We start from the raw sequence: 144,179 nt of genomic DNA, 5'->3' as shown, positions 1-144,179 counted from the left end.
CAGCCTGAGTCAGGCAATGCATGTGGTAGCTGTGTGACCTTAGGAAAGTTTCTTAACTACTTTTTGCCTCTTGTCTCTCATCTTTAAACACTTGTTGCCTATACACACAAACTCTTGTAGAATGTTGCAGATTTCATCCTTAAACGAAATGATTGAAGATTAAGTACACCAAAGGCAATAATGAGAGCCAGTAGAAGAATTTATATACGTGCAGGAACTCTTTGTGCAATCAATTTGACATAATATTTTTCCTCTTAAGTAAAAAGGAAATAGCTTATTCATCTTTGCTCAATGTAGGCTTTTAAGCTAGTGTCTAATTTCAGTCCAAGAATAATTTATTTTAGGAGTGAAGCTGAAGTTATTACCTTGTGGTAGCGTGTTTTAGTGTACCTGTGTGTTTAAATACATAGTAGTTATTGTTACAAGTGAATTGACAAAGTTCTTTTCTTCCTGTTGGTTACAAGAAGATCCATGCTCAATGAACTGTGAATATCTATCTAAATATCTATATCTATATCTATATCTATATCTATATCTATATCTATATACATATGTCTTCTGTGTGTTCTATATTATCTGGGAATTATATTTTGCATTTCACAGGTAATCCTTCCTTCAAGATGATAGCAGTGTAGTCCAGAGGCAGGTCAACTCCTGCCAATGAACTAAATGGAGCTCACTGCCTCTTTATATTTCTTTTCTTCATTGATTTTAGAGAGAGAGCAAGGGAGAGGGAGAGAGAGATAGAAACATCGATGAGAGAGAACGTCAATTGTCTGCCTGCTACATGCTCTTTGCTGGGGATTTGGCCCTCAACATGGTCATGTGCCCGGACTGCGAGTTGAACCAGTGACCTCTTGGTGCATGGGTTGGTGCTCAAACTCTGAGCCATGCCAGCCGGGCTCACTGCCTCTTTCTAGATAGCTTTTAAGCTAAGAATGTTTATTTTTCTCAATGCTTATATTTTATTTATTAACACTTTATTTTTTATTTATTTATTTTAAAGTTTTTTCCTATCATGCTATCTCCCTGCCCTTTGGCAACCATCAGATTGTTCTCTGTATCTATGAGTCTGTTTCTGTTTTGTTTCATTTGTTCTATTTTATTTTTTAGATTCCACATATAAATGAAATCATGTAGTATCTGCCCTCCCCATCTACTTCATTTCCCTTAGCATTACCTCTAGGTCCATCCATGTTACCACAAATGGCAAAGTTTCACTCTTTTTTTGCTGAGCAATATTTCACTGTGTGTGTGTATGTGTCTGTGTGTGTGTGTGTATTTATACTACCTTCTTTATCTAGTCACCTATCAGAGGACACGTAGGTTGCTTCTATATCTTGTCTGAGAGCCTTGGGAGTTCTCTGGGATCTTCAGGATCAAGAGCACCAGTAGGTGCCATTGTTTACACTTACTGCCACCTCAATAGGGCAGGTGGGAGCTCTATCTAGGTGCTCTGGTCTACCTGCAAGGCCACTGCAGCTCCTTTCCAGTCACATCTCCTGGAACCTGGTTTTTCTCCAAACACAGGGAGCAAGCAGGACCAGCAGGCATTACTACACATAACTGGCTTCCACATTCAGAGTCACTCAGTCCAGCAGCTGGAGCCTGAGATGCCACAGGCACTGGCTCAGCTCTCACTTACCTGCCCAAACCACCTGGCACACGCAGCCTACACAGAGGCTGTTTTCACATAAGGCTACATCTTCAAGATTGGGAAAAATAGCCATTTTGTCTAATTTATGTAAAGAATCATAGAAAGTCAACTAAAATAAGACAGAATAATATCTGTCAAATGAAGAAACAAGAAAAATCTCCAGGAAAAAAACCCTAATGAAATAGAAATAAGTAATTTGCCTAATAAATAATTTAAAGTAACTACCCATAAGGATGCTCATCAAACTTGAGAGTGGAATAGAAGAACCTGGTGAGAACTTCACCAGGAACTTAGAAAGTATAGTAAAAAATCAAGTACAGCTGAAGAATACAATAATTGACATAAAAAAATACTCTAGAAGTAATCAAGAGCAAATCAGCTAATACAGAAGAATGGATCAGCAACCTGGAAGACAACCAATCAGAACAGCAAAAAAGAATAAACAGTTTTAAAAATGAAGGTGGTTTAAGGGCCCTCTGGGACAGCACCAAGTACACAATTATTTTTACTATAGAGAAAGAAGAAGGAGGAAGATGAGGAGAAAAAGAAGAAATGAACAGAAAATTTATTTGAAGAAGTAATGGCTGGAAAGCTTTCTGACCTGGGAAAGGAGACAGACATCTAGGTCTAGGAAGCAGAGAGAGTTACAAATAAGATGAACTCAAAGAGACCCACACCAAGACATCCTGTAATTAAAATAGCTAAGTTAAAGATAAAGAGACAATCGTAAAGACAAAGAAAACAAGTTACATATGAGGTCTACTCCATAAGGTTATCAGCTGATATTTTAGCAGCAGGTTAACAGCCAGAAGGGAGTGGCAGGACTCTTTAAAGTACTTAAAGAAAGGAATCTAGAATCTAGAATAATTTACCTGGCAAGATTATTATTCAGAACTGAAGGAGAGATAAAGAGTTTTCCAAACTAGCAAAACGTGGAAAAGTTTATCACCATTTTACCAGTTCTACAAGAAATGTTAAAGGGTCTTCTTTAAGCAGAGAAAAAACAAAGACCATAACCAGAAATATATATATGGAAAAATCTCACAGGGAAAGGCAAATATTTAATAAACACAGCAATTAAGAAGTTACTATGAAGAAAAAAGGAAAAAAATACTAAGGTTAACTCAAACTACAATAAGTAGGAGATACACAAAACAACAAGATCTAAAATATGATATCAGAAATATAAAGCATGGAGTGGGGAGTAAAATTGTAGTCCTTTTAGAAGATAACTGAACTTACACAACTATCAGCTTAAAATAGATTGCCACAGACACAGAATGGTATATATAAGCCTCACAGTAACCATAAACCAAAAACCTACAAAAGATGCACAAGGCACAAAGAGAAAGGGAACCAAATAAAATACTAAAGAAAACCAGCAAAGCGTAAGGGAAGAGGTCAAGAAAAGAAAAAAAGAAACAGAGAAGGATGGTTTTGATTAAATGGCTACAAAAAAAAAAAAAAAAAATCTAAAGAAGGATAATATTTTATGACACGTGAAAATTGTATTAAATTAAAATTCAAGTATCCATAAAAAAGTGCTATTGGAATACAGTCATGCTAATTCCTTTACATGTTGTGTATTGTTTTGGCTGCTTTTGTGCTATGACAGCAGAGTAGAGTAGTTGGGCAGAAATTACACAGCCTACAAAGCTTGTATCTGGCCCTTTAAGAAAATGTGGCTGACATACCTCCCACCCCCGTTTAGCCTTAATCTTTCCCAGAAAGAAAGGAATATTGGCACTCTAACAAAATCATAGCCAAGATTCTACTAAGCAAAGGATAAACTGGAATTTGTCTGTTGACTGTAGAATAATCTTCTGCTTCCAGACAAGAGAAAAGAAAAAGACCAATTCTTTGCCAACTAAGAAACTGCACTTAAGGATTTCTCATCATGAGAATTTTCCCCAACTGTCTTATAGTGGTAGTTTGATCCTCATTATACCAAGTGGGGACTTATTTTAGTTATTCCACTTTATAATATTATGCAGGCAGCGAGTCAGAAATCCAGGCCGTTGAGCCCAAACCCAAGCCCATCCCACATCCCAGGCAGTTGATGACTTGTTAAATGTTTGCCAGGTTCACACCTCTTCTGAGAAAGTGGTGCAGAGAATTCCTCCCGCAGGAGGAACTGCCATGTTGGGCATCATTTAACATTCATCAACTCACCTCCTGCTCTGTTCCAGACACTGCCCTCCGTTCTGAGGAGACGGGGATGAGCAGGAAAGCAATGCCTTGCCCTTGTGGAACTCAAACCGAAGGGAGCAGACAAGTAATAAACAAACGAATAAATAAGGGAATGCCGAAAAGGGCTACAAAATGCAAGGTATAGAATATTGTATGAGTCCACTTAAATGGGGTACATAGAGTAGTCAAATTCATAGAGACAGAAAAACAGTGGTGGTGTCCAGGGCCAGGAGGGGCAGAGAGGGGCAATGAAGAGTTATTACATAGTGGATATATAGTTTCAGTTTTGCACAATGAAAAGAACTCTGGGTGGTGGTGATGGTTGCAGAACAATATGAATGCATTTAATATCTCTGAACTGTCTCCTTGAAAATAGTTAAGATGGATACATTTTATGGCATTTGCATTTTACCACAATTTTTTTTTTTAATTAGGGGGGGAAACACTAGAGATAAAATGATGGTCCTAAAAACTTTCATACAGAGAAGGAAAAAAAAGACAGGTCACCTACAAACAACAACATCAAAGGAGCACTGAGTTGCTCCTCAGGAACACTGAATACTAGAAATCAAGGAAGAAAAATATATTCAAAAGTCTGTGCTGAAATTGTTTTCAACTTAGACCTCTATACTCAAATTTTTAACTAACCATGAAGGTGGAAAAATGTCACACACACACACACACACACACACACACACACACACGGTAAAGTGACTGTGGCTGACTGAGCAGTTGCTGCTAATGTTAACGTATTTTCATTTAAAAAAACCAAAAACATAAATTTGAATAGAAAATTCATTTGCATGGCTCAAAATCAGACTATATAAAAAGATAAATGGTAAATCTTCCCCTCCAGTGCTCATGACTGCATTCTTAGATTGGTCTCCCTGCTCCCTCCCAGAAGTAACCGCTTGTTGAATGCTCATGAAACTTCCAGGTATCACCATGCATATATAAGCAAATTTGAATCTAGATTCTCTATTCCTCTTCCCTTCCTTAAATGGTTGTTGTAAATGGGCTGGTTAGGTAAGGCCTGAGTAGCTGGACCATTGAGCCAGGTATAGGTTTAGGAGAAGAACATTCCATAAAGAGGACAGAGATACCGGAGGCTCTGTTGCAGGAACTGGTGCCCTGTGTTTAAGGTCCAGAAGGAAGGTCAAAGTGATGGATATAGAGTGAAAGAGGGAGAGCATGGCAGGAGAAAAAGGAGAAAGGGAGAAAGACGGCAGTGACTCTATCTGGAACAAGAGTTGATAGCTGTCCAGCCCTGTCTTCGCTAAGAAACTGCCTGCCATGTTGGTCATCCCCACTCACCCCCCATAAGGACCATTAAAATAATTTAACCTAAAAAAATGCTCCCTTGGAACCAATTTGTTCCAGGAAATGGTAAGCAACACCTCCACCCCTAACACCGGGCACTTCTTCCTCTTTCGCAATGTCCTCCAGCAGCTCCTTGCCTCCTGCAAGCCAACCAAGGATGTGACTGAAGTCCAAGCAGAAGGGCTCCACCACCACCCGAGTGGAATGCTTGCCAATCAAGACTGACTCCTTTTTACTCTATAAACGTATGCTTCTTCCTGCCGCCTTAGAACTCCCGCAGAAATGAAAGTGTTGACAGATGGGTGCCCTTGCCCAGTCTGTGAACAAACAGCCTTCACTCATTTTGTCTCTAACAGTTTTGTCTTTGACATTGTGATACTGTTACACCTCTGGCTTAAGTACAGGGCCCCACCCTATCCCAGTCCCTAAGATGGAGACAGGAGAGGGGAGAGGGGAGAGGGGAGAGAGAAATCAGCAGGTGCTTATTTTTATTTTAGTATTATCTATCGTTCTCAATCTCTACTGTCTTCTCATGCCGTTTCCAAATACTTATTTTATTTTAGCTCCAAATTTGGCATTTAGAGGAGTTCAGATTTTTTTGTTGTTGTTTTTCAGACTGAAGACCACTATTTAGTCCAATATATGCATAGATATAAACTCATGAAACTTTCCAAGCTTTATTTAAATAGGTCTCTGATGTGGTTTCCATAAAGCAATATTATGACTCAGTGTGCATATTTGGAGAAATTATGATGATTTCTTTTAAAATTCTAATTATAGTTTAAATGACCTAATTGCCATTCAAAATCAGGCACATTATACACTCAATTCAATATATTTCTTTCAAATATTGCCAAAGATTAAAATAAATTGTAATGTATAGTGCATAATTTCACCTTAATTAAGTATTTCTGTGATTGGTTTCCAGATTTACTATTTCTCTTTATAAACTGTCTTCCTTCTTCCCAGTAATTTTTGCTTGATAGAGGGGTAATGCTGAAAACATTAGACTGTTTAATTTTTGTGATGTTTTCATTATATAAGTAATGCAAACTTACAAAAATTTAAAGCAGTATGGAGTTGGTAAAGTAGGAGGTAAAATTTGTTCCTGTCCGTATGAATTCTACTCTGATGAAGTAATCAAGATACAATATGTATGTATTGCATGCACATATGTGTGTATTTAAAAAAAAACACCAAGAATGGGACTTTGTGGAGAGGGTAGCCAACTGCAAAATTAGAGGGCAAACAGTCCACATAAGACAGCCCTCACTTCTGACACCAAATGCACATTTATGGGGATCCCAAAACCACCGTCAGTTTTGATCATTTTCTACAAGGACACAAAGAACTATCTGAAAGCTCTTATACTCACAGTTACATTTTATTTGAGGGAAAGAATATAGATGAAAATGAACTAATGGATGGAGCACCCAGGGCAGAGTCTAACCAAGTACCAACTCCAGAGCTCCCATTGTCCTTTGTCCATGGAGTCAGGACACATTCCTTTCCTGGCAACACACACAGAGCATCACCAATGCCTGAACGTCACCTAAGTCCTGTGTTCAGAGTTTTCACTGGGGCTTAATTGCCAGGCTCACTGTCCACATGGTTGATCTATGTCAAGACTGTCTGACATGGCATGATCCTGAATAATATTTTGGGTTTTCCAGTGTGGCCATCCCCAACCCTAAGACTATCTGGGCATAGCCAGCCACCACCATGTATCATATTGCAGACTGTCTGGTGAACCAAGGCCCAGGAAAACAAAGACACTCCTACCAGGCCTCCCATACCACGGGCTTAGCCTTTACCATCAAGAAGCGAAGGTCAAAGGCCAGAAGTTTCATTGGGTAAGGTAAATTCTTGACTACATAGGCTTCCAAGTGAATAAACCATTAGAGAAGTAAAAACATCCAAACTAATTTCAGACATTATTCCACAATGTTCCTTAAAGGAGGGAACCGATTATTGCCTTCTTGCCACCATACAGGCGTATCAGGGAGTGGGGGGGGGGGGCAACAGAAACTATTCACTTTACGCTTTTGCTGTTTGTTCCTGTAGCTGTCTATTTCATTTGATTCCCCTTCTCCCTTGCTCTGTCTCTTCCAACCCATTGTTAGTTGTGTCTACTACAATGTCACTCTGTGTTGGGGATCACCTGTCAAATGCCCATAGAGGTGGCTAATGAAGTGAAGCTTCCGTTTGACATTGCTTCAATATTAATAGACTTTGTTTGCATATTAAACATAAAAAATATCCTTCTTTTCAAGAAAGAAAATCTGTTTTCTTCTTCATTGACCCCATTTTTTTTCTTGAAAAGTGTACGTCTCCCAACAAATTGTTGTGGTTCTTTTTCCTGCTTTTGATGGAATATACAGAGAAATAGCTCTCTACCTGGATATGTAGAAACATTGCCCAGACTCTTACTCTCAGACTCAAGTTAACAATATCATCCTGTGATGATGTTTACAAAAGCACACTTCATTTGAAGGAGTGGTGGCCACTTGGCTACAGCTGACAGTTACAGAGTGAAAATGGGACAATTTACTAATAAAGGCAAAAGATGGGAAATCACTTCATTCATTTGTTTGTTTATGTGAAATTCACACGGGATAAAATTAAGCATCTGAAGTGAACACTTTAGTAGCACTTCATGCATTCCCAATGTTGTGCAACCACTACCTCTTCTAGTTCCGAAGTGTTCACAGCGCTCCAAAATAAAGCCACCAGCAAACACTGCATGCTTTCTCTTTTTATGAATTTACCTATTCTGGATATTTCGTATACATGGAATCATAGAATATGTGATCTTTTGTGTTTGGCTTCTGAAATCACTCCATTTTAAATGTGATCACAGTGAAAAACAGCCCTGGGTTAGATAAACCAAGCACGTGTTGGGGTGGGCATGGCCCACTCACCGCTAGTTAATAGCCTCTGCCCTAATGCAAAGAGGGACGGAAGAGGCCATAGCTATGCGTTTGCTGGAGAGGAAGGGGCCTCGTATAAAGACACCAGCTTAAAAATGGGTGTCCGTGTGCCTGAGCAGTTAGGGCAGTAGACAGACCAACAGGAGCAGCAGAATGCCTGAGAAGGAGGCAGGCTCAAAGAAACCGAGCACAGAACAAGAGCAGATGGAGCAGTGACCTGTGAGGGCCAATGTCCTCAGAGCAGAGAGAAACAACGACATCTCAGCAGAAGACTCGGAGGGCGAGATACGGCCGCCTCACCACAACTAAACCCATGAACTCACACCCAGCTAAGGCACAGGGTACAGAGCAACAAAGTAGACTGGGATTAAGTTATCATCACCAAATGAAATGGAGTTTAATATAGATATTAATTATGTCATAGAAAAGTAAAGTTAGATTTCTTGCAGTTGGGTTAATGTGTGTACTCAACTGCAAACTATTAACAGATAATGTCTAGAATTTATTAATGTCCCTGCCTGGGGCATAGCAGGTGCTCAATGAATGTTTATGGAAAGAGTGACTAAAACTCATAACAATATTTTAAGCCAACTCGAAGTTCTGAAATCCTATTGTCATCCATTCAAAATCGTTTCTGCCCTGGCTGGTGTGGCTCAGTGGATAGAGCTTTGGCCCACGCACCAAAGGGTCGCAGGTTCAATTCCCGGTCAAGGGAATGTACCTGGGTTGCAGGTTCAGTCCCCAGCCCCAGTAGGGACATATGCGGGAGGCAGCCAGTTCGTGTGTCTCTCTCACATTGATGTTTTTCTCTCCTCCCTCTCCCTCCCCCCTCCTTCTGTCTCTCTCTCTTTCCCTCCCTCCCTTTCACTCTTTATAAAAATAAAAAAAATCAATTGAAAAAATATCTTCAAGTGAGGATTAACAAAAAATAAAATCCTCCAGTTTCCCACTAGGTGGCAAACATTATCTGGAGTTTTTTCCTACCTGGCTTGCTGCAGGATTTTTCTCCCCAGTGACCCGCGGTTTCTTGTTTGCATTTGCCAGAGGTCTTTTCAGACTATTTCACTAGACTCTTACATGTTTTCTTCTTATGCAAAACTACTGGGATTTCCTCCTCTAATCTTCCCCAGGCTGCCTCTGCAACTGCCCAGGGAAAAGGCTGGAGAATCTAGCTTCAGTTTATTTAACACCGGAGCAGCCACAGTAAACACATCATTTCCTTTTTTAAAAACTGTTCTTTGGACAAGGACTGCGCAATACTTTGCAACCTTTTGCTTATATTTCTCAGGCTTGTCTCACATTTATGCTCCCCAACCCTATTTCTCCATCAGGAATAATATTCTGTTTTAATTTGAATATTTTTTTTAAAGTTTTCTATTTAGAATTGTGTGAATTGTGGATAGTAGATAAGAAAATAGCTATGAGAAATTCTAAAGCAACTAGAAAAACTCACTTAGAAAACAAGCTTGTCAAAATAAAACTTTAACAAGTAGACAGATTAGTAAAAATTCTGGAAAGAAGAGAGTGAAAAAAATACACTTAAATGGGTTTCATTTTTCTGCCCTGGGAGAGCGTGCAGTTGAAAGCACCCAATTGCTGCCAATGAGCTTTCTGGAATCTTGTTTCTCTGGGGTCTTATCCTCATTCCAATCTACACACTCTGCCGGGGCTTCGTCCCAGGCAATTGTTATCACCCACAGATGCCAACATCTGAAGGCTGTTCTCTGCTGACTCCCCAGTCATGCCTACAGCCCAGAACCTAGCCCCCAGATGCAGACATACAGACAACCTACTGTGCATCTATCTCCACCAGGATATCTCCCAAGGAACTAAAATTCAATAGGTCCAAAGTTTGACTACCACCACCATCACCCACTATAAGCCCTATTTAAACATTGACATCACCATCCATCCAAGAGAGAAACCTGAAAATTTCCCTCAACGCTTCCTCTCCCTCACCTCACACCTCATTCATCACCCAGTCTTGTCATTTGCATCTACTCTGTGTCTCTTGTTTCCACTCTGTTCCTAATATCCTTCCCTTGGTATAAGCCCTCATCAGCCCTCACTAGGAGTAATATTGCAAGCTTTGACATTTCCATGCCTCACTACCCTCCAAATCCTCATCTACTGTCCCCAAATTGTTCTTTCCAAAACACATGTGATCATGCAACCAACTCTTCTGTTTAAAACCCTGTTCTAGCTCTAGAATAAAAGTCCAAACTGCACTGGAAGGCCCTGAGTCTACCCTGCCTCCTAGAATGTCATCCACCACTGCTCCTGACCTGAGTCCTGCATCCAGCCTTCTAAGTACTTACACTCCCAAAGGCGTCCTCCCCTCATCTCCCAAGCTTGTTAGTATTCATATCCCATCCTTTCCCTGGAATGTCCTCTTTCTCCTCTTCTCCTACATTCATCTATAAAATTCCAGATCCTTCCTTAAGACCCAGATCATCCTCCAAATTGATTGTTCCCCTCTCTGTGCTATCTTGGTATCTTGTTATACATCTTCTAGAATGTCACCATATTTTAGTGCCAAGCTCTAGGTTTCCTGATAGCCCGGGCTGCCTTCTGTTTTTGTGTTCTTGAGTAACAAGCGCTAGGCCTGGTCCTACTAGTATTTAGAATATCTCCATGAATGAATGAAGAGGCAGGATATGAATTATAAAAATATACTGACTGCTTAATGAGACAAATACTGTACTAAAACTTTATAAACATTATCTCATTAAATTCAACAGCCCAACGAAGTAAGTTCCATAATTATTCTAGTTTTCAGATGTTAAGTTTCAGGGAGTTAAGGAATATTTGCAAAATCAATATATGCAAATGAAGGGCTCAGATTCTTTGCTTAGTGTGCCCGACCAGAGCTCAGTCTCAACCTCAAATCTATGGTGCTTCCCCAAAGACTAGATATGAGGAAATACTATTCTTCCTTACATCGTGGATTCTGCAAGCTAACCACTGAGAGTTTGATACTGGTTCCAGGAAGAAAGCAAGAGTGTGACTCTCAAGCTAGACTCTTGTGAGCACCTGGTGAGGGGCATCTTACTAACAATGTCCTTGGGCATTACCACGGGGCAAGGTGATTTCTCTAAGATCAAGCAATTCCAAACCCATTTTCTTCCCTTCTGGGAGACAGAATCACTTGACAGGAAAAACAAGGAACTAGGGTAAGTGTTTGTGGGTGTGTGACTCCCCAGCATGCTCAGTGACCCTGCCCCACTGGGTGGCAGCCATGCCATTTTGGGTGTTGACCCCATTAGGAGTGAATGCTGTTAGGTCTAAACCAGTGTTTCTGCAAGGACTGGTATATTGGACTACCATCTGCAATGCTTGATAAAATTAATTTTCCCTTCCCATGCCCAGAGATTTTGAATCAGGAGGTCTAGGGGCCTAGGAGTCTATCCCCAGGGGAATCTGACATAGTTGGCCAGAGTCACACTTCAGAAACTTTTGTCCAAACCCAGCGCAAGTGCCCATCCCTTTACCAGGAGCCTCGGCTAAAGCCAGTCAGGGTCTGGAGTTATTCTGTTAACAGGTACTGATCTAGATATAAGTAACAGGATGACCAACCATCCCCGTTTGCCCTGGGCTTTCCTGGTTTCAGCTCTGGAAATCTCACATCCAGAACTTCCCTCCCTCCCACGCAATCAGGATCGTAGGTGACCTAGTGACCTAGGAGGTTGTTCTAGTCTAACAGAAAGAACACCCTTCTTCACACCTGCTCTTATTCTCATCCTCTCCCTGGGCACAAAGAAGCCTGATATCCCTACGCTATTGACAGCCATCTCCCAACGACAAAGAAAGCTTCCTGAGGACAGCACATGACAGAAGGCAGAGCCCACTGCAAACAGCAGAACAGAGTCACACCCCCTGGTTGTGCTGTGCTGGGATCCCTCCCTAACTCAAAAGATGCAGCAAAAGATGTCCTTATTGTTTATTCCAAGATGATTTAGAGTTCCACCTTGCATGCAAAAACATCCTAACCAATGCAGTTTGGTAAATCAGGATGTTAGGAAGAAATATGACAAAGTACCTTTTGGACAAAATGAAGATGTGGACTGAAAAACAGGACACTAGGGTAAATCTGTCATTTTTGAATATGCATAAGGAATTACTCTGAGTTCTGTCTTATTGAAAGTTATGGGGAAAGTGTGTGAAAATCAATATGTAAAATTAACTTCAAAGGCTGGCACAATGGCCTAAATCCAAGGCTGAAATTTCATAGCCATAAATGCAAAGCCCTACTTTTAGGCCCAAAACAGCAATTAATTTTACAAGTACAAGATGGAAGAAACATGGCTTAAGAAAAAGATTTAGGGGTTTTGGTTGACTGTAAACTCAATGTAAGCCAACAGTGTGATGTGGTTGCCAAAAATGCAAACGCGATTGTAGGCTGCCTTACTAGAAGTGTGACAGAGATTTCCTTCAGGCCACACCAGCCACAATCACCTTTACAAAACAGACTTTCTCTGCCCCTCCAAACACCTGTGTTCTCCTGAGAATTCTAGATACCCTCTCCCCCATCTCTTTGGGGAATTCCTTTGGAGTCGTACTGTGAGCTTGTTTCTCTCTCTTTTTGGAAATGATCTCAACTTTGGATGAAGCTAGCTGCCTGCTTTGCCCATTCTCATATTCAAACTACTAAATACTGAAGAAAATCAAATAAATGATAGCACTACAAACTCACCATCACTGAGGCCAGGGGTGGGGATCCATTTTTCTGCCAAGGGCCATTTGGATATTTAAAATATCATTCGCGGGCCATATGAACTTATCAATTTAAAAATTAACCTGCTATATTTGGTCAAACATTTAATTAACTCCTCATGTGATTTCTGGAACTGCTTCTCTGTGGTGAGGAGTGTGATGATGATGTTGCTATTCACAACTGCTTTTCTAGGTTTGCATTGGTCAGTCTGGAGTACAGTTGACTCTTGTGATGATAGTTTTGAAAGGAACTGCTTGCAGCAGTAAGTTGTTCTGAATACAGATGTGTATTTCAATGCATGTTTCCTCAAAGTGGGGAATTTATCATTGCTTGTGTGACGTTCATAGAACTCAAGCAGTGGGAGGTGGTTGTACCTAGTTTTCAGCTCATCATTGCTTTACAGCTGAATGAGTTTGGGTTGTAGGTTATCAGGTACATCAGCTGGTACCAAATTGAATGACATAGCAAAATGTTCAATCCCATTTGTTTACTTTTCACATCCTTGAATCTTTTGTTAAATGCCTCAATTAGCTTCCCATATCCACCACCATATTCAAGTGTTGTAGAAGGCTTTGTCCTTCTAAAGTGAAATGCCCATGTTATTCCTTTTGAGTTGCACTTTCCACAGCCTTAGTTTAGCTTCAAATGATTTCACATTTGAAAGTAGAGAGCTGAGAAGAAGCCGGTTGGGGCCCCGCAGCTCTGAGAGGTATGTGGTAATGTCCTCCATGAACGCGAAATCACACAGCCACTTGCTATCACTGTGTTCCCTGACAGGTTTTCCCTTCACCTCCATGATCTTCTTGCCTTCATCACAAAGTTGCTAAAATCTCATGAGCATGTTCCCACGACTCAGCTGCTGCACTTCACAGTGATAAACAAGATAACTGTACTCAGAGTCAAGACCATGCAGTACCTCCTTAAAATGGTGGCTGTTAAACCCTCTGCTTTTCACACAATTTATACATGACACTGCTGTTGACACCACATTGTTGAGCCACAACAACTGTGCACAGACTCTGTTGGTGTATGACACAGTGGCATATAATTAAATCGCTTGGATCAAGACTGAGACGACTCAGTTCTTTCTTGACAAATGCAATTAACCCTTTTTTTGAGCCAACCGTGGCTGGAGCTCCATTTGTAGTAAGGCCTCTTAACTTTTCAAATGTTCGCTCAAGTTTTTTCATCGATAAAACAAGTTTCTTAAACAAGTCCTCACCTCCCATAGTGTCATGCATGGCTTCCAATGACAGCAGTTCCTCTTGAGTGTCAAATTCTGCAGTTATCCCACGAATAAAAATGGCCATTTGGCAGTATTTATTATGTCCATTGTCTCATCACAAGCCAGAGAGAAAAATTGGAAATCTCCTGCAGAATCCTTCAGTGTTTTTTCAATATCTTGTGCTAAGTCAGTAATCCAATCTGAGACGGTGCTCCGAGACAAACCAGCACTCTGAAACAATTTTACTTGGTTTGGTGCTAACAACTCCGCAGCAACCACCGTGCTCTCTTTCACCAACTCCCCCTGCACGTGAGGCCTCAGCTTCTTTAGCCCGATCACTGCATAATTCATCTGAATAATGTCATCTCTGTCACAACAAGGCCTAATGAAAGTGGCTTGTTGTGATTCCAAACTCCACCAAAGAACATTGATTTTATCCAGACACATTTGGGCTCCCAACTCATTGAGTTTAGCATGTTTTGAGCTGTAATGGTGCTCCAGGTTGGCTTTCTTCATTACTGCTGATGCATCGCCATGAACAAGGCACATAGGTTTGCCTTTGACTTTAACAGAAAAATAATCATTTGTCCATTTCTCTTGGAAAGATCAACAATCTGCATCAACTTTTTTTGTAGTCGCCATTTGTAGGATGTCACACCACTTAAGTTTTAATAACTGTCTAGTATGTTTGTTACCAGTGATGTGATTATTTTGCTTTGATCACTGTTCTAATCCTGCATCTTGGATTTGGAGCATATCCAGTGTTTGTATTATCAACTCTTGAGGTCTTTTCTGTGTACTGTGATTTCCTTAATCTTCATCTGAGATTCAATTTTTGGGAGCGTTGTTGATCATGGACATGTGGATAAAGGTTGGATTGGAGTTATCGTCTGTGCCAACAAAGAAGTCGACAACATTGTCTTCAATCATCAAAGGCAAGGTCGTCAACGCAGGGAGGAATCATCTCATCGCATCTCCTCTCCTCATCATTAGATCGCTATAGTTTCACCAGAGTGTGTTAACACTTCTGCAATGTGTACCCTCCCAGCATGCATGGCAGTGACTGTCCTCTGAGTCACAATACAGGCAGAGGAACCACGGGCAGCCAATGAGAAGCATACGTGTCTGTCCCATCATGTACTCGTATGTGTCCTGTCTATCCTGTAATGAATGTTCCTTGCTTGTCCCTCAAAATTTACATTATTATGATTCACTTAATATAAGTGTATATTTCTATTAAAAAAAAAAAAAAAAAGCTCCTAGATTTACTGAATTTCAAGTCCTGTCTGTGGTTGCCTTCACAGAGCCAGACCAAATGATTTCATGGGCGTCATATGGCCTTCAGGACGGACGTTCCCCACCCCTGACCTAGGCCATCCACGCTGTTCAGCAATTTTTCTGTGTCCCATGACAAGGCTCTGTCCTCTCTCACTGATCTTCACTTTTCTCCTCGAGACACACACCTCATTTCTCCCTGTAGAGGACCTTACCTATTTCTTCATGAAAATATAATCTGAATTAGCATAGCCCTTAACTTTATCTGCTCCCTCAAGTCCTGAACCCCACGACTGTCTAAACACCACGGTGAGGGGCCACCCCAAACTGAGATACCGAGACTTGTGGAAGCCAACAGGCATCTCCGGCTGGACATCCTCTGAGGACATCCATGTTTTCCATGAATCCCTTTGGTCCCAAGGCCTCTGTCATTGTAGTACAAGGAACCAAAGCATGGGGTCCTCTAAGTGCCAGGTGGAGCTGTGTTTCAAGTAATGCTGTCACCTGGTGCCAGCTGGTGTCTCCATATCGCAAGAAAAACAGCTCCTTCCGCATCTGCTGATGGCCTCTTCTCAGAGGGACTGGAAGGCAACGCCTCTTCTCTTTTTCACCATCCCCACCTTCAACACCCTCCACTCTACACCCATCCCGAGCAACCAAAACATTCTTCTTTATCATTCCACCAAACAACAAAGCTCTCTGGGAAATGGACTCATTTAAGTAAGTGCTCCACAGGGTCTGTGTCTCCGATTCATCCATCATGCCCAAGCATGCCTCAGCCCAGCCATGAACACAGCCCAGGCCCCAGGCGAGTCTTCTCCACCTGGAAAACTAGAGGCCCATGAACAGGATGTCAAATTCCTAACTTAGCTCGTCTGAGCTTCTCTTCCCAGCTCTTTCAGCCCTCAGACGGCTCTCTTCCCTTTCCTCACCAGGGCTCTGTGTCTGACACCCCTCACCCGTTCAGAGCTTGTTCCTGTCCAGAATCCCCATCATCTTTCTGCTGGGGATTTTTCATTTTTTGCATATGTGTGTGTGTGTGTGTGTGTGTGTGTGTGTGTGTATACTCGAGTCTTGCCAACCCCTCTATGAAATAGTAAGATAAGAAATTAAAAAAAAAAAAAAAAATATATATATATATATATATATATATATATCTTAACCCAGTGGAATAAACTAATAAAAATATGCCTCAGAGGAAAATCTAATGAGAAGCCTCCTCCATAAATGAACGCACATCTTTCTTTTTCTTTTGAGGTTTATAAGTGGAATTGGCTAAGTAACAAGACTTTGTGGGGGGCCAGGGGAGTGTTGATGTGGGGAGTGTCGAGAAATGAACAGATGGATGCCAAGTGCACAGCTTCCTCCTTGCCTGCCTCCTTCTACAGTATTAGGGTTGCATTGCGAAAGAAAAGAATGTAGCCTCCGTTTTCCGAGCCTGGGGCTCCGGGACTGCAGCACAGGGTGGGCTCTCAGCCACCAAGTTTGAACAGCGCTTCTGTGGGTCCTTGTGGTGGGTCCGGATCGACACATCTTTGCTCTCTTCAGTGCCAGCGCCTGGGTTTCAGCCCAGCCAGCCCCGCGATGTCCAGCCTCTCCGCCATCAGCTTCATTTTGCCATTGTCACCACGGTGTTCCTCATTAGCTTTGCTCTAGCTTCCCAATGCACCCACCCCTTCTCTCCTCGGCCAGTTTCATTTCTGCCACTTACCCTTATCTATGGACACCTGCCTCACTGAGGTCCCCGGTGCCCACCTTGTTGCTCAATTCAATGAACATTCTTCAGGTCCTTTGCTACTAGAATTCCCCACAATATTCTTTGCTGGTTTTTATGTCTTTTCTTGAAAGTTTTTTTTTTTTTTTTCTTGGCTCACTTGAAATAATTTGCTTTAGATCCTTTTTCTACTTCCCAGGGCATTTAATCTCAGTCTCCTTAGTTACCATCTCTTATTGCCTTGAGAATAATGTTTTCCAAGATTGTGGTATTTCCCTCTACCCTTCTCTCTTCCCTCCATCCTCAAATGATTGTATCCACTCCTATGGTCTCAACCACCACTTAGAGACTGCCAACTTCCAAAGCTACATCTTTTTTTTTTTTTTTTTTAGCCTTACCCTAGGATATTTTTTCATTTATTTTCAGACAGAGTGGGAGGGAGGGAGGAAAGGAGAGAGAGAGAGAAAGAGAGAGAGAGAGAGAGAGAGAGAGAAAAACATTGATGTGAGAGAGACACATCAACTGGGTTGCCTCCTGCACGACCAGACCAGGGCCAGGGATGAACTGCACCGAGGTATGTGCCCTTGACCAGAATCGAACCCAAGACTCATTTGGTCCATGGACCAATGCTCTAACCCTTGCGCCAAACCAGCCAGGGCCCAAAGCTACATCTTAATACCCATCTCTCTTCTGAGTACCTAACCCATTTTCCCTCTGAATACATATTGAATATCCAACAAGAGACTTCAAATTCCATGTGTTCACTATTTAACCCAAAATCACATTCCCTCTACCCCAACCTTAGGCTTTCTCCTCCTCTTGGGATCTGTAACTCTGTTAAAGACACTGTGTTCACAGACCCGGGTGCCGTCTGGAATTTCTCCCTTTCCACTCCTCCTCCACGTCTCCGCCACTTAAACCCCAGGTATTCCCTAGAGGCCCGACTCCCCCCGACTCCGCTGGAGCCCTTACCCTTGTCTTCCTGATGGCCCGCCTGAACCTCTCCTTCCTCTGCCTAATGCCCACCTGCTTCTCAGCCCTGTCTAGTCTTCACACTATTACCAGATCACGTTTTTCTAGTGACATGATCAGCCCATTCCCTTATTTAAAGTCTTTGGAGAGTGTCTTCTCACAGACTTCAAGACAAATGCCAAATCCTTTATCATGAACGATAGCCCATCAGCATCCGCTTTTTCCAGCCTCTTTATCAGCACTCTCCAACTCAGTCCTCAGCTACAGCTACAGTTATCATTCTCAGAATATTCTCGCACCGTGAAACAGTATATAAATGAATAAATAGGAGATAGCAAAGCCTTCCTTTCCTTAAAAAATATCAGTTTAACTGTGTCTCCCATGAGGTAGCTGTATGTTTCTCCCAGCACTGAGCTGGGTTATCCCTGAAGGCAGCAGTGAATTTTTATATATATATATATATATATATATATATATATATATATATATATATATATATATTTATCTCTAATGCTTAGTATAATGCTTGGACTATTATATTGTTCAATAAATGGATGGAAACAAAAACATTTTAAAAAGGGGGAAATGAATGAGAGAGAGAAAAGGAAAAGTACAGGAGAAATTAAAAACAGAAACAAAGAGAGAGGATAAAGAGACAGAAAGAAAGAAAAGGAATAGAGGGAAGGAGGGAAGAAGGAAGGGCTGCTCTCAATGGCACTATTTTACAGTCTCTTTCAAATCATATTCCATCGGCCAGACTCTCTGTCATACAAACACTCGCAGCCCCCAAAGCTTACCATATAATTTTTTAATCAAGCAACCTAATAAAATAATTTTATTTGAGAGACAGAAAGAATTTTACCCTGAAGCACCTAAGAATCCTGTTGGAGAGCCAGCATCTAAGCATCAGCAGACAGCTGGGGATTTTTTGAAGAAAAGGAAAAGTACTAGGCATTGAGAAGAATTATTAACTTTGTGTCTCATTAATATTTAACTCTAGGTATATCTTTAGCAAACAAGAGAGAGAATATTAAAGTTTCCATGTCTTCTCCTTGAATATTCTAAATAGCCTAGACTCCTGGGATTAGACAAAATCAGAAGCCCGGAGTAACACAGCTGCAAGATTAAATATTTGATTTCTTTCTTCCTGTTTCCTGATCTACAGCTCACACTGGGTGATAGCACCTTCCCATGGTCTCGGGCCTTCACCTTCCTCCCAGCTGTTACAGGGGACCTAGGATACCCTGGGTAATGGCCCCATCAGCGAGGCCAAACATGGGGAAGGGATTTGAGTGCCAAGGTGTCTAGAAAAACTCCCCGTGGCTGAAAGGACAGTTGTAAGATGCTACCAGCGCATGTAAAGATCAGAGGGACTTCCTAGGACCAATTCCACGGGCTAAGGTGGAAAGCTGTAAGATCAAGATAATGTGTATTCTCTCCCAACTGCAGTCATGTAATTTGGGAGCTCATGAGCTGATGGTGAAAGAGAAAAGATTACATTTTTAACCTTAAAAACCTTGTCTGGAAATATATACTTTCCAGTGGTTTGATTCACTGCCTTGCTTATCTCTGGTCTAGGAGGTAAAAATAGAGATGAAATTTCATGAATTAAAATAAGGATCAGTGTAAAATAATGAAAAACAAACTTGCGAGGTTAATAAAATCACGTGTGATAAAATAATGTAATTTTTTAGCGTTCTCTCACCTGACGTCAATCAGAATGACACCTGGTGCGTAGTGAACATTCACCTTCTGGGATCTGTCTCTAGAATTTCTCGTTCAGTGGGATTAGAGACGCTGAACTGTACTTAGCTCCCCCAGGGAACTGTGCAGTGGGGGCCATGGGCAGTGCTCAGTAGACGCCAATCCACGTGGCAGAACGTGGCTGAAAACTGCATGGAAGCGAGTCAAGGAGGGAAAGGTTGGCAGGAGCCAGGCCTTCTTCACTGGGATGGTGAGAATGTCAGGTTCATAGGCCACTAGAACCTCTTCATGGAAAGGTTTGAAGTCAAACGTGGAACACGTGTGGTTTCAGGAGGGGGTCCTAGCAGCAGGTAGGAGGGAGAGAATGGAGTTGGGGAGATCGGTTAGGAGGTTGGGCAATAATCCAGAGCAGTGAGGGTAGAGTCCAAAGGTAGGCAGCAGAAAGGAGGAGTAGAGAGTAGTGGCGAAAGGAGCAGCGAGACCAAGGGAGAAGCTAAGTGAGAGGCACGGGAATGGTAGGAGACCGTGCCCCTCTCCCGCCTGACTTCAATCAGATGGCCTCGTTTGACTGGCTGCTCCCTGGCCGACCAGCATGCAGGGGAGGACACCTCGTCTGCGTTCTCTGCCCCTCTGAGCAGATAGGGCAGATCCTCTCGGCAGCCCTGCCCGTCACCGCCTGTCAACATTCAAGACTCCTGGGCACGGCGCCTCCCGCTCCCTTTGTCGGGATGCTGCTGGGTACTCTTGGTCAACACAATCACTGCTTTAAATTAAAATCTCATCAATAAATACACGCTCTAGACATTAAAAACACAAACATTCCTTAACTCTTCAGAGGCCTCGCCACGCCATGCATTTTTAAATTGCCCCAACACAGAAATAAGCAACATAACTGTCTGTTCGAATATTTGAATATTTGTTTTGTGGTTATTTATAGTGTTCTATCAGGTGCTCAGGACACTTTCTTTCGGATATAATTAAAGTAAGAATTACTGAAAAATAATGAAAAACATGTGAGGTTAATACAATAACGTGATAAAATAATGTCGTTTTTTAGCATTCTCTCACCTGATGTCGATGAGAATTACATCTGGTGAGGATTAAGCACTCGCCTCCTGGGATCTGTCTCTAGAAATTCTCATTCAGTAGGATTAGAGGAGTCAGAAGCTGAGCTGTCTTTAGGTTCCCCAGGTAGCGGTGATGGGGTGGCCCACGGGCCGTGCTCTGGGAAACACCACCCTCTCCTTTGCAGTAGGTTCACAGCCCATCAGTAAAACGTGCTCAGCATTTGCCTCCCCTACAAAGCCGGCTGACTCCACCGTCACTGACTCCAGGTGTCACAGTTAGTTTGGAAATCAGGATCATCAAACTGTAAAGGAAAATCTTCGGACATTTTATTTACTTCGGGGGAGAAAATGATGGCCCCTTACGCTGAGGGTGGGGTGTGGACCAGGTACAGAAGGAGGGGCTGCTGCAATCCCAGCCTCCCTGACCGCGGGCCAGCATGTGGCGATCTGAAGGGAAGGCCCTTCCTGCTCCAACCAGGGTAGGAGATCACGGCATTTACTACAGGACTCAGTTCAGGACCCCGGAGGGAACACGCCGTGCTTCACGACAAGAGCCGCTGTCGGGTCCGGGGAAGGAAGCTGCGAAGGAGCCAGATGAAAGGGTCGGATGATACAAACCGTTGGGGGGGCATCAGGCACTAGAGAGCCGCGGGAGCCTGGGCGGACAGGAGGACCACCTGCTGTGTGAATACGCAGCAAAATCCAGTATCGTGGTCTCATCCCAGATGAGCTAAGTCAGTAACCAGCAAGGGGGCCCCGCATAGGTATTCTAAGTGTCCTCCAGGTGATTCCACGGGGCGCCAAAGTTGAGATCCACTCCTCTAACTGCCTCCTTTCTCTGAGGAGGGCATTGCTGATGATGTTCATCGGCTCATTTGCCAATGAGAAGGCTCAAATTCTAGTACCTTGGGACAATACCTGTTGCTCCTTCAGGTCCAACATTATGAGCAGAGGGATGTCTTCCCTGATCCCCATCCCCACCTCTTTCTTCCTGGTGCCCGATTGCACACCGTGTACATATGGTTTTGTCACAGCACACGTAAATTCCACGTACTCATTTGTCTTTTCCGCTGGGCTTCGGAGACCAGGATGTGTGTCTTTATATCCCCATTCGCTTGCCATATAGTCTGGCAAGTGACAAACACTCAATAAAGAATTCCATAAATATTTATTCTTAAATACATATTTAACCACCATGTAACTTGTTTTCAACATTTATACAAGGAAGAGATTGAACTACATTTTCTCTAAATCTTAATCCCTTTGAGATCTAAAATTCTGTGATATTTTTTCCCCTCCCTGTAGCACACAAAAGCATATATATATATATAGATATATATATCCTGAAAATAATGCTCTAGGCCTGTGCTTCCTAAACTTTAATATGCATGATACTTACCTGGGGAATCTCATTCAAAGTATAACCAGGTAGGTCAGGGGTGAGGCTTGATATTCTGTATTTTTAATAAGCTCCCAGGTCACGTTCGATGACCAATGAATGATGCTTTGAGAAGCACAATTTTAGGAGGTGGAGACTGATCCTAGTCCTCACTGAGTCTGCACCACACGTTATCAGGAGGTAAGGTACTCCTTAGCACCAGGTGCCTGGGTTCAGATTCTGACCCTGACATTCCTGAGAGATAAGGAGTCATCTTAACATTCATTTTTGTTATGCAAATCACATAACATACGTGTGCCTCAACCTCCTCATCTGTAACAGAGGCATAACAATAAGGTTTTTGTGACATTAACAAGGTAATCCTTTCATGAATTGTGCTTTACAGATAATAAGGATAATAAATATAAACTCACAGTTTCACCCCTTGTCAATCTGCTTGCTTCAGCAGTGATCAGTTCTATGTAATGAAGATTTTTCTTTTTTAATCTTGAAGTTAGAAGAGAGAAAATATTTTTCCTTTTTTACATTAAGAAAACAAATACTGGATACATAGACCAAGCAAGGTTCAGAAGAGATAAAAAGGTTCCACTTGTCTTTCTTCAATAACATCATTCCTCTGACTTTGCACCTCACCACTGCCCCGCCCCCCACTGCAACACTGAAAATATGTTACCATTTTCAGAAAAGGTAAAATACAGGGATTAAAATCCACAATAGAAAGAAACTCTACCAGAGTATACAAATTGACACTCAGTACAGCATAAACATAGCACAAATAAAATCAAATTTCTTTTTATAATAAGATGCAAAGCTCATTTCCTGACACTGGGATATCAGTTCTTCAGAAAGGCAATTGCTTTTTGTTGTTGCTGTTCTTGTTACTCTACTTTATGATTCATGCATTGGTTTTATTCTTGTATGTGTTCTTGTTATTGTCATAATTATCCAGTTATTAATATTAATAAAGGAAAGAAAGCAAAGGGAAGTAAGACATTGTAAGCATGGTCACCTGGGAAGCTTCTCCAGGAAGCTACAGATTCACACAGCTTTGTTCCTCCAAGGAGAAGAACATCCCTCCCTTTCCCCACCTGGTACTGGATTGTTAGGGGGCAGAGGAGGAGATGGGCGCATGTGCAGTGAAGTCAGGTGGGGAGCAAAGTCTAGCCTGGGGAACAATGGATTGGCTAGGGGTGGACCCCACAGAAGCTCCTGTACTCTTGGAGAGGTCATTGGATAGTTTGAAGAAACTTCTGGTTAAAACCCCCAGACAAAGGGTTCCTTCCCTTTCGTTCACTCTCTGGTTTGCTGTTGCTCTCCTGCTCTGTGACCCACGCTCATCAGTGCACTCACCTGTTCCAGTTCCAGAGCCACGTGGCCTTAAGCAGCCACACAGCCCATGGCCACCCGGACTCCACACGCAGGATGCTGAACGGGGCTGTACTTTAACATGGAGCAGAAATTCTGGACAGTGGCCTTAATTCTGGCCCTGTTGAAGACAAGATTGGACCCATGGCAAGATGGACAGAGATCGACCTTGAGGGGGAACCCTCTTAATTTTTATTGTTTTTAATTTTTTTTTCCTCACCCGAGGACATTTTTCCATTTTTTGTTCAGGTAGAGTGGGAGGGAGAGAGAGGAACAGAGAGAGAGAGAAACATCAATGTGAAAGGAACACATCGAGTGGCTGCCACCCACACAACCGACCAGGGCCGGGGACAAACTGCAACCGAGGTACGCGCCCTTAGCGGGAACCGAACCCGGGTCTCTCAGGACTGCAGGCCGATGCTCTAACCGCTGAGCCAAACTGGCCAGGGCGGAACCCTCTTAATTTTACATCATCAATAAAGCTTTCTAGTCTGACCGGTGTGGCTCAGTGGTTGAGCGTCGACCCATGCACCAAGAGGTCACCAGTTTGTTTCCCAGCCGGGACACGTGCCCAGGTTGTGGGCCCAATTCCCAGTGGGGGGCATGCAGGAAGTGGCCATTCGATATTCTCTCTCATCGATGTTTCTATCTCTTTCTCCCTCTCACTTCCTCTCTCTCTAGGATCAATAAAGGAAAATAATAAATACAGCTTTCCATGAAAGCTTTCCTCCCATGGGGGCCTCAGGAAATTCACTTCCTCATGGCATCCCAAGAATACCACTTCTCCAGACAACACCCTGACCAGGTATTAAACCCGAGACCTTGGTGTATCGAACGATGCTCTAACATACTGAACCACCCAGCCAGGGCAAACCAGTTGCTTTATAATGAGAGGTATCAAACTCTTAGGAAGCTGTCAAACGACAAGAAGGATTGCCCTAACCTAAAACAATTAAATAGCAAGCATAGGGCTCAGTTTCAGACAAGGAGGAAAAGATTAGAATCAAAGAGCAAACAATAAACACAAATCTAACATTATCAGGAGCCTTGTGTTACCTGAAGAAAGAGAAAGAAAAAAGGAATAACATGAAAGAAAAGGCTCAGAACAATCCTGGAGTCCTTACTATCCACTGAGTGCTTCAAGTATATCCAAGTTTTAAGCATCAAGTAACCTCGTTTCACTGATGAGGAACCGAGAGAGGGAGGCTTGGTTCCACTTGCCAGATCTAGATTGGATAGAGCCGGGGTTGGAACCTGCTTCTGCCGGAGACCATGACTCTAGTCCATTTCACCTACTAAAACAAACTTGGAAAGAACCTCCAGATCTAAGCTTTCTCAAATTTAAATCAACTTTAGGGTCGTATAACGCATAACAAGCCACGACAAAATGAAGTAGAAATGAATACATAAAACAGCTGACATTGTGCCAAGGTCACATTCCACCTTTTAATAGTTTTCATTGAACGAGTCCATTCTGGGACCCAAACAAGTTAGTCAAGCTTGTTACCAGTCCTATAGGCTTGGCTTACATTTGCCTTGGATTCCTGCCAGGTGCAATATGGTTTGTTCTGGCTGACTCCGCCCCCCCCTCCCCCCCCATCCCTTGTATTTTTTCTTTTTTTCTTTAAGGTATATCTGAAGAAGAACGTCTGCCCTGCTGGGTGGTGTGAAGTGCAAAACTCACCAGTAGCTTGAATTCTACCCCTGGCTTCTTCCTGTGTTGAAACCGAGGCTGCTTGAGCTGCCAGCCCTGCTTGGATTAGTGCAGTTCCACTGGGCCTCGGATCCCTTGTTAGGGAAAGGAGACTCACACACGGGGACAATGAGTGCAATGGGCTTGAAAGATGGTCAGTTTGACAACCCGAGTTTAGTTTATCCGAAGGCTGACCTATTTACTTACTGATTTCTAGGCAAAACAGATAGACAACTGGCCTGTTGGTCTAATCTGTATCTCATTATGCTGCTAGATTCTTTTCATATTCTGATTCATATACATTCACTTATTACGTTACCTACCTTTAATGTGAATCTAACACGTTCCACTACAAGGTAAAAAAACGAAAACAAAAACCCCCTATTTAAATGGATCTTTCTCTCTTCCCCTCTCTCTCTCAAATCTATTTTTAAAAATTTCAGAGTTTTTTCCCCCACATTTAGAGAAGTCCTGTTTTTTTTCTTATTCAATACAAGATCCTGTTTCAGAAGAAAGAAAATTGCTAATAATGATACTGTGAAGGGAAACAAATAACTTGGCAATGTTTCTTCATTTTGGTTTTTCCTAAATAGAAAACTATCCAAATCTTTTCATTTTAATTTTCTCGAACAGAATATGTGAATCAAAGAAAAATAAAGATTAGTCACAGTGTGTAATAATTAGTGTCAGAAATCTTCAAACATTGCTGTAATCTTCAAGTATTGCTGTAAAGAAATACTTGAAATGGAAAATGACTGCAAATTCTAGGTTTTCTTACATAGCCCGTCAAAAAATAGAGGATTGTGGTCTATATTGTGTAAAGATTAAATATTTTCAAAAACTTAGAAGTTTTTGAACACTGAAGTGACTCGGAAAACATAATTTAGTATTTTTTTATAAATCAGAAGTTATTTTAAAGTCGTATACATTTTCAAAGTCACCATAATAAACATCAATTAACACAATTTAACTTGTTACTGCCAAAACATAAATGTCCTTATTGTGTGTGGGGGGTGGGGGGTGGGGTGGGGAGGGTATGTATGTTCAAATAAAACTTTATATACAAAAACAGGCAGTAGGCTGGATTTGGCCCATGGACTATAATTTGCACAAATGTCATTCTTAAGAGAAATGCCAAGTTAATTGAATGGCCAATAAAACCTATTTCATGGTAATGTAATATTTTGGAAAATATGTCCTCTTTGTCTTTTCATTTAAAGCATATTATTGAGAAATAAATATTTTAGTGGTCATGAACCTCACACCCTACAGCTAATCAAAGTGCAATGCATGTGATTTCTTGCCCCTGCATGCTGTCATTATGAAAGTGGGATTTGGGCCCTGGACGGTTTGGCTCAGCGGTAGAGCGTCAGTGCGCAGACCAAAGAACTGCAGGTTCGATTCCAGTCTAGGGCACATACCTCGGTTGCGGTTCATCCCCAGCCCTGGTCAGGGTCATGTGGGAGGCAGCCACTTGATGTGTCCCTCTCACGTCGATGTTTCTCTCTCTCCCTTTCTCTCCTTCTCTCTCGACCTGAAGATAAATATAAAAATATCCTTGGGTGAGGATTAAAAAGAAAAAGAAAGAGCCCTGGCCGGTTTGGCTCAGCGGTTAGAGCATCAGCCTGCGGTCCCGAGAGACCTGGGTTCGGTTCCCGCTAAGGGCATGTACCTTGGTTGCAGTTTGTCCCCGGCCCTGGTCTGTCGTGCGGGTGGCAGCCACTCGATGTGTCCCTTTCACGTCGATGTTTCTCTCTCTCTCTCTCCTTCCCACTCTACCTGAACAAAAAATGTCCTCGGGTAAGGATAAAAAAAAAGAAAAAGAAAAAGAAAGAAAGAAAGTGGGATTTGGCATGACAAACATATTCCTTACTAAAATCCTTGTGACTTTCAGTGCTAAACAGGTTTAAAGGCACATTTCGAAAACACAACAGTAGATCTAAGAGACTTAATGTTTTCTTATAAATCAATTTTCAATGTTTTTTTTTTTTTTATCCTCATCCAAGGACACTTTTACATTTATCTGTAGATAGAGGGGGAGGAACAGAGGGAGGAAGAGAGAGAGAGAAACATCGACTGGCTGCCACCTACACGATGCCCGCCGGGGCTGGGGACAAACTGTAACCGAGGTGCGTGCCCTTAGTGGGAACCCAACCTGAAGTCTGGCCTGTGGGCCGATGCTGTAATCTCTGAGCCAAACCGGCCAGGGCAATTTTCAATGTATTTAAGTAGGGGAAACTTCCCATTCAACTTACAGTTTTTAATGAATTAACCAACTTTTTTATGTATAAACTAGAAACAAACAAACAAAAAAACAGAGATAATTTTAAGACTATTTGAAGTCCTTATAAGTCTCGGGAGACATGGACTTCGGCAACATGAAAGAGGAACCTTAACTTTCTCATTTGAGAGAATGTGGAGGATTTCTCTGGTAAGTAGTGTCGATACATTGACAACAAAGTGCAGTATTTTGTAATAGATCACACTAATGCAATCGGTAGCAATCACTGGATGCATTAAACATCCACCAAACTTTAAAAGAGAAATATTGACTAGAACATGTGCATCCAATATGTTCATAAAAAATCAGGCATATTCTTACATTTTAGTCAGAGAGAGATTTCTAAAATGTTAAATTCCTTTGTGATAAACAATAACTGGATGGGAAGCTGATTTGAGGGTGGAGAATAATAAGGACATTCTGCATATCAAATGGATCAAAGGGAAAAAACTCTTGATAAACCACAGCTTCTTAATAACAGAATAATGATGACAAAAATCAGAATTGGCACAGAATCATGGAAGAGCTTCCTGAAACCAGTTATCTGAGAAGAGTTTCTAAAACTGTGCTGTCAGCAAGGTCTTCACAATTTGTATGTATGCCGGCTATGATTCATCATCCCCGTGGTCATATAAGCACATATTTTTATCTTGGATTCCTGAAGCCCACCTTCAAAATAGAACTTTTAAAAAGCATGTTTATAATTTCAAAAATCATCTTCTAAGAGTATAATAAAGTTTATCTTGAAAAGATGCATTAATCAAAAGTTAAAAATAAAATATATTAATAGTAATCTTATTATTTGATTTCCTGTTCTTAGTTTTATTTTTGAATAGGTAATTCATTCACTTAGTAGAAAATTCAGAACCTAATAATATTTTACAAACTTCTATATGTTATTGATGAACATGACTGTGCCCCAAGAAAGTCCTGAAAATAGTAAACTCCTTTTAATATCATGTCTTACTTCTCTTCGATGTCCTGTTACAAGATTTCAGCCCTCTAGTTTTAGCTCTGTATATGTATCTTCATTATTATGAGGCATTGCTTTGCTAATATATGGAATTTCACTATGACATGCTTGATAAACCGTGTAGCATATACATGTATACTTATAGCCTTATACCATCACTATTCTAAGGTGTTACCCGTTCTAGGCACCAAAATGACTACTAAAATAAGTTGCTTCTGCAACTCGAATGAGGAATTTGGATAAGGAATGCAATGTAAATAATGTAGGTAGGGTTTATTTCGAAAGGTGTGATAATATTAAGAAACACGCCCCATTATAAAATTCTTTTTTTTTTTTTTTCTTATCCTCACCCGAGGACATTTTTCCATTTTTTGTTCAGATAGAGCGGGAGGGAGAGAGAGGAAGAGAGAGAGAGAGAGAAACATCGATGTGAAGGGACACATCGAGTGGCTGCCACCCGCACGACCAACCAGGGCCGGGGACAAACTGCAACCGAGGTACATGCCCTTAGCGGGAACCGAACCCGGGTCTCTCTGGACCGCAGGCTGATGCTCCAACCGCTGAGCCAAACTGGCCAGGGCTGCACTTGTCTTTTTTTTTGTTTGTTTGTTTTTGTAATTTACCTTTATTGTTGAAAATATGTCCTGCAAAGATGGTGTGTATACATTCAAGTTGGAATAGGAGGTTCTCTCGGATTTTTGTGGGAAGAAATAAGCAAATAGGATTATGAAGGAATTAGATAAATTCATGGATGATATGCCTACAGTAACTTAAGGACAAAATTAGATATCTTTGCAGAATATCATTAAAATGTCCCCCTAATGTGCCTGCTCTTCCAGGGGGAAGGGTGCCTTCTCCACTCTGTTGAAAACGAACTCTCTAGAGTGACGGCCATGCCTCAGAGTTCACCTCAGGGTTAGCTGTCGTTCAAGTTCACCCCGGGCCCTGCCTTCTGTGACACTCTCTTGTTTGACCACATTTTCAATTCCCTTTTCAGCCTCTCAGCTTCCGCCATCACTGCCCTTCCCCGGCCTCTGCCTCTCCCCTTGGCTCCCCTTCCACCAACCTTGACCACAGTTTTCTCTGTGGATGCTTCCCAGATCCCCATGCCCTGTTCTTCTCTTGACCTTTAGACTGGGTCATATTTCCAAATGCCCGTGGATACTCCCCATTGGAATATCCTGCATACCCCAAATTCATGGGAAAGTCAGTGCCAGAGAGTTTGAGTAGAGCAGTAAGTACTCAGTGCAGGGGCACAAACAATCTGATGAAAACCGAGCCACCTGCGTAGAGGTTGTGACGATACATTGTATGAAGATTGAACCAGAATGGAAATGCAGGACCGGGTGGTGCCAACAGCTCTGCATACCTCTCCCCACACCTGCCCCGGGTTCATCTAGCTCTCCAACCTGCCCTGTTAAGTTGTGTCCAAGCAAGAAAGTAAAATACTAGCCAAATAATTTAAAAATTATCAATAATATAAATAAGATAAGCAAAGGAGAAGAGTGTTAGGGAGCTCACAACCAAAAAACAATCTAGTATGCAAATTAAATTGAAAACAAAACCCGAAGGAACTGTAGGACAAAAGGACATAGGGGAGAGAAGAAAGATCTAGGCAAATAAACAGCCCGTGCAAAGACCCCCAGGCAGAAAGGAATCAAGAAATGTCCTGAGACATTCCCAAGGAACCTAAGGCCAGAGCGTGTCCCTGGCCAACACACAGGGTTTCATTTAGAACTTGAAGGAAGTGAAAATGTACCTTGTGCCTACCAGGGAATTCCTACCAGGCCACAGAGTTAGGGACTGAGGTTTGACCAAGTATCTGTTCCTGTCTCAATGAGTTTTCAAGAGATGTTTATATTATTTCCAATACCACAATCTTTGGGAGATATGACAGAGCTAAAAGCTTCTGCATTCTCTTCCTAAAAATAGGGTTTTATGAGCTGACATCCGAGGGAAAGTGAGGTCAGTCCGTTTGATTCATGCCTGCGAAGGCAGAGGTCCTATGGAGTCATGTTTAATCATGAGCAATTTCTTGATGAATTGTCTGCATATTAAGAACACTGAGGGAGAGCTAGCCCTCTGTCTCAGCTCCACCTCCTAAATATGACCAGGAAGCCTAAGAATAGAGTGAAAGACAAATCAATAAATTTCCCCAACTTCTAATTAATGAAATGTGACAGAAAAAGCCATGGCAATGCTGTGGCGGTTATTTATTTTTTAATTTTCGTCTCCTACACTCATAAAATCAATGGAAAAATCTCGCAGGGCTGCACCACTGTGATCACAGCAAAAAGGAGTTTCTATTTTTGAGTTCCTGCTTCCTATTATTCAGACACACTTTGGGATTTTTGTATTCACAATTGCAATATTGGTTGCTGCCCTGTTACTTAGCCAACGTTACAGGATTTTAATTGAGGGTGGTTGTATCTAGGAGGGAAAGGGCCCCAACTCTGCAAAGCAAATATCATACCAGTCTGGCTCAAGGCTCACTGTTTGTTTTCCTGGCTGATTTAAGATTTCTACAGATGTTGGAAACAATCATTATGGAATCAAAGTCCCCATTGAAATGTTCTTTTCGTCATGCTGAATCAATAGAATGTAGTAAGTTAATACTGGTTTCTCAACACAATGAATCAATGGAATATTTTTAAGTTATATATTTAATTCCTTGTTCAGTTGTATTGCGTGTTTGTTCAGTGATTACATAATCCCTCGATTAGCCTACTATTTTGGGTCCAGAACTCTCGGGACACTCTCCAACACATTTTTCTTTCCCATCAAGATAGTTTATTATGAATAGGTTATATAACCTAACAGCTTAAATGATAATTGAAACAAATTTCTTTTCCATGGAATTTAAAATGTACCAGTATTTAACTTAAAAAAACAAAAACAAAAAACTTACTGTTTCTTTAAAGTCTGTAAGGCAATGCTAGCCATACCGCCAATACCCTTAACAATAAAAATAGTAACAAATAAACACATACTTCGTACAATTCCAGACCTGGTACTCAAAAGCCTTTCCCTCTAATTTTCTTTGCCAACAGAAACTCACTTTTTTTTTTTTTTTTTTTTGGCTTAACAATGAGCGTAAAAGTACACACCTTGTCAGACTCCCTTGCATCTGGGGAAAACTGTGTGATCCAATTCTAGACAGTCAAATACAGGCTGAAATTCTTGGGGTAATTTCTAGGAAAGGTGTTGTTTTCCCGGGTGTTTAAAAAAAAAGGGAGAGAGAAAGGAAGGACGGGGGAGGGAGGGAGGAAGGAAGAAAAAAACAATTGTCTTTCCTGCCTGGAGCTCAGAGTGGTGGCTGGCTGTGGAGCAAGCATTCTGCAGTACTGAGATGAAAACCTCCTCTTCCAGAGGCGGAGCAGGAAGCAAGGCAGTCTGCATTCTCCATGATTCCTCTGGAGCAGCTGTGCATCAGTTCTGGACTGTCTGCTCTCAGATTATAATCCGAAAAAAGGAACCCCTTTAGGGTCAAACGAGAGTGCTCAAGATCTGTGACACGTGGCTGCCAGAGATCCGCACTGATCCGATTCCCCGTCTCTGCATCCAGGGCAGTTGAGTACACGTCTGGGGATCATCACTTACTTGTGTCCTGTGCGACGGTGTGGCCCTGCAGCTGCGAGATGCTAAGAGAATTCTGGGGATTCAAACATTAGTGAACTATGGATTCTGCCTTTCAGGAGCTTGCAACCTAATAAGACAAATTTGTAAATAGATAGTTACAATGTAATTTTACCTGTGAAGTTCAGAGTTTCACAAAGGGTGTTTCCTGGGATAGCACTCCAGCTGTAAAATGGTCTGACATGATATGTTTGGGAAGCTTACTTACTGGAGCTTCCAATGCACTATGGCACATCACAGGCTCTGAAGAGTGCCTGGCCGGTGTGGCTCAGTGTGTGAGTGTCGACCCATTCACCAAAAGATTGCTGGTTCCATTCCTGGTCAGGGCACACGCCCAGGTTGTGGGCCAAACCCCCAGTAGGGGGCGTGCAGGAGGCCATCAATCAATGTTCTCTCTCATCAGTGTTTCCGTCTTTCTCTCCTTCTCCCTTCCTCTCTCTCAAAAATGAATAAAGAAAGAAAAAAAAAATTTAAGGCTCTGAAGAGTCCTGTAACAAACAAAAAAGGCTATTTAGCTTTTTAAAAAAAATTTGCCTTTAATAAACTGCCACAATTTTATTGCTTTATTTTACATCCTAGCACCTCTGTAAAGTCCACAATTCACAGCACTGCTCTCTGCAGGCATTATCCACATAGCAGTCCAAATCTGAACCCTTGTCTTCTGAACCTAAGCTGGACACTGCAGCTGGTATAAGAAGTTATCGGGAAAAGGTCATTTTGTGGTAATTTTAAATTCTAAATGAATTTTTACAAATATGACTTACTTAAAAATTAACTGTTCAATTTTTAGAAACATTGGGCTTTGAAGTAATAAGAGCTAGGCCGTTGTATTCAGTAGAGATAAATTAGGATTTATTCTGTAGAAACTGTCTTATCCAAATTTTTTCTTTTCCTTAAAAGACAACTTGACATTAGAAGTCATAAAAGGAGCTCTAGCCAGTTTGGCTCAGCGGTTAGAGCGTCGGCCTGCGGACCAGAGAGACCCGGGTTTAGTTCCCGCTAAGGGCATGGACCTTGATTGCGGTTTGTCCCCGGCCCTGGTTGGAGTCGTGTAGGTGGCAACCACTCGATGTGTCTCTCTCATGTCAATGTTTCTCTCTCTCTTCCTCCCTTTCTCCCTCTTGCTCTATCTCAAGTTAAATACAAAAAAAAAAAAAAGTCCTCAGTTGAGGGGAAAAAAAAAAGAAGTCATAAAAGGAGAGTTTTTAAAGCCAGGCAGTGCCTTCCCCGCCCCCCCATTAAACCTGTTTATATTTGTGTCTAAGTTTCTTTAACCTACTATTTCTTAAAACTATTTAATAATAAAACCATTTCTCCCCAGGCACTACCTCTTCCTATTCTGCATATCGGTGTTAAAAATAAAACACTTGAGGAAATGGTGTACTAAGTGATTTAATGTGTTATCTGTGGAAATAATTCAGCCGTATTTAAATTATTCACTATTCATCCCCCACCCTTTTTTTTTCCACCATCTGTTGTAGGTTGAACTGCATCTCTTCAAAAGACATGTTGATGTCTTAACCCCTGGTACCTGTGTCTGTGACTTCATTTGGAAACAGGACCCTTGCAGATATAAACGAAGATGAAGTCATACTGAATCAGGGTGGGCTCGAGCTCCAGTCACTGGTGCCCTTATAAGCAGGACAGAGGCTGCATGGCCAGGCAGAGCATGGCATGTGAAGACAGAGGTAGAGCTGGGGTGGGGCATGCAGCTGCGAGCTCAGGCGTGCCAAGGATCACTGGCCACTGGAGGCGAGGAGAGAGCTGCAGAACAAATTCACCCTCTGAGCCCCTGAGAAAGAACCAACCCTGCTCACACCTTGATTTTGGGCTTAGGGACTCCAGAACTGTGGGAGATTAAATTTCTGTGGTTTTACGTCGTCTGGTTTGTGGAGCTTCGTTACCTCCACCCCGGAAAACTAATACACCGTCTCACTCCTACGTGGCTTCTATCAGTTTTATTGTTCTTAACATTTTTCTTGGCGCGTTCTCTCCAGTCGAGCAGCTGTGGATGGGGAAAGGAGGGCTGAAGTCCAAAAGGGTTTGAGCACTGACGGCCTGTTTTAACTCTTTGAATTTAGACAAGCTACTCAGATGTTTTGAGTCCCAGTTTTCTCAATTATAAGATAAGGATATCAACTTTCACTCATTTATCAATTCATCCATTTCTCTGACAAGTACTGGGTGAACGGCAATTATGTGCCAAGCACTGTGCACGGCATACAGATAGATAGTAAGGAGGCAACTATTAAATCCTGCAAAGGAAAAGCAGACGCTAAGAGAGGGCATGACCTGGCCGCAGAAGCTACTCTTGGTGGTGGTAGTAAGGATAAAATGAGAAGAATGTGGATGTACTTTCTAATCTGTACTCAAAATACAAACAAAGGTGTTATAAATAGGATCAAATGGATTAACGAGAGTAAATGCTTCTGTTCCCTCTGCTCAAACTGGTAATTACTAGGTAAACAACACAAAAAAATTGTTGGTGAGGTTCCAGAAGACTGGCAGGAGAAACTGTTGGAGGATCGTAAGAGGGAATAGAAGGTCATGAAGGGTTTGTGAGTTTATTCATGAGTATTCAGACTAAGTAGACCTAGTTATCCTCTCATAGTTTGGCCAAAGCCCACCTGTCGTGTTTTGTAATTAAGTGAGATTGTTGATAACTGTTCTTTTTTCCCTCCAAAAGGAGACCAAGTGGATGTTTACGTTGACTCATTAAGTGATACATATCGGAAATAATGTCGGAATATCAATAACAGGAAGGCAAAGTAGCTATTGGTGTTATATTGGCAAAATAGGTACTAAGAGAGAAGACAAGAATCACCGTACATCAAATATCTCTGAAGGCATGCAGACTTCATGACTTAAAAGTTCAAGTCACTGGTATCTGCATGATGAAGACACAAAAAAGCCTCTTCAATAAATCTGTCAGGGGTCACCCTCTGGTTTCCATCGAAACCACACAGCCATTGAAAGATCCCTTCCTTAGCATTCAGAAGGCTGGACTTTCCCACTCTCGTAAAGTAAGCAGCCAAGAGTTTTTCATGCAAGGACAAGTACTGTCTATTAAAACTTTATGAAGTGACATGAGCCCTCTTCTCCTTTCAGAAACCAGTTGAGCAGCACCCTGCATTCAGCTCCCAGCCAGAGATCCAGCCTGCACACAAAGACTACACTGGATTGCAGAAAGAACCAGACACCAGGAGCTGTGGGTTCACTGAACGCTCGACCTGCAGCCCAACTTTGGCACCTCCCAGGTTCGTGGGTCCATAACTCACCCCCCTCACTTTCTCCTCCCAAAGTAAAAAACATTGATGCAAGAATAAATACTGAAAAAATGATCATGTGCGTTCTGCCTATTACAAAAATGTTTGGGGGCTACTTTTAAAAATGCTGTTTATCATAAAAGACAGGCATTCTGCTATGACAGGACTAAGTCATGTCATATATTACAGGTTTTATTAAGTATATTAAGTTTTTAATATCCCATATTAAGGTTTTACTGTCACAACTAACATTTTTCATGGTAGGAATTTTATTAAAAAAAAAAAAAGAAAACTCTAATTGGATTTCTTTCGTCTATTCAAGATTCAAAGAAAAGTATTCATCGCTCCAAACCCTGCCAGTAATATTTCAAAATAAACTACATAATCAGCAAGAAGAGATTGGTTTCATGGACTCAGAGGGAATTCTGGCCAACAAGCCTCACATGTTTAATGAGCACCAAAAATTATGAGGAAAATATAGCAGCATTAATAGCAGTTGAGTGATAATTATATCTACCTAGAACCATCTCAATTATATTCATTAATTATCCTAAAATCGCCCACACTTCCAAAGCTTTTCTGTATCATATCCTGATGTCTAATTCCTTTTCCTGGACATCCCATGGCAGTTCCCACAGGGTTGACTTGTCCAGCTAAAACTAAAGTGGATTCATATGGTGAAAATGACTGGAAAATAAGACAATTTGAGAACCGATATATTTTATTCAGAGATGGCAAATGTATGTAAGAGAACATGGACATTTGGAGGAATCACAACAGGATCTAGGAAAAACTGGACACATCTGTATATTCACACACACACACACACACACACACACACACACGAGTTTAGAAGAGATGTAAATATAACATGTAATATTTATTTCCAATACCTAACTGCAATTAAAAAAATGTTAGTGTTGAAAAAGGCACTAGAGATCATCTACCTCATTTCTCTCATTCTACAGTCATCTCAGTCATTTTGGGCTAATATGATAAACTACCATAAACTGGGTAGTTGCTTAAACAGCAAACATTTCTCACAGTCATGGAGGCTGGGTAGTCCAACATCAAGGTGCTGGCAGATTTAGTTCTGTGAGAGTGTGTTCACCTGGTCCACAGCCTGCACCTTCTCACTGTGTCCTCACATGGCAGAGAGTAGTCTCTGGGGTCTCTACCTGTCCTTATAAGGGTACCATTACAATTGGATTAGGGCCTCATCCTTTTGACCTCATTTAACCTCCTTACGAGCACTATCTCCAAATACAGTTACAAAGCAGGGCCCTGGCCAGTTTGGCTCAGAGGTAGAGTGTCAGCCTGGGGACCAATGAATCGCGGGTTCAATTCTGGTCAAGGGCATGTACTTCAACTGCAGTTGTCTCTGGCCCTGGTCAGGGTCATGTGGGAGGCAGCCAGTCGACGTGTCTCTATCACGTTGAGGTTTCTTTCTCTCTCCCTTTCTCTCCCTCTCTCCTCCTCCCCACTCTGTCTGAAGATAAACAGAAAAATATCCTCGGGTGAAGATTAAAAACAAACAAACAAAGTGGATGAGGATTTCAACATATGAATTGGGGGGTGCAAATATTCAATCTATGCCGTACCAACAGGCAGCTTACCAAGGGCAGGAGAGGCCAAGATCTTATTCAAGATCACAGTGTGCAGTCAGTTGGAGACAGGCAAGCCAGAACCCGAGGAGAACGCAGCTAGGACAGAAGCCCAGACGTGGGTGAGCTCGCAGAGCAGGAACCTGACCTGGAAAGATTAAGCCCCTGGAGAAGACCTGCCCTCTCCCTTTCCCTCCTCTCTGTGCTCCAGGTACATCACCTGCACGTCAGTCACCTCGTCGCACTTCACAGCACTCTCACTGTCAAAGGGCTCACGTTTGCTTTTTGTTTTGTTTTGTTTTGTTTTGTTTTTAACTGAAAACCAGCACATCAACTAACAGTAATTCCCAACAATTCTTTACACATCTGTGTACATCCAACAGTTGTGAAGACATGCTTATTTTATTTATTTGATTGCATGATGCGAACAGAGTTTATCATTTATTTCCATTATTTTTTTCCCCTTTGTGCGTGAAAATGCTGCCTTCCTCAAGGGGAAATATAATTGAAAATGTATATAAACAAACTAAAATTTTGATTTAAATGCCCCCACTAAAGTTTACTTCTATTTACTACCCATAGCTGTTTTATTTTATTCTTTAGTTTGAACTCCAGCTCATCAATATGATAAAATAAAGGCACCGGGCTGGCGTGTTTTGGGGCCCTTTGGCCTGAAAGGTGTCTTGTCTTATTGCTTTTTCTCCTGAGGCCCAGGCTTTGAAGAGAACAAAGTGTATCTGGAGTTTCTCCTCCTTCCCCAGAGTCATTACTATCTGAAGAGCAAAGAAAATAAAGCAGAATATTGCTTCACCACAGCATTTCTCAGACACGCATGCTTGTTTCATCTTGTGGCAGGGGTGGCATCGTTCCAGGCTCCCGGGAAAATCGGCTCCGGCAGAGCGCTTGCGGGAGTAACTCACCAAAACTGATACAGATGAGGAGGCAGGAAGGAAAGGAGACAGACAGAAGGAGGAAGCCCTGCAGGCATGCTTGCAACTATCCAGTTGTTACCTTCAGGGCCCCCCTAGGAGACACCTCTCTCAGGCGGCTTGTCCCTGAAATTCCACGCCTTCTCCTGGTTTTCTCGAAGCCCCCGTCCATCCCTCCCCGGAGTGGCCTGTCTCTGGTCCCACACAACAGAAGACAACAACCAGAAGTGTGCCAGAGTTGTTATTTAATGAACTCACATCAGATATCATTGTTCCCTGAAGATGATCACATTTGAGACTGGTTTAGCTTTTCAGGTTTGCAATACAAATTCAACACAAAAACGCCTGCCTGGTGACTTGTTTCTGGTCAATCACCAAGGAGAAAGAATTAGCCCAGCTCTTTTTTTTTTTTATTCCTCAGATGTCAGACAATTACCCTTTTCATACAAAAACATTTATTTTTTATTTGAATGCATTTTAAGTGGAAATCTTTCTAAAGTGCATAATGAGTTTTTATGACTCTACTAATAGGGTGAACAAAGTGTCATTTAATTTGTTGCTAATCTCAGGATTATGAAATTGAGTCCTGGTCTAAGACTTTTATTTTTGGTCCAAAAGCAGCAGGCTTCTCCTCGGTGAATTGCGACAAGCCAGGCAGCTACTAGGAGGAGGGGACTCCTCTCAATTGGGGCCAGGGGTCATCACATACTTGGCATCAGAGTCTTCGGCTCAGGTCCTGACATGACTGTTCTCAGAAGTTCCTGCAGTGCGGAGACTTGGCACGAGACCACAGCTCCACCCGGAATTACAGATGGAGCTGTCTTGTGATTCTGTGGGAAGTTTGCTTCTTTCCTTGGCTTGTGCTGCGCAGCATGTCATTTTCTGCCCACAGCGTGATGAGAGAGCATCTGAGCTCCCTTCTAAGCAAGTGCATGCAATATAAAAGCAGGGCTTCTGTGTGCCAAACATAACTGGATAAAAGGACAAAGAAGATTATCTTTTTTTCCAAGTATATTTTGAATAATACAACTCAGACACTGAATTCTACCTTGAAGCACTTGGCTATTTCAAGTAAATGTGATCATCACTATCCTTGAATTAAATGGATAATATAGGTTATAAACATGTTTTAAAATACTAACAAATAAGTCAAACTCAGTCATAGTAATGATAATTCTATGGTTTGTACAAAGGGTTAATATCTGAAGGATACAAATACCATAAACAATTAAAATATAAGAAAAGTATCAATTAAAAATCCTTCACATACTTGAATATAGTTCGCTAGAAATATGTTTTGTTGACAGATGTTGATAATGACATTTGAGAAAACATTATGAACAAAAAGAGATTTGCAAAGGTGTCTTACATTATATACAAGCTTCAATTTTCTTTCTTTTTAAATGCGAGGTGTATTTTATAATACTTTGATCCTCTTCAAAATCCTGTTATGGCTCCCTTTTCCCTAATGAAGTTCATATGCATTATTTTAGCATTTTAAAAAAATTTATCCACTCTCTAACCCCACTCTGTCTTTCCAGGGTGGTTTCTAATCCTCAGTATACAAACATCTACACTCTCATATTATTAGACATTGTATCATTCCTCGAGCAAGTTTTGCACTGTTCTTGAGCCATTTCCAATGTCCCTTCTCCACGAAACCTCTGCGATCCCTCCAAACAACAGAGATGGGTCTTTTATCTGAAATTCTGTAGTCCTTTGTACTTCCCATGTGGCATTCATCATGTATTGTATTGTATTATTATCTACATGCATCCATCTTATCTCTCTTACTAGATTGTTATGTCACTTGAGGGCAGACTGTGGGTTATCTGCCCATATGGGCATCACCCACAATACTAATGCAGTGCCTTGCATATACAAAATATAAGATTATCGAATGATATTATATATGTATGATAAAAGACCTACAGTATTGGCTGTTTGAAATAGATAAGAAGCCTACTAAAATCTTACATGACTTGTACCAGCCGAAAATTTGCAGGTCAGGTGAACAAAATTCTAGCCTGAATCATTAAAACAGAGTCATGACCTTTCACCCAATTCCCTAAGTTGAATCAGTTTTCAGGTACAGAACCCCTTAGAGAGGAGGCTGCACTGCTTTGAGGATGGGACTCTGTATACTGCCAAAAATGTCTTCTGTTAACCTTTGTCCAAGCCTTAGTCAAAAGGACCTACAGCATTTACCAGGGTAACTGTGCATTGGGGGAAAGAAAATAACTAGACTTTTTGAGGACTACTTGACATTGGCTTTGAACTGACATTAATTCCAGGAGACCCAAACTATCACTGTGTCCCACCAGTCAGAGAAGGGGCGTGTAGAAGTCGGGTAGTCCCCAGTTCCTAGAATGCATAATTGGAATAGATACAATCAACAGTGGGTAGAATATCCACATTAGCTCCTTAACCTCTGGAATGAGGGCTGTTATGGTGGGAAAGGCCTGTGCAGAAAACAGGTGGATCTTGGAGAATGGCAGTGGGTTTTGTGAGCTCAATCAGGTGGTGATGCTCATTATAGCGGCTCTACCAATGTGGTTTCATTGCTTGAGCAAATGGACACTGCGCCTGGTATCTGGTATGCGGCTACTGATCTGGCAAATGCTTCTTCTTGATGCCTGTCAGTGAAGACCACCGGAAGCCGTTTGCTCAGTGGGAAGGCCTGCAACACACCTTCACTGTCCTACCTCAGGGATGCATCCACTCTCCAGCCTGTGTCATAATTTAGTTTGTAGTGACTGTGACGTCTTTCCCTTCCACAAGATATCATACTGGTCCTTTACATGGATGGTGTTATGCTGCCTGGAACGAGGAACAAAAGGTAGCAAGTACTCTGGACTTAATGGTAAAACATTTGTGTCAGAGGATTGGGAAACAAATCTGAGAAAAAGTCGGAAGGCTTCTCTCTCACTGAAAGTTCTAGAGGCCCAGTGGTATGGGGCATGAAAAGATAAACATTCTAAGGTGAAGGATAAGTTTAAAAATTTTTTAAAATATGTTTTTATTGATCTTAGAGAGAGAGGAAGGGAGAGGGGGAGAGAGAGAGAAATATCAGTATGAAAGAGAAACATTGATGTGAGAAACACATCAATGGGTTGCTTCCTGTATGCACCCCAACCAGGAGTCAAACTTGCAACTTGGGCAGGTGCCCTGACTGGGAATCAACCGATGACCTTTCAGTACAAGGAATGATGCTCAACCTACTGAGCCACACCTGCCAGGGCCAGTGAAGGGTAAGTTCTGTATCTGACCTTCCCACAGACAAAATGAGGCATAATGCCTAGTAGGTCTGGACTATGAGGCCACATATTCCTCATTTGGGTGTGTTTTTGCACATTAACTAAGCCACCCCCAAAGCTTCTAGTTTTAAGCGGGACCCAGAACAAGAGGAGGCTCTGCAACAGGTCCAGGCCACCGTGCAAGCTGATTGGTCACTTGGACTGTATGACCCAGCAGACTCAGTGTTGCTTGGAGTGTTAATAGCAGAGAGGGATGCTGTTTGGAACTTTCAGGACATCCCGATAGGTGAATCACCATGCAGGCCCATAGGATCTTAGGATTTTTCTGCCATCCTCTGCAAATAACGACTCTCCTTTTGAGAAACGGCTCTTAGACTGCTACTGGGCCTTAGTAGAAACTGAATGCTAAACCATGGACCAGCAAGTTTCCATGCAACCTGAGCCGCCCATCATGAGCTGGATGTTGCCTGACCGACCAAGCCATAAAGTTATAGCATGCATAGCTATACAGAATAGAAGTGGTAATACATGTGCTAGGTTTAAACTCATTGAAACTCATTTATGTCTCAGAATATGGTCCATCTTGGTTAGTGGTCTATGTGTAATTTAAAAAAGAACGTGATTCTACTGTTGTTGGGTGGAATGTCCTAAACATATCAATTAGGTAATGTTGGTTGATAGTTTTATTCAGGTCTTTTATATCCTCACAGATTTTCTGGCTACTCGTTTTACCAGATATTGAAAGGAGAACATTGATGGCTCCAACTATAACTGTGGATTTGTCTACTTGTCCTTGTTCAGTTAGTCTTTGCTTCATGTATATAGAAGGGCTGCTATTACGTGCATAAACACTTAGGATTATGTTGTTGATAAATTGACCCTTTTATCATTATGAAAAAACCATCTCTATTACTGATAAAGTTCTTTTTCTAAAAATCTACTTTGATTTTAATATAGCCATTCCATCTTTCTTTTGATTAGTGTTCTCATGGTTTTTTTTTTTTTGTTTTTTTTTTACCTTTTTACTAGGAGGTAATTGTAGACTCACAGAAAAGTTGCAAAAATAGTTCTATACTCTTCACCCAGCTTCCCCTAATGCAAAATGCCTCTCCAGTCTCGCAGTTTTGTCCCGTCCGTTCAGGAGATGCCCGGGCTCCGCCTGGAGCCCCCCTCCCCTGTGGGGCAGCCTTCTCTCCGGCAGTAGTACAGCAATCATTGGCTTTACCTCTGGTTTCCTCCCTTTCTAGGATTAGTTTTGCCTGATGTCTTAAGTCTGAATCATTATTTCAAAGGTTTTGTAGGGGTTTTTAGTTATTCCAGGCTATACTGTAAATCTGGTCCCCTTACACAGTTTGAACCTGTTTCCGGTGTTTTTCTCACTTGGCATTCATATCATGAAGTGCTCTTGGAGGACACCCGTTTGCCAGATACGTCGATGGTCCACTCACACTGCCTGGACCCTGGACATCTTCCCTCACAGCAGGCCGGGACCTGCGGAGGCCACTCTGCTCCTCACACACAGAGGGCAGGAAAATTCCTGGGACTTTACCAGCCTCACCCTAGCCCTTCATTTATGACTTTGTGGAGCAGAAATATAACTAGCCAGCTCCCTTGCTCCTTATGGAACTCTGAGGTCTGACCTTCACTTTCTGCAGAGCTCTTGCGAGAGACTGAGCAAAAGTTACTATGAATGGGACGGCTTGTTGGCGATCCTTCCTGCTACCGTATTGACTTTCTGCAAGAACTCTTCCTAATAATCTCTTTCACACAAATCTTTTTTCCAGGGTCCCTCTCTGAGGATCCAAGCTAGAAAAATCAGTTGTAATGACCGCTAAATTAATCTACTTCTACCATTTATATCCCAGTTTAACTGTTTCCCAGTGGTTCAGCATTTAAGTTGTTTGTATATTTTCCTACAATATCTAACTATGCAATGATTATCTTTGGGTGCAAAGGCTTTCTGGAGTTCTAGATTACTTTCTATGGATACATTCCTAGAAGGGAAATTACTAAATCAAGAGGCATGAATACTTTATGGTGCTCCTGTATTGCCATCTTGCTGTTCAGAAATATGTATCTATTTCTAGTTCCCTTTACAGCAGATATTTTAAAAAAACTATTTTTTACCACATTAAGCCGATCTTAATGAAAACTTTTTTTAAAACCTTGCTAATTTTATTAGTTATGAGATTATTCTTATTATTTTCATTTCTTTAATTAATGAGATCGAATGTTTTCTCACATATATACTGGTTGTTTGTCTTTTGCGAATTATCTGTTTATGAACTTTGCAACTTTAAAAAATGACCTAAGTGTTTTTTAACAATTTACATACAACTATATAACTTAAAGTTGTAAGGTCTATATAATTAATGCAATCTATTTAAGCTATGCGAATGTTCTTTGTACATATTCGCTTTTAAAATTTTTAGTATTTTTTAAAATGCAACAATTTTACCTCATTGTTGTTTTAATTTGCATCTCTCTGATGATGAGTGATGTTGAGCATTTCTGCATGTGTCTCTTGGCCATTTGTATGTCCTGTTTGGAGAGGTGTCTATTCAGCTCCTCTGCCCATTTTTTAATTGGGTTCTTTGTCTTCCTTTTGTGGAGTTCTATGAGCACTCTATATATATTGGAAATTAACCCCTTATCTGATACATCATTGGCAATAATGTTCTCCCATACAGTGGGTTGCCTTTCCATTTTGATGATTGTTTCTTTTGCTGTGCAGAAGCTTTTTAGTTTGATGTAGTCCCATGTGTTCATTTTCTCCTTTATTTCTGTTGCCTTAGGTGATGTATCAGTGAAAATTCTGCTCCGTATGATGTCCGAAATTTTGTTGCCTACATTTTCTTCTAGAATTTTTATGGATTCACGGGTCACATTTAAGTCTGAGGTATCACCTCACACCTGTCAGAATGGCCGCCATCAACAAATCATCAAACAACAAGTGTTGGCGAGGGTGTGGAGAAAAGGGGACTCTAATACACTGCTGGTGGGAATGCAGACTGGTGCAGCCGCTGTGGAAAACAATATGGTGCTACCTCAAAAAATTAAAAATTGAACTTCCATTTGACCCAGTGATCCCACTGCTGGGAGTATACCCTAAGAAGCCTGAAACACCAATCAGGAAGAATATATGTACCCCCATGTTCATAGCAGCACTATTTACAATAGCTAAGATCTGGAAACAGCCCAAGTGTCCATCAGTAGACGAATGGATCAAAAAGCTGTAGTACATATACACAATGGAGTACTATGCAGCGGTAAGAAAGAAAGATCTCTTATCCTTTGAGACGACATGGAGGGACCTGGAAAGTATTATCCTAAGTGAAAAAAGCCAAGCAGAAAAAGACAAATACCACATGAGCTCACTTATATATGGAATATAATGAACATAACAGTCTGAGGAATACAGTAGACCCAGACACATGGAAGTAGGGCACAGACTGACATCCCTCAGAAGAGGGGATGGGGGGTGGGGGGGTGGGAAGAGATAAACCACAGAACTTATATGCATGTATGCATGACCAATGGACATGGACAACTAAGCCGGGGAAAGGGTGGAGGTGGGGTGGGGTGGGGGGTGCCAATGGGGTAAAAAGGTAAAATATCTGTAACAAAAAAATAAATAAAATAAAAAATTCATAAAAAAATAAAATAAAATAAAATAAATAAAATGCAACAATTTTGATTTTCAAGTAATTCAATATAATTATTTGTTTTCCTTTGTGATTTCTTCTAATGCTTAACTACTTAGAAAGTTGTACTACATTTAAAATCAGATACATTTTGCCCAGCTGGTATGGCTCAGTGTTTGAGCATCGACCCATGCACCAAGAGGTCAACAGTTCAATTCCTGGTCAGGGCACATGCCCAGATTGTGGGCCTGATGCCCAGTGGGGGGCATGCAGGAGGCAGCCAATCAGTCTTGTCTCTCATGCATGTTTCTATCTCTCTCCCTCTGCCTTCTTCTCTTTCTAAAATCAATAAAGGAAAAAATGAAAATAAAGTCTAAGTAAAATCAGATACATTTTCTCTTCTATTTTTCTCTAGAATTTTTTCTTCCTTTCTTATCTCTTTAACATTCATTTTGCAAATTCCTTTGTTATTTATTTTGACAAATGGCATAGATCAAAAACAGGTTTCATCTTGTGTGTCAAGTTTATTCTCTCACTCAATAAAAAATTTATTCCGTGTTTACTATGTACCAGGCACAGTACTAGATATGATCGGCAGAGGCAAATGTTGAGAGGATACTGAAGTCACACCTGAAGTCAGAGTGCACTTAACTGAGTTCCAATGAGCTGGCGGAGCCAGAGGGCCGGAGGACATGTGTGGAATGGCAGCCCAGAGCTGAGGATGTTGCCCTCCTTTTTCATAGTGTGGTATTAACTCACTCCTTATAGAAAAACAGGTCTTATGATAAGGGATGTGCTCAACAATGTTAAAAACTGCAAATGTATAAAAAGCATCATTATTCTAAAGAGAATAAACAGATTTTCATGAGTTATTGAATATGTCCTTTTTTCTCATCTAATTAAAGTAATAAGCTATAATAAATAATTTTTTCTATAAGTACTTTACAGGGTTCTAATCATATTGTCTGTATTATGTTACATTCTACTTTTTCCTTTTGACATTATAAAATATTTGCATGTCATAACTTAATAAACATCATATCTAATAATTACATATAAAAGGTTTTAAATGGACCAATTACTCTTTTCAAAGCAGAGTTAGTTTTTATTCTTAAATAGATATTATTTTATAGATATCCTATTTGGGTTATTATCATACAATCATGCCAATTTTTCTAGTGTCCACATTTAATCAAAGTGAATTATTACAAGCACACACCACCTTAGGCCCTCAAACAAATGCTTTATCAATTAGCCTGGCAATCTCTTCAATTTTCTTCTCTTTAGTAACTTGTACGATCATTCACTCAATAATTTATTGAGCTTCTAAAATGTAAAATAAGCTATAATGGGGCATTGCCTTAAAAAATAATGTACATCTTTACCAATTACATCTTTAACCTATCCCTCTCCACTAGCTCCTTCCCAACAACTCTGAAGTCTATGCTAACCCAAGACAGAAACGAAAACAAAACCCCCAAATCAAACTTTCTCTCAATCTAGTTTCTTCCTCAAGCTACACCTAATCTATCTTATTTCCCAGGCAAATATATCAAAAGCAGAGTTCACCTTTAATCTCCTCTTCCCTATGTACCTGTTATCTATTTATTCCCCAGTCTACTGCATTCTTCAACCTCATTCCTCATCGTTAATTCTACAGTCTTGTTCTAGGCTTTATCTTAACTTGCCCTCTCTGTAGTTCTATCAACAATACTCACCTCTCTCTTCAAAGCTCTCTCTCCCCCCTACCTTTGGTTTCCCTGTGCTTCTCTCACTTACCTTTTATTGATCACCAGTTCTTCCTTTCACTTCCCTATTTGTTTGAATGCATGATAGAAGCCCTTAACTCCAGTTAACCAACTCAGTGGAGTTAGTTACGGGAGCCTGTTTCCTGCTCTGTAAATCCGTCCTTCCCCCCACACTGCAGCGCTGAAGCCCCTGGCACATGAATGAATCTCGCATTGGCCTGTGCAAGCCTCCGGAACCACATGTTTTAGTAGAGACAGGTAGTTTGTTCTAAAAACTGTTTTGCCATTGCACTTGCTACTTTAATTATGTAATTTTTTTTTTTTATCCTCATCCGAGGACATTTTTCCATTTTTTGTTCAGATAGAGCGGGAGGGAGAGAGAGGAAGAGAGAGAGAGAGAAACATTGATGTGAAGGGACACATCGAGTGGCTGCCACCCGCACGACCAACCAGGGCCGGGGACAAACTGCAACCGAGGTACATGCCCTTAACGGGAACTGAACCCGGGTCTCTCTGTACCGCAGGCCGACGCTCTAACCACTGAGCCAAACCTGCCAGGGCTAATTACGTAATTTTTATCTAATGTTGTGCAAACTAATGAAATATGAGAGTAAAAAGGAGTTGTTTCCACGAAAATTCAGATGAGTGTTATGGAAAAGCTCCACATTGGCTGGTGGCTTAAAAAATAATTGCAGTCAAATTGGGTGAAAAATAAGTCCAAGAAAAAAATTCCTCAAATCTGGACAGATTTTATACTGAGTTATCTCACCAGGCAAGTGTCTCTAAGTTCATGCTCCATCCAGCCAAGCTGGAACTGCATCTGAACTCTGTGCAAAAGACAAAGCCGAGCTCCAACCAGCAACAGACCTACACACACAAAGCAAAGGCCTCGGCCTGACGTCAAGAGAGAATTCAAGGAAAGTATGTTTGTGTGCTTGAAGGTGTCCATGCATTGCTTTTATTTTTTGCAGCCCTAACTGACCCTACAGATTAACCTGTCCCAATTGCCTTGTCTATAAGTATTCCTTCCTAGAAATACCTCGATTGCATCATAGGGCCTCTTTCCTTGCTCTCCTCTCTCTTTCAGAAAATTAATTTCTAACCAGGGCTTCAGTTTATTAAACAAATAAGTACCAAATCTTTCAGCTCTTTGAAGAGAGGGTCCATGGTTCAGTCGTCCCAACTCTCCCACTTCTACTTTCCTCCTTGCATTGTGCCTTGCACACAATAACTATTTAAAAATTTGTTGAGATTTAAAGCATAATAAAAACATTGGTTCATAAATTACAACTCAAGAATTAGGCATCTGGCTTGAATAAGTGTATTTTAAGAACATTCCTTTGTTTTGAAGTCATAATTTACCCCTTTCCAACAATTACAGGAAAAAAGCTCAACTAAAAACTATGATTGGAAAATTACAATTTTTTTAATCCTCACCCGAGGATATTTTTCTACTTATCTTCAGGTAGAGAGAGAGTTTGCTTCTCTCTCAAATCCTGTGGGCTTATTTTCTCTGAGCTGGGCAGGCCAGATGTGATTATCATTTTAAACTGGGTAGCTGAAGCAAATAAAAAAAACCCCACAAAACTAAACAAAATAAAAAAACAACTGTAGTTGAGAAACATTGACTGATTGCCTCCTGCACAACCCTGACCAGGGCAGGGGACAAACCACAACCTAGGTACATGCCCTTGGCTGATATTGAACCCGGGACTCATTGGTTCGTGGGCCGATGCTCTACTGCTGAGCCAAAGCAGCCAGGGTGGAAAATTACCATTTTTTAAAAATCCTCACCTGAGGATATTTTTCTACTTATCTTCAGATAAAGTTGGAGGGAGGGAGGGAGGGAGGGAGGGAGGGAGGGAGAGAGAGAGAGAGAGACATACAGCAATGTGAGAGAGACACATTGGGTCCATGGGCCGGTGCTCTAACCACTGAGAAAACCAGCCAGGGCAGAAAATTACCATTTTAAATTGGGTAGCTGAAGCAAATTAAAAAAACACAAAACTAAACAAAAAAAAACAAACCAAAACAAAACAAAAACAACTGTAGTTCTCCAGAAATGTACAGACAAGTTTATGTGGACAATGACAAGTGCCACTTCGACATTCGGTTTTATCTAAATGAAGTCTGAAATTTGCTTCTCTTTTAAATCCTGTGGGCTTATTTTCTCTGAGCTGGGCAGGCCAGATGTGATTATCTCTTCCATGTACAGATGACAGAATTAATGGTCCCAACAGTTACTGACTTTGGAATTTAGAGAGTTTATGACTTCAGTGGGATTTGTACCCTGGTGCTAGGTATCTAGGGTCACCTTTTAAATGTGTCTAAGTCCCTTTACAATTGGGCAGGAGAATCGGGAACTAAATAGTAAAAAGTCAGACCCCTCTCTCCACAATCATCACTCATCTGTTCACCAGGTTGTCTAGCAGTATGCCATTAGAGTTCAGTTCTTTGATTTAACACATTTTCCCATAACATTCTTGGGAGGAACAATAAGTTAATAGTTCATTCTTTAATATTCTCCTATTAATTTATGTATCGATGTAATTTGCTTTTCTTTGATTAAGTGGTTACTTGAAAAAAAAGGCAGTAATAGGTGTTTTGAGGTATGATTTGAAGCCCAATGTGTGTGTATGTGTTGGGTGTGGGGAAATGGGGGGCAGAGTCATAGATGGGGATTCTGGAACACCAAAGGGCATTACTAGGATACTGGATGCCAGGAGTTGAAGAGGTGAACTAGAAAACAGAATGAGAAAGGGCAGAGTAACACAAAACAAATGTTTCTATTTAACAATTTTAATTTGAGTTGAATTTAATGGTGAGGTAACTTGATTCTTATTATTTTTTTTATTTGAAAGTTTTCTCTAGTTTATTTCTAAGTAAAAATATGGGTAGTTCCTTTGTTTTAACTCAAAACGTTCCTTAAAACTAGAGTATAAAGAGTGTTTATGAAGCAGATTATGATTTCCCTTAGGAATCGTTCTGAAACTGAATGCTGAATTTCTAACCCAGGAGTTAGCATTTGATACATCATAAATATGACCAGCCATGTCTCATGACAATTAAGTAATTATTATAAATACCTATCATATAACATATTAAAATTTTAATACTAATTCTATAAAATCGTTATGGATCAACCAAGCACGTCTTTTATATAAAAGCATCCAATAAATTATACATTTTGGGGGGGGAACATTAAAAATGTTGTGTTTCATTGGCTGCTGATCTTTTCCATGGTCTCCCTGAAGGCAGGGAGCAAGTAAAAAGCTGCTTAAATGAGCCAACAGAAGATTTGGGAAGTTCACTTCACTTCTGAGTCTCACATATGTCCGTCCTTTTCCATTCATTCTAAAATTCTATGAAACTATTTTCTAAAATTAATATGCTAGTTATTTCATTACATGCTAGAATAACAAAGGTTAAGCAATAGATTCAAAATAACTTTTTGTGCCACCTTAGCATCTAGAGAGTTTTAGAATATGCTAGATAGGCCTGTTTTAGAAGGTCATTAAAGAAGTTTAACTAATAATAGTTCCTGTTTCTTTTGTTGAGCTATACATCTGTGGCAAGTATGACCTTCTGAATCATTTCCCCTATTATCAAAGTAGTTCATGATCAAAAGGTACTTATTAGTGATGCTGATGGTAAGATTTTTCTTATTGAAAATCATTTTACAAATAAAGGCTAGACATCTACTTTCCCCTTTACTCTCTAACTCCTTAAATAGTTCAGAGTTACAAACATGACAGGTTAGCGGCAGACCAAAGGTACCAAGATGCATAGAATGGGCTTCAATTACTTGTTATTCATTCAGCCAAAGGCCTTTTTACTTTGTTAATCTGCTAAAGATTACCACCAGATCATCAGCAAAATCTTGAGAAAAAGGACTTTCAAGACATCTTTCACAGAATCCTGAAAAAGAGAATCCAAAAAGCTACTCTGAATGTAGCTTTCTTTACTCCTCAAAATAGGTCAGGTAAAGGTGGCCAGAAGCCTGCGTGTGTAGGAAGTCATTGCAAATGGAGACGTGGCAAAAAGGCAGAGATAGAGAGTGATGTTTCCTGAAAAGAAAAAGGGAGTTGATTTTAGCAATTTTCACATGAAAAGGTTAAAACTAGTCTGTTAATGCTAAAACGCCATTTAAAATGTTATTGATTTACTTTTTATTGAGATATAATTGATGTTTAACATTGTATTGGTTTCAAGTGTACAACATAATGATTAAATATATGTATTTATTGCCAAATGATCACCACGATAAGTCTACTTAACATCCATCATGTTTTCATAGGTGCTCACTTATTTCTCTTACAAATTTATATATATATAAATATATATATATATTTATATATATTGAATTTAATTTGTAGTAAAGAGTAAAATGAGAAATTTCAGAAACTGGAAATTATTTACTCTAGGATCTTGAACATTATTAATTTAAAATCACCTTACAAATTAAGTACTGGCTGTATCCCTCAACTATATTTTTCTTGCTTTCCTCTATTTTGAAAATACACAAATTTTACTGAATGACAAATGTACTAAAACTGAAGAGAATGCTGAGGTTCCCTAATGTTACCTTAGCCCTTCTCAAATGTAAGACCTTGAATCTCTTTCATTTCTGCCTGCCTTAGGAATAAAACATTAAATTGGTGATATTCCTTAGGACTTAAAATTTTAAGTTATATGTATTGTTAAATATAAGCATTAGAAATACAATTACATGATACTATTATTGAAAAGATAAAGAAACAAAAATAAAATAGAACGAACAACAGACCTAGCGACCAGTGTAACTAGCTCATCTATTACAAGCTTACCCAAAGGCAATGTTATGTAAATTCAATTTATAGGCCCTGGATAGCTTCCCCAATGCTGGCTTCCCAAAAGCTCTATGCTGATATTTTTAAGAAACTAGCAGCATACTTCACCTTGGAAAAGTAATATTATAAAGACACTGCCATTAGTGATTTTATGTACTTCTACATACCCTTCTTGAATTTGAAATAACGGATAAGTTCAGGTAATAATTTTTGTTCTCTTTCAAATTTTATGACTAAAATATTGAGTTGTGTTTTATGGCCTACATTTATTATTTTCTGTACAGTCAGTCAGCAGCTTTAGGCAAAGAATACCTTTGGAGTCTGGAATCAGATGCAAAGAAATCAGAGATTTAAAATGAGTAATCATGTGCTCCGGAAACATAAGAATTGTCCAAAGGTTCTGAAATACAACTAAATACTGCATACTCTATAATATATGAGAAATAATTTCCCAACCTTCTGTACAGTTTCTTCTTCTTTTATGATTAGGGTAATTTTCTATGTAAGTATGGTCCAGGATTGTAGCTATAAAACTTTATTTCCTCCAGAGTAGTGTTAGGGGATATTTTTGCAGGAAGAGTTTGTTTAGCAAATTGTACACTGCAACAGCAAGGAATTTTTAGTTATGAGAAATTTAACAAGGTCATAGGAATTATCCAATCTAAGAGTCAAACTGAAAGAGGGAAATTTAAAGCAGTAGATTCAATAACAAATGAGGCTGTTACCATTGTAACTAGCTAGCTAATATTAATAATAGGAAGAAAGCAAAGGGAAAGCCAGGCATTATAAACATGGTCATCTGGGTAGTGTCACCAGGAAGCTGCAGTTTCACACTCTCCAGGGAACCAACAGTCCATTCCCTGCAAATCACTGGGGGAAGGGGTCCAACAAAGGGGAAGATGGATACATGCACAGTGAAGTTGGGGTGACACAGGGAAGGCGCTTAGTGTAACCCGGGAACAAAGATCATTGGTTAGGAGGGTGGATCCCAATGCAAGCCTGCAAAAATTTGGGAATATATAATCCACAGACAAGGGAATGCTCTCTCGCTCTCTCTCTTCTCTCTCTCTCTCTCCTTTTGCTCTGCTCCTGCTTGCTTGTACTCCCTTGTTCCATGACCTGTGCTAGCCTGTCATGTGCCCCTAGAAGCCACATGGTCCATGGCCATGCAGACCCCACATGCAATGGACTGCAGCTGGGAACACAAGCTAACCTTGTGCAAATATGGAGTGAAAACTGGGCAATGGCTTTCATCTTAGCCCTGCTGAAGACAAAATGGGACTTTTTCCATGAGGGAATGGAGGGAGATGGGACTTAGGATACTCAGGGGTTTAATTCCACAGAAATAAAGCTTTCCACAATACCTCATCCTTTCATGAGGGCTTCAGGAAAATCTCATTCCAACGGTACCCCAAGAAGCCCACTTCCACCAGCAACAGGTAGATACACAGAGAGCACCCCACCAATAAAAAGTCCATTAATATTTACAAGGAAGAACACAACTTCTTTAGATTTTTTTTATTTTTAAATTTGGTTTTCATTATAATGGAAGTTGTTAATATAACTTGTTTAAAAAGAAGAACCTGGCCCTGGCCAGTTTGGCTCAGTGGTTGGAGCGTCGGCCTGTGGACCAGAGAGTCCTGGGTTCAGTTGCCACTGGGGGCATGTACCCAAAAAATAAATAAATAGAAAATAAAAAGATTGAGAACCTGGATTCTGCAAGAGAAAGAGATGGAAAGGACAGGATCCTGACCTGGGTTCTAATCCTATGAGTTCCTAATTTTGTACACGAGAAGGTTCTAGAGCTATCAGTCACTTTGATAAACTTTGGTTTCTTTATTTGCCAAAATGTGAGTCTTTATACACATGGTTCCTGACTTACAAGGGCCCTCAACTTAAAATTTTTTGACTTAGGATTTTTTGATTTTATGATAATGTAAAAACCATGTGCATAATAAATTACATGAGATATTCGAAGTTTATTATAAAATAGAGTTTGTGGCCCGGCTGGTGTGGCACAGCGGCTGAGTGTCAACCCATGCACCAAGAGGTCGCCATGCCCAGGGTGTGGGCCAACTCCCGAAAGGGGGACATGCAGGAGGTGGCAAATCAATGTTCTCGCTCATCGATGTTTCTATCTCTGTCCCTCTGCTTTCCTCTCTCTCTAAAATCAATAAAGAAAAACAAATTAAAAAAATAATAAAATAAAATAAAATAGGCTTTGTGTTAGATAAGTTTGCCCAATTTATCTGATATGTTTAGGCTAGTCTAAGTGTTCTGAGCACATCTAAGTTAGGCTAGGCTAGTCAATGATGTTCTGTAAGTTAGGTGTATTAAATATATTTTTGACTTAGGATATTTTCAGTTTATTAGGATATTATCAGGACATAATCCCATCATAAACTGAGGAACATCTGTACTTAATGTGGCTATGACAAGTGAGTGTATTTGTACATGAAAGCATTTTGAACAATATGCTGTAAGTTATTTATTAGGGAAAAGCACATGCCAAGCACACTTAGTTTTCTTGGTAGTTTAAATTTATGTCACAGTCTAGCAAGGCTGTAAATTCAATTTATTTTATGGTTTCTAGCATCCTCTAACTTCAGAGCCAACCTAAAAAATTCTGCATCAAGGACTGTCTGTATGTTGTATTTGGCTAAACAGATCTACCCTCAGTCTGAGCACTCGCTGGCCATTATTGATAGTGATGACTAAAATCCGGTTAGAATATCATTAAAATTATGCAGTATGTAATAAATGCCACGACACTACTGAGGCATTTGAGAAATAATTTATTTTCTTAGAATTCAGGCCAAGAGCAGAAACAAAATTATTTATGCATAACCTCAATTTTCCCCTCTCAAGTACAAAGAAAGAACAAATGCACTATGAATTTCCTTTGAAGAGGTTTGTGTTTATTACGTTTGTTTTACTTGTTTTTACAGGGAGAACCTTTGTTGGCCTTTAAAATGTAATTTAACAGTGTAACTGATTTTTTTTTTTTTTGCCACCAATAAAACAAATACACATGACAAAATGAATGCATACTCATTTCAGCCTGTAAGATTTGTTTTTAAATTATTCTATTTGCAGCCAGGGGAAAATATATGAGATCATTTCTTTCCCCTCTGCCAAAAGCAAGCTGATTTCCCCAACCCACGTGGATAGCTGAGCAGTAAGTCTAGTGTGCTAGAGAGCTCGAGTCTCCAGACTCATGCCCTGCTATCTGTGGGCACACACGCATCGACACTCATACACTGGATGGGGCAAGACTCAGTTGGCATGGCATCTTCAGTTCCACTACTAAGACTGTGCTGACAGTGTGGCTATCCCCTGTGCCTATCGCATCTGTCCACTGGATAGGGAAAGAAAGAAAGGGCACTCGGTGGAATGTAGTTGCTTCCTCCACCCTCTTCCATTTGTATACAACGTACTCCTCTCCCCAAGTGCGCTCGGAGTGCTGGGTCACACACTCACTCACATGCACACTCACACACGTGCGCACCGTACCTCGCCCGGCTGCAGACTGGGACGAGTTCTCGGCGCACCCATCACCCCGCCCCAGCTCTGCGCCTCCTCTCCCCGCACTCCACGTGGGCGCACCCCGGCGCCAGGCGGCCGCACTGCCCACGAGCCCCTCGCCGGCCCCGCAGCGAGGGAAGGCGCGGCTGGGGTCGGACGGACAAAGCGGGCGTCCAATCGAGCCCGGCACTGCCTCCCCGAAGGGAGGGAGGTGCAGCTCGCACGGGCCCAATGAGCGGGGAGCCCGAGTGGGACTTCCTCCGGGAATCCCGTTGGCCAGAATAGCGGGGCCGTGGGTGACACGTAAGTTGGGTGGGAGGCGGTGGCGGCCGAGGCTCCACAAACCCGACAGTGACAGCCGCCCGCCATCCCCCAAACCCGGGCGAGCACCCAGCCCCCACGAGTCACCCACACCCCCGCGGGCCGCACGCGGAGGCGCCGCCTGGAGCCCGGGTCCCTTTGTTGGGCGCGCACCCCCTCCTTTTGGTGGCAACAAAGTCGCGCAGTGGGAACCGCCGCGAGGGGGCGGGGAGCGGCCAGGGCGGGACTCCGAGTGCCGCCGGGGGCAGCCGGGCCAAAAAGTGGGGAGGCGGAAAAAGGCAGGCGGATCGGCGGAGGACATCCCGCTCAGAAGTATGCGGAGGGCCCCCTCCCGGGCCCCGGCACTCGCGGAGAGCCTGCCTCGCAAAAGTTTGGCGGCTGCCCGGGCGGCGTCGATGGCTGCGCGCCCCGCGGCGCGTGGGGGCTGAGCAGGCGCCACTTCCCCCTCGGCCCCGCTTTTGTGTCTCGCGTCTCCTCCCTATGCTGCGTCCGGCCACCTCCTGCGGCGGCCGCTGCTGAGGGCTCGCTCGGGCCGAGGCGAGGAGGGGACGGCGGCGGCGGGGACGGCCGCGGCGCGCGGTCCGGCGGGGACTATGGGAAACGGGATGTGCTCCCGAAAGCAGAAGCGGATCTTCCAGACGCTGCTCCTGCTGACCGTGGTCTTCGGCTTTCTCTACGGCGCGATGCTCTACTATGAGCTGCAGACGCAGCTGCGGAAAGCCGAGGCGGTGGCGCTCAAGTACCAGCAGCACCAGGAGTCCCTTTCCGCCCAGTTACAAGGTATGGTTAACGGGACGCACGCAGCCAAGGGCCAACTTTGCCCCGCGCCTCTGCCCCGCTGGAGAAGTGGCTTTGGTGACCAGTTAGCACTGCGGGTGCCACCTCTGACCTTCAGGGACATCAGAGGCAAGATCTGCAGGGTCGCCGAGCCCCCGATTGTCAGGGGAGATGACATCCCCATCCTCCTGGTTCCAAAGGCGGTTACCTTTGAAATGAGTAGCACCAGCCCCTGGTCCCACTGGGCGTTGGGCGGGTGGGTGCACACCGGGTCCTGTACTCCAGCACTTGTCAAGGCCCAGTCTGGGCAGGGACCTCGCTCCGCTTCTAGAGGGGCAGTCCATCCTAAAGGGGCAGGGTTTCCTGGTATTTGCTTTTTATTGGACTTTGTAGCTTAAGAAATGGGGAGTTTGGAGCGATTTCTCAAACCGGTTTTTTCCGAAGGGAATTAAGCCATGACCCAGCAGTCCAAACTAATGGCCTAGTCCAGTGGGACCTCTACCTGCTAGTTTCTGTTAACTTAGTAGGGTGACTTTAGAGATGTTGGATGTGTTGGAAAAGTCCATGCTACTACTGTTTCCCATCCTGCAGGTATGTTTGCAGGTATGCTTTTTGGGGAAAAAAGTTTCTTTGTTTTCCTTAGTACCATTTAGTTTATCACCAAGAGAGGGTGTGTGTGTGTTTTTACAGTTTTCCTTGAGAAGTTCAAGAAGAGAAAGACAGTTTTTCATTTTGTCAGGCATAGAAAACACAACTTGAACAAGACCTGCAGAAAGACTTCAAGTTCCTGTCTTTCTGTTTTCAAATTTCATTTAATGTACATTTCAGAAACAAATGATACATGACTTCAAAGTAAGCAACATGTTGACTTGTTAAGAGCATACTCATTCTGTACATATATGTTGAAAGTTTTTACTTGTACTCGAGGTTTAGTTTTCAACACTTATGCAGCCCTCTTTCCAACCGAAAAAATTAATAATAAGCTGTGAGTGGTGAAATGTCGACAGTCTTTGCTGATAGTGCAAATATAGCTTATTTCATATTACTAGGAGGGTACAAGCTGAGTAGATGTATCTGTCAGTGTGTATGTACACAAATATAAAACAGATGCTTTTTTTGTGGCTTCAGCTATTTTGAGTGTTTTCTAGTAAAAAAATATATATAAGATGACAGAAAATGACACACAGCTGATTACTTGGTCTTATTTGCTCTTCCCAACTTAGCAGAAAGGAACTTATTTTTAGCTTACTGAAGCTACATAGCCACAGGCAGTGAAAATACGTGAGCTGGGCTTAGTTCAAAAGGAAAACCTGTTTTGGTACAGTCTTAACTTAAAAATGTTTGTGGACATTTACCCATGACTTACACTGTTGTTATTCAAAGTATGGATATATATTTATTTACTTATTTATTTAGATGATATCAGAGGCTTCCCTGTGAAGTTTGGTGCAGTTAGACCAAGGGAAAAATTTGCTGTGTAATAGTACAATAGCCTGGCTGGATATTCACACTCATGGCTGGAACGGGCATGTATGGTGAATTCTGTGAGGTTGGTGCCTTGGTCTCTTACTTCAGGAGACCCATGAGAACAGGTGCTGTCATGTTCACCAGCACAGCCTCAGCACTGCATTCCAGAGGGAATCAATATGTATTTACTCAATCAACAAATAAAATTATCCTAAACCATGGTGAGAAATTTAATCCCATGCACTTTTGTCTGCTTTCTCAGGCTTCACTTCCCTGACTGTGCTTTGTGAAACACCAAACAAGTAACGAGGACATAATTTGCCCAACTAGTGCATTTGCCTCAACTGCCAGTGCTAAAACTCACTGATCAAGACCCTGATTTCTGAGACAAGGCCTTTATTTGCAGTATTCCGTTTTGAAAATCAATCTCAATTTCATTTATTTGCCTTCTTTTGGTGGTAGTGGGGAGAGTGGTCGTAGGTGGAAACACAAGACCATTAACATACACAACATTTACTTGGCAGCAGAAGAAAAACTGTAGCTAGTTTGAATGAGTTGCCTTACAGTCCATTTCTTAATGTACTCTTTTGCCATTTCCTCTTGAGTTGTGGTGCAGCAGCAGTTACATGATTAAGCTTGAAGAATGGCTTCCCAAGCAGGCTACAGTTTCTTCTTTTTCATTTATTTATTTATTTATTTATTTTATTTTTCTTTATTGATTTGAGAGAGAGAGAGAGAGAGAGAAACATCAATGAGAGAGAACACTGAATGGCTGCCTCCTGCATGCCCCCCACTGGGAATTGGGCCCACAACCTGGGCATGTGCCCTGACCAAGAGTCAGGCTGATGACCTCTTGGTGCACAGGTTGATGCTCAGCCACTGAGCCACACTGGTCGGGCCAGTTTCTTCTTTTTTAAAAGGACTCCCGATTGACTTCCTAAGCATTTATTTTAGATTTCAGATCTGCAGGCCACTTAAAGAAGATTTTCTGATGATATGCAGGTTTGCTTTCTTTTCCAATGACAAAAGATATTTTACTTGGCATAGTAATACCTGCATTTGTTTTTAGGGCATTAAACTTTCTAGTCTTGAGACTTGTTTAGTTTCGCGAGATCTCTTGACCTGTCTTGGAGTGTCCTTTAAAAAAAAATGACTCTTAAAATGTTTACATAGTTTGGCCCTATAATCTGAAGGTATACATTTGTGAAGTGAGCATATTTAGGTTGTCTTCAGTTTAAGAATGGGTTGTACTCCAGAGCTTATTTTGAAAGTAGGTTACCTCTGACACTTAGTGCATTTTGTAGTAAAACAGTTCGGTAAATAGGAGATGGTGGGGGTGATGGGGAGAGTTCCAAGACTAGGCATCCCTCCTCCCACTAAAAAGAAATAAATATTTATGTCTGCCAGCCTATCTATTTACTGAACTATCTGTCATCCATACTGTACCTTAATTATGCCGAGGAGTGGGGCAGAGGTTACATACTAACAACCTTTGGGTGAGGCAGTACTAACAACCTTTGACCAGCACACAGTGTTTCCTTAACCTTTTAAACATTTTTAAACTCCTTTGAAGTGGGCCATGCACCATTGTCTGTGTACACAGAGTGATTTTCAGCTTTGACTGGCTGTTACAATTACCTGGCAGCTGACTGGCAGCTCCCAGACCAATGGAATCGCAGTCTGTGGGGGTGGAACTCACCGGGCAGTCTCCTCAGGTTATTACAATGTGCTGCCAAGTTGAGAACCACAGCTCCACAGTCTTAAAACGGAGCCATTTCACACGGTTACTTTACCTGCCTGGCCACGAAGACATTTAAGGTTGTTTTTTTTCCCCTTGAGCATGCGATTCAAATTCTAGTCCTGTAACTTTTTATGTGAACTTGGGCCTCATTTTTCTTATTTATATACTGGAGATTAGAATGAGCTATACACTTGGCACATAGTAGGTACTGCTCATTAAAGATTGGCTGTTACTATCGTCACTGTCTCTGTTAGAAGTAAGATATTTGATCTCTTTCTCTTCCCAGGTTTATCATGGATAGAATTTTTAAAATTCACAAAATTTGTTTTTATAGTTAGCCACCTCCTTTTCCTGTAGTTAAATGAACATCACAGAAAATGGGTGAACTGTCATAAATCTGAGTACTTTATTCTGGAGAAGAGACCTTCCTGGACAGTTTAAACTTAGAGCATGATTACTGATTAACTCTCTTCTGTATCATTTCAGATTAGGAGAGGGTGTAACTGCTAGAGATAGGCAATAGCCTTGTGCAATGAGATCTGGGAGAAAGATGTAAGTTTATATTTTTTTTAAAGTAGGAGTGAGCAGCCCTGGCCAGTGTGGCTCAGTTGGTTGGAGCATCATCCCACACACCAAAAGGTGGTGGTTAGGTTCGATTTCCGGTCAGGGCACGTGCCCAGGTTGTGGGTTCCATCCCAGGTCGGGCAAGTACAGAAGGCAGCCAGTCCATGTCTTTCTGGCATTATTGCCGTGCTCTTGGGCACCCCAGAGATGACCAGAAACCATCAAGGAAAGGTTTATGTTTTCTATGCTCCTGTTCCAGATGAATGTATTACAATGATTAAAAAAACAAACAAACAAAAACCAAAAAAACTGGATTGTATTTCTAAGGATGGTATTGTTTTTGTTTTTGTTTTTTTAAAAGTTAGTTGTACTTTGTATTGTGTTCCCCAACAGGCAGAATGGTCGGCTAGCCAGAGCATGAACACATTTTGTTGTAACTAGTTACTTTGCTTTCAACTTATCTGAATCTGCTTTAAAAAAAACAAAGTCTCCTTCAGCTCAGACTCGGGCTTTTTTTTAATTCTTTTATGTCCAGTGCCTGGTGCCTGGCTTAAAGCAGGTGCTCAATAAATAGTCGGTCTGTGACTTTGTGGTGTTTTCTCTCTGCCAATGAATGGGCTTTATAGATGGTAGGCAGTGAAGGGTAGTGGGTAAGTGCTGAAGAGTCAGAGCGCTTGGATTTGGTATCTTGCTGTTCTTTGTTTTTTTTTTTTTCCACTAGTGGTGTGATCTTGGACAAGTTACTTCTCTGTGACTCGGTTTCTCCATATGTAGTAATCAGAGTTATAGGGCTTATAATAGATTGTCATGAGGATCAATAGTGTTAGCCGGTACATAATGCCTAGAAGGCTGTAGTTTGCATTTTGGACCATTGGGAAATCTCATGTACCACAGAATGGTTCACATGCCTGTGTAATTTAGACCCACAGGGGTGGGCAGTGCATTGTAGGTATACTCAAATTTTCAAGTGCAAAGTTAGGACTTACAGACATCAATTAGATATAATCTGGTAAATTAACATTTTCTCTGAAGTACATCTTGCAGTTAAATGGAGGTCTATTTTTGTTTATTCTGTTGAGTTTAAAAAATAGAACAGAAATACTTTCTGGGTTCAGTAGTTGTTATTTGCATGTAAAACCCTGCCTTAAAATCTATTCCCTGAATAAAAGATAAAAACTTTCTGATACTTTTGAAATTTTTCCTCAATTAAGTATTCTGTTGAATATATATGATTTGCAAAAATACCTGGTTGCACACACTGTGCCCGCCTTAGTTCTCCCTGTAAATGGGAACATGCCACCGGTGGATCGACCATTGCTCATTTTCTGCGAGCCTTTAGTTTAAGTGGCAGGTGGGTTGAAAACCTTGCGTTGAATTTTTTTTCTCCTGCTTTTCCAAATACAGCATCTTATAGGCTGAGGCACAAGTCCAGGTTTCGGTGACTTTAGGAAGGAGTGATCTGGAGTTGGGAAAATGATGGCTGACGCCGCTGTGGACCGAAAAGCAAAGGGTTTGAGAGAAACCAGAAGACGGGAGAGAGAGGCAAGGGGACTGATACCAGTTCATGATTTTTCCAAGCACTGAGAAGGAGTCTTGCTCACACCTTTGTGTCCTGAAAAGGGAGAAACAGAGACTGATGGAAGGGGAGTGGATTTGGTATCAGATACAGTGTGAGTGCAATTCTGGTGTGTACCAGCAGAGTGACCTTGACCCCTCTGAACTTAATTTAATTGAGGGTAACAGTGACTATTTTATACACTTGTATGGATTAGAAACAATGCACACAAAAGTGAACAAGAATCCTGGAGCGAGTGACTACAACAATCACTGGGCGACCAAGACTGCTGTTGCTGGGTTAGTAACGGGCTGTTTCTTTGGCCACCGTTTGCTAAATCTAGTACAGCAATTTTCAACCTTTTCCATCTCATGGGACACAAAAACTAATTACTAAAATTCTGTGGCACATATACACACACACAAAGTATTTTTTTGCTGAGCTGACAAAAATATAGGTATAATCCTGATTCATTCACATTGTTGTGTTGGCTGTTATCATGTTTTTATTTGACAATCTAAGAGGGAGAGGTCAGTGCCTCTGACTAAATACTAGTGAGGTATTGCATGCTTTAAAAAAGAATACTGTTATTGCTTTTTAGAGATAGGGGAAGGGAGAGGGAGAGAGAAACAGCAATGTGAGAGTGAACATTGGCTGCCTCCCCTACGGTCCCTACTGGAGATCAAGTCTGAAACAGGCGTGTGCCCTGATGGGAGTTGAACCAGCAACTTTTCCTTGCATAGGATGATGCCCAGCCAGCTAAGCCACACCGGCCAGGGCTCAGGTATTGCATATTTTAAACATTCCTGCGGCACACTGGTTGAATTCATTCTGTCTTTGCTATTGTTTTGACCCTTTTTGGAAGTAAGAAAAGACCCGAAAACACTTTTCATGGTCACAACTAAGAGTTGCTGTTTTTCATTTTGACCACTAAGTGTTGTTGTTTTTTTATCATTGAAGACAAAATGTGTTTACTTCTTTTGCCAGTAAGTGGCTTCTGGGTTTTTAGCTTTGTTTGGAAGTGAAAGACTTACATGTAATATAACTTTATTATAAAAGAAAAATGGCAAACTATATTTTTCTCTCAAGCTACTATTAGTTGAAGTGAATTTCTTGTGATAGAACTTGGACAATTTATTTGAAGAAATTATATTATTTTAAATAATATGTATTGAGTGTCTCTCGTGTTCAGGTATTGTGCTAAGCCCATTACATGCATTTTCTCATCTAGCAGTAATGCAAGCACTTTAATGAGACTGAGCAATCTGAGGAGCAGAGGGGTTAATTAAATTGCCAGTGTCAAGGTCGAATCTAATGAAACTGAGCTTAGAACCCTAATGTGACTTCCTAGCTCGCGTTCTTCCCACAGTGCTCCGTTGCCCTCGAAAGGTATTTTAGTGTCTCATGACAGTATTACTGGTTTTGAGAAAGTAGGTTAGGTAGATCATATGAGGATTCAAGATAAAATTTAGAATCAGAAGTCACAGGTATGATTATTTGATTTCCAGAGTGTAGGACATTTGCTTCTGTTATGAAAGATAATTTTGGTTGATGCCGAGTTGCTTTTCGGTGGTATGCGGATCTGCATCAAATAATACCAAATCACATAATTTAAAGAATGCCCCTTCGAGTTCCCTTTCAGTGTGTTCTTTTTTTTTTTTTTTTTAAATCCTCACCCGAGGACATTTCTCCATTTTCTGTTCAGGTAGAGTGGGAGGGAGAGAGAGGACCAGAGAGAGAGAGAGAAACATCAACGTGAAAGGAACACATCGAGTGGCTGCCACCCACACAACCAACCAGGGCCAGGGACAAATTGCAACCGAGGTACGTGCCCTTAGTGGGAACCGAACCGGGGTCTCTCAGGACCACAGGCCGACGCTTTAACCGCTGAGCCAAACCGGCCAGGGCTCAGTGTGTTCTTGACAAGTCAAGTAGACACTCAATTTGATGCTAGAATCTCTCCCCTAGAGAGAGTTACTCATTTGTTTATTTTCGGAGAGTGCCGATTCAGGTAGCCAGCAGCCTGACAGCCAGAATTGAATAATTGTTTTGTTGTTTTATTGTACTTAAATTTTTGCAGTTACCATCCATTTATGCCACGTATGTCAGATTTTTCATGTATAATGCACTAGCATAAAATGTCCTTTTTATAGCTGTTTATTTTAGGGGGAAAAGTTGATATTTGGCAACTCCTAGTACCTATAAAGGTTTTGTGTGCATAAAATAAGAACTCATGTTTGGAGTACCTACGCGAAGTGTAGGAATGCATTAGCCGTTAAAATCTGATATAAACACTGAAATTTTCAGTGAAGCTGATGAATCACATACCAAGTGCCTCAAGCTCAGCACAGCGCCCACATGTTCTGACTTCCAGTACAATGCAGCACACCTGCACCGTGCTCTGCTCCCTGGGGACCAGAAGCACCCTGCTCTGCATAGGGCAGAAGTGGGAGTTGCTATTCTTGACAATGCCGTGTATTTCTGAATGGCATACTTGTGTTCTTTGTTTTTATTGGCCTGTGAGTGCTTATCCAGAGGACATGTCAATCACTGCCCTTCACTAATAAGCCTCCCTAAATAGGCTCACAGCCTGGAGGGACATGGGCATGAAATAAATTGTCCTCTGTAACAGTGTGACATTTAAAAAATATTTCTTCAACAGTTCTTTTATATATAAGATGTCACAATATGATAGTGAATAGAAAAGTAAAAGATACACTATCATTCTGAAGAATAAGGCATTATGGAACATAGGAATGACACCATTTCCTTTCCTTTGAGAGTAAGTGAATAAGAAAAAAATATAATTATTTTAGGAGAGATAAACATTCCTATTTCACATCCCATTTAAACCCCTTGAGGTGGAATTATTGTTACAAACAAAAAAAATCTACAAATTAAGGTATTTAAGAGAGCTTTGGCATTTCTTGTATGCTTTTGACAATAGCTTTATGGTATAAAGTAAATATCCTAAACATACATTAAAATTGGGCAGTTGATGATTACTTGATGATTTAATTTGGTTAGTATAGCATAGTTTATCAAATTTCACATTGGTAAGATTTAATATTATCAAACATTTCAAGGGAATGTAAAAAAGGACTTCATATCCTTTTTAAAGGTTGGGTGCTATAATACATATAAAATTGTACTGATGTCAACCATCACTTTTATTAGAAGGTGAAAAATAAATTCTCTTTACTATATAGGTGAGCATCAACTCAAAATCTGGAAGTCATCTCAGTTGACCTGGGTGTGGGTGAAGTTCCTTGAGTACAGTTCTTCCAGGACAGTCCCTCTTTATCTGTAGATCTGCGAAACGAAAGAGTCAAGTTTTCTGACCTCTAAGCAACCAACATACAACAATGGGGCAGGCCTAAGATGCCTCCATATCCTTGTTCATCAAAGCAGAAAATCCGAGGTATGCAGGAGTCACTGGCTCGTAGCAGTTCTGTAATTCACCTGGGCAAATGGCCCTTGACTAGGTTTTCAGGCCCGGAAATACTTCTCCATGGCTGTGGATCCTACCTTGTTGGCTATTGGTCTCACTCTCTGAGTCATCCTTCCTTTTTCTGTGAAAGGTAGTGTGTGTGTGCAGCCGAGCTTTCCCAGCCTGCTTCCTGCCAGTAGAACTTTTGGGATCGATGGCCTTTTTGTATCTAGTACTGTGTCTGTCCCTTTCAGTCCAAACTGGCAGCTCCTGCTGGTAAAATCCTCTCAAAACTCTTGTGAGTTTCCTGTGACACTTGTTGGGGTGTACCCTGCTAGAAAAAAAACCACACACACCTATTTCTTGGAGATAAATCCTTCTTTATCTTGGGCTTCCGCTGAGGCAAAGGAGAGACAGTGCCCTTTAACGTCCCACAGGCCTATTGAAAGGACCTGCAAGCCACACCCTTATATTTTTCCTAAGGACTGACTGAATATTTCTAAGGTACTTTTTTTTTTTAAACTATGTTTTACATTGATTTTTTTAGAGAGGGAGGAAAGGAGAGAGAGAGAAAAACATCAATGGGAGAGAAAAACATCAATCGGCTGCCTCCTGCATGCCTCCCACTGGGGATCAAGCCCACAACCCGGGCATGTTGAGAATTGAACCGCGACTTCTCAGTCCATGGATCGACGCCCAGTCCACTGAGCCACACCAACCAGGCACATTTCCAGGGTCTTAACAAGGATTTCAAAAGCCACACCCTAGGTCTCATTTTTAGATCATGTTTTATTTTCTGCAGGTTCCTAGGCATTGAAGGAAGGCTTGAACGCTATTTCTTAATTTTAGCATTGTTGTCTAGAGAGGCTGAGAATGCTGAAAACCATCAAGTCCTATCTCCTGTTTAGTAATTCTTTCCTTAGTTTATCTTCTCACTGTTTACCATAAGTAACAAGACCAGGTAGCATCTTCAACATTTTGCTGGGAGATTAGGTAGACCACCCAGTTCATTTTTTCCTTCTCATATACCTGTGAGTGAGTGCAGGTCACGCAGCTGTACGGAAGGTGGGTGTTGTTACACCTTCTGCCACTACATAGCTTCCAGCTTCCAGTCAAATCTTCTTCCCTTTCATTTACACCTTTACTAATAGTCTTTTCAGAGTCCAGAACTCTGTGGCCAGGGTGTTCAGATGCCTTACTCTCTCACTCCCACAGTCCGACAGCTGCCGCACTTCACTTCCAAAATCTGCATTCGCTGCCCTGTTGCACAGCAGGTTGTCCCCGCGCTGAACTGCCTTAGAACACGTGTTATCTTACAGTCCCGTGGGAAAGGAACTGGGCCCAGCTGGATGATTCTCCCAAGGTCTATCGTGAATGTTGCACGGTGATGCTGCGACCAGGGTTGAAGTCGACTCCGAACTCGACTGGGATTAAAGAATCTGCTTCAGAATTCGCAGTGTGGTGGCTGGCAGGCCTCAGAAGGTCTGTTTTCAATCCCGCTCATCTGCGCCTTTTCATCGGACTTTCCATAGTGTCAACATGGAATTTATAACATAATAGCTCCTTCCCTCAGGGCAAAAGACCCAAGAGCGGTTGAAGGAAACCAAGATGAAAGGGGGAGTATTTTATTAATGTAATCATTTTGAAAGTGCTAAAACATCACTTCTGCCATATTTTGTGCATGAGAGTTGAACTCAGAATCACTAAGTTCAGCCAACGCTCAAGGGAAGGGGTTTTGTGAGGGTATGAAAGACAGAAGATGGGGTCTTTGGGCGTCATCCGAGTAGCTGCCTACCACAGGTGAGGTTGTCACTACTGTCCTGTTGGCACATCATTGCCAAAGTCCTCATACACTCACATTTGTTGGACACTTGCTATGTACCAGGCACTGTTGTAAATTGTTTTCTTGGATTATGCAACATATGCTTTTGAAAAAATGTTTTGCTGCATATGAAAATGTGATTTGCCATTTAATTTGAAGTATTCTAGCAAGAAGTGGCATTTGAAATCATGGCCTTCAGAAGGAAATTACCTGGTGTCTAAACCTTCTGACCTGGAAAAATTAAAATTAAAAGAGAGTTCCAGATGACTCTGAAGTATAATCCTAGCTAGTTGGCTGTCAGGAGAAATCCCAAAGTGGAAGGCGGCATGTTCCCAGGGAGTTTCAAAATCTATTAACAATATGTGAAAATTTCTCACTGCTACAAGGAACTGTATTTCATTGGCAAGTAGACAGGAGTGCAGTGCAGTGTGTTTATGTAGTATTTTCACATGTGTCTGAATGCTCCTCCTGACTTTACAGACCGCAGCCCTTGGTGAAGGCCTTGGTATTTGAGAGAAGATAATTTTTTATGGAGTTTTACAGGTCTTAGATAAAAATCTTTTATTTAAAGAAAGAGTTAATTGCGTGACTGATCATTGTGACTTACTCATTCATCCCTACTTTGAAAGTCAGGTTTAAGCATTGCAATACATGAGTATTCTTTTGTAATAATGATAAAATAACATAGCATAAGAGTATATTATAAAATAGTCATTAAATGTTTTCTGAACAATTGTCATTCCAAATTCATAGTGTGACCTCACTCTTCTAAACATATTCGAGTATTTAGAAATAAATGTGATACATATTTCTGTTTTCATTTTGACTTTCCTAAACATATTTCTATAAGAGATTGGATTGGGAAGTGGGTAGAAAATATTTTGTCAAAACGTTTGAGGCCATATTCTGTTCAAGAATTAAGGAGCCCTCTGTTGTCAGTGAGAAGTTCCTGTTGAATTTCCTTCAAGGCAGTGATGTCTCTCTTCCCCACTTCTCTCTGTGTGGGTACCAGCTGCTGCCATGGTATTCACTGTTACTTTATGTTACTGTGGACTTTTCTTGCTGGTATTCATGTGGATATCATTAGTCTCCTGTGACGTGTGGTCTCTGTTCTCTGGCCCAGAAACCAAAATGGCAAACATTCCCCGCATGCTCCACACTGTAGTGCTAATGTGCAGTGTGGTTCTCAGGGAGCTTTACAGGTTAAAATTCTGTTTTTTTAAATATGTCTTTTACTCTCTGGATTAATTAGGGTCCATATGGACTGAGCCAACGGATGCTCTTTTCTGTGGGAACTGCCTAAGGAAGCAGCAGCTAGGAGTGGGCTGGAGTGACGGTCTTTGTGTGTACGTGTGCTCCCCTCATGTACACCCAGAGAGATCTTCACGCGAGTCCTACCGCAGCAACGTTTCGAGTAGAGGCTTCGCCTTGAAAGACTGCTTTGTCTGTATTCTTGGCCTCCAGCTCTTCTGAAGACTGCCTCCTACCCAGCAACAGCTCGTTCCTGAGACCGCACCAGAGGTCTTGTCTGTGACCCTCTCTTCCTTAAGGGTGGCATTTTCAATTTGGAATCTATGGGTGTTTGTGAACTTCCTGAAAATATGTCACTTTTGTATATGTGCCGTTTTCCGAGACAGAAGCCATAGCTTTTTTATCAGATTCTCAAATCATAGGAAATCTGAAAAACGTTAAGAACCACTGCTTTAGGGCAAATTCCTCTTTCTGAGGTACTTTTAAGTCCACCTTGGAATTTAACCTCCCCTGGTCCTATCCCATGAACCCTTGAGAAAGTGGCTGGGTGTGTAGTGGTGTAGTGATGGTCACTATAGTCCCTGAAAGCTCTCACCCACTTCATCCCCTCAGATTTAAGAAGAGTCCTGATTAGGGACCTAAATGCCATTTAATAGTTGCAGTCCTAGAATCCATTAGTAATTGCTTCATAAATAATAAAAAGCGCCTTGCAATTACATGAGACATTTATACCCTTCAGATTGCTTTGTATTTATCCTATCGTTCAATCCTGAAAACAACCCTCTGATACAGAGTAAAGCAAAATATGCCATTTTGGGACCAGTTTAAATCTGGGGAAACAGATGTCACACAGCAAGCCAGTGACACACTTGGGATTAGTGCTGACACTGCTTGACTTCTAACTCGGGGCCCTGACTAATCCTCAGTTTCCAAGGCTCCCTTGCCCTGGAACTCAGTATAACGAGGATTTAACAGTATTCACAAAACAGTGTTTCTTTCTGACTTAGCCTCTTGGAGGGAACTGTATCCTATTCAGATTCTGTCAAATAGTTAATATTCCCAGATGGTGACTCACCTGGGCTAGAGAACTGGGCTCCTCGGAGTCTACCTGCCAGCCCCCACCTCTTCCCATCTCTGTGCAAGGAAGGCTGCTTCCTGCCTCACCGCTGCAGCTCTCCAGTGGCATTTGCCTTGTTCCTTTTGGATCCCACATGGCTCAGGATCCAGGCAGGCTCCATGGAGATTGGGTCCCAGTGTATCAAGAGGAGTAGTCACTGTTGTGAACCTGGCTTCACCGCCCTCTCCATCTGTCTCTCCGGCACATTGTCCTTGATCCAAAATTAGGAGCGTGGGTTGTTCTGTACCTTCGGATGATGCTGTTTTGGACTGCCCTACGTTCTGGTGTGTAGACAGGGCTTGCTTAGGCTCACACTAGGATCCTGCTGTCACCTCCCGATGACATCTGTGGCTTCATCTTGACTCTAGAGGGGGCTTTGAAGCTCACTACTCAACTGATTCTCCAGCTGTGTGTTTTTTTCCAGATGTAGCTGTCAGATCACTCCTAAATAAATCATAGATTGGTGGAGCAGGAAAGAATGTTGGAAGAACCCGGGTTGCAAAGAGCAGCATATGGATACGTTTTGGTTTGGCCTAACAGTGTTCTGAAAAATTTCACAGTGGTTGTCTACAAGGAAAAGGATATTTTATGTAACATCAAATTTCCGACTTTGAAGTCATAAGATCCCTGGACACTGGGCTGCATTTCTGCGTCATGAATGGCTTACATTTTGAATACAGCATGTGGGCTTCAGTGGGTAAAATTCTCACTGGGAATTCTTTCTCTTGATTAACTTATTTAGTTGATCGGTGAAGCAAGCGAGCCTCAGAAAGATCAAATGACTCCACATCTTTGCCGTCCAGTGTGGTAGCCGCTGGCCATGTGTGGCACAGACACTTAAAATGCAGCACGTGTGATTGAGGAACTGAATTTTAAATTCTAACTAATTTAAATTTAAATGTTAAAACTGAAATATTTGTCCAACGCCACTTGATTGTTTGGGTGACACTACGTTTCAGTTAACTATTGTGTTGCATTAGATGGTTTTGGTGGATTACAGTGTACATATACTTTACATTTCTAGCAGCTGCAAGTAAGAAAAATAGAAAGACTACAGATGTGACTCACAGTGTTTCTGTTGTGCGGCACTGACCTGGCAGAGCTCACAGCCCGCTGGTGGCAGGTGTGATCTTTGTCAGCAGGTGCCCACAGTTCTGCCCATGTTTGTTCTCCATGACTAAAGTGGTGCCCAACTTTTCCTCTAATTCTTTTCATTCTACCATATAATCTCCCAATCTCAAATAGGAAGTTATTTTTCCTCATTTTTATGTGGTACATGATTTTATGTAAAACAAAATTTTGTTTCATGTATTATCAACTACTCTATAATACAGGTAACTTTAAAAATAAAATTAGCCTGGCCAGTGCGGCTCAGTGGATTGAGTGTCGTCCCATGGACTGGTTCGATTCCCAGTCAGGATACGTGACTGGGTTGCGGGGGGCATGCAGGAGGCAGCTAATCAATGTTTCTTTCTCATTGATGTTTCTACCTCTCTCTCCCTTCCTCTATCAAACAATAACTACAAACATATTAAAAAATTAAATTAAATTAATATTCATGATACATATGAGTACTTTTAATTTTTGACACAGTCAAAATAACATTGTATTTGACTTTGGCACAGATGTATACAATATGTAGTCTAAAATTAGTTAGACATTGTAGCTTTAAAACCAGACAAAATTACTTTTAGACCCAGTATATTGAGTTCTTATATTTGACAAAATGAAGAATCAAACACTTCACAAATAAAACATTGGGCATGTGAATAGCCCAGTCAAATCTAATATTTACTTTTTTGGGTGATATTTTAGTTATTGGGCTATGAAATGTAAGACATATGCATAGAAGTGCACAAATTGTAATCATACAGCTTGATGATTTTCACAAACATTTGTGCACCAGCCACCTGATCAAAACACAGCAATACCAGCACCCAGAAGTTCTCTCGAATCCCTGTCAGTCTCTAACTGCCCCACCTCCTAAAGATAATCGCCACTGATTCATTTTGCCTGTTTCTGCACTTTACATAAAGGAAATCAAACAATATATACTCTTGTGTCTGGCTTCTTTTGCTTAACATTGTTCGTGAGATTCGTTTGAGCTCTTACGTGTAGTTACAGATGGTTCATTTCTTTTACTATGCCATTGTGTAGGTCTGTGACGGTTTACCCATTCTACTGTTGACGGACATTTGTAATGTCAATACCTGCTGCTATGTTCGTGTGTGTGTGTGTGTGTGTGTGTGTGTGTAGGACTAGCAGCTTTTTAATGTACTTGATGACTATGTTGAGTAAGATAATGCAGTTTGAGGACTGTTTTGAGAGCATCTGCAAAATCGTTACCTTATCGTTGACCCTCTCCTGGTGCTCATTTAATATCCTTGTGCATCCTGTCGGTATGTGTGTTATTGGTATAAATTTTAAAATATGACCCAAAATTGCCCTGGCTGGTTTGACTCAGCGGTAGAGCGTTGGCCCGTGGACCAAAGAGTCTCGGGTTCGATTCCGCTCAGGGGCACGCACCTCGGTTGCGGTAGGTGCGTCCCCGGCCCTGGTTGGGGTTGTGTGAGAGGCAACCAGTCAATGTGTCTCTCTCATGTCGGTGTCTCTCCCCCACTTCCCTCTCACTGTGTCTGAAGATAAAAATGGAAAAACGTATCCTCTGATGAGGATTAAACAATAATAATAATAAATAAAAATATGACCCAAGCCCTGGGCGGTTTTGCTCAGTGGTTAGAGCATCGGCCTGCGGTCCGGAGAGACCCGGGTTCGGTTCCTGCTAAGGGCATGTACCTCGGTTGTGGTTTGTCCCCGGCCCTGGTTGGTCATGCGGGTGGCAGCCACTCGATGTGTCCCTTTCATGTCGATGTTTCTCTCTCTCTCTCTCTCTTCCTCTCTCTCCCTCCTACTCGATCTGAAAAAAAAAAAGATGGAAAAATGTTCTCGGGTGAGGATTAAAAAAAAAAAGTATGACCCAAAATAAAAATAACTAAAAGCTAATATTCAAAACACAAGCATCGGTATCATTGTTGAGCCAACAACAAGCTGCCCAAAGGACTGCCCAGGTCTGAGCTCTTGTCCCTCCCCCCGTCATTCAGGCTCGTTTGATACATCCTGCTCCCATTTGTATTGTGTAAAGGAGTAATGTTTAAAGTAATTTATTTATTTAAAAAGAAATTACAACTGGTCCAGTTTCTGCCTTTTGCTAAATTTATTTCCTGAAACATGTTCACAGTCCCCCTGGCTTGGGACCACTGCTTGTCACTGGAGGGATAACTGAGCATTCAGGAGGAATGTGGAGTTAACCCTGTCCCTGGTGGGTGCTTAAGCTAGCCTTGAGAGTTCTTCCCAGTTACGATTTTGTGATGTTTAAGTTCTGAGCTACTAGCTTAAGTGAATAAGAATGAAAATAAGAATTGGTGTAGTGACTCTTGCTCAGTCATTTGCTGATACATAGTAAATTTCACAGTATGATTTTGCTTTACTGTATATAAAAGGCAGAAAGGGCAACATGTTCTTGGACTTGATCTGAGAAAATCTCCTAAATGTACCATCATAACCTGTGATCACTGAACTCGTGTTAGGCTACACTTTGTCTTCATACACATTATGTTAGAAAAGAGTAACTAAAAAATATTCGTGTGAATAAAAGTCTACTCCACTTTTTAAATGAATGGACTTCTAAATACTAAGGAACGTAACAAAGAAAGATAGCCTTCTAGCCAAAGACTTAATGGATGGTTCCTATCTAGTGAGTCAGGCAGATTCTGAAACTATGAATTCTCAAAAGCAATGTAGAGAACAGGCTGGCAGCTGTCAGAGGGGAGGGGATGCAGGGCTGGGGGAAGAAGGTGAAGGGATTGGAAAGAAAAGAAGACCTTACAGACACAGACAATAGCATGGTGATTACCAGAGGGAATAAATGTTGATGGAAGGAGACTTCATGGGGGTAGTGAACACACAATAAAATATACAGATAGTGTATTGCAGAATTGTACACCTGAAACCTATATAATATTATTTACCAATGTCACCCCAACAAATTCAATTAAACATTTCTACTTATTGAACTCTTTCTTAATTCAAGAATTTTACTAATTCATACTGACTCCCCCCTCCCAATACTAGTTAGTTCACACCTGTGAGGTTTTGAAGCGAAGCTATTCAGAAGCTGCTCAAATAAACAGAAAGGTGATTCTGGATTATATCAGAGATGTAAGGAAGTGCTTCACTGTTAGTTCACTTGGAGGACTGCTAGGTAAATTGTAGCAACATCTGAGGTTACAAAATTATAACTTGGGTTTCTTTAAATATGGCTTATTTACTATGTTATAGTTTATTTCTGGAAATTAAACTTTAGTTATAGAACGAATGTCTTTCTTTCTGTGATAACTTTGTCTTAAAAAGTCCTTTATTGAATAGATTTCTGATTCCGTTTTCTAAAATAGAAGATAACCAAAGAAATTACTATTAGTTTAGGATAGGGAGATCAAGAAGATGTGGTTTGATGCAACTGATGTTATACGAGTAGCCTTATAAAGGTATAGAACATCAATATATTAGTTATTGTTTTGTAACAATTTCAAAATTTCAGTGGCTTACAATAATAAACATATTCGTGTTCATGGGTTGCAGTTTGGCTGTGACTTGGCCATTATGGTCTGGGCAAGGCTGGGCCCAACTTGTGTGGACCTAAGTATAGACAACAGGTTTTCCATTTCAGGCAGACTCCCAGTGCCTCCTTCTATGACTTGTGCTGAAAGAATTTCACCTTCCTGGGGGTGCTGTTCTCAGGGCGGATCACAGGAGCACAAGAGGACGAGTGTTAACATGTGATGCCTCTAAGCCTTGGCTTGGCACTAGCTCACCATCATTTTTGTCTGCATCCCACTGGCCCAGCAATTCATGTGGTCAGTCCTAACATTAATGGTTTGGGGTGCAGAAGACGAGTGTGCCCACAGCTGTAAGTACAACAGCATGAAGGGCAGGCTGTGGGTGTGTGGATACAATAGTGAGGGGTGAGGAATTTGGAAGGGAAATCCCATGTGTCATAATCAACTTCAAAATTAGGAGAGTGTGAGATAGAAGAAGGAAGCTTCTTTTATTTGAAGAATCATTTTACAGTGATTTGATATAGACATTTAAAAAGATTAACATTAAATAGCATGATTTTAGTCATATTTGTATTGTCTTGGCAAAGGGTATGAGAGTATAGTGAGCAGGTACTTAGCATAAATTCTAAACAAAGGGCAACAAGTAAACATGTTCTTTTACTCAAGAAACCTTTCCTGAAGTACCTGCTGAAGAGACTTTCTTGGGATATAAATATTATTATACAGGTGCTGGTATCAAGAGAAAGAATGTAAAAAAAAGTATCCTTTAAAGGCTTTTCTATTGGATTCTTATGACACTGCTCTCTCAATAACAGAATAGGTAGAACTTTCCTGTCAAAGTATTTCAACATTTATGGTACTGATTTTAGCAGCAAAAGCAGATGTGACAAAACATAGGACTTGCTTTTATACACTAACTTATGTGGGTAAAATAAAAAACTGAAACAGTTTAGAACATGGGCCCATGGATAGATTTAGGCCTTTAAAATGTTCTATAAACTTCTTGTGGACATATGTAACACTTTGATTTTTTTTTTTTTTAAAAAATTGTTGCATATTCACTGTGATTATTTTGTTAAAAAAAGAAAGAAAGAAAATTTCCATTAGTATTTAGTTGAAGGTTATAACACCTACTTCGGCAACTATTTTTGTTTATATCCAAGGCCCAAGCTGGAAAATTTGCAGAGGCAGATGCCCTGGCTGTTGGTTAGTCCGTCTTTTAAAAACATATCTGATTTTAGGCATTTCTTTAAACACCCTTACTTTTCAAGTTGTGCGTTTATTGTATCGTTCCTTTTAATGTGTGATTGTGTATAGGTGGGTGTGTGACTAGTCAGGTATTATATGAGCCTTCTTTAGAAAGGTAATCCTAATAGCAGTTTGTTTATATTTTCCCTTTTTGAAGTATGGTTCTTCGTGGCTGAGCTTGAGAGTACCCGAGTTTTCCACTGAAGGCAGGTCGCTGAAGGCGGGTCCCCAGGCACACGATGTGGCTTTGATTTGGAAAGTGGATGTTTCCTGGGAGGGGTCCTGACGTGCTCTGGGTGCACGTAACCGAAGGGGTAGTAAGAAGAGACTTTTTTCTTTTCCTGCTAAGTTTGTTTCTGTGCTTTTTGTGAACACTGCCTACTCAGAAAGTTTCCAGAGTTGGAACATGTAGATTCTTGTTAAGACCTAATAGGTGAAACCAGTGACGAGTCAGCCAGTTACCAGTGTAGTGTTTATTCTCTAATGTAGGTAAATACTTCTCCTCATTAACTTGTTCCTTTGGAAGTATGTCGATGTGGAAAGAAAATCTGGCTTTGGTTTTCCTTGTCTCTGTTTTATTACTTAATTTTTTAATTTTTATTTATTTCTGTTTTCTTTGCTAGGTTATTGCTTAAACACTTTAAAAAAAATAGACACCAGTCAGGACAGACACCCCAAAAGATATTTCTACTGACTGCTTAGTTCTTTTATAAAGAGAAGCATCTTTTTTTCCCCAGGACCCTCAGCATTTAACTAAAGAGGGTACAATTTTTAACTACCACACCTAAAATTATTTCTTGAATTTTGAGTTAGGGCTCAGTAGATCATATCTAATGTCCCTTTTTCTAGGTCTGTTCTGGTCACTCAAAAATCAGAACCTACTGGCGTGCTGTAGGCTACATAGATGTTTGTCATATAGTTGTGTGGATTCTCCTTCCAGAATGTATATCCTGAGTCTTACCAGTCTACACGTGTCTCTGACCCAGCATCCTAGCCTGACCTACACAGCCTCCTGACCGGCTGCAGCAGGGTCCACGGGTTTTCTTGCTTCCACCCTCCTTTCCCACAGAGTAGTTTACAAAGATTATTCTTTGTCAAATATAAATTAGGTAATGTTATTTCTCATTTCTTTTTGGAGGAAATTTTATCTCGCTTGTTTTAATTTACTGGCACGATTCCAGCTGCATGCTGCATGGGCCTCTTAGATGTTCCAGGGGCACCCTAAGCTCAGGCCCTTCTCAGTCTTTATTCCTGCTTCGCTGTCCACGGGGGAAGTTCTTCCCTGAGGTTTCTTCATCACTGGCTCCCTTCGATTCGCCCTCAGCTCGGATTTCAACTCCTGGGAAGGCAGCTGCATAACAATGACCCCCAAACTTAGCACTTGCAAGCCAACATATAAACATTAGCTATTTTGTACAGTTTCTTGAGGATAATGAGTCCAGGAGCAGCTTAGCTGGTGGTTCTGGGTCAGGGTCTCTCATGAGGTGGTAACCAAGCTGTTGGCTGGGCTGCCTTCCTGGAAGGATCTGTCGGGGGAGACTTCACTTCTGGGTTCGTTCACGAGGTTGTTGGCAGGCTTCAGTTCCTCACTGTTGGCCCAGTACCTGAGTTTCTCACTGTGAAATGCCCCTCCGCACATTGCCTGAATGTCCTTATGACATGGCATCTGGCATCCCCCAGAGTGAAGAATCTAACAGAGGGAGAGCCCAACATGGAAGCCACAGCCCTTTATAACCTAACCTTGGATGTGGGATAAGATCACGTGTGCTGGATGCTGTGGGTCCCAGGGACCAGCCTGGGTGCAGTGTAGGAGGGCAGTACACTGGGACACGGGTAACAGGAGGTAGGGCTTGTAGGGAACTGTCTGGAAGGCTGGTTACGAACGCAGCCCTGCCACCGTGGGGATGTCACTGGCTACTTTCAAGAAACCTGCACCTTTCATATTTTTACTCCAGAACAATTCGTACCTGCATGTCTTCCTTGTTACAAGGGACTATCCTACATAAGCACAGGGGTGATCATCGTTCATCCACCCAAGTACTGTCTAAGCTCATCATCCTGCATTGGTTTTTTTTTTTTTTTTCTTTAAATTTTTAAGGGCAGTGCTGACGGACAGAAGAGTGACTATTTTTTTTTTTTAATCCTCAACCGAGGACATTTTTCCATTTTTTGTTCAGATAGAGTGGGAAGGAGAGCAAGAGAGAGAAACATCGATGTGAAAGGGACACATCGAGTGGTTGCCACCCACACGACCCAACCAGGGCAGGGGACAAACCACAACCGAGGTACGTGCCCTTAGCAGAAACTGAACCCAGGTCTCTCTGGACCGCAGGCCGACGCTCTAACCGCTGAGCCAAACTGGCCAGGGCTGCATTGTTTTTTTATTTGCACCGACGACTCTCTGAAATCTCTTGTTGTGTCTCCATGTTTATTGGTGGTCTTGTTTGTCTTTCTTCCTCTATGAGATTATAAGACCTTTAATTCAGAAAATTGGTTTTTCATGTTCACTATTGTAACCCTTGAACTTAGAACAATGCCTGATAGTTAGTTGATAAATAAATAAATAGGTTTGCCTTTTCAAGCCCTAGATGTTTTATTTTAATCATTTTATATGGAAGTGTTTCTACATGCATCCCAGTATTCTAAAATTAAGTATGCTGAACATACATACATATCATTAGTTCAATATTTACTGAGTTTATCTTATGTAGAAAGCACTGTGCTAGGTACTTTGAAGTCATAAACACAGATAAGGTGTAGTTTGTACCTCCAAGGAGTTTTTTAGTAAGGAAGGGTGGACTGTGATATGGGCCATAAGAGAACAAGTAAAATAAAGAAAACCTCATCTTTATTTAAATGTAAAATTACAGGGCTAAAGGCAGGGTGAGAATTGGAGGAGGAGACTCCACAATAGAATGCCCTCTTGCTGTCTTAGAGTCAGTACAGTTTTTTTGTGTTGTAATATTATGTTCCTTTTAGCATGTTCTCAAATGTAAGAAGGAAAGGAACCATATTTTGAACAACAACAACAACAACAACAAAATCAGAAAACTTTGTCTAAGCAGAAATAGTAAATTATTTAGTTATATATTTTTAGAAATCACCTTGTAAAATATGTATGAAACTGTGTGTAGTCATCATACATAGAGCAGTTTGCCCAGACATTAAATGGCCCTCAGTCAGTGAACCTTTGGAATCAGTTCTCTGAGTAGTGATTCTTTTTTATAGCATTCTTCACTGTTATCTGCGTCTTACTAAAGACATTCCGTCTCCCTCTTATTAAAGTTGCTGTGTCTAATGATGCTATGGAATTGAAAGCCCAATAACCAAACTTTATAGAATTATGTACAATGAGAATAAATATTATTCTGTACAAAGTTTTCTTTTCAAGGAATTAAGTTTTAAGGGAGATTTTATTTTTAGTTTAGCTCTTTGTAGCCCCAATTGTGCATCTTTCTGGTACTCACCTATGTTTTAACAACTGTTAAAAGACAGGATGTTATTTTACTTAGGTTTTCTGTTGCACTTTTGTCTCTGTTCAATATATCATAGTTGGCTTTGAAGTCAGTCTGACTCATAGGTCTGCCAGATTTTCATTTGATGTCTTGAAACAAGTTGTTGAATCTTTCTGAGCCTGATTTTAAAAATTCTTATCTTCCTTACAAAGTTGATGTAAAGGATAAATTAATATGTTAAGGGCCTGGAGTGTTACCTGATAGTCTATTTTCTTTCCTACTTTCTTTTTTCCCAGTTATTCTCCACCGGGTTGAATGGGCTTCACATTCTATCACCTAGTACCTAGCAACAAATGCCAAGGATGTCCTGGCTTATCTCCAGTGATGTAGGGTGGACAGAGAAGACCAGTCCTACAGACACCCTTCTTTTCTAAGACTGTCATCCAAGGTTGATGTTCACTGCATACTGGTACCAGTACTTAGTCCTGTGGAAAACCCAGAGTCCAAAACTATCTATAAAAATAAACCTACTTTCAATGTACCCTTCAGAAATTTGATACCTGCCAGCAGGTTTAACTGCTCCAGGATATTTCACCCCCTGCCTGGGGATGGCAATGGTAGGACCCAGTCAGAGGCACCTTTGAGAAGAATTAGGCTATGAGGGTTTGGTGGGTGGGGGAGGATGTTTCAGTCACTACAGATGCTCAAAGTTAACAAAACATTCAGAGCAAGGAATTTTTTAATTAGAGTAAGTTCTACGATATTCATGTAATTACTTTTTTCCACTCCCTAACATTTTTTCTCAGCTTACCCACCCTTGTGACTCATTCAGTAGCAAAACCAGTAAAATCAGCACTCTCTTCTAGTCATCAAGCAAAAATGGGTCATCTCCCTGCTCTACTGGATTGTACGGTATGCCCCCGAGAACCTCCTTTCAGTTTAGACCTCTTCCTGCTGCCCTGTTTCCTTGTGTTCCCCTGGTCTGGTTTCTTGACCATTAGGAACCTCTTACCGTGGCCGATTCTTTCATGAACTTGGGCTGCCCTCTTCCGAATGTTGCATTTCTTGTATTCAGTCATCATTCATGCCTCGAGAGTCCTGCTGGGATTCTGCTTTTTTCTTGTTTTAAATTCACTGAGAATCTATTATGTGCCCTGCACCGAATTAGGCTCTGATACTTACGTTATAGGTTAGAAGAATGAGGCTCAAAAAGATTATATATCCAGAATGACAAACATAATAACTGATAGAAGGAATCTGATACAAACCTGTCAACTCCAAATTGAGTTGTCTTTCTCACTTAGCACAACTCCTCTTCTTCCCAGGTGTGCCAAGACGCCGACAGACATTGGTAGTGTCTGCTGGAAGGCTTCATTGGTTCATGCTTCAGTCTGTGCCACTGACCATCAGCCTTCCTCCAGCTAGGGGACTGCTGTAAGCAGTGTGTGGCAGATGTGCCCAGGTACCATTTTCTGGCTCCACTTTGAGTCTGTAGTGCCAGCCCCTCCCTTGTAGGATGGAGAGAAAACTGTCATCTTCAATATTTATTTTAAAAATTTAGAAGAAAGGACTGATCTTAAAAGCTGATTTAGCAAGTTAGGGTAGGAAATCTCCCATAACTAAGAAGACTGAGGTGGTGGTTATTATTATTATTATTATTATTATTATTATTACTTTTCTGGTACTTGCCCCTAGCGGGAACCAAACCCGGGACTCTCTGGTCCATAGGCCGACGCTCCAACTGCTGAGCCAAACCAGCCAAGGTGGTTATTATTAAATGTAGTAAAGTTGGAGGAAATCCCTGACTTCAGTTATTTAGAGTATGGATTTACTATCTAATCAGAAATGTGTTACATTGAATGAGCTTTCCCTTTGACATTATAAAGCCATATGCCTCTCTTTAGAGAGGTCACAGAATTTTTTCTTTTGTAAAGCACTTTAAAGATAACCTTAATGGAAATAAAGGTGGTTTCTATTAGTTGAAAAACAGGCACTTATTGATTAATTACATTACTAGAAGAGAATGTTAAAAAAACTCATTTTGGGTTTCATAGTGTGCTTTTATAGTTTACCTTTGAATTTATATTTCATGAGGTTGAAGATTACTTTGGAGACTTTAATGAAGCCATAGTGTGACCACCCAAGTTAGGAAGACGAGGAAACTATGCACTTTCCTGAAATTTGAAATGAACGTAGACCTGGGTTTAAATCTGGACTCCAGGCCCTGTCTGGGTAACTCGGTTAGAGCATCATCCCAATACCCCAAGGTTGTGGTTCGATCCCCGGTCAGGGCACATACAAGAAGCAACCAATGATTGCATAAGTAAGTGGAACAACAAATCAGTCTCTCTCTCTCTCTCTCTCTCTCTCTCTTCTCTAAAAAATTTTTACAGAATAATAAATAAATTTGGACTCCATAATTAAAACCCTGATTGACCTTTAGCAGGTTACCTAGCCACTTGGCCTGTTTCATTGCCCGCTCATGGAAGGATTATACTTGCTTTCTGGATTTTTGATTCTAATGAGAGTATCTCTACTGTGTCTAGTACCTGGTAGACATTTTGAGAAAATTAGTCAACCCCACCCACCATTTTAATTTAGTTAATAAATTATAACTTCTAGAAAAATAAAGTATTTGTTGTACTAAATGGCAAGTTAGTAACTTCATCTTTCTATACAAAAATTCGTAGCTGAAAACTACCTGGCATCATTGTTTTACGTAAGACTCAGGATACAAAGACAGAGATGATGTAAATCTCTAAAGATCCTCTTCTAAGGCCTCCATTAAGGGAAGTTTAGCGTATCATAAGACATGATGCTTTTAACAGGCATTTTTTATTTCTCTCACGAAGTGTATTTTGGGATGATCTTTGAAAGGCTGCCGTTTGAATCGTTAATTCATTTTACTCAAAGACTATGAACATCAAAGCAGCAGACTCAATTAAGTGAAATAGTCATGAAATGGAATATTCTGGGGAATTTAGTTGGTATTAAATAGGAAACTTATTACCTTCTCCACCCATGTGGTTTCGGGTCTCTACTTAAGTCCTTCCATTGAATTAGAGTTTGTATAGAAAGCTCTGTGCCAAGTGTTTTTCTAGAAAAAGGAAGAGAAATAAAAAACTTCGTAGAATTCTTTTTGCTTCAAGTTATATTGCTGAAAAGCATTCCAAACTGTGTTAATTGCTTTACTTCATTGGTAAGAACGGGCATTGAAAATGCCACTTCTTTCAGTATTGAAAATGGGATCAGAGATGAAGAAGATTCAACTACACGTGCAGGGTGAGGTGAGGTTGGTTTACAGTTGTGAGTACGTGAAACAGTTTATTCTTGTATTATTATTAATTAATTATTACATTATTTTCCATACAAACAACTGTAAACCGGTTTTTGCTACACCCTGTATACAGTTCTTTTTTTAACCTCTTAAAAAAATTTACACCTGTTGAAGTTGGTATTTTGCATTATGTGTTCTTATTCTATTTTAAGTTTCAGACAAATTTTATGAAATAGTAGATAAAAACAGAAATGAAGCTTCCCCTTTTGGGGAAGCAGTATCTTATTGTGTATACAGAAAACATAACAGAACTTTTTAAAGGTTTTTTATTCTACAAGGAGTTGATATGTAAATAGTAAATCACATACCTGTTTTCAGAATTCAGGAAAAAGTGCTCTGAAAAATAGAACCATTCAGAAGCTGAATTTTAAGATTGTTTTTCCTATTTATTTTCTTACTCAGTGTTGAATGAACAGTTTTAATCACAGTAATTTCTTTGTTGGTTTGCTTTCAGTTTTTTGGTGTGTTTTTTTTTTCTCTCCACCACAGTAAGGAAGGTAAGCCTAAAAGGAAAACGCATCCATGAATAACCAATATTTGTTTTGTCTTACATAGATTAATTCCTGATCACTGACCTCATAAGGAAGATCTTTTGAAAATTATTTTAATTCTGTAATGAAGTATTATCAGACATATATTTTCATCACATACAATCATATATATGACAGCACTTCAAGGTAGTGCGCATGTAAGATAAGCTAGTGTCTAAAGGGAGGTCACTAGATTTTCTAAGATCACATTTCACATCCCCACCCCCACAAATGCCATGCCCAGTACCTCAGAGCAGAGGCTGTTCCTGCGTGTGTCTTCTTAACAGGACATCAGGACAATACTCATTTTCTGCAGCAAATATGCGGAAAGAATACTTTATGCTCTTATTGCAAAGAGCTTCAATTGTCCAGAAATGCAAAGAAGATGCAGGATAGCACTAAGAATGCCAATCAAATGGTGAAGAAGATTTTGGACATCCAGAGCTGACCTTGTCCCCACAATCTGTCATCTCTTTCAGTTCCCTGTAACTGTAAGGAGTCAAGCAGTTTGGTGGCGGAGGGACAGACATGTCAGGAGTAAGGAGTGCAGGTGAAGGGTCGGCTGGGATTGACCTCTGAGGGGTCTTAGGTCTTAGATCTGTAAATGATGGTGAAATAAGCCTTCCCAGCAGTAACCCCCAAGCTACCAGCACCTCGGGTATTTCTTAGGTTACTCTTTACCCTTCTCGGTGCTATCCGCAGATCTCTGTCAAACTTGAAACATGTCCAACACGGGAAGGCCTAATGTGCCCCCACCCTATTCTCCTCAGTCCTGGGTCCACCTTTCACACCGTAGCCTCAGCCAGAAATGTGGGCCCCGTCCTTGGATCCACTTTCTTAGCGCACTTGGAATCAGCCACTCAGGCGTTTTGGTTTTATTAACTGAAATAGATTTGCTTCGGTGCATGCCTCTGCCTCTGTCAATGATGACTGCTTATGCTTAAATATTGTAAGACAAGGTTCTCTTCATGCTGCAAAATCAGCCCCCCAGAAGAGAGGAGATCTTGTTGTATTGGAGTCAGTACAAAGCCGCTGCTATTACTGGGTGATTTCCCAACTGCTTTATTTCAAACAGCAGAGCACTGTGTGAGGAAGACACATTAGCCCAAAATGACCTCGATTAATGTGGTTTAGATATTTATGGAGGCCTCCTGACAACATCTTTTTATTTTTAAAGGATGCAGTAACATTTAAAATTGTGTGGGCATTTAGTCCCTGGAATGTGTCCTCTCACAATTGCAAATGCAAAATGTCTTTAGAAAAACATCTTTTTACAAAAACAACAAACAAAAAAACACACAAAACATAAAACACCCCCATACAGTCAGGAATTAGGGCTACAGAAAGCATAAATATGCACCTCCAAGGGCACAGGAAAAGTAAACTATCATAACTTCTACGAAATAAATATCTGTAGTTGAGGACATTTGCAGGGATGGCAGCAGACAGATCCCACCAGTGCGGACGCTCCGTGAGGATGGGTGTGCGCCAGGCACCTGTCCGAGGAAAGGCTGGAAAACTGACCTGAGGTGATGTGCACACACAGGTCAGACATGCATGTGAGAAGTTTGAATCAGACTGTTTGGGGAGATGTGGATGGAGAAAAAAGTGACACATCTGAATATGCTTTATGTTCTATTTCACTTATGTGACTGGAAGTGACAAATACCATGATCTCATCAAACAGTTGTACGTTCAGAAAAGTATGGGAGTCCTAAGTGTAGAGCTCAGTGAACTCGCAGAAAGCAGACAGTGTGGACCAAGAGTGAGAAAGAACATCACTATTCCTCATCATTATGTCGGTGAAACGCACCTATGTTGTCACCTCTAGTTGTGCACATTGTTGAGTGGCATTTCATATTTTGAACAACCACTGCTTCTCCATTTGACTATGACAGATCTTTGTGTTTCCAATTTGGGACTATCATGAATAGTGCTGCTCTTAAGATTCTCCTGTGTGGCTTCTGGTGACTAAATGTCAGGCGTTTGGTTGGGGACATACCTAGGCCACAAGGCAATTTACACACCTGTCAGCAAAGAGGAGCGTTCTCCCCCACATTCTTGTCAACTCTTGGTATTTGCTGTCTTTTTGTTGTTGTTGTTTTAATTTTAGCCACATCGATGGAAGAGTATTAGTACTGCATTATAATTTTAATTTGATTTTCCTGATGACTACTTTTGTTGACCACTTTTTCCTATATTCGAGTTCCATTAGGATTTCTTTAAGTGCCGAGTCATACTTTTTCACTTCCCTAAAATTTTGCGTATTCCAGTTGGAAAAAATAATCAACTGTTTTTTTTATTGGATTGTCTTGTTGGCAGAACTGATCTTTTCTTACTTCTGGGCAGTATGGAGGTTTAACTTTCACGTTACCATAGTTGAGGTGGTTTCATTGACCTCCTGACTAATTCATCAACCCCTTCTCACTCGCAGATTCTCTCCTTTATCTCCTGCTCTGTCCAGCAGGTTATGTCCCACAACCACCTGGACCTGACCAGTCAACTGCAGTCCTAGCTCGTTGTCTCCCCACCCTGACGACCCACCTTCTGTCCACTCGAGCTAAGCGCAGTGTCTCCGGGTCTCGCCTGTAAAACCGCACGGGAGTGAGTGGGCACCCTTGCTAACACCCAGGTTCTCAGGCCTCTTCCCTGGAATTTCCGGCTGAGTAGATTCAGCTGGGCCCCAGGAATCTGACGTGAAGAGGCATTCTGGGTTGTTCTTATCTCCAGGGCCCTTACCTGCTCTCTCTCCACTACCTGGATTTTTCTCTGTCCTTCTTCCATTGACATCTTTTAACCTCCAGGCCGATATCGCCGCTGGGAGTCTCGCCTGCAGGCTGAGTAAATCACTCTGCCATCAGCCAAAGCTTATTCCTGATCCTCTGCAGGAACCCTCCGCACCCGGCCTTCTCGGGCCCAGCGGGCGGGAGGCACGGGCGTGACCTGCAGTGTAACTGCGGAGTGCACAGCCCGCGCAGGCCCCGCGCAGGCCCCGCGCTTCCTGGCCGCCCTGCGCCTGCATGTCCCCGGAGCCTGCGGCCGACTAGTGGCCCCGCTGCACCTTGCACCCGTCTGTCAGGGTGAGCATTCTTTGAAATGCCGAGTCCACGGCAATGGCTCCCGTTTCTCCCCCGGGAAAGCCGGTCTTCACTGGGTTCTAGGAGGCCCATCGCTGTCTGACCCCTTCTCCACCTTCGCCCCGTGGCCTCCAGGCTCACTCTGCCCCACAGCCCGGGCCCCTGCTGTTCTGAGACAGTGGTTGGTGTGCGTGCCCTGGGGCTCTGCACTGCCTGCCCCAGCTGGGCCGAGTCCCCGGATGTCTGGACACTACTCACTTCTTCCAAGTCTTCTCGGTACATCCTGCCTTGACCGCACTATTTGAAAAGGAATTCTGGCCCATCCTTCTCACTCCTCCAGTTTCTGATACCGCCCCCCCAAGCACAACACTGATTTCTAATATACTGCCAATTACACTTATTATCATTTCTATCTGTCTGCCAGAATATGAGCTCCCAGAAGTAGATATTTTTACTGTTGTGCTCGTGATGTAGTCCCCTGATCCGAACAATGCTTGGCAGGTAGTACGTGCTCCATGTATATTTGTTATGTTTGTGGAATGAAATACTCAGGATGTAGTATGTAAGCTGTCTTATATAGTATCTCTTTACAAGCCAGATTTTTAGGAAACCTCTTCCAAGGTATGTTGCCTTTTTGATATTTTGAAGTAAAAACCTGACTTTGGGAGTTTGGAAGAAGGAGGGACGGCTTGTGGACGCCGCGCCGTTTGGAGGAGCCAGTGGCAGCCTGGCGCCTTCTGCTGGCCGGTGCTTCCTGGGTTCAGGTTTATCCCACCTGAAGACCCCTTAGGGGTTGCTGCTGGATGTCAGGCTGTTCCCTCGGTGCTGGCATTCTTGGATAACTTACGAAAATTAAGTATCTCTTACGTTTGCTTCAAACACATACATTATAAAAAGAATATGCATAAATTCTTAGTCCCATTATAAAACCACGTGCTTTTGCATATTTTAGCCTATCCCAAGGGCATTCGCATACATCCTTGCATTAATTTTGGGTGATCAGAAACCTACCCGCTTTCTCTCTCGTGAATTACTTCTGAAGTGCTGTGATGCTGCCCAGCTGAAATCTGCCTACAGGATAAGAATAGGACTGTACAGGGTCTATCTATCTATGTACATCTAATTTTATTTTATTTATTTTTTTATTATTTTTATTTTTTTATCCTCACCCGAGGACATTTTTCCATTTTTTTTTTTTTTTTTTGTTCAGATAGAGTGGGAGAGAGAGGAACAGAGAGAGAGAGAGAGAAACATCGATGTGAAAGGGACACATCGAGTGGCTGCCACCCGCACAACTGAACAGGGCCGGGGACAGACTGCAACCGAGGTACGTGCCCTTAGCGGGAATCGAACCTGGTCTCTCAGGACCGCAGGCCGACGCTCTAACCACAGAGCCAAACCGGCCAAGGCTGTACATCTAATTTTAGAATAACTTTTGCTTCTATTATTGTGAGTCCTTAAGTTTCTAATATGTATACATACATACTTTTACACGTAATTTTTGCTTTGCAGAGCACAGCGGTTTCACGGGACAGGAGGACATTTTCCCGCTCAGCTTGCAGAGATTATGTTTAAAAATCTGTTGACTCGGCAGCCCATTGCGTCGTCCTAACCTTCGGTGATCTCGGATCGTCTTCTTACTGTTGTACCTGCGTTCGCCTCTTCTCACAAAACCAGAATTTATCGATTATAAGCTTTTTGTAAGAGTAAAGCCTGCACTTCAGTGCCTGCCAAGGTGCCGGGGACACTGCTGGGCTGCAGTAGCATAGCTCGGAGCAGCTAAGGGAAGACTCCTTTCTTGAGGAGTGAACAGATTTCATCTCATAATAACGATTATTAGTGACTCACCACTTGAAAGCATGCCAAAAAGGAGACTCGGGTGAAGAAATACAGCTTAAGTCAGCTAATATAATACTTGTTCCAAAAAAGCAAAATCTCAATTAGATTGTGTCAGGAGGGAAAGCCTGGGTATCGTTTTATCCAAAGTAGAAAAGGCAGTTAAGCACCAATTCAGATCATAGTTAAAATTTCCATTGAAGTGACTTCGTCAACTGTATGCGTAGCAAACTTAAAAATAACACTTGTGTGAACTACTATAGGAATTTTATTGTGCAGTAAAACACACACTTTCATTGCCACCAGATAGAAAAATACCTAATCAGACTGTTCTTTGGTCTCCCAGCATTCGGAGAGCTATCTTTCAGGGCTGTGATTTAACTACTGCTAATCTTACGAGCTTATACATCAACAGACATATTTATGTTTAATCTCTTTTCTTATATCTGTTTATTCTCTGGATACAAATGAGCCAGCAAATGTGGAAATTCAGTTTTAAAATGCTGGGACATAAAGGATGGCAGGCAAACGAGGAAAAGCATGAAATATTTTCTAAGTGCCCTCATCAATTAACAAGATTATTGAATACTACTGGGCATTAGGAGCTGGAGGATGGGACTGAAGTGGCAGTGAGGGTTTGGGATATAGAAGAAAAGAAAAAAGGAGATAGCCAGTCTCTTTCTTCAAGGCACATACAGTGTTTATTCATTCGTTCGTTCATTTATTATCTACTGAATGCTTACAGTCACTTTACCAGGGATACAATGGTGAAATGAAACAAACCACAAATTCTTGCCCTGACTGAGCTTATATTCCAGCAGGGTAGAAAGGCAATAGTCAAATAAGTAAAAAAATATTGTAGAGTGTTAAGCACTAAGGAGTAAATAAAGTAGGAAGGAGACTCGTGTTGAGGGCAGGAAGCAGGTTGCAGTAGCAGGTAGGGTGTCCAGGAGGGACTTGGTGAGAAGGTAGACCCGAAGGGGGAGGGAGCCAGGTGCACAGGCGCTGGAGACGGAGCTGTGGAGCCCCAGGAAGAGGCAGTCCGGGTGCTGAGGGGTGCCTGGCTCCTGGGAGCACCAAGGAGGCTGGGGCTGGGCAGGATGACCATAGGTGCAGCCCCGAGACGCCTTTGGGTTTCACTGGGTAGTGAGAAACCATTGGAAGGTTCTGCCCCCAGGCTTGGGACGTGAATATGTAATTTAGTAAAGGGAGCTAACCATAAAGAAGGTTAATTGATAATTAAATTCAGCTATAAATTGTCGAGCAGACTGGAAAGGTTGAGTTGTTCTGGAAGATGTATAGCTGGGATTGAGTGGGAAGTAAAAGCTGGACCTAACCGTCTAGGAGTTGTGTGCGAGGAGTGGGGAAACGGATGCAGAACTCAGGAGACGGGCCCGAGGTGGGGAGACCCTGCACACAGCCTCAGGGACGCCCCGGCCTGCTCCCGGGGCTGCAGGGAGGATCCAGGGGGGTCCTCAAAATGGTATCAGCTGTCTCCCTTCTTTTTTCGTGTGCTTAGTTGTCTTAGGTGGGTTGTTTCTAAGATCTGTATTCTTTCTTAGACTTGTTCTGAGATAAAGATGAGAGAAGGAAGGAAGGATAATTGGAAAACTCTATGATGTTGTCTTCATGTTAGTGACCAGCTCGTTCTACAGAGGAGGGGGGTGGGTAAGTCTTCACCCCACTTCCGGAAGTTAGACCCACAACCAAAAACTGTTTTTAGACCATAATAAATATCTAGGATTTTAGTCCTACAAAACAAGGCCTCAGGAGTACTAGATGGATTTCAGTGTATTTTCCTTCTTTTACTCTCTCTTGCTGTCCTACTTAAAAATCTTCCACAGTTATCAAAAGCACACATTTGTTCATTTTGATTTTTATGATGTGTCAAAGGACAAAGTTACTTGCAAATCTTAGTATTTTCACGAGTTGAATTGTGTGACTTTCATGTCAAGCGTCAGTGCATTTTTTTTTTTTTTTTTTTTATGTAAAGATAACTCCTTGTGTTATTATCAGGACTGAAAGCAAAATGTGTGGGCTGTTGCTCCTGCCAAGGAAACGCTGCCCTCCCTTGGCTTATGGTGTTAAAACACCAGCAGTGTTTTCTGTCTAATTGTAGAGTGTTGCTTTCTAATTCTGATTTGGAGTCTTACCCTGAAATGTCATAGATGGGTGCATACAGCTAATTTCTCAGTGACTTTCAGATGGAAGTCAAAGTTAAAATGGAAAATTGCTGTAGGAAGCTGACGTGTTTTTAAACTCTTGAGGGCTTTGGGATGGAATGAAAGCGCTCTCCGTTCTCGACCGCATGGGAAATATTAAGCCCCTTTTCAGTAAGCAGATGATGAGTAGTATGGATTTTCCTCCTTTTCCCTTGAGTTCTTGTGATTCACATCCTATCCCTGTTACGGTGCTATCCTGCACTAAAAGTCTTGAGTGCCAAGATTGAACTATTGTATTTTTATACTTATTTTTCCTTGAACTTGTTTGGTGCCTTGAGAATATTCATTCTGTACCATTTTTATTGCAGAGGTTCCAGCAGTATTGGTTCATCTGGACGGATGCCCTTGACTTCAGAAAATAAATAGACAAATAGAGAGAGGTGACAAGGATTGATTAGCAGTCCTCCTTCTAAGTGAAACAGGAGCCCTATCTGGATAAGACACTAACTCAAAAGCGTAGAGAGTATGTTTTCAAAGAATTAAGGCGCGTGTGTGTGTGTGTGTGTGTGTGTGTGTTTCATTGATAGGAAAATTTTCTAGAAGAGCTACAAGGACACAAAGATTCTGCCTGGTCTGTTTTATTCTTCAATTTTCATTTAAAAAATAGGTGTATGGGTTTTACCAAGCTGTTGGAATGATTATTTGCTTTCTCTTTTTTAAGTGGAATTTAAAAGGATGAAAAGAGAACTGAAATAAAGATCTTATGCTTTTTTGAATATATATATATGTATGTATATATTTACTTTGTTATTATTAGACTTTAATTTTCGGGTTGAGTGGACTCACCTAATTTCCTCTCTGGCATTTTTAAGCCATCACAGCAGATAAGTGAAAAAATATTTTATTATTTTCTGGTGTTTACTCCGTGCCAGGCAGTGTTCTAAGCACTTGACATATATTAACTCATTTAACACCAACACCCACCCAGAGCCGTAGGTACTGTTATTATCTCCACATGCCATATAAGGAGACTGAAGTACAAAGAGGCTCAGCAACTTGCCCTTTAAGAATGGATCTGGCCCTGGCCGGTTTGGCTCAGCGGTTAGAGCGTCGGTCTGCAGAGACCCGGGTTTGGTTCCCGCTAAGGGCATGTACCTCGGTTGCAGTTTGTCCCTGGCCATGGTTGGGGTTGTGTGGGTGACAACCAGTCGATGTGTCTCTCTCACATTAGTGTTTCTCTCTCTCTCTCTTCCTCCTTCTGTCCCTCCTGCTCTATCTGAAGATAGATGCAACAGTGCCCTCAGGTGAGGATTAAAAAAAAAAAAAGAATGGATCTGGATTTGAACTCAGACGCCCAAGTCTGTGCTCTCAACCATCATATTACCGCCTGCCTCTTTCCTTCGCCCCCCCTTTCTCTAGAATTTCCAAACCAAGGATTAATTTTCATTCTCACTGGCCTTTACTTAATGTGGATTCAGCTCCCAATTTGGGGCTTCTTTTCTGTCTGTTTTTCTTTCTGTGGCCTGATGAAGAACCACGGTTCAGCTTCCCACCAGCCACTGCTGCTCTCTCATGGTCTTCCCGGGGTATCCTCTCCAGCTCTCCAGCCATTTGTGCATGTGTTCCATCAGGACTAGAAGCTGATGCTGTCATAACGGCCTGACCAGTTCTGAGTAAGAAGACATCCACAGTACAACTGCCTCCTGGTTTCTGCGTATATCCTCTACTCCTGTGAATCACGTCCTCTTTTCACTACATTTGCAAAACCACATTCTCTTGCCTTAGCTCTTGTTGTGATGCAGTTTTTTAAATATCTATGAATATGTCTCAGATGTCCCAAGGCCTTTGCATTTGGACTGTAATCTACAAACACATTCACCTCTTCGTGGACCTCATAGAGCATCTCTTCAGGTGATTTATGAAAGTTTATAACTGTGTATCTCAGGCTCTTGAGACACATGGCTATTAATATGTTGAATGTGTAAATTCCCAATGAGCGTAAAACTGTCAGAGACAGTTGTGTGATTCAGTAGGACAGATGGGTACTGTGGACCAGCTGTTGGCACATTATCTTCCTGACTGCACTGCAGGGAAAAGAATAAAGAAAGACTGAGCGCCCTCTCCCGCCGCCGCACACCTGTGCCCTCACCCCATCCCCCACAGTTCCTCTTGACTTGGTGGAACTGCTGGGTGCTCCGCTCTTACTGACGATGGAATCGCCCCGCCCCGATGGATTTTCTGCTCCCAGGCCGAAGATTTCCATGACCTGATTACCGAGTCCCACACAATACTGAGTTGGCAACAGTGAGTGTACAGTGATGGCTGCTGTATATTATTAAGTGAAGAAGAATTTCACAGCATTGAAGTTTGTAAATGCAGTTTCCCCTTTCCATCCTACTCTGCCACAATAACATTTACTGAGTCTGAGGTGGCCGGGGATGGTGGTGAGCAGTCCCCCCATACACATGTTCTTGACTATACTGCAGGTCTGTTTTGTTTTGTTTGTTAATTATGGGTGTTTCTAGGTTGGGTCATTAACCCCTAATGGACCTGACGTCCTCAGAAGCCCCCTAGACTTGGGGCCTCTGGCTGCCACTTCAGTTCCATTGGATCAAGGTCTTGATTTCTTTGCCTGTTTCTTTCTTTGAGAAGAATGTGCATACTTGCTGAAATCGTCTGGAGTATGTCCAGTTAGTGCACCAAGATCCCCTTTTAACTCGCACATTTATGTTCTTGTGACCTTGAACCAGACTCTGGGAACTTTGGCCGGTGGGTTGGAGTTGAGGGGGTGTTTTCCTTCCAGCTGGGAGCTTAGGTGTTCCTGTGGCTTCCTGTTCTTGTCACTGTCACACGGCAGCATTGTGATTTGTCTGTTTCCCTCTGCATTCTCCCGATCTGACTAAAATTGTCCGAGACGATGATGAGCTTGCAGTCCAGGGCTTGGTTTTAGTGTGGTGATAAAATAGCACTCATCTTTGTTTTCCTTGCTTCATCCCTAATATCATACGAAATGGTACTGTTAATATCAATCCAAGGAAACTCTTGGTGTTAATAGGCTTCTAGAATTTGGCCGAGGGACTTAAATACCGTACGGATATATCTGAACAAATGTGATTTCTCAACAGTGGATTTGCAGCCAAGCTCTTTGGAGTACAGCTACCTTCAGTCTAGTTTCACACCTCTGTGCCTTTGTCCCTGTGATGTCTTCCAGGAGTGCCTTTGACCTGATCTGCCCCTGTCGACCAAATGACTCCTCACTCTCAAAGAAGCCAAGAAATCACCTCCTCTGAGAAGTCCTCCCCTACCCTTCTCCCATCCAGAGCTCGTCCCCGTCTTTCCTTGGTCTTACATATACTTGTATTATGCCACATGTACTTCGCTCTAAGAATTTACAAATTACCTAACCTGTTTCCCATGCTAGGCATCAGCTTCTTGGGGCCAAGGTCTATGTCATTTCATTTTGCATTTCTACGGATAATGTGGTCTCAGGAATGTATAAGTGCTAAGTACATGCGGAGTTGTGTTCTGTTCCTTTATGACAGCACTGGGCAGTGGGGCGGTGATAGAATAGAACCCGGGTGGAGAAAGGGATGATTGGAATGACGAGTGGCGGGCTGAGGAGGAGGGGAAAGATGAGATGGGAGCGGCATGCTATCAGGGATGACGTCCTGCCAGTGTGGGCGGTGGCAGGCATTCTGCGCATTGAGGACAGAGGTGTTAGCAGAGGTGTGAGTAGAAGCAGGGGCTGCGGTCACTGTAATGGAGTCCTGGGAATGGAAGGTTTAGATGGGATGACAAGATGGGATGTGCAGTGTGGGGAGAAGGTGGAGGACCCAGGAGATGATGGTCATGTTGGAAGCTGGACAGAAGCAGCTGGGGCTGGCATTTGTGACAAGGGGGAAGTGTGGGAAGAGGGACATGGAACTCCTTCGGCAGCAAGGGGGTGTAGCAGGTGTGGGGGAGGGGAGCTGCTGTGGCCATGGCAGCTTTGGACAGCCAGTTGTGTTGGACAGTGGTATGTGCTGTGCATGGTCAGTCAGCGATCAATGATTCAGTTGTATCTTAAGTAGTCAGGAGCTAGGGACTGGTAAAAGAACCAACTGAGAGGTTTGGCTTAGCTTGCCAGGGAATGAGATCATGTGTGACCATAATGCTGAACAAACAGGATTCAAACGGTACATCTGAAATTTCATTTATTCCCTCCTCCTTTCCTGTCACTGCCTGTTCAAACCGCTCTGTGGGGCTGTGTTTTCTGTCCCTGGACCAAATCCAGGACAGACTCGGTGGCTTCTCAGCTTCTCCCAGATTTTTTTTAAAAAAATCTTGTGTTATAATTATGTAGTGTAATAAATATGACTACATCAACAACCATATTACAATATATAAATGTATCAAAGTAACACCGCTGTCTACCTTAAACTCAACCAATGTTACACATCAAATTTGTTTAATAAAAATAAACTTTCAGGTTGCAGTTTGTCCCCGGCCCCGCTGGGGTCGTGTGGGTGGCAACCACTCAGTGTGTCTCTCTCACATCGATGTATCTCTCTTTCTCCCTTCCTGTCTCCTTCCCGTTCTATCTGAAGATAAATGCAAAAAAATGTCCTCGGATGAGGATGAAAAAGAAAAAAAAAACTTTCAATAACTTTTATCCATAAACAGTATTGGTTTAGTAAGTATCCAGTCTCGTCCTGTGTAATAACATATTTTGTTCATTGGGAAAGTGTTCTCCCTCTCCTGCAACTCCTTTTGGCTGTGGTCATGAAGCCCGTGTGGAGACGAGAGTCGTGGTGGACTCCTTCTCCCTGTTTTCCCTCCAACACTCTTCTCTTCCTCTTCTACTCACCAGGCCGCGCTGGCTTCTCCGTAGACTGAGTAGGAGGGACGAGAAAGTGCAGGGAGGCCACAGCTTGATGCTCCTCTACCACCGGTTTTTCTGGCCATGGCAGATGTAAACCTGACTTGTTCTTCTGTGGACTGTTCTGTAGGTTCTTTGGACTGTCCCCCCCCCCCCCCTTCGTCTCTGCAGCTCTGTCACTTACGTTTCCTTGCAGTGGGGCACACGCCTTCTCTTTCGCCCCCGTGGTATGCTGCCCAAGCAGCCTTAGTTCACAGTCAGGTCCCAGCGGTGCTGGCCGAGAGCTGGGGCGCACCTTGCGGGCTTGTGCAAGTGCCTGAGAGGCAGGGGGCAGAAACACCGTCTGTGGACTTCCTTGCAGATGGTGGTTGGCGTCGTAGATGGAACGGTTGCCCAGGAAGACACACGGGAACCGACAGAGATGCTCCTTTCAGAAGCAGGAGAAGGGAATGGAGCCGGCAGAGAAGGCAGCAGCCTCTTGCGGAGCATCGGCTCTCTACAGGGGCAAACTGCATGGGAGTCAGCCCAGAGTTATGTCAATTAGCGTGTCTATTTTTTATACAGAATATGGAAAGTATACATACCTACATTTTAATTTTAATTGTGAAAAGACCCTAAACTGTTTTCCTCCAGTTTTAAAAATTAATGTTAATTTCACTTTAGAATTTTTAAATCTTTGAAAATAAAGTTTAACTCTTTTTCTTTTCCAGTTGTGTATGAACACAGATCAAGATTAGAAAAATCCTTGCAAAAGGAAAGACTTGAACATAAGAAAGCAAAAGAAGGTAAATAAATAATTCAATCGGTATTTTGTTTTTATCATATTCTTTGAAGCATCATATATTTGCTTTACTATGTTTTGCTGAAAAATGGATGATATCAACCCAGTCAGTTTTACAGGTAGACAGAAAGAAATGTCAGGCAGTTTGCTGTGCATTGTGCAATAAAATGATTCCTGCTCAAGACTGGAATTAGATTCTCGCATTCAGTATGTGCCACCTTGAGGTAATTAATATATTGATTATGTATATTATTTCAGAAATAAAATATGTATTATGTACATATGTTAGTAATACCTGGAACTTTTGTTTACAAATATCCAGAAAGTAACAGTATGCATTGTCCAGAATTTGACAAATTTTATGTATACATATGCATGTACAGGGTGTCTGTAGATTCTATTACATTTTGAAAATGAAATGTATTGTAATAAACACTGGCTTTATAATTATTTAAAGTTGTATATACATTTTTGGGGGACACCCTATATATATATACATTTATAACATAAGTTGATCACATTGGATGACGTTCTTTAAGTTATGTACCTGTTTTGCTTTGTTTTTAAATTGATTTGAGAGAGAGAATGAAACATTGATGTAAGAAAGAAACTTTAATTGATTGCCTCCCCTGAGCACCCCGAACGGGGGTTGAACCTGCAACCTAGGTATATGCCTTGCCCGGGAATCAAAACCATGACCCTTTGGTACATGGGGCAGTGCTCCAAACACTGAGCCACAGCAGCCAGGGCATGCACCTGTTTTTATCTTGTGAGGGCTTTTTTTTGGACAGCCAATTGGTCCAGTTTTAAAAATTAACATTTAGCACAGGTATCAGGCAATGCTATGATTTTTCAAATCAGAATCTACGGTATAAACTGTAGACTTTATACAGCTTGTGATTTAAAGTCATCTGCATTTATATTTTTATTCACGTTTTGTGATAAATCTTGAGATATAAGTTAGGTGTTCTGTCTGATTAACTTGGGAAGGTATAAGGAGGGAGAACAGAGGAGGGCAGCATTGGTTAGGATGTTTTACTGACCCTTGGATTAAGCCTGTGTGAAGAATAGGAGTTTAACATCATTAAAATGCTTTGATAGGATTTGGATTTTTCTTGTCTTCAAATGTAGTGATTTTACAGGGCCATCTAGTGGACAATAAGCTTTAAGAGCCTGAGAGAGGGTGTCAGCGGCTTGAATGCTCTTTTCGGGTCCTGCGTGATTTCGGTGTGCCCTCTAGTGGGTAGCGATGCAGCACCCCTGTCTGCAGGTGTGCTGCCTGCTTGGCCCTCCTGCATGAAGGCGGGTTACAGAGGCATGTTCTCCGGGCACTTTCAGTCAGTCGGTGACAGTGTTAGTGTTGATGCAAGATTCACTGCTTTAAGGTAAAGAGAGAAATTATATGATAGTTTTTTCAACTTTTTTTAAAGTACGAAGAGGCAAAATAAGGTCTATATAAGCCACCAAGTAAGTGGTTTTAAACCTAGCATTTTTTTTTTGTAAATCTGAATCAAGTTTGCCTTTATTCTAGATGATTAAAAATTTCACAAGGAATGAACTTATGCTCTATTTCCTCTGTTTTGTATTTTCTAGATTTTCTTGTTTATAAGTTAGAAGCACAAGAAACACTAAATAAAGGAAGGGTAAGTTTTTTGTTTTTTTTAATTTTTATTTCATGAAACTTTGAGGAGAAGAAATTGTTGAAAAATCTTTTATTCTGTTGATCACTAGTATTGCAGGGCTGAAATACATTTTTTTTTAAATACCAAAAATTTTTAAGAGGAAGACTTAAAATTTTTAGTTTAAAATCTGCCTTTGCTTATCGCATTATTTATGACAGCAGTAAATTGGGAATAGCTTAATTTCAACAATAAAGAGAAAAGTATTTTTATTCATTTATTTGTTCCCTTATTTATAGTCTCTCTTTTCTGTAGAACATAATACATGTTTTCGTTTGCCTTTGCACAGACATTACTGTGTAACGTCTAACACAGTGCTGTGACCTCCTGAGTGCCCGAGTGCTGGTCACTCTCAAAGCTAGGAGCTCACCGCCTCTGAGAAGTCTTCTCTCACCTCTCTCCCATCCAGAGCTCATCCAAAAACATATGTCACCTGCACGAATGAATAAACATGACTTTGCTGTTAAAATTTAACTGCAGAAAAACTAGTCTTTTTCTTACTCTAAAAACAAGTAAGCTTTAGTTGAATAAAACATTGGCGTTTGGGGGTCTTAAAACTGAGAAGAGTCAGTTCCTTGGGTAGCTGGCACGCTATTACTTGCTTTTAAAAGACCTGATCAAAATTGTGGGAAATCTGTTGTACATTTTATAATGTAATTTCCTTAAAAATTAAAGTAGTAAAGCAGTAAAATAAAGCGAGAAAACAAAGATGCAGTTCATTTTAGAAGTCGTAACAATCGAACTAAGAAATGACTTGAGAGCGCGTCCCTGTGCTGGCCACGGGGTAAGCTAGAGGTGTGGCGTGTGAGACGACACAGCACGGGACAGAAGCTTCACGGGTCTGGTGTGCTGGCTGGTCATGGCTGCCCAGGGCTGTGGCAGCATATGAAGGTGTTTCACTGGGACCCAGTGAGCTGCTTACTCCTAGAACGTGGATCAGCCATAGGCCCAGGCTCAGGTTTCCGTCCTGGCTCTGCTAGAAAAGGACATGTTTGCCCTGGGCTATTCCTTATCCTTCTGAATCTCCCTCTGTGAATTGGAGTCTCAGTGGAGTGAAGTAATATATGTAGACTTTCTTGTCCTCTGAAGCTCAGGGAAGGAAAACACCTTTTCTCTCCCCTCCAATAAGCCAAGCTAAGCTCGTGAGATCTAGTCCTTGTTGGTTCAGCCACACTTTCCCTTGGAGAAGTGGGCATAATACATTATTGTGTATGTGCTCTACTGTGTCTCAGGACCAGCCCTTCGAACATCTGGGCCTCAGTTCTTCTCAATGTGAGAGTAGAAGTCATCTCCAAGGGCCCTGTCAAGCTGCTATTTTGTGATTCCATGTCCTCTTTTTCATTACTAAAATCTAGCAAACTTACAGGATGTTGCAACTTTATTTCTGCTATTATATAAAGAGATGGCCTCAAAGAATCCTGGCTCAAGTGTAGAATTTATTCTAGTTTATGCAAGAGAAATAAATGAAATTTTTCTATTAAGAGTTTTAAGCTGTGTTAATCAAAAGAGCCAGATTTTTTTTTATCTTTGTGTTAACTATTTTCTTTTCAATTTACAGCAAGATTCCAATAGTAGATACAGTGCATTGAATGTGCAGCATCAGATGTTGAAAGTGAGTAATTTAATGAGGTTCTTCGTGAATGAGTGGAAGGACTAACTGAGTAACTTAAGTGATTAAGGACAGTTACAGAAAGTTGATTTCTATTATAATATGGTAGAGTAAAGTCATATTTCACAAAAAATGATGTGTAACTATAATGCTCCATCATATGTATGACCTCATTACAAAGAACGTATGTAACTTATTACGTGTTTTCTTATAAATTAGACTCTCTGGTCAACTAATTTTTTTTGTTCTTCTCTTTATTCTTTAAGGCTTTTTGTTTGTTTAAATTCTCACAGTGCTTTTCCTTAGATATTTTCTTTATCTTAGACACACTGAAGGCAGTAAACTATTAAAATGCCTCCTTTGTGCTACTAAAATTTAAAAAGTGTTTTTTTACCTACCACAGGGAAACAATTTATAATGAAAGATTCTCCTTCCTTGGTTCTGGGGTGAAATGTATTATTATGTGTCAGGAAGACAGAGAGCGAGAGAGTCATTATTTCTGTCTAGCTGGAGGAGATGCCGGTGTGCGGCGCCCTCTGCACAGCGGGAAAGCCCGGCCGTGATCTGCACCCCACACCCCAGCTGTTGGTTTGGTGCTGTCTTTTCTCCCCTATCAGGAGGGCAGATGCCTTTTGTTGAAACCAGAATCCCCTCCGCTACCAAGAAAGCAGTTCACGAATGAAAGCGGACTGTCCTTGCACAGGGAGCATCTGGAGACTGGAGACTTTATCTAGATTATCACAGCATAATGTTCTCATCGGGAGAAAGATAAGAATACTTCGATAAACAATCAGTGTGTTACTTCCCCAAAAGGGAAGAGCCTGTTCTTTTCTCCTTCTTTAAACGGAGTCACCAGGAAGGCCAACAGCCAAAGAAGGAAAATGAAAAATGTGTTTAGGAAAACGGCAGATTGAAAGAGGAAGTCTAGACTCTCCTCCGAGGGTTAACTTTTCCGTTAGCTTTACCTTGTTTCCACAGTAACTCGAGTGCCTGGGAATTTCCCCAGACCCTTCCCTTTTCCATCTCTCGTGCTAACTTCTCACTTCTTGTGGGTTCCATTGATGTTAAACGTTTAGAAGAAAATTATTTTTGGCTGTGATCCCAAACTCGTTATTTGAAATGTAAGGGGAAGGGAGGTGAACTACACAAATTAAAAGCAACCTGGGGAAAATGAAACCTCCTCCTTCATTTGCTCCTACTTTCCAGCAAGAGAAAGGCTGAGTTATCGAGAAGTAGACTGTGATGTCACTTGGAGAACACTCACGGTCTCATCTTTTCAGAGTCAACACGAGGAGCTGAAGAAACAGCACAGCGACTTGGAAGAGGAACACCGCAGACAAGGCGAGGACTTCAGCAGGACGTTCAATGACCATAAGCAGAAGTACCTACAGCTGCAGCAAGAGAAAGAACAGGAACTTTCTAAGCTGAAAGGTATTTGGAAATCTAATTAGCCCGTTTATGTGGAAATAAATGCTCATGTTAATGTTTTCAGTAGAACAACAGACTTCTGTTTTATTTTGTTGGTTTTTTTACAGGGTGGTTGGTTTATCTGTATTGTGTGGTCCTTCCCTACCCACTCATTTCTTTGTCATAGTTCACATGTGTCCTTATCTCTTGGGTTTGTTTAGGGAAGCAGAGAATGCTTTGTGTGTCGCAGTGGGGCACATTGTCCATGTTGGGCAGGACAGTCGTGTGTGTGTGTGTGTGTGTGTGTGTGGCGAGGCATTCGGCATCGCTGACCTCAACCCACACACTGCCACCCATCAGTGCTCCCCAGTCATTGTGATGATTAAAAATTGTGACGGTGAAGCATTTCTAAAACCTTTCAGAGTAAGAAAGACTTGCAATTGATATCTAATAATACCTGCAACAGCTCCAACGGCTGGAGTCCGACAGCCTGGTGAATCTTGGCTCTTCGGTGACTAGCTGTGTGTGACCTGGGCACGCTGTGTGATCACCACCGGCTTCATTGTCCTCTTCTGCAAAACTGGGCTGTTCCTGAACAGTATCAGCCTTGTCGGGTTGGTGGGAGGATCAAATAATTTATGTAAAGCACCTAGAACAGCTACTGGTATATGATGAATCTTGAATTGCCATTAGCATCAGGTATTTTCATAGTAATACGGAACAAAATATTACTTCTCAAAGTACATCTGAGTTTTGGATATGAGAAATAAGCACATTCTGCAATTACCTAGTCAGTGATGAATAAATATTAATTTTTTAAATTAATTATTTAAATAAGTTTAAACTATGACAAATGGTTTAAAAACATACATGGTGCCTTCAAAAACAGTGGTGCAGCCCTGGCCAGTTTGGCTCAGCGGTTAGAGTGTCAGCCTGCGGTCCAGAGAGACCCGGGTTCGGTTCCCGCTAAGGGCACGTACTTCGGTTGCAGTTTGTCCCCGGCCCTGGTTGGTCGTGCGGGTGGCAGCCACTCGATGTGTCCCTTCATGTCGATGTTTCTCTCTCTCTCTCCCTTCCTCTCTCTCCCTCCCACTCTATCTGTACAAAAAATGGAAAAATATCCTCAGGTGAGGATAAAAAACAAAAAAAAAACAAAACAAAAAAAAAACAGTGGTGCAACCCCATGGAAATAGGAGGACATGTGTGTGGGCTCTGCGTAGTAAGGTAGTCTGAGTAATTGTACTGGTTCACTGTACTACGCCAGTTCTTTGGTGTCGTATGCTCCATTTATATAAGATGTCACCTTCTAGAGAAGCTGGGTGACAAGTACCTTGGACCTCTCTGTGTTTTCCATGCAACATTTTGTCTATTGCAGAATAATAATGCACAATGGAAAGGCTCATGGAAGAAGTTAAGTAGGCACTGAGGCCCTTTACAGAGGGTTAGGGTGGTCTTGGTCGAGCTGGGCTGGGTGTCAGCAGATGCCACCCACGAGATGCAGACAGACAGGAGCTTCGGCTTGTTGGCGGTGCGGCAGCTGGTGAGGGGTCGTTAAGATGACGGAACAGCGAGGCGTCTGTTTGACAGACCTGGAGCGGTCACCGTCTGCTGCTGCAGCTCCCGTGCAGACGCAGGAGAAAGGGGCCTCGTGCTCCCTGTCTGTCTGACTGGCAGCAGGGTTGCCTGAGGGAACACAGAAGGTAGAAAGCCAGAGGAAGGCAGGCAGGCGGAGCAGCAGCGGTGCTCACAAAGGCCGCGCTGGGGACGAGAGGAGGTGTCCAAAAGCATTGCTGTCCCTGTGAAGCCGCACCTGTCAGAGGGAGGGCGGAGCCTTTGCAAACCCGAGCGAGGCTGAGTAAATGTATCATATTATACTGATAGTAAATAAGTAGATTCTTTAAGGAATGAGACATAAAACTCCATAGGTAGCTGACCTGTGCTTGGCACACTTTCCACAATTAGTTCACTTCATTTTAGCAGTATCGCGAAAGGGCAGGTTTTCTTACGTCTACTCTATGTTTACTTTTTTCTCTGTGTGGTACAATTTTAACAAATTATATGTAGAAGTAAGAAATAAGAACCACGGAAAATAGGAGGACATGTATGTGAATTCTGCATACTAAGATAATTGAAGCCTCTAACCTGGTCTGAACTCTGACCTTCCTGGCACCCAGGACAGAAGGGGGTGATACAGTAAGTTACCGAGGCTCTTGAAGCTCCTGCTGTCAGAAAGAGAGAATACAGCAAGGCCTTAGGGACAGGGGGTGACAGAGACAGAGACAAGGGGTGGGGGGGAGAGAGAGAGAGAGAGAAAGACAATATTCTTTCTGTTACCAATTTTGGAAAAACTTCCTCAAAGAGCCCTTAACAAACAGAGTGTGACAGTGCCCTGAAGATACTTTTTTTTTTTAATATCCTCACCCGAGGACATTTTTTCATTAATCTTCAGACAGAGTGGGAGAGAGAGAGAAACATCAATGTGAGAGAAACACATTGACTGGTTGCCTCCCACACCCCCTGACCAGGACTGAGGACCGAACTGCAACCGGGGCATGTGCCCTTGACCACCATTGAACCTGAGATTCTTGGTCTGCCGGCCGATGCTCTAACCACTGAGCAACGGGCCAGGGCATGATGACACTTCTGTGAGTAATTTTCACATCAGCAGTTTTGTTTGATTAGGATCCTTGATGAGGCTTGGAATAGTAAATTAAACCCTATTGTGATAGCTACAGGTCAGTAGTGGCAAACTAAGGTGTCTAGTCCAAGTAGTCTTTTTTTTTTTTATCTTTACCTGAGGACATTTTTTCATTTTTTGTTCAGATACAGTGGGAGGGGGAGACAGGAAGAGAGAGAGAGAGAGAAATATTGATGTGAAAGGGACACATCGAGTGGCTGCCACCCGCATGACCAACCAGGGCCGGGGACAAACTGCACCTGAGGCATGTGCCCTCAGCGGGAACCGAACCCGGGTCTCTCCGGACCGCAGGCTGATGCTCCAACCGCTGAGCCAAACTGGCCAGGGCTAGTCCAGGTAGTCTTTAGTGGTCTAGTGTGATAGGAGGAGAGAATTTAGAATTCTTGGGAGATGAGCTGATAGCATATAAACTTAGATAACTATTCTTTTCATGTTCATCGTCATAATAGCTGACACTAAACAAATGTTTACGGTGTGCCGGAACCGGGTGAAACGCTTCATGCAGTCATCTTATTTAATTCTTGTAGCAACCTGCCTTACAGGCTGCTACAAGAATTAAATAAGATGTTGTGTTTAGCCTAATTTAACACATGAAGAAATTGAGGCCGGCCAAAGTGGAATAACTTACTCAGGGTGATACAGCGAAGGCATGGGTGCCACACCATTAAGTTTATAATCTATAATTACTTTCAACGTAGCCAAGTTGGGGTATTTCAAGCGTGTGTGTTCATGTGTGTGTAGAATGAAGCTGATCCAGCTTCATGTACGGTCCTCTTGGATTGTCCGTGGTCCTGTACTGACCTTGAGAAAATCCATTATTACATATAGATGGGCAAACTAATCACCGGCCACATTTCCCACTGTGCTGTTGGTCTTCCCCCAAACCCAGCCACACATCCATTGCCCAGGAGTCGACAGGGACTCCTAAGGAGTGAAAGGGACAGAAAACGTGGAGCAGCGGTGACTGGCACTTGCCTGCAGTGCTGAGTGCAAGTTGGAGAGTTGGGTTGTCTGCAGGAGGGTGGCTGCCATTAGGGACAGTTAGCCCAGCACAATCGAGTTGACGTCTGCCGTTCCCTTATAATAAGTAACAGCACCTTCTTTCACTCGCAAAAGCATCTCCTCCTGGAACATGAATTACATGGTTGGTCTCCCAACTTTCACTGTGTTGCACATGCGAGTTGGCCAAGCATTGTCACGTTTTACTAGACCCAGATTCTTGGTTTTGTCAATGGTGACAACTACTCAAATGTGGAAGATACTATACAGGCCAACATCGCAGGGGCAAAAATAAATAAAATTGTTGCCCTGGTCAGTTTGGCTCAGCGGTTAGAGCATCGGCCTGCGGTCCAGAGAGACCCGGGTTCGGTTCCCGCTAAGGGCATGTACCTCGGTTGCAGTTTGTCCCCGGCCCTGGTTGGTCGTGCGGGTGGCAGCCACTCGATGTGTCTCCTTCACGTCGATGTTTCTCTCTCTCTCTCTGTTCCTCTCTCTCCCTCCCACTCTGTTTGAACAAAAAATAGAAAAATGTCCTCGGTGAGGATTAAAAAAAAAATTGTCACTACCAGTTTATGACATTTAATGTCCAGAGACAGGGTAAACTACCAAGGTAAGAGTAGTGGGTCTAGAATCTTTAAGATGCGGAGCCTGTACCCTGAACAGTAGGGCATAAGGTGGGGAGGTTTTAGGACTTCAGTGTGATTGCTGCAGTCTCCCCGTGGGGCCCTGGGAAGAACTTCCCTGGAGCAGAGAATCTGATCAGTCAGGAACTCAATGGTAGGAGGACAAAAATGTGTTAGAGTTTTCAAGCACGTGTGTTCATGTAAGTGGGGTTTCTCTCTGTCTCTCATCTCTTGAGTTGCCTTTCTAACTGAAGTAGCTTTTGGGGGTGGGCAGATTATTCATCCTTGAGAAATAGGGTTTGTGCTTCTGCTAACCATGTTCCTAACTTGTAAAGAGACTCACGTCTCAGACCACCCCCGCCCATCACATTTTATTCCTACGGGCTTGCTTATTAACAGAAACATTTCATTTTTAACTCCCGAGTCATTAAAAATTCTTAGCTTCTTGTACAGTGTATAACCTGCTTCAACGTATTTAAGCTACTGAACCAGATTGTATTGGGATGTCTAACCGAATCCGTGCCCTAACAGTACAGTTTTTGTTGATTTGGAATAGTATGCCGTTAGAGTTCGTAACAAGTCCCAAAACAAGTTATATAAAGTTTTAGATATGAAAATATTAGAGTCAAAAGCCTAAAAATTCTAAGGCTAAATGATACGTGATTTTTCTTCTTCTAAACTAGAGACCGTGTACAATTTGAGAGAAGAGAATAGACAACTAAGGAAAGCACACCAAGACATACACACACAGCTTCAAGACGTCAAGGTAAATCACACCACGTCTTTGGCAGTTTAGTGTTTGCCTGACTTCCTTTGTGGAATGATTTAAAAGTCATCCCCTTCTTGGCCTGCTCTTCACATCCGTGCTGTTTCCTGAGAGCTTTGCAGAGACCCCGGTGTGCCCAGTACTTTCACCCCTTCCACATTGCCAGCCAAAAAAAGATGGTCTGAAAATCCAGACATTTTCATCAGTACCAAAATGACTCTCTTGCTAGGTGGTTGCATTTTAATACGCTTTTTGCAAAGGTTTATTAATAACGAAAGAAAGTTTTGTTCCTTCGGTTTTGATTTCATTGTAAATGACTATGATCTTTGGTTAGCCTATTCTGGATTTTGGAATACTGCAATTCGCCATAGCCGTCTCTCTACAGTGATTTTTAAACTTAACAGATGCTGCGGCAACCAAGAGATAAACCAATGGGCGAGCAAGCACTGTTTGGGTGGTCACACCACTGTCAGCCAAAAAAGAATTTGTCTTAGTATGTTACAACTCAACATGTAAAATTCTTTTTTGTGTAGCAACAGCATAAGAATTTACTCTCCGAGCATGAACATCTTGTAGTGACTTTGGAAGACCACAAGAGTGCACTAGCGGCTGCACAGGTTAGAAGGGTAGCAGCCTCTCTCGGTTCTGTTTCGAGTCTGCTTAACATTCTGGATTCCTCTGTGCATGTGGTCTCTCCTAAAAGCCAGTCTTCAGCGAGTTCTCTGGGACAGAGCTATCCTAATCCTGAGGATCATGCATGCTTTCAAAATTCAATCAGGAGAGTATTAAATAAACCTTTGACTGTTTGGTTTTTTGTTTTTGTCTTTTGCACGGGTGGCGTCGCGCATATGACTGGTTGTACCCCGCATCAGCCCTTAGGTGCAGCATTCTAATACTTGCTTGAGTCACAGAAACTATGCCACACGTAGGGTCTTTTGCCACTGCCTGACCTGTGTTGACTCTTGCTTTAGGATTTATAGGCTTTTTATGATGTGAGCTACCTAAATAAGTTACTGTCAGACTATTTTGTTCCCCTCTCCCTTGCTGCCAGCATTTCAGCCTATGCACACTCCTTTTGGGACTAGGCTGATGTGTTGTTGGTCAGAAAAAAAAAAAGAAGAAGAATAAGAAGAAGAAGGGATCTCATGTCAATAGAGAAGGAAAAACAAGAATTGTTTCCGTCTGTTCAAAGCCCAGAACAGTCCCTGGCACAAGGCAGGCCCTCGGCAGATATTTACTGAGCGAGCGAGCAGATGAACAAGTCAAGGGTTGGGAGCTTGTCAAGGCCGTGGATGCTGGGTAGTTCACAGCTTCCTCGCAGAAGCGAAGAGTGGGAACGGCTGGCTCAGTCACTACAGCTTCTGAGATCATTAGGTCCCTGCTTTTCTCCTTCTGGAAAAATTAGGAGGAAAGGCAAAGGGAAACCAACCACCTCCACTTCTCAGGAGCCATGTACTATGATTTCTCATTATACAATTATTAGAAGTGTAATATGGTGGGCCCCGGAGCCCGCATTTTTAACTCGATCCTTGAATAAGCCCTACCACACACTGATATTTGAGGGCCACAGTGTTGACGCCTTCACAGATTACCTGTCTGGGAGGAGGAGAAATAAGAAAGGCTAGAACTAAGGTTTGTGCATTCCCCCATACTTATCTTAAAGTATTAAAAATATCTTTGTGGATGTCAGGTTTTTTTTGTTTTTTTGTTTTTTTTTTATTCCAATGTCGGCTGGCAAATGTTTCTATATATTGCTGGGCTAAGGGCCACTGTTAGCCGTATGGCACACCATTGTGCAAATTACAAAGACGCACTCCCACGAGACAGACTTAGACTTAGCAAGCAAGTGTTTTCATGTTTGTGTGAATTAGAAAAGGGGGAAAAGGCACCGCCTCCTCGGTGGGGCAGGCGCTGTGCGGGGTGCTTTGGCAGCACAAGCGCCAGCCGGATCCTCTCTGGCGCCCGCTCCACTGTGCACCCCGAGCAAGGTGGCCCTTCCGGAAAGCTTGCTCAGAAAAGGATCTCTGTGTTCCTTCTCTTGCTGTACGTGTGTGGTTGCACACGTAGCATTTCTGTTTTAGGGTAACAGTGTTTGTGCATATGATGAGCTAAGTATAAACAGTGTCTATTCATTTTCTTAGTTAAGGTGTGATTTTTTTTTCTGCCTTTTTAGCTCCTTGTATTAAAAATATTACACACACACCCCACCACCACCACATATACACACAGATATATCTACAAGATATATTCTTTTTTTATACCTACATTAGTGCCTTTATCACTTTAGAAGAAAAGTACATGCAGAATTGAGGAATAAAAATCCAGCCTCACTTCACGTCTGCTGTTTCTTTCCAAAAACCGCAGAGCACAACACTGGAAGTGTTTTAGATACGAAGGGACCCTATTTGACCAATAAGAGGGTGGCCTGAATGATTTTATATATATATATGGTCAGTTATTTATCTTAAACTTATTCCTTTCCACTGAAAAGTGTTGCTCAGACCATATTGGTAAAAGATATCTTCACCTGTATTTATAACTATGTGAAATTTTATTAGATGTTTAGATGCTATAAAACTGATTGCATAGGAGTCTTTTAATAGTGATATTTATACTAGAAAGTTATTTATAAAAGTTCTGATTTTGTTTAATGTAGCATGAAAAACTAACTCCTGTCTTAGATATTTTTTCTCTGTTCTCTATAACTCTAATTCTGATTTGCATGTGCCTAAAAAAGGTGAAGCATGTCCAAATAAGAATAGCTAATGCATGGAAATAATCTTCCTATTTTTTCTAACTTGGATTTAGGTATCATATTTTTGTCTAGTCTTCCAGTGAACCCAATGCCCATCCATGAGTGATATCTTTTTCCCCTCTTCAAATTGTGCAATTTCTATGCAGACTCAAGTTGCAGAGTATAAACAACTGAAGGATACTCTGAATAGGATTCCCAGCTTTCGAAGAGCAGAACCAGCCGAGCAGCCAAGTGTTACTCAGGTGGCACATTCCCCACAAGGTGATGCCACAGCCCGGGAGCATCTGGCCGGAGAGCCACAGGAGGTAAGAGGATGCTAACCTATGGTCAGGTCACTGTCCCTGTCAAGCTGCCGTCTGATGAACTGCTGTTCCTGGAGAGCAGTGGTTCTCACATTTCAGTGTGTGTCACAGTCCCCAGCTGGGCTGTTAAAACACAGATTTCTGGGCCCTGCCCAGGGTTTCAGATTCAGCTAACTCTGGGTGAGGCCTGAGGGTTTGTATTTCTGATTCAGCTGGTCTGGGGAGCACACTTTGAGAATTATAACAGTATTTTCTGGGAAAGACACAGTGGCTTTGTCTTTGTTTATATGGGTTTCTTTGTTTGAAAGGAGCTGTCGTGTCCTGAGATTTTTAAGGTGGTGGTTGTTGTTGTTGTTATTTTGGTAGAGTGAGAGGCTAAATGATTGTGAGTTGACCCTGTGACAGTAGCCCACTGAGGTATCCAAGTTGGCCACATGTCTGAGGTTGATGCAATGTCAGGTCCACACAGAACATGCCAGGATTTGGGTTCAAAGGCTTATAAAACTACCAAGGGAATGAGTGCTAGCGTCAGGCTTGACTTTTTTGTATTTCTGTTCTTCATAAAAACCAAGCCCGCTTAAACGTACCTTATAAACAGGACATCGAAGTCGTGTCTCCCTGATCATGAACTTTTACAGGGTGATTTTACGGTCACAGGTGTAGTGAGAACGGAGTGTGGCGACCTTTCCCCTGATGGACTTGTGAACAGTGCACGTGTGAAAAGACTTGCCCCCAAGACCCGTCCGACAGGAAGGATTGAGTGATGGGAGTGGACGTCCTACGTGTCTGCAGAGCATCTTTGCAGACCAGTTCTGAGTCCTCATACACCCTCCTTCTGGTCTGGGTCTCAGGTTGCTACTAACTTATGAAACCATAACCAGATCCCTGGCCCGGGACCAGGTTTTCCATTTGCGAGGTAGAGACGCCGTTTTCTGCTTTGACCTTTCTCACAGGGATGCTGGGAAGAGCAGTGACAGGCGCTGGAAGCACTTAGTGTTCTCTGCAGAAACATCCCGCATAAACCAGGGCAGTGTCAAACCACACTTGCCAGGAACGGGAGAATGTTGGTAACACGTGTGTCTCCGAAAGCTGTCCTCAGATGTCCAAGAAAGGACTTTTCGTCCAGGTTCATTTACTTATTTATGCAGTCCAGCTCCTCAGTTATATACCTGCTCGTTTAAGGAGAGCCCTTCACATTTATTTCAATGATGGGAGAGCAGTCTGACCAAAGAAGTTATTTTTTCTGGTAGAGAAGGGGGAGGGAGTGACAGGTGTTCCTGTTGATATTATACCATCTCCGTCTTGCCCCTCTTTTCTAGTGAAGATAGAGAAGCTTGCAGGGAAAGCGGATTTAAGTCATTGAACTTTAGAAGAGGGGTACTCTTCAGACGTGTTTTTGTTCAGAGTTTTCTGTATTAACAGTACAAAATACAAAAGCCTTCCTCTGGTTTGCAAAGAAACACTATTTCAGTACGTTAAGAAACACTATTTCAGTTTCTGGTTTAATGGGCACTCTTTTTGTAAAAGTATGTTTTTATTGATTTTTTTTTTTTTTTTTTTTTTTTTGAGAGAGAGAGAGGAAGAGAGGGGGAGAGGGAAAGAATCATCATTTGGTTGCCTCCAATACACACCCCAGCCAGGGACCAAACCCACAACCTGGGCACATGCTCTGATCAGGAATCGAACTGGTGACCTTTCAGTACTTGGGACGATGCCCAGCTAACTGAGCCACACTGGCCAGGGCTAGAGGGCACTATTTTTAGCTAACGTGGATGTCCATTAATAAAGACATTCTCTTTTTTAAAATTAGCTAATAAAAAATAAACCCAACTCATCTTCTATTTGATCTTATCCTTTTCTTTTCAAATCATTATTTAAAACAAAATTTACAAAGAAAAGTATGAAAATGTTTCATCACTTGAAGTTACTCCCCCCCCCCCCCTTATAATTCTAAGGGAAAACGAGCTAGACTGCTTTTGAGGGAAAGGTCTGCTTTACTTTCAGGTTATTTGCAATATTCTTTCCCAGCTGAAATTCTGCTTATGTTATTTCTGTGTTGTGAGTGACATCACACAGGGAGAAGCGCTCAGTGACTCCATTCAGCCATACTTTTTAGTCAGGACTCTGTATTTCTAGGCTCCGGGCTTTTCCTATTGGTAACCCCACGGACATGGCTATAAAGAAATGACGGCTCTCCTTTCGAAATAGGAGTGTGTCACTTCCAGGGCTGTGCTTGGCCTAGGTGTCTCGGAGTAGTGATGTGTGGCAGCAGCATGGAGTGGCGCCTCGGAGAACAGAAGAAACAAAACTCGACCCTCCCACCCAGAAGGAGGCCGAACTGCAGGCTCCCGCAGAGCTGAACCAGCCACAGGCGGCAGCCCGAGAGCCCGAGGGGCGGCAGGTGGAAGAGGAGCACAGAAAGGCCCTGGAGGAGGAGGCCATGGAGCAGGTGGGGCAGGCGGAGCACCTGGAGGAGGAGCACGACCCGTCCCCCGAGGAGCAGGACCGGCAGTGGAAGGACCCGAGGGCACAGAGAGAAGACGCCAACCTTCTCGAAGGGCTTGCTCGTGCTGAGGTAGGAGGGCACCTGCTCCACGCGGGCTCCCAATTGTCTTTGCGGGCTGGGATGAGGGGCGTGGCTTTGTTTTTAAATAGTAAAAGAAAAAAGCTGCTCCATATATGACAGTCTCTAAAATAAAAATGGGAGTGATTTCCCTGAATGCTACGTGCACATACTCAAGTTTTCTTTTGTAAAGGTAAGAGCAGAGCTACCTACATGCCTTAGAGAACTCTTTGGAGAAAAGAGAGAGAGCTGACTGTGTGTGTGTTGTGTGTCCATGGGGCCCGGTACAGGAGACACGTGCTCACGGCCCTTCAGCAGAGCAGAGTAGGTGAGCACCCGACTGGGCACCTTCCCAGTATGTGCTCAAGCCCTGTGGTCATCCTGAGGCCGAGAGAAGTCTGATTTTCTATGATCAAAGGTCTCTCGTTTCTGCTCATTTACTGTCACGTGTGTCTTGGCTTTTGCCCATTCACCTGCAGGTGGTTATTAAGTTATCAAAGCTGATCTTATCACTTAGGGATACTCCACTAGGCGAGCATGTTTAACCTCTGCTCAGACTCCCCTCCTGAGCACTGTCCTCTCACATAGGTAAGATTTATAAAAATCATTCATTATTTTTATAAGTGGTACTTTGAAAGGACTTAAAGCAACACTGAATGTGGCTAGGTCCCTTTCTTCCACTGTTGAGCTGATACTCAACAATAGGGCTACCTGGTCTTAGCGTGGATACTGGTCACCTTTTATTTATAACAGAAGCTGTGTTTGACCTCGAACTTTCTAAGACTTCAAGCTGCTGGAGACTTTGGGCTGAGTAGGTTTGAAAGCCTCTGTAGCTACTCCCTTATAATGTTGCAAACTTGGCATCAAGAAGCCTCTCCCAGCTGTGCATCCTTTGTGGCATTCTTCAAAAGGAACGCCTTGCTGTGTTGCCTCAGTTGGGGGGTGAGGGCAGAGTGGTGGAGCTCTCGTTGGAAGCCGCGTGTATGAATGCCTGTATCAGGTTTTCCCTTGATCAGAAGGGACTATCTTTCCACCCAGTCTTTGTCTCTTGGAAGACAGTTGGTTCTCTGCTTCTCCACCCTAATCTGAAATTTCACTTTTTTGGCGATGTCTCTCCTCTGGTTGGTACAGACATCACTAGAGTTCCAATTAGCATCCCTAGGTCCAATTAGTGTGAGCTCACCAAGTTCCCGCTTAGAGCAGAGGCTTTTGGGCATAAGTGTAATTCAAATTCAGAACTGATTTCTTCTGTTGGTCTTCTGGTATTTGAGAGGGTGCACACTGAAAGCTGGCCTTAGTGCTCGTTGATCGAGAGGACCAGTTGCTAAGACACCAAGGGTGACTCACGAGGCATTGGCGAGTAGGAGTCCAGTGCTGGGTGACCTTGAGTGACATGTTCAATCCCAGTTCACCTGGCAGATAGGTATCCGTGCCCCAGCCCTACCTCCTGAGTTTGTCATGAGAAACAAAGGAAGGGAGAATTCGGAGGACCTGACCGCTTGTGCTCCACACCAGCTTGTTTTTCCCCAGGTGCACCCTTCAGCGGAGCCGGTTACCAAATTCCGATCCCCCTACGAGGAGCAGCTGGAACAGCAGAGACTGGCGGCCAGGCGCGCGGAGGAGGCCCAGCGGCTGCGGGAGCAGCAGGAGGCTCTGCACCAGCAGAGGCTGCAGGGCCACCTGCTGAGGCAGCAGCAGCAGCAGCAGCTTCTCGCCCAGGAGATGGCCCGGCAGAGGCAGGCCCGGCGCGAGGAGGGGCATCCTCAGCGCCCCGAGCAGCTACGGTACCTTCTGCTGGGCCTGGGCAGCCCTCCTCTGGTTTTATAAGCAGATTAAAAACAGCTTGGTGCATTTTCTTTTTTTTCATCCATGAACTTGAGGGGCTCATATTGTTTCTGTAGCAGAGGCAGAATTAAATTCCAAATATTTAATTGTAAAAATAATCAACATATTTTCCCTGCTGAAAAATGATAGTGTAGGTCTCAGAATAACCTAGTAGGTTTTGTGGTAACTTTATCATCTGAAAGGTAGTTTATCTTTTTTGTAAGTATCTTTTGAAAGTATATCTGGAATCTTTATTAAACCTAATTGCGTACGTTTTTTAAAGACATTTTTATGGCTTTAGAAAGAACGTTGAAAAATGAGTTTATTACCATCTTTAAAGATAAGTGACTCATGTCAAACTGTGCTACTTAATTTGTGTGGCTGGGTTGATCATGTTTGTCCCCCTTGCAGGCAGCAAGCTCATTATGATGCTATGGATAATGATATTGTTCAGGGAGCGGAGGACCAGGGCATCCAAGAAGAAGAAGGAGGTGGTAAGACTTCTTAGATGATGGATGTTTTAATAAAATTGCATAGTCGTATAGATCAACTCAGAGTTCTCTGCTTCTCGGAGTGCATGCCAAGGAGACTTGTTTCATCTGTCGTTCATTGTTGTGTTTTTCTTAATCCTTCCAAACAGTGCACATTAGTAGCCAAAACTGCCCAAGATAATGTTTCCTCTGGAACATTTTAGAGTAGAAAGGAAACAGTAGTTTTAGCTTTTGTATATACTAAATAGTTATTTCTGACACGTTCTCATAAGACTGTTATGCTTTGGGAAACTTCTTCATTTTCTCCTTACCTTGGAGGCTTTTGGTTCACTGCCTTAAAAGTTTTCAAAAATTAAGTCAATAGTAGCTTTCCTTTATAGTGTGCATCTAGTATGACATTTATCAAATATTGCTGTGTCGGTAGAGCTAGGAAGTAACTGTCTCTCTGACAACACTAACACTTCGATATGTATCCTTTCAGAACAGCCTAAAAGAAGGTGATTACCCGAACTCCCTCTATAGCCTGTTCTGATACTTCACAGCCCTTATAGTCAAGAAATTGTTTTCCTTATGTCCCCTGTGCAGCACTTTAAGCTTTTTTGTTCTGTTATCAGTAAGATTACAGAATGGTTTGTTCCCTTCTTTATTTAATAACTCCCTTGGTGCACTTGAAACCTGATGTAAGTTATCCTGTTACTATATTTTCTATGGGTTAAATACTCTCCATATACTTAACCTCTCCTCTTACAGCTTCCTTAAAAAGTTATTTGTGCCCTGGCTGGTTTGGCTTAGTGGTTAGAGTGTTGGCCCTTGGACCAAAGTGTTGCGAGTTTGATCCCGGGTCCCAGCCAGGGCGGTGTGGGAGGCAGCCAACCAACGTGTCTCACATGGATGTCCCTCCCTCCCTCCCTCCCTCCCTCCCTCCCTCCCTCCCTCTCTCCCTCCCTCCCTCCCTCTCCAACAATCAGTAGAAAAATATCCTCGCATGAGGATTAACAACAACACCAAAAATGTATTTGTTCTCTTTGTATGCTCTTGTCTAAATTCTATTTATCAAAAAATTGTTTTTTTTCAAAGAGCAGCGCGTAAACGGTGTGAGCCCAGAATGGAGGTGCTGTGTGCGGCCATGGTCACTCTGCCAGGGCCGAGAACACTGAATGGCCCCTGTTTCTTGTTTGTTCCCCACGTAGGGCTGTTCTTTCTCTTACTTTCTGAAACAGTGTCAATTTCTACTTTTGGTACCTTGCTATTTCCTCTGTTATTACCAAAAATTAGATGGCAGTTATAGTAATGTCCAGCTGACTGGACTTTTCTTGAGTGGGTTCTGATTGTTGTGTTTTAAAAAATGGAACAGGGGGTGGGGAATTGCAGTTTCTGTTATAAATGTCTGTTTCAGAGAGTCAGGATGGTGCCACTCACCCACACGACCTCCTTAGACACACGGTCGGGAGAAGGACATGACGTTATTCAGAAAAGCTGAGACATACGCTTTACTCTGAGTTAGCCTCACTGGAGGAGAGAGTGGGAGAAATGGTCTCTGGAACAGTCTACTGGTGGCTTTTGTTTAGTGAAAGGGAAGAGTCCTGTCTGATTCATCGGGGCTGATACCAGTTCCTTCGATTTGCTAGCCTATGAGCGAGACAACCAGCACCAGGATGAGGCAGAAGAAGACCCAGAGAATGGACACGAGCCTCGGGAACAAGGGCTCCATGAAGCAGACCCAGAGTCCGAGGCAGACGTAAGTGCCCTCTCTTCTGGTCATGACACTTGGAAACTCACAAGGCAGGAGGGACACCTGAGGGTTTGCCTGCCGCAGCCTCTGGCCCCAGCCATGCCTGTCCGGAGCGCGAAGGAAGGCGGCAGGGCTGCAGTGAGCCATGTGGACTGTAAGCCACAGGGGTGTGATGAGAAGGGGCTCAAGTGTGCCCTGGGAAAACATCAAAGGAGTCTTTCTCTGATGACTTGTAGATTACTAAAATAAAATTTAAAAATTAAAAGCAGCCCTGGCCAGTCTGGCTCAGCGGTCAGAGTGTCGGCCTGCGGTCCAGAGAGACCCGGGTTCAGTTCCCGCTAAGGGCACGTACCTCGGTTGCAGTTTGTCCCCGGCCCTGGTTGGGTCGTGTGGGTGGCAGCGATGTGTCCCTTTCATGTCGATGTCTCTCTCTCTCTCTCTCTCTCCCCACTATATCTGAATAAAAAATGGAAAAATGTCCTCAGGGATGAGAATAAAAATAAATAAATAAATAAATAAATAAATAAATAAATAAAAGAAAAATATACCACTTGCATTGGCCAGTGTGGCTAAAAAAAAATAATAAAAGCAAAATTGAAAGGCATTGAAAGATGTAGAAGTTCTGAAGTGTGGGAGTTGGAGAGGGAACCGGAGAAAGGAAAGTAGCTGTTACTGAACTTGGTGAGCAGGCTGCTAGGCATTAGGTAGGTCATGTGACTCTGACTTCCCAGCAGTCCGTGGCCATTTTAATAAACATGTGGATAAGAATAGGTGGCCTGAACAGTGAAGAAAGTTGCCCAAATACCGTGATGATATATCGCATTTACCAGAAGAAGAACCAGGACTCCCAGGTCCGCGGGTGGCCTGGGCCTTGGCCTAGCCGATAAGCACCGCGAGCCAACTCCACACGGTCATGTCCTTGTGCTTCTGTGCAGATGGTTTGTGCACCTTACTTAAGCTCCCCTGTCATCTTCTGCTGGTAAACCTCCCACCGTGTTCCTAGAATGTAGTGTGTCTGTGCTGCCCCAGGGGCTCTGCTTATGTTGACCCAGCAGAGTGATAAAAGGCTCCACATCCTTCCTTGATGATCATGGAGAATTCTTCCTGATGGCTGCTCAAAGCCACGTTGGCGGAAGCCTTTCCCACGTCACGTGCACAGATGGAGGGCGGACCTCATTTGCCTGCCAACCCCGGAATTAGCATGTTGAAAGGGCCCTGGCCGGTCTGGCTCAGCGGTTAGAGCATCGGCCCGCGGTCCCAAGAGACCCGGGTTCGGTTCCCACTAAGGGCATGTACCTCGGTTGCAGTTTGTCCCCGGCCCTGGTTGGTTCGTGTGGTTGGCAGCCACTCCATGTGTCCCTTTCACGTCGATGGTTTTCTCTCTCTCTCCCTCTCTCCCCCTCCCACTCTATCTGAACAAAAAAATGGAAAAAACGTCCTCTGGTGAGGATTAAAAAAAAGAAAGAAAGAATGCTCCAGGGAACCCTGGCCCTGAAATATTTTCAGGAAAGAGCAAGAGCTGTAGAGAGGGGAGTCTGAGAGCCAGATGTGAGAGAGCAAGGGAGTGTCCACAAGAGGGCAGCAGAGTGAGTGCAGAAGCCCCAGAGTATGCTCCAGAGGGGTGCAGGGGATCTGGGTGGATGCAGTTCAGGCAGTGACATCGGGTGCTGTGTGCTTTGTAACCTGTTACTGTGGTCCTCAGTGTGCTTGTTCTGGAGACCACGCAGGAAACATTGGCATCTTCTCTTCCATACCTTCTTTGAATTTGAAATTGTTGGTCTGCCTGTCCCTTTCTTTGTCTTACCTATTTTATTTGTTATTTTTAATGTTTGAATTACATTTGATGTATAATATTTTATTTCAGGCATACAACCTAGTGAGTATACAGTTATATAACTTACAAACTGGGCGCGCCAATAAATCTAGTACCCACCCTATGTAGGTATATTGACTATATTCCCCCATGTTTACATACCCGTGACTATTCTGTAACTACCAACTTGTAGTTCTTCATCCCTTCACCTTTCTCCAACTTTAGGGAAGTGTAATTGATCATCTAGTTATTTTAATTAGGCTGTAACAACCATGCCTGTTAAACCTTACTTATTACTTGGTCAGAGTTATTTTTGTTAAATTTGCAAAAGCTTTGCTATTTATTTTTTTCCTGAAGAGAATGTGTGACACTCTTTTCTATTTCCACGTGAATGATTGAACATGCATAAAAAGAAATGTCTATGATCAGAGATGGTGGAGCAGCTGGGGTTTAGTGCAGGTAGTGAGGTGTCAGTCTGTCTTGCCAAGGAGTGTCCTTTGCGCTTGGACGAGGGGAACAGCTGGGACGTGCAGACAGCGGCTCAGCAGAGACTGCAGTGAGCTCTTGAACGTGTCCAAGGCTCTGAAGTGAATCGAAGTAGAATCATGTCTGGAGAACCCGTGAGAGATTAAATCTCACCCCGAGGCTTCACCGTCTCCGGGAAGCGTTTTCTGCTTCAGGCACGTGTCCTCGGTGACATTGGAGTGATGGGGAAGCATCGCCGCTTCTGCCCAGCTCGGGCTCAGAAGTTGGAATCTTTATGAGGTCATGTATTATTTTGAAAGGCGTTTTGGGAGCCTCAGTGGAAAAATCACGATAATTCTGAAGCTGGTAATACGAAGGGAATTTGTTGGACACAGGAACTGAGAACTACTTGGGAGGAGGGGTGAGTCAGGGGAGATATTTTTCAAAATATATCACCAAAGATTGGGTTAGCTCGGTTCTTGTCCCTCACCAAGACATCGCTCAGGGTCCTGATGGCGTTTGTTGTAAGGAAATGTGACCCGCGCTGGAAACTGATCATTTACTTTTGAACTAGCCTCCTTCCTGTCTGCTTCTTAGGCCTCTTCTCGGACCCTTTCTGGTGTGGGCCTGCCTCCTCTCCAACTGGTTTCACCCGCTTACGTGTGAGAAATCGCTGGCGAAGGAAAGCGTGTCCGCACAGCAGTCCGCACACCAGTGAATGAAGTGACCCTTTGCCCGTCTGCATTTTCCATTTTAATTATTTCTCCTACTTGATCTGTTGGATCTTGTCAGCTGTTTTTTCTTGTGTCTGTTTAGCTATGTTCACATTCCCTGTGATAGTCAGGTTTTGAGGACGAATTTGGAACCCCTTACGGAAGGGCCAGGCATACTGCACGCTGTTTTGTCCGCCTCTGACACATGGCGCAGGAGTTTCATCCTGACGGTGGAACGTGTGCTTGCGGGCCCTGGCGAGGATAGATCTGAGCAGTCCAGTGCAGGGCGATTTCATTTTCTGCCTGTGCGTGGCCTTTCAAATGAAATTCAACTTGATCCCAGGTTTTGAAATGGTGGTTGCTTTCCATTAACATTTTACAGAGGGCAGCTGTGGAGGATATAAACCCCGCAGATGACCCCAACAATCAAGGCGAAGATGAATTCGAGGAGGCCGAGCAAGCAAGAGAAGAAAATTTGCCAGATGAAAACGAAGAGCAAAAGCAGAGTCACCTGAAGCAGGGGAATGCAGAGGTGGAGGAGCACCTGGTGGTGAGCAGAGGCCGCTGGGAGCGGTGTCCCCTGGGTATCCTAATAAACGCCTGCTGTATGCAAAGGATGAGTCATAACCTGCACTGGCAGAAGGTTTGCCTCTCTGGCTGGTTTGCAGGCTGCTGTATGAAATGATGTGTCTGCACGCAGAGAGAGAGGGTGACGGACGGCCTGGGCTTCGTGTTGGGAATGATTACTCATTATTTCCCAGGCACTGATGCGTTGAAGGCACACTTTTCATGGCGGCCGGCTTGTCCTTTGTCCCTGAGTACTGTAAACCGTGTCTGCATCACTCAGGAACCGAGCCTCCCCTTTGTTTCCACAGATGGCCGGAAATCCAGACCAGCAGGAGGATAACGTCGATGAGCAGTACCAGGAGGAGGGTGAGGAGGAGGTAGGACGGTGGGACGCAGGGGACTGGTGACGCTGCCTGGTGCTCACGCGCACCCCCAGCGAACCTCAGCGGCAGGGGCTCCCCCGTGCTCGTGGGGAGGTGTTTATGGAAAGATGTAGGCAGGGTGAGAAAGGGTGGCTCCGGGGGAAACAGACCATGGCCGTGGGACATTGGTTAGAAGATGGCAATAGGGTAATAGAATCCCCTCCCTCTGGCTCTCATTAGGAATTTTGAATGAAGAAGACGTTTGGCTTTCCAAGAACAGTGGACTTAGGTGTATGTGGTCGTTGTGAGAATAGCTTCTGCTGTGTCTTTCCCCCTACAAGACGGCTTTGCTCCGCACATTGCGGGAGTCTAGGCTGACCCGGTAGCCTGGTCAGTGCCGGCCCCACAGGCTGCCCCACGGTGTCTGTTGGAGTGCTTCACACCCTGCTGCCGTTTAAGGTAGATTACGGGCTCTACTTTGAGCCTTTACCCTCCTAAGAATTCGGTTTCTTAATTAAATTTAGCAATAAAGAAAAGGAAAAATATGTAAAGAGTTCAGTTGAATAAAATGGATTTGGGTAGAAATTCTTAACATTTCGTTCTAGTTGGCTTTTTCGTTGTAAACTGCTTGCATTTCGTGTCAGTTAGGGTTAGTCACCGGGAGCCGCATTTGTGCCATTGACTGACGAGTGCTCGTGGTGGCAGCCGCCCTGTCACAGCATTTTCCTGGGAACGTGACATGGATGAGGCCAAGGCCCCGTGTTCGGATTCTCTCTGGACCAGTAAATGGTCTGGTAAATTAAATCCCTGTTGTAGAGATGCCTCTCAGCCAGGCATCTTACTAAGGTGTGGCTTTGGCCCTAAGGGGAACTACATGAGAGAATGGACAGATGACAACCTGAGCAAACCACCCCCCTACCTGAGAGCCTGCTCAGAACACCTGTGCTGCCGCACTCAGAGTACAGTCCCCACCTGAAAGCCTGCTCAGAACACCTGTGCTGCCGCACTCAGGACACAGTCCCCACCTGAGAGCCTGCTCAGAACACCTGTGCTGCCACACTCAGGACACAGTCCCCACCTGAGAGCCTGCTCAGAACACCTGTGCTGCCACACTCAGGACACAGTCCCCACCTGAGAGCCTGCTCAGAACACCTGTGCTGCCGCACTCAGGACACAGTCCCCACCTGAGAGCCTGCTCAGAACACCTGTGCTGCCACACTCAGGACACAGTCCCCACCTGAGAGCCTGCTCAGAACACCTGTGCTGCCGCACTCAGGACACAGTCCCCACCTGAGAGCCTGCTCAGAACACCTGTGCTGCCGCACTCAGGACACAGTCCCCACCTGAGAGCCTGCTCAGAACACCTGTGCTGCCGCACTCAGAACACAGTCCCCACCTGAGAGCCTGCTCAGAACACCTGTGCTGCTGCACTCCGGGCACAGTCCCCACCTGAGAGCCTGCTCAGAACACCTGTGCTGCCTCACTCAGGACACAGTCCCCACCTGAGAGCCTGCTCAGAACACCTGTGCTGCCGCACTCAGGACACAGTCCCCACCTGAGAGCCTGCTCAGAACACCTGTGCTGCCACACTCAGGACACAGTCCCCACCTGAGAGCCTGCTCAGAACACCTGTGCTGCCACACTCAGGACACAGTCCCCACCTGAGAGCCTGCTCAGAACACCTGTGCTGCCACACTCAGGACACAGTCCCCACCTGAGAGCCTGCTCAGAACACCTGTGCTGCCGCACTCAGGACACAGTCCCCACCTGAGAGCCTGCTCAGAACACCTGTGCTGCCGCACTCAGAACACAGTCCCCACCTGAGAGCCTGCTCAGAACACCTGTGCTGCTGCACTCCGGGCACAGTCCCCACCTGAGAGCCTGCTCAGAACACCTGTGCTGCCGCACTCAGGACACAGTCCCCACCTGAGAGCCTGCTCAGAACACCTGTGCTGCCGCACTCAGAACACAGTCCCCACCTGAGAGCCTGCTCAGAACACCTGTGCTGCTGCACTCAGGACACAGTCCCCACCTGAGAGCCTGCTCAGAACACCTGTGCTGCCGCACTCAGGACACAGTCCCCACCTGAGAGCTGCTCAGAACACCTGTGCTGCCGCACTCAGGACACAGTCCCCACCTGAGAGCCTGCTCAGAACACCTGTGCTGCCGCACTCAGGACACAGTCCCCACCTGAGAGCCTGCTCAGAACACCTGTGCTGCCGCACTCAGGACACAGTCCCCACCTGAGAGCCTGCTCAGAACACCTGTGCTGCCGCACTCAGGACACAGTCCCCACCTGAGAGCCTGCTCAGAACACCTGTGCTGCCGCACTCAGGACACAGTCCCCACCTGAGAGCCTGCTCAGAACACCTGTGCTGCCGCACTCAGGACACAGTCCCCACCTGAGAGCCTGCTCAGAACACCTGTGCTGCCGCACTCAGGACACAGTCCCCACCTGAGAGCCTGCTCAGAACACCTGTGCTGCCGCACTCAGGACACCGTTCCCTTCACTAGGTCTCCTTTCTCATTTTTGCTGCATTTGTCAGCTTTCAGAGCTAATGCTAAAATTTGTGCTTATGCCAGGAAAACAAAAGGATGTGGCTCTGTACAGCCGTTGGCAGAGCGCATCTCTAGTCACATGCACTGGAACTGGCTCAGTCTTGTTATTCTCTTTCTCACCCTGCTGTTCATCCCGAGCTCTCTTATCAGAAGAGGGCATTAGAGAAACTCGCGGCCTTGAATATGAAGACATTTGGCACGAAAAGATACTCATCTGGAGTTCTCTTGTAGCTGGATGTCTAGGTTAATAGTACTTCATTTCGTCATGGCAGATGCCAGGATCCTTTGAGGGATTAAAAGAGAAGAGGTTCACCTTGGCTTCTTTTTAAAAATTCGGAAGGATAAACATACAATTTTAACCAATATTTACTGGTAATTTTTTTTACTTCTATATTATGTCAGTTAGGGTGGAGAGAGAAATCCTGTGATCCAAGAGGGATCCAGGATAAAAGAAAAGAAAGGCAGAGACAAGGGGGAGGAGAGGTGACCAGGCAGAGGCCAGAGCCTGACCCTCGGCAGCCACTGCCCTGAGGCCAAGGCTCCTCCTCCAGGGGGCAGGACTGACCCGCAGCCTTTTCCTCTCGCTGCTCTGAGCCCGGTTCCTGCCCCGAACTCCTGTGCTTGCCCGTGTGTCCCCACTTTCTAACCCCCCCTCCCACCGGCTCCAGGTTGCCACACCCTCTCATTTAGGGTGTTGCCAGGCAGCCCGAGGACCCCGGCTGCCTTTCTTCTTCCCCGGGCCACTGTCCTCTGCCCCCGAGCATCCCTTGTTCAGGCGGTGTGGCCTTTTTCTGGTGGTTCCTGAGATAATGATTATTGGGTCTTCCCACCTCTTCCCACTGTTCCCAGTTCTTCCCTTGAGGAGGGTGGAGAAGAGTGTTTCCCAAACACCATTCAAGGACTAGTAACAGTCAGAGGCAAGGATCTCAGCAGGCGGGAGCACAATGAGAAAACTAAAGAGGAGTGCCGCGTGGGAGGGAGCAGGCTGTGTTCGTTCACAGGTGGGTGTGCAGGAGATTGGGGGCGCTCCGAAAGCCACGGAGTATGTGCCGTGCACTGTTATCTGCACCAAGCCTCAGTCTCCTGGCTGTCCCCGCTGATCACTGGGGTGGAAGGCTTCCTGCTCGCGTCACGTCGCCCGGGAGGACGTGCATCTGGGTAGGGCAGTACCTGTTCCGAGGTACGGCCCATCCGACTTGCGACTTGACCTCTAAGAGGACCCCAAACCAGTGTGATTTTAGGAAATTTGCACTGTCCCCGCCTTTTGTCGTAGTGTAACGGTGGTGGTCACCCTTCAGAGACAGGGAATGGACAAGCACGCGTTGTTTATTGTTCGGGATTCAGTGAAAGATGCCCACGTTCACGTGTTGCTGCTCACTTCCCAGGTTTTTCATCTACTTAATAAGCAAAAAGACAAGTTATGACCTTGCCCCAAAATGTGCTCGGTGGGCTCTAAAATTACTTAAATGTTCAAAAAGTTATGAAGACTGAAGGACTGCTTGAAACCTCAGTTTCCCCAATGGAACTGAAAACAGATGGGTGTGAACACTCGTGAGAGAGCAAGCACGAGGCTCTTTGGCTGCCCGCCTGTGAGTGACGCCAGCAAGCTGTCCAGACGGCAGAACCCTCCTGCTAAGCATCCTTCAGCGAGCAGCGGCCGGCTCTGCAGCTGACGTTGCTGAAGACCTTCCCCGGGTCACAGTCCAGCCAGCTGTTTGGATCCCAGCGTTCTTGACTGCTGTGGTCCAGCCTTCCGGTCCCTGGCTCATCTCATAGCCTCCTTGATGTGTAAAGAAAGGCCTTAAGACATACAGGGACAGGGAGGGGTAGCTAGCCAAAACTCACTGCAGACTCAGTAGACCTGTTTTGTTTTGTTTTCTAAGTTGTTAAAAATATTTTTTTAATTGATTTTTAGAGAGAGATGAAGGGAGAGGGGGAGAGAGAGGAAAACCCCCCCCACAAAACATCCATGTGAGAGGGAAACCTGAATTGGCTGCCTTCTGCGCGCCCCTTACTGCGGATCAAGCCCGCAACCTGGGCATGTGCCCTGATCAGAAATGAAGTCAGCAACCTTGCGATGCATGGTACAGTGCCAACCAACCGAGCCACTCCAGCCAGGGCACTCGATCTGTTTTGTTTGGGCTATTTATTAAACTTTGCCACATCACATAGGGACCATTTCTAAAATGCTTAAAACATCCGAATTCAGTGAACAAAAATGAGCAGCAGGGTTGGGAAATCTTTAACACACTGTTTGCATCACCTTTAACAGGACAATGAAGGGGGTGGACTGTGGAAGACATAATTGGTGTGTCTACATTGTAAAGAAGTATGAACATTTGGCTTCTGGTTATTTGTCTAAGCATATTTTAAAATTAGAAACAACATATCATTTTTTTCCTTTTCAGTAATGCCTCTAAGATGAACTTGAATGACTTTTGCCCCACACAGTAATAGAATATATTACTAGAATAATAGGGTGTATCTATAAATCTGAAAAAGTTTTTAAATTTTATTTGTGGCTTCCCTAAATTAAAGAGTAATTAAATCAGTACTTTCCACCTCAGGTTATATTGACATATGGTAGACAACCTACATTTTCTACAACAGATCCTAAGAAAGAGAAGAAATCTCATAAAAAGGGTGTTTATCACTCTAGCCAGAGGCGTTGTAGCCAGTATCCATGTCATTCAGGCGAGTGGCTCTCAGTCGTTGCTGTGACAAAAGACCACCTTGGACAGGGTGTGAAAAATACAAATACTGGTCAGACCTTGCCCTTGGAGGTTTTGATCTCATCTGTGATGAACCCTAGAAGTCAGAGTTGTACGCAAGCCCCCCGGCTGATGCTGATGTTTCAGGAGCACACTATTTAGAGAGACAGTCCTAAGACGGGTGTTGCAGGTGGACTTTGGGAAGTCTGACCCCCCTGAAACTTCTGTGAAAAATGGTGTGTATCTATACCCATTTGCTGTCAACTTTCTTTCCAAAGTCTTAAAAAAATCCGTGACTCTTCCTACTCCACACAACTAAAAAGCACTCATTTTTATCCAACCCTTTTATTTTACAGGTAAGAAATGTGAGCTTCAGAGTGGGTAGCTAAATTTTTAAAAGTCATACAGCTTGTTTTTGTTAGAACCATGATTAGAATCTACTGAGGTCTGATTTTAAAGGCTACCATAATTAAATATACCCAGCATGCAATATAACTAAATCATCGACGAGGCCAAGTTCTTCTTCATAGAAGTTAGTGGATGCAGAAGAATGATAGAATTAGAAAGTCAGCATTTCTTTAAGCCCTAATTTAAACAATTGATTTAAGATCAGTCATCAATGGATGATATCACTAGATGAATGGAAGTCAGGGAATTTTACCGTGGAGGGATCAGGCTATCACTGTAGGCTCACTGGCCCATCTTAGCCTCACTAAAAGTGGACAAATGTTATGTACCCTCTGATGTGATGACAGTATGAATTCTTTAGCATCACCTCTGAAAAACCTCCTGAACCTTGCTTTGCAAATTGAACCTAAATTCATCCAAGCCTTCTGCTAACTTGCTTTTGTAAGAAATGTCGAGGCTAAAGGAATGAGTTAAGGGATTCCTTAACGAAGCAAATAAATACAAAAAGTAGGTGTTTCTATAGAACAACAAATCAATAACATTGAGGGGGAAAAGAGAGGAGAACAGCCTCAGCTAGGTGTGGCCTTTGTTTGGATGATGACTAGAACAAACCGGCTGTAAATAGACATTTGTAAGACAATCAGGAAAGTGAAAATATGAACTAGACTAGACACTAGATGATACCATGGGATAATTTATCAGGTGTTTTAATGGCATTATGGTTATATAAGAAAAGTCCATTGTTTTTAGAGATGTATACTGAGATGGGTAGGGATGAAATGATATGATGTCTAGAATTTTGAAGAATAATTCATTACACAATAAAACCAATAGGTGATGCCAGGGTGGCAACATTGTGATGACTTTTGAACCTTGGTGATGGCTCTAAGGAGTCAGAAATTATTTTCTTTGTGTGTGCTTGAACTTTGTATAACGAAAATAAATGACCTCATTGTTTATAAGGCCAGGACAGTTGCGGAACCAAGGTTTTAATATCCAGGTTTGTCTGGCTCCAAGTCTGTGGTAGGGGTTGGCAAACTACTGGCCTCGACCTGTTTTGTAGTCTGGTTTTACGGGAAGACAGCCATGTTTTATTTTATTTTATTTTTTTAATTTACACATTGTCTGCACTGTGGTGGTAGAGTTGGGTGGTTGCTACACTCTATTGCTGAGAAAATCTGAGTATTTACTATCTGGCCTTTTACAGAACAGGTGTGCCAACTCTGATTTTATATATTCTTTCCACCATACTGCAGTTTCAGGACGGTTTCCCCCCAGCCTCAGCTAAGCCAGGCTTCGTGTTCACTAGTATATTGTCATTGTTAAGGCTGTGGAAGACACGTCTGTTCACTGGAATCGGCCAGGACACTCAAGGAATTTCATCGTTTCCATCCCAGTGTCCTGGGGGTGTTGTTATGAGGCTCTGTGGTGAAGGGCGGAATGATGCCGTGGACCACAGGCAGAGCCTGCTGTGCGACCTGTGTCTTCTCTAGCTCGCCCACCAGGACATGGGAATACAAAAGATGTGTTGTGTCTCTGTCCCAGAATGAATTTATTTGTGTCGTGTAGTTTAGGGGCTGTGAGTCCAGCTGGCATCGGGCTGGTTAGAGAGGTTCACGAAGCTGGGCTCTGTTGAGGACAGTGGTTCTCAACCTTCCTGATGCCACGACCCTTTAATACAGTTCCTCATGTTGTGGTGACCCCCAACCATAAAATTATTTTTGTTGCTACTTCATAACTGTAATTTTGCTACTGTTATGTCTTAGGCGACCCCTGTGAAAGGGTCGTTCGACCCTCAAATGGGTCGCGACCCACAGGTTGAGAACCGCTGGTCTAGGGCCTGCTCGAAAGTTCGTCTCTGTAGGCTCCTCATAGGCCAGGTTCGCTCCAAAGCTTGCTGGTAGGTCGTGGTTTATTCCTCTTGCACCCAGGCTAACCACCTTGAGGCAGCCCTGAATTTCTTGCTCCTTAATTAGAACACCTGCATACTTCCTTCCTTTGACCATTTCTGGGATTTTTAACACTCCCCACCTCTGCGTGCGCGTGCGCGCGCGCACACACACACACACACACACACACACACACACCAGGCAATTTCAGGTATTATTCTAGAAGACTTACTCTATACTGCTGTCCTTGGAGAGATCAGGTTTTCTTTTTGTACCAGGACAGTACAGTATGTTTAGTTGATGGTCAGCAATTTTTTGAAATGACTTAAACCTTTTGGCATATGTATGGTTTTCACAATAGCTAAGTTAGTAAATATTTTCTGACTCCTATATTTTGTGGAATATGATTATTAGAGATTAGCAAAAATATTTGAATGATTTCTTTGGTTTGCATTTTGAAAAAATAATTGGGACCAATGACAAAATAGTAATAGCATACATTACAGAAAACTATTAAAAACAGAAGCATCATGTTAGAATTACTGAAGAGATGTAGGGATTTGAGGCAGTTTAATAACTATTTTATGAAGAAATGGAAATGATTGTATTTTATGTTCTGGATATATTAACCAGAAAAGTTTATTTTTTTTAAATCTTCACCTGAGGATATTTTTCCATTCATTTTCAGACAGAGTGGGGGGAGGGGTGGAGAAAGAGAAAGAAACAAACAAACATTGATGTCAGAGAGACACATCAATTGGTTGCCTCCTGCACTACCCCGACCAAGGCCCGGGACTGAACTGCAACCGAGGCACGTGCCCTTGACCAGAATCGAACCCACAACTCTTTTGTTTTGGGGCCGATGCTCTAACTGCTGAGCCAAACCGGCCAGGGCCAGAAAAGTTTATTCTTAATTATAGAAATATATATACACATTTTTCTTCTATCTTACATATAGGTCATGGGGTCCGTTTTCTGTGCCTTTACAGAGCAGATATTTTTGCATTGATTCATTGATTCAACAGTATTTACTAAGCGGCTGCAGTGTGCCAGGTATGCATTGGAACGGAAGACAGCCGAGTCAGATATTTTGTAGTGTGTGTATTGCACACTTCTTCATAGCCCATACAAGTCAGGTCTGCAATCTTTTTTTAAATTTACTTTTAGTTTAATTTGTTGCTGCTACTTTGAATGAATGCTTCAGAAATCAGAATACGTTGTTTCAAGTGCTTAAATGATAAAGGTGTCACCTAGTATCTCTGGTTTGTTTTAGGTCCAGGAAGATTTGACTGAAGAGAAAAAAAGGGAACTGGAGCGTAATGCTGAAGAGCCCTATGGTGAAAACGATGAAAACGTACGAGCAAGGGTGTTGCCATTGCGCTCACTGCGCATCGGGGGAGATACGGGTGTACAATTGGACAGACACCACCCGGCATGTCCTGGGTGCCAGGGGGTCTGGCAGGCCGGCCTAGGCTCAGAACAATGTGTGACAGTATGAAGATTAGGAAAGACCGTAGTACTGCTGCCTATTGGGACATTCTTCTTCACTTCCTTCCTTCCTCTGAAAATGAGTAACTCCCCCCGCCCCTTTTTATAAAGAGGGAATTCTTTATCTCACTAACTCTATGCCCTGCCTCTTAGGTGTTTTTCTTTGCTCTTCTTTTAAGGCCGATGAGAAAAACACTGATGGAGAGGAACACGAAGTTCGAGAAGACAACCCCCCCAAAGGCCGGGAGGAGCACTATGAGGAGGAGGAAGAGGAGGAGGAGGACGGGGCAGCTGTTGCCGAGAAGTCCCAGCGAAGAGCTGAAATGTAGCTGCGCCCGCGTCCCAGACTGTGCTCCGCCGACGGGCTCCTTACACGCTGCTCAGAAATGAACCTGCCTACTGAACTCGAGGATATTTAATTACAAAAATTGGGAATTTAGACTTTTTTTAAACTTTTGTATTAGAAGTGCTCGTACATTTATATGAATATATTTTGATAACCTATGTTAGAGCTTATTTTATATTCAAACTAAACCTGAGCAAGAAGAAAACAAAGCAAAACTGAGGCCCCGAATCTCATTTAGCGAAGATTACGGGATGTTGCAAAGGACATCGGTTTTGTATGTTTCAACTTGTTACTTTTCTGTCTTCTGTTGTTGGCCTTTGATAAAATACAGGATTCCAAAGGAAGAAATACTGCAAAAATGCTGTGTAGACTTGAAGGAGAATGGCCAGTTTGCTAACTGTTCCCTTTTCGAGGTTCTTGTGTATAATTATGATAGAATTTTCATCCGTCTGTGTATCTTGAATAACATCCATGTACAGAGTGGCATTGCTTTTCAGACTTGTCAGATCAGTTAGAAAAATAGTGGGCTTTACTGAAAACTACAGCTATTCTTCTTGAAAGGAATTAAATGTAAATGTGAGATGGTACTAAAATTCATGGAACAGTAGTCTGGGCTTAGATATTTCAGTATTCCAACAAGGTGTGATGCCTTACTTAGTATATTAACCTTTTTGGAGGACTGACACGTTTAATAACTAATTTGCTGTGTATGGGTGTTATTTTCTACATGAGCACCCATTCTTATATTTTTCCGAAGCCACCTGGTGATATCCTTGTTTCATTATCTAGTTCCCTACTGTAATATGTATTTACCCTGTGTGCTCTGTACCTCAATGTGTAATCACTTTGATGACAAGTATGAATATGAAGGCAAACCAGATTGTACAATTGAACAGGATTATATTTTAAACTATATGGTGAGGTACACATGGTGGTAGGATAGACCCAGATGACTTCTCCGATGGCTGGGGTTGGGTCTGCATTATGCCCACAGACAGGCATTTTAGTGATGATGAATTATAAAAATTCCTTAAAATAAAGAAGTGAAAAATCAAAAATTTCCCTTGGAATAGAAACATTTTGGTCTCAAGCATAAAGATTTTTAGATATATAAAATTAGGTTATATAATTCGTGTGGTTTTGTAATAATACTCTCAAATTAATAAAAACAAATTTCAATTTCTACCATTGTTGTATGAATGTAATTTTATTTTTAGTAACCACATTCATGTATGGTTTTGATTGTCTCAGTTGAGTGATTGTGTATGTATGCATAGGATTGTTTGTTCAAATGTATTTTGGATTTTCAGTAATCATAAATCAAATTCTACCTTTATGTGTAAAAAAACCCTTTATGTAATGTAAAATGTGTAATATTGTACATAATATTCAGAATACAATTATTTTGGTAAATTAGTTTGTATTTTTAATGTCCCAGTTGCAGTATTTAATTATTTGAAACATTGAAACTTGGTAATAGTCAATAAAGCTATAAAAATAGAGTGATAAATATTTTAAAGTGTGTGATTTTTAATAGTTTATTATTTTAAATATTCTTTTCATAAAAGGAAAAAAATAAGAGGTACCAATATATGTTAATGAATTAGAAAATGCCTTTCCCGACCAGTTATTTTTCCTTATCTTTTTCTCTACTTGATTGGATGTGATTTTTTTCCCCACCTTGTCCTAAAGAAAGAGCTAAGAATTTTTACTTTATTTGGGCACATCCTAGGGGAAGAAAAAAGAAACAGGTCAGGAAATGTACATGTGTCGTGTGTACACACACAATAAACAATAACAAAATGTGTTAAATCCCTGCTAAGAAAGCAACAATCACCAACCATACTACTCTCAGGATGACACAAGTTCCAGGGCCATTTTAGGTAATGTTTGAAGAGAACTGATCAGCCAGAGCTGATCTACATTAATGAGATGGGCAGAAGTAAGTTGTCACTTGTATTCATCTTGCCAATTAATCTGTGACATCTGGTGCAACCAATTAGTCAAAGGATCTGGTACCAGTGACGTAATCATTAGGGGAAAGGGCACATTTATTAGGAACAAGTACATTGGCACCAAAAAACAACATTATTACAGATATAATGACTGGATAGCTGCAAGAGTGATTGAAAAAGATCTAGAAGTGAGTATGGTCCGGCCACATGCGAGTCACAGTGACTCACTTTTATAAAGGAAAATTACCGACATTTACTGAACGTCATCGCACCAGGAGTGTGTTAATAAGACCCACTTGATCCCACAGTGCTCCTTTAAGGGTGATGGGGTTCCCCTGCCCCCAACTGAAGAAGGCTGTTCTCCAGGAGTATTAGACGTCATGTAACTGCTTTGAGTTCTTTGTTTTATTTTTAATCCTCACCCGAGGACATTTTTTTGTTTTTTTGTTCAGGTAGAGCGGGAGGGAGAGAGAGGAACAGAGAGAGAGAGAAACATCGATGTGAAAGGGACACATCGAGTGGCTGCCACCCGCACGACCGACCAGGGCCGGGGACAAACTGCAACCGAGGTACGTGCCCTTAGCGGGAACCGAACCCGGGCCTCTCAGGACCGCAGGCTGACGCTCTAACCGCTGAGCCAAACCGGCCAGGGCTCTTTGTTTTATTTTTAGTCCTTATATTACGTGTGGTACATCCATACCGTGGGCATGTTGCATAGCTATTTTTAAAAATGAGATCAATTTTTATTCTTGAAACATCTTTGGCTTCTATCATACTATCTGTTCCTACTTATCATCTTGGCTACTCTTTCTCAATCTTTTTGCAGGTTTCTCTTCTTATGCCCTCCCCTTAAATATCCGTGTTCTTCAGGCTTTGCCCTAGACGTCTTCTCCATGTTTACCCTTCTTCCACCCATATCGTAGACACATCTAATCCATGTTCCCAGCCTAGCTTTCTCTGACCTGTCCTACCTCAAATTTACCATTTTCAAAGCCGAATTTGCACTTTCCACCCCAAATCCACGTTTCTTTCTAGGTTCTATACCTCAATTCACTAAATTTACCAAAACAAAAAACAAAGTTTGTCTTTGAGTCTGTCTTCTCTCCCTTTAGAAGTTATCAAAATGTCCTCAAATTTGCCCATTTCTCTCCATCCCCGCTCTCCTGGTTCAGGTCCCTGTTATCTTTTACCTCCATCATTATAAAATCATTTAACAAAATTGCTATTGCACATGGGAAAAATTCCAAACTTCTTAATATGAGCTACATAATTCTTCATGGTCTGGCCTCATCTTTGACTTCTTCAGCCTTATAATTGACACTGTACACTGAGTCATAATAAATGTGACTCATCTTTGTCAAGCACAGTTCTCTCCTAATGTCTATAAGCTACCCTCACCTCTGTCTTTGGGTGGAAAGTCAACTCGAACAGAACCAATACTAACCCAACTTCTTGGACAAAGCACTTGATCTGAGATGGGCACATGACCACAATTTCTTCCCTGGGACTTTTTGTGGAGGGCAATTCCCCACAGAGTTTCTGCATCTTGCAGCAGCTTTTCTCCTGGACTATCTTTCCTAGGATACTTGCCTAGCAAACAGCCAGGAGTTAAAGCTACTATCCCCTTCTGGATCGGAGGCCATATGTGTTCCCTGACTGAGATAATAAAGATAATGTCTCCCTTGGGGGCAAAGTCGGGACAGGTTTGCTAGCAGTCCCTTTATAAGATTGAGAGTTTCGTAAGATTGGTGATCCTTGGCTGGAACACAAGCTCACTGTGTGGGCAACATCCGCCTGGGGTGCCCCACGAGGTTCCTACGACACTTGGGGGTAAGGGGGCACTGGTGTGAACATGAAACTCACATTGCCTGCTGTGCCATGAGAAATATTTGTTGCTGAGCCAATAGTTGAGAGTGTTCTACAGTATCCATGAGACTAGCAGGTTAGTTTGCAAGGTGGGCAACACCTAAGACCCTGCACAAATGGAGTTTTGCAGGCTGGAGCAAATGGAATATAGCAAGCACCTCTCTTCTCTCTCCAATGGCAAAGATGCTGTGTTGTAAATTCAGGACAGCTGGTGTCTACTTTCTCAGTCGTGTGGAGAAAACAGTTTATACAAGTAGAGAACAGATGACCTAACCCCCAAAGACAAGCAAAAGACAGAGGCAGAGATGCATTTTTTTCAGTCCCTGTATCTTGCCATCCCTGATGCCAGCCAAGTCCACTCATAGGTTAATTGTAAAAGTAGCCCGAGGGGTATGGATCATTATCTAGGGTCACATTCTGAGTTTCATATATTAAGAAGGTGTGTTTTAATTTTTAAAAAACAAATGGAATGGAAGTAAAAAAAAAAAAAAGTGAAGTCTCAGTCATAGGGTTTTGAGGAGGAACCAAGACATTGGAATTATTTGACCTAATGGTCAGAGGAAGATGTAACAGTGTCTGTCTGTCTCTTTAAACTAAAGCATCAATTGTAGCATCAGGAATAAAGTTCATGATAAACAAATGAATGGAGTTGTGAAATCAAGAGAGTGGAATCAGGATATATTAAATAATCAATTACCATTTACAAGAGGCTGACTAAACTGAGGAATAGATGCAATGTACTCGTAGAATTTCCTTGGGTCGTGTGACCATGTGGGAGGGCTAGTTGTGGGGGATGAGCACATGGTCAGGCTACGCGCTCGTCCACTGATTGTCCTCTGGTCTGCACACAGTTTCCTCTTCTGCTCTTCATGTGAACCCCAAACCAATCACTATACTCTGTCTTCTTGGATTTCTCTACTGAGGCCGGATAAGAAAAATGCTCTTTGGCTGCTCTGGCGATGGCAGGGAGCATACACCTGGGGCTGCCAGGGTCATACTCCCCGTGACGTGGAGAAAACCCAGTTGCAGCGGGAAAGAATGAAGCCAGCACAGAAAGAAAGACAGGACTGGGGTCTTGGTAGAGAAGAAGTGGGAAAGGGAGGGAGGCAGACATAAAGAAGGAGGATGGTGTTTAAATTTCCAGGCTCTGATATCCTTTGATTTTATTTGACAAAAAGTCTTCCTCCCTTTTTTTTTTCTTAAGCAAGTTTGAGGTTCTTTGCTATCATGCCCAACCTAAAGAATACTGACGTCAGCATTATATTGTTCTTTATGTGGAAGAACAACCGGAGTGGGGGAGGAAATACCTTTCATTAACTTTTAGTCGCAAGTTTTAGCAAATAACGCCATGCTGTTTTGCTAGTGCCCTGATTGCCATGTTTTCTCTTGGATCTGGCTTTCAGCCCCGATAATCTGTGACAAAGTTTAGAGATGATTGTAATAAAGTTAAAAATACTTGCATATCCTCATTCTTTAGTCTATACCAAAGACTGGCACTTTTTTTCTGCAAAGGTCCAGATAGTAAATGGTTTCATCCTTGTGGGCCATAGAAACTTCTCACTCTGCCGTTTACTGTGAAAGTAGCCAAAGACACCGCGAAAAGGAATGAGCATAGCTGTGTTCCAATACAACTTGATTTACACGAGCAGAAAGTGTGCCAGATTTGGCCTGCCGGCTGTAGACACCTGCTCTGTGTGATGCAAATGCTTGCGATGAAAGCAATGATTTTAACAGAAAATTGTGTATTTATGAGATCTTCAAGTATCCAGGTTTTTCTAGTTCTCTCCCACAAATCTTTCTATTTTGCGTTGGCAAGTGCCCAACATTATCTTAGCTGCTGCAATAATATACTATTTTAAGTAACTGGAAATGAAATACTTTTGTCCTTTACCATATTGGCTGACCTTGTTCTCACCATTCCCTGTATGGTACTAATGGAGCTTGAAATTAAATGTCATTTCTGTTTATCTGTTAACACATGCACAGCATTTCCCATAAAGCACATGTCTCTTAAAGAACTGATTCACTGGAAAGCATGGATTTGAGCAAGATGAGATGACTTCCTTTGGTCTGGTATGCTTTTCCTCTTTTTAAGACCTAAGGTATGGGAACACATAATCATGCCTGCCCAATAATATGTTAACAATAATCACATTTGTTATCTCAACTCAGATTTTTGGGGCTTCTGTAGGTATCTGATTCCTGTTAAGTTTATGCATCCTAGTGGAATTAGGTTATTTTTTCCATAAAGGCAATTAAAGCACCTTTTATATTCCCTTAACCTTCACCAATCATCTTCTGCTGTGGTTTGAAGATTTTTTTCACGAAGTCTTTGAGAGTCCTCCTTTCAAGAGGTGAAGTCTGGTTTCCATTCCCTTGAGCATGAGCTAGACTTTGTCACCGGCTTCTAACAAATACAGTGACAGGGAAGCGAGGGTGTGTGAGTCAGAGCTGGGTCATGCGCACGGAGCAGCGTCCTCCCTGCACTGTCCGGGAAGCCAGCTACCATGTCCTGAGGATAGTCAAACAGCCTCACCTTGGGACCCTCGTCCATGGGGCAAGACATGAAGGCCTCCGACCAGCACCCCCTGGGGAACTGAGGACTCCTGCCAAGAGCCACATGAGTGAGTCTGGAGCAGACCCTCCAGCCCAAACAGACCATCAGTCTACAACTCCATTGTAACCTCATTAGAAACCCTGAGCCAGAGACACTTGAGTGTGTCACACTCAGATTCCTGGCTCACACAAACTTTAGATTATAAGTGTTCATTCTTTTAGGTTTTGAAGTGATTGGTTATGCAGCAGCAGATACTGACACATCTTCCAGGGAGTGTTGGCGGCTCGGAGTGGAGAGGCCGGCGGTGAAGATGGCACACGAGGCAGGCACCTGGCCAGCTGCTCGGCGGGAAGCAGGCCTGGCCTGTGGTGAGGGGACATGGCATTTCATGTAGTGAATTAAGCCAATTTATTTGTTCCAAATGATTAGATTCTCTTTGGCGGGTAACAGTAGTCCCTAACAAAACAGTTCACACACCTGGAGAGTTTCTCCACGAGTGATACCTGGGCCCCACTCCCACAGGCTCAGAATTCATTGCAGTGGGGGGTCCTCTGCGCATCAGGGTTGTTCAGCATCCCCAGGTGTTTCTGACGTCCGACCAAGACTGAGGACTACGTTTCAGAAGCCAGAAGGTCCCTCCCCAGTGCCTCTCAACCAAATGAAATCACCGTGAAAGCAAGTCTCACACCAAATTTGGAAAGCGGATATTCGCAGGCAAGCTGAACCCTGATAGTAAACTTCAGGCACGATTTGCTCAGGACAGAGCTCACGACGGTCCGGGATCAGAAGTCAGGAAGCATCGGCCAGGTCCTGGGCCCCGCGGTCTTCCCTCAGGGGGTGCGGGGCTCCCCACGTGTCAGACTGCTCTGTGGGAGGGCGCAGGTGCCTGCTCCCTCCGGCTCACCCACATCATATGAACACCATTCATTTCTAGATCGAAAAAAAAAAAATAGTCGTTACTATCCATCGTGCGATCTAACAAAACGCTTAGTGCTGATTCGGACTGAGGAGAGGACATTCCTCCGAAACGGGGCCCCGCGGAGAGCACCCGCTTCGCAGCCCGATGCACTTCGGGCCCCTGGAGAAACTTGTAAAAACCCCGAGCCCCTGCCCTGGCCGGTTTGGCTCAGCGGTTAGAGCATCGGCCTGCGGTCCGGAGAGACCCAGGTTCGGTTCCCGCTAAGGGCATGTACCTCAGTTGCAGTTTGCCCCCGACCCTGGTTGGTCATGCGGGTGGCAGCCACTCGATGTGTCCCTTTCACGTCGATGTTTCTCTCTCTCTCTCTCTCTTCCTCTCTCTCCCTCCTACTCTATCTGTGCAAAAAAATGGAAAAATGTCCTCGGGTGAGGATAAAAAAAAAAAAACAAAAAAAAAAAACAAAACCCCGAGCCCGGCCCCAGTCTAATGAAATCAGAAACGCTGTGAGCAGAGTCTAGGCACTGGTATTTTTTCCAAGCCCCTCAATAAATCATGATTACCAGGGGTTAGGGTGGTGGAGAGGGTAACCCCACAAGGTAGTACACACAAGGGAGTTTTCTAGGGGGTGAACCTCTTCTATGTTCTGAGGATGAGAGTCTTATACAAATCTATACATGTGTTCACACTCAAAGCTCTGTACAACTAAAGGGGAAAGAGGTCAGTCTTATTGCATGACGATTTAGAAATAAAATATTGTAGCTATTAAATTATTTTTAAAAGCTTCAGATAATTTTAATATACAGCCATGCGGGGAGTCATTGGGTTAGATTGTGACAAGAGCTGATTCACCATCCATGGGACATGAGTTCATAGTTTGAGCACTACCAATGTTAACCTCCTAACTTAACACCCCTCCCCCCAAGCACACACATGCACACATCCATGTATGTAAGCACACCACATTATGTTGCAGTATTTTACATATATTATAAATACCATAACAGTGAGATATAGCTGTCTTACCAGATTCACACCAGAGGATTTCAGAATGTTGTGGGGAACTACATGAGTCAATAGTTCTATTAATCTTTGCTCCTGGAGAAAAAACTCATAATGCAATTGCTTTGCCTCAAAAACAATGTTTCTCAAACTCATAAACTGTGGTTTTTATAGAATAACAGAGAATCCCACAAGGAGAATAGTTTGGCAGTTTAATTAGTTTCATTTCTGAGGAGGATTACAGGAAGATATAAATACACTTTATATCACAAAAGAATGTGCATGACTATGTGTGTATTATATAAATGAAATAAAAGTTTCAAGAAACGACTCATGCCTTTCCCCATTTTATTCTCTTTCCTAGCAGTGTTGGTCATTACTCAGGATCTTGACATCATAATGTGCTAATGTTGAGAAAAATCACAGTGAGCACACTCTGGGAGAATAGGGCCAGATGTCCCTGCCTCCCCCTGCTGTAGTGCAAGGAGACAGACAGGAATCTGATGCCTGGCTGCGCCATTCCTTAGCTTTCTGAAGTTAGACACGTTTCTTTTATTTATTTATTTATTTATTTTATCCTCACCCGAGGATATTTTTCCATTTTTTGTACAGATAGAGTGGGAGGGAGAGAGAGGAAGGGAGAGAGAGAGAGAGAGAAACATCGACATGAAGGGACACATCGAGTGGCTGCCACCCGCACGACCAACCAGGGCCGGGGACAAACTGCAACCGAGGTACGTGCCCTTAGTGGGAACCGAACCCGGGTCTCTCCGGACCGCAGGCCAACGCTCTAACCGCTGAGCCAAACCGGCTGGGGCTAGACACATTTCTCGATCTCTGTGTGCCGTCTGCTCCCTTGTAAAATGAGAATCGCAGCAGCCTGCAGGTGGGGGCTGGGATCACTGCACCTCCTCCGATACACTTTGCTCCTGAGTTTCTCTTCCCTCGTCTACATTAAATTAAGACTCGCTGAGAAAGAGACTGGACATGGAAGCCCTGAACTATTTCTTAGCTCGGAGGCCAGAAGACGGGACCTGAACTTATTGTCTTTTTCCTTTGAATGATGTTATGTGGAAACTAGGTCTTATCAGAACTGTCAATATATGAAATAGTCAAAGAGCTTAAAAATAGTATGAATTCTTTCATCCCCAGTGATTTGGGACACTCTGGCTGGAGGCAGAAGAAGAAATTAAGCAGTTGTTCTGGCCAAAGAGGATTGAGATACAAGCCCCATGCACATCCTTCCCTTAAAATAACCAGGACAGTTTCACTTACAGATGGATCTTATGGAGAACTGCTAGTAGTATATGAGGGGAAAGTAAGATAGTTTCCTGGTTAAGAAAAAGGTGCACACATGGTCCCAGTGGAAGGGATGACCCCACGAAAGGACTTATGTTGTTTTCCTTGCCACAGGTGGAATTCCTCACCATTCACTCACCTTCAAGCACCCCAGGACACCTGAGGTCCTGGCAAACTAGGCAGAGTTTATTCAGATACTCACTAGGGCACTTTCTAAAACTTCGGAGTCACGGGAAAAATGCTGCATGTACAGAAATATAAATCATGCAAAACGCAAGTGAATACCAAGAAGTCAAGTCACAAGGCAAAGCGGCTACCTCATGCAGCCTCTGGGATCTGTTATTTCGGGCAGGAGCAGGGAGGGGGGCTGTCTCAGCCCAGCCAGTGCTGCTACTTAGTCACAAGATGGACAGCAGATAAAATTCATGAACATGTGCTGTTTATCTAGTGTCTATTCAAACCTAGACCAGGAACTTTTCCAAGACATGGAGGACAGTGACCCTGCAAAGTTTGTGGTTAAGTTGGAGTAGTTCAGTGTATTTAAATCTCCAAGCTGTCTTTTCAACTACAAAAGCTGTCGCAAAGGCTGATCCTAAAAGAAAATCAAATGGTGGTTTACAAACTCAGGATTTCCTGTGTGAAATATGAAACGGGCCCCGGTACACAGAGGGTAGGGAGAGACAGAAGGAGGCAGACCACGCCAGACTGGGAGGTGGCAGGTTTAATACGCATGGGAACATCCACAGGGGGCTTGTCTTGGGTGGTCATGTGACCAGTCAATGTCTGCACCAGCCCACCAAAATCTTAAAAGTTTATAGAGCAGCCTTAACTGCGTTCAGGGAAGTATACTGTCCAGATGGTCTCAATAACACATTGCTCTCTCAAGGCTGCGCCCTTGAAAAGCTCCCGCTATGAGAAGGGCAGGAGGAACATACATTCCAAGGACAGGGGAGGGAGAGGGAGGAGACTCCGATCGCCCTGTCCAGCTCACAGGTCAGCTCACGGTCACATCCTCTCCATGACCTCCTCCAGCAACAGGAGAATGATGTTATTTAACGTGCGACAAAACTACGGATGTAGCTACAGAGCACAATACTCGTGTAATGAGAAAGAAATTGTATTGGGAGGGAAATCAGCGAAAATGCACATTCCGAAAGGGAGGAAATGTTCATGTGGAACCTGAAAACAAGAGCTTTAATCTGCTTGGGGCCCTGCAGGAGGGGCCTGCAAAATGAAATCTTGGCTTCTCACTTCGAAATGCCTTTGAATGTAATGTAAAGACACACCTGGCAGTTTTGACTTTGCTCACTACCCACTGGTTACACCACAGGGCGGCGCGTGCAGGAACATCTCTGTTTGAATGCCCTGGGAAACTTCCTGGCCTTGGAGCTCCCAGGGTGCAGCATGTCACAGGGCGGCGGTAACTCAGGGACCCACAGCACGCACTCCTCAATTCTTCCTTCTTGTTTGTTCTCCAGCCCACCCCCCCCCTTTTTTTTTTTTTGCTAATCAGCTTACTAATGTTTTAAAGGTCTTTAACTGAACTGTAGGACTTGAAGACTTGAAGTCCTCAGTCAGGAATGAACACTTCGGGCACAGGGTTCTGTCTGGATGAGGTAGGCACCTCCAGGGCATCTCCAGTAACGAATGCAGATCACTGAATCCTGGTGATTTGGGGTTGGGATGCTGCTGGGTAAAGAGCCAGAGGGTGCTGGCTCCCTTGAGGATGGGGAATAAATAAGGAGGGCCACAGGCCGACTTACTGAAAGCATGCTCATCTTTGCCTTTAGCTGTGAGTCAAGTAATAAAAATATTTTGCACTAAAGTTCAAAGATGATGAGCCCTTGCAAACCCTAGGGATTGTTACTCTTATCCTAATAGATTGCCGACTCTGATTTCTTAAAAGGGTTAGTCACTTTTTGCTGCACCCTGACTTTGGAGTGAGTTTTGACAGCCCCTGGGAGCCCCTTCTGTCCCCCCTTCTGCCAGCTTCTTGGCTTCTGTCACCTCGGAGCTGTAGGAAGGCACATGGCACCACCAAAGCTCACGGAACGGAGACGACGATTCTCATTCCTTTCCTCTGCCTTCCCCTCCTTCAGCTTCACATCTATAAATAGTCTTGGTTTTTGAGGACAGAACAGCTGAATTAATAAATACCTATGCACACAGCACAACTGGAACATAGGTGGGCTTTAATCCTTTTGGCATTTCCCTGTGGTCTGTGTTCAGTTCTTGAAGTCATGTGTGCTCCCGCTTTATAGGCAGGCTTGGCTGTGCCCCTTTCTCTCCACCCACCACGCATTCTCCTTACGCTAGTGGCCTGGTAAAGTCCAGACACTGTGAGTCAAGACCCAGAGTGAAGGACCAGCTGGCCACTGACCAATATCCCATGGTTTCCTGACCTTTCAAAAACAAAATTCAGCCCTGGCCGGTTTGGCTCAGCGGTTAGAGCGGCGGCCTGCGGTCTGGAGAGACCCGGGTTCGGTTCCCGCTGGGGGCACGTACCTCGGTTGCAGTTTGTCCCCGACCCTGATTGGTCGTGTGGGTGGCGACCACTCGATGTGTCCCTTTCACATCGATGTTTCTCTCTCTCTTCCCTCCCACTCTATCTAAACCAAAAAAAAAAAAAAAAAATTCATATCATAAGAGTAAGAAATAAGACAAAGTTTACACCAAACTAGAAACTGGATTCTGGAAGGAATGTTAACGTTATATTTTTTGTTTTGAAATAGCTCAGAAAAGCAAACATTCCATGACTCGATAGCAGTACTCATTTCTATGTAATGTCTACATACTAGAGAGTTTCCCCATTACATACAGAACTCTTAATAGCTGTTTAACATGATCATTAACATTAATAAATATTTGCCCTGCTGGTTGGCTCAGTGGTTGAGTGTCAACTCATGCACCAGGAGGTTGCCGGTTCGATTCCCAGTCAGGGCATATGCCCAGGTTGTGGGCCAAATGCCTAGTGGGGGGCATGCAGGAGGTGGCCACTTGATGTTCTCTCTCATCAATGTTTCTATCTCTCCCCTTCTCCCTTCCTCACTCTCTAAAATCAATAAAGAAAAAAATTTTTTAAATAAATATTTACCATGAAAATAACATAGTATAGATTGATATAAGCATATTACCTGTTCTAATGAAGAGGTAACTCAACAGCCTCATTCAAATATAGAATTGATTAATTAAAAGGTAATACAACATGTACTTGTTTTTATATATGTTCCAGCCTACAATTAGAGAGAAAATTGTTTAAGCATGTTGCAGCTCCAATTCTTTTCTCTGCTTAGAAACTACAATTATGCGTTTGACTTACATATGAAAAATTAATTGTCATTTATATTTTGATGTCACATCTTTCTCTATTTCCCCAGGGATAAAGTTCCAGTATAGTTTTAAATTTAAAGGTGATGCCAATAGCAAGTAAAATTTTCTAGGGATTCATGTACACTTAAGTCCCAAAAAAGCAAATTTGAAAAAAAATTCCAATGGCAAATATTACTTTTGTACCAATTTAAAATCATGTATTTCTCTTTGTTGCTCAGAAATGCACTTAGCTTCTTAAGGGATAGTTCTTAGAAAGCCAGAAAATTAATAAACTAAAAATAAAAAAAAATAGTCATTCTAAGGTTTCATTTAACATTGTCATTATTTTTAAGTTTATTTGAGTTATATTTTCAGGATTTAATGCAGTTGCCAAATGATATAAGAAGTAAAATCTCAATACAAATGATTTTACTGGGGTAAAAAGGAAGGAACTTTGTGAGTAAATGAAACAAATGGTTTTAGTGTTTTTGTGTAATTGCAAAATGGCTTTATATAGTCAGACTTGATCAATATTTTTCTTTTGCCTACCTACTAAAATAATTGCCAGATTCATTACTCAGTAACTTAATATTTCATCAATGAATGGATTCCATGTAACATTTGAAATTTCCAAAGCTATCATCTTATCTTCACGAACAATCAAGAAGAAAAGGTCATTGTTTTGAAAAGACAATGGGAGTCGATCTGGCTTACCCTTCATTAAAGGTTCTATCAAAATTGTACAATATGAGAAGCCTAAAGCACTGTCAGGCAGAAATAAAATGACTTATTATTGTTAATGTCAATGGAGAAAATATAATACTAGTTTTATATCATTGCATAGCAACAAATAATTAACCGGCAGAAATTGAGCTTATTCAAAAACTTAAATAAGATCTTTAATACTACTTTGAAAAGTGATCGTTTTACATAAATTAAGGCCATGCATGTTTAACCTGGCTGGTGTGTTCAGTGGTTAGAGCGTTGTCTTGTGCAGCAAAGGGCCATGGGTTTGATTCCCAGTCAAGGGCACGTACCTGGGTTGCAGGTTTGATTCCCAACCCCAGCTGGGGCACATGCTGGAGACAACCAATTGATGTTTCTCTTTCACATGGATGTTTCTCTCTCTCTCCCTCTCTCCTTTCCTTCCATTTTCTCTAAAATCAGTGAAAAAATATCCTCCGGTAAGGATTAGCAATAGCAACAACAATGAAAGACCATGTATGTTTATAACAGAAATAAAAATACTGATATTTATAAAATTGTTTTTTTTTACTAATATCTAGAGAATTGAGGCATCAACAAATTTCTAACAGTAAACAAATATTAAAATTTGACATTAGTGTCTACAGTACTTTCTTAGGTAAGCCATAATAAATGACCACAAATGAGATGGTTTAAAATAATAGAAATGTATTCTCTTATAGTTCCTGAAGCTAGGAGTCCAAAACCAATGTGTCTGCAAGGTTGGTTCCTTCTGGAGGCTCTGAGGGAGAATCTGTTCCATTCCTCTCTCCTGATGCTGGTGGTTGCTGGCAATTCTTGGCTACCATTGACTAGGGATGCATCACTCCAGTGTCTACACGTCCTCACATGGTGTTCTCCCTCTCTCTCTATCTCCGTGTCTCCTAAGGACACCGGTTCTTAGATCTAGGACCCAAGTAATCCAACATAACTTTATCTTAACTAATTATATCTTCAAGGAGGCTATTTCAAAATAAATTTGCACTCTGAGGTCTGGCAGATATATATTTGGGGGATAGAATATTCAACCCAGTACAGTGTCTTAATATTTAAAGAAAAAAATTAACAGTTTAAAAATGTGGCTGGAAATATATTTTTGGTCTTCATGTGCTTGAACTGGAAGCCAAACCATTTTAATTGGGAAGAAGGTGGTTTCATTCTGATTGGATTTTATCTGAGGGAAGAATTAAGGAATAACTTAATAATACTTACTATTTTTAGAAAATGTTGGTATAGCCTCCATATAATTTATCAGAAATAATCAACAAATATTTACTGAAACTTCACTACCCAAGGCACATCTTTGGGAACCACTGGTCTTTCATTTATCTGAAACATGTTTTTACTATTGATTAATATACTTATTACATCCATTCTTGGTTGCTTGCAATACAGAGGAAAGTGCAGCGGATACTAAAATAGGAAACTGAAAAAACAACAACATAGTGCTTTTCCTCAAAAGCTTTTAAGTAAAGATATACATTATAAAAGGGAGGAGCAGTTTGGTAGGTGAGGGCATATCAGGCTGCTACTTATTAGCCAAGTAATCATGGGCAGGTTAGTGGACCTCATCGGTAGATACAGGCAGTCATATTTGTACCTATTCAGAAAATTATTAGGAGGACTGAATGAATAGACACATGAAGAGTGTTTAGAGCTATTCCTGAACACAGGAAGCTTTGTATAAGTGTTAACTATTGTTACAAGAAAAACTAGCACATACAAATATTTAAGAATGATGTGGGACTATATTGTAGTCTTTTGGAGGTCCAAATATTTTCCAGAAAAATGGATCCCAGCAAATACTGAGTAGCTTGGTAGTTATAAACAAATATTTGAGATAGTAATTTATTTTTTTTATCATAGAAATTGTCTTGTTCAAAATGATGAGTGGTTTCTGCTTGGATAATGTAATGATTTATTCTGGAGTTGAGTTTGCTTTTAAAAGTAGCTCAGTTTGAAGAACTTAAAACAGTTGAAGAGTTAGATTGTATTTGTTTGTTTTTCTGACATTATGTGGGTTTGATTGTATCCTCCTATGAGGTCCTGTGACAACTGTCATAATAGAAGTCTGGACATCTCTACTTTTATATTGTAAAAAAGGGCACTGGCCAGAACAAAATAAGACAGTCACCTTGAGCATGGTGGTCATGGGTTTCTGTCTCCAAAGAGAGTTCTCTGCTGGGTGGACTTCTCAGACCAGCTGGGCTTCCTGAGACATCTACTGCCACAGACAAAAACATACTCCCCGGAGCACTTGAATTACCCTGGTTTTGATGTCTTCTTTCCCCAGCCCAGCCAACTATTGTATGTCATCTGAGAAGCTTTTGGGTACTAACCTTTTCCTTAGGAAGTAAATAGTATATGGCATTTTCAAAAAAATATCTCTAAAGCAAGTTGAGGGTCTGGGTGAAACAATGTTTGTAAACTGTTGGTTTTATTTTTTTTAATTTTTTTTGTTGTTGTTGTTACAGATGTTTCTCCTTTTTTACCCCATTGGCACCCCCTCCCCATCCCCCCTGCCCCATCCCCAGCTTTGTTGTCCATGTCCATTGGTCATGCATAAATGCATATAAGTTCTGTGGTTTATCTCTTCCCCCCCCCCACCCCCTCTTCTGAGGGATGTCAGTCTGTGCCCTACTTCCGTGTTTCTGGGTCTTCAAGTAACCTCCACTGCTAAACTGTTGGTATTAAATGTATACTTAGAAATGTGTACTTGGATCCTGCATCCCAATCTTCAATTTCAAATTTAAAGAAACTAAGTAAAAACCAAAGAAAGCTATTATTTTTATATAAATTTAAGTGCCTATGGATGATATTAAATCTTTTAATAAGGACCTTAATTCTGTCATGTAAATCCTTGGGATTAAAGGTTTCCAAGCATGGTTGATATCCCATTA

General features: G+C 42.5%; 1 protein-coding gene across 8 annotated transcripts; it reads left to right on the top strand.

Annotated features, from left to right (window-relative positions):
- Positions 1–55,206: 55,206 nt before the first annotated feature.
- On the top strand, positions 55,207–129,020 carry GOLIM4 (golgi integral membrane protein 4). 8 transcript variants are annotated; one of them, XM_036243392.1, is made up of 16 exons: positions 55,207–56,018; positions 94,792–94,866; positions 96,456–96,505; positions 98,100–98,153; positions 99,431–99,581; positions 104,561–104,643; positions 105,177–105,260; positions 107,545–107,703; positions 109,943–110,275; positions 111,794–112,047; positions 112,499–112,578; positions 114,207–114,316; positions 117,684–117,851; positions 118,177–118,245; positions 127,071–127,151; positions 127,465–129,017. In XM_036243392.1, exons 1-16 carry the CDS (start codon positions 55,832–55,834, stop codon positions 127,612–127,614), a joined length of 2,088 nt encoding a protein of 695 aa, XP_036099285.1. In that variant the 5' UTR covers positions 55,207–55,831; the 3' UTR covers positions 127,615–129,017. The 8 variants fall into 8 exon arrangements, with proteins under 8 accessions (XP_036099285.1, XP_036099284.1, XP_036099289.1 ...); XM_036243391.1 differs by having other exon boundaries at positions 55,769–56,018; positions 112,499–112,581; XM_036243390.1 differs by having other exon boundaries at positions 55,806–56,018; positions 111,779–112,047; positions 127,465–129,018.
- Positions 129,021–144,179: the final 15,159 nt, after the last annotated feature.

The sequence above is a fragment of the Molossus molossus genome, unplaced genomic scaffold (assembly GCF_014108415.1).
Source record: "Molossus molossus isolate mMolMol1 unplaced genomic scaffold, mMolMol1.p scaffold_m16_p_5, whole genome shotgun sequence".
NCBI classification, from domain to species: Eukaryota; Metazoa; Chordata; class Mammalia; order Chiroptera; family Molossidae; genus Molossus; species Molossus molossus.
Note: the sequence above shows the minus strand (reverse complement) of the source record. Positions and strands in the feature narration are given on the sequence as shown.

What these genes read in the sequence shown, in the direction of transcription:
- GOLIM4 (XM_036243389.1), top strand. Translation starts at nt 55,832, where the DNA reads ATGGGAAACGGGATGTGCTCCCGAAAGCAGAAGCGGATCTTCCAGACG. An exon ending in TGCAGCATCAGATGTTGAAA is followed by an intron (nt 98,154 to 99,430) that starts GTGAGTAATTTA and finishes TCATCTTTTCAG; the next exon opens with AGTCAACACGAGGAGCTGAA. An exon ending in AGGAGGAGGGTGAGGAGGAG is followed by an intron (nt 118,246 to 127,070) that starts GTAGGACGGTGG and finishes GGTTTGTTTTAG; the next exon opens with GTCCAGGAAGATTTGACTGA.